This window comes from Thunnus maccoyii, chromosome 10 (genome assembly GCF_910596095.1).
Source record: "Thunnus maccoyii chromosome 10, fThuMac1.1, whole genome shotgun sequence".
NCBI classification, from domain to species: domain Eukaryota; kingdom Metazoa; phylum Chordata; class Actinopteri; order Scombriformes; family Scombridae; genus Thunnus; species Thunnus maccoyii.
The window spans coordinates 9,378,294-9,522,018 of record NC_056542.1 but is presented as its reverse complement, the minus strand read 5'-3'; the positions used below and the strand labels follow the sequence as shown (position 1 = coordinate 9,522,018).

General features: G+C 38.7%; 8 protein-coding genes and 1 long non-coding RNA gene across 18 annotated transcripts in view; 4 read left to right on the top strand and 5 right to left on the bottom strand.

The window, feature by feature from the left end:
• Positions 1-6,270, bottom strand: part of lsr (lipolysis stimulated lipoprotein receptor) — a 19,799-nt gene extending 13,529 nt beyond the window's left edge. The window contains exons 1-4 of one of the 2 annotated variants that reach the window (XM_042425085.1): positions 6,057-6,270; positions 3,712-4,041; positions 842-961; positions 540-596 (exon numbers count right to left, since the gene is read on the bottom strand). In XM_042425085.1, coding sequence (XP_042281019.1) covers positions 540-596; positions 842-961; positions 3,712-4,041; positions 6,057-6,096 — 547 coding nt within the window. In that variant the 5' untranslated portion in view covers positions 6,097-6,270. The remainder of the gene's footprint in view (positions 1-539; positions 597-841; positions 962-3,711; positions 4,042-6,056) is intronic. The other variant, XM_042425086.1, reaches the window with a different exon arrangement.
• zmp:0000000881 (spindle assembly checkpoint kinase) lies at positions 1,599-20,957 on the top strand. Of its 2 annotated transcripts, XM_042425088.1 has the most exons (8): positions 1,599-1,631; positions 2,086-2,209; positions 6,254-6,299; positions 13,905-14,045; positions 15,907-16,071; positions 17,267-17,405; positions 18,070-18,177; positions 19,683-20,957. In XM_042425088.1, the coding sequence occupies exons 5-8, from the start codon at positions 15,926-15,928 to the stop codon at positions 20,568-20,570; spliced, it is 1,281 nt and encodes a 426-aa protein (XP_042281022.1). In that variant the 5' UTR covers positions 1,599-1,631; positions 2,086-2,209; positions 6,254-6,299; positions 13,905-14,045; positions 15,907-15,925; the 3' UTR covers positions 20,571-20,957. The 2 variants fall into 2 exon arrangements, with proteins under 2 accessions (XP_042281022.1, XP_042281023.1); XM_042425089.1 differs by lacking the exons at positions 1,599-1,631; positions 2,086-2,209; positions 6,254-6,299 and adding an exon at positions 10,307-10,373.
• On the bottom strand, positions 7,449-10,686 carry LOC121905399. Its single transcript, XM_042423616.1, has 8 exons — positions 10,194-10,686; positions 9,923-9,979; positions 9,316-9,570; positions 8,629-8,664; positions 8,436-8,489; positions 8,285-8,321; positions 8,124-8,140; positions 7,449-7,875 (listed from the first exon to the last, which is right to left on the bottom strand). The coding sequence occupies exons 1-6, from the start codon at positions 10,684-10,686 to the stop codon at positions 8,293-8,295; spliced, it is 924 nt and encodes a 307-aa protein (XP_042279550.1). The 3' UTR covers positions 7,449-7,875; positions 8,124-8,140; positions 8,285-8,292.
• Positions 20,958-24,823: 3,866 nt separating the features above from the next.
• Positions 24,824-45,257, bottom strand: si:dkey-199f5.8 (beta-1,4-galactosyltransferase 3). 2 transcript variants are annotated; one of them, XM_042424170.1, is made up of 7 exons: positions 44,969-45,257; positions 32,803-34,212; positions 30,984-31,219; positions 29,998-30,185; positions 29,779-29,901; positions 28,683-28,787; positions 24,824-28,241 (listed from the first exon to the last, which is right to left on the bottom strand). In XM_042424170.1, exons 2-7 carry the CDS (start codon positions 33,074-33,076, stop codon positions 27,995-27,997), a joined length of 1,173 nt encoding a protein of 390 aa, XP_042280104.1. In that variant the 5' UTR covers positions 33,077-34,212; positions 44,969-45,257; the 3' UTR covers positions 24,824-27,994. The 2 variants fall into 2 exon arrangements, with proteins under 2 accessions (XP_042280104.1, XP_042280105.1); XM_042424171.1 differs by lacking the exon at positions 44,969-45,257 and adding an exon at positions 44,746-44,828.
• A 1,236-nt stretch (positions 45,258-46,493) lies between these two features.
• Positions 46,494-47,674, top strand: LOC121905713. The gene is made up of 3 exons (XR_006098456.1): positions 46,494-46,576; positions 46,802-47,085; positions 47,382-47,674. It is a non-coding gene; the product is annotated as an uncharacterized LOC121905713 (long non-coding RNA).
• Positions 47,675-49,676: 2,002 nt separating this feature from the next.
• On the bottom strand, positions 49,677-57,271 carry psmc4 (proteasome 26S subunit, ATPase 4). Of its 2 annotated transcripts, none has more exons than XM_042425083.1 (11): positions 57,175-57,271; positions 56,408-56,506; positions 54,461-54,647; positions 52,945-53,091; positions 52,502-52,611; positions 52,162-52,255; positions 51,817-51,984; positions 51,515-51,591; positions 50,631-50,799; positions 50,324-50,379; positions 49,677-50,149 (listed from the first exon to the last, which is right to left on the bottom strand). In XM_042425083.1, exons 1-11 carry the CDS (start codon positions 57,205-57,207, stop codon positions 50,036-50,038), a joined length of 1,254 nt encoding a protein of 417 aa, XP_042281017.1. In that variant the 5' UTR covers positions 57,208-57,271; the 3' UTR covers positions 49,677-50,035. The 2 variants fall into 2 exon arrangements, with proteins under 2 accessions (XP_042281017.1, XP_042281018.1); XM_042425084.1 differs by having other exon boundaries at positions 57,118-57,203.
• Positions 57,272-73,890: 16,619 nt separating this feature from the next.
• LOC121906110 lies at positions 73,891-80,927 on the top strand. Its single transcript, XM_042424785.1, has 4 exons — positions 73,891-73,988; positions 76,726-77,067; positions 77,881-78,138; positions 79,798-80,927. Exons 1-4 carry the CDS (start codon positions 73,895-73,897, stop codon positions 80,013-80,015), a joined length of 912 nt encoding a protein of 303 aa, XP_042280719.1. The 5' UTR covers positions 73,891-73,894; the 3' UTR covers positions 80,016-80,927.
• Positions 80,928-82,797: 1,870 nt separating this feature from the next.
• Positions 82,798-105,668, top strand: scn1ba (sodium channel, voltage-gated, type I, beta a). The gene is made up of 6 exons (XM_042424418.1): positions 82,798-84,298; positions 95,969-96,135; positions 99,146-99,383; positions 100,735-100,876; positions 101,173-101,244; positions 103,202-105,668. Exons 1-5 carry the CDS (start codon positions 84,235-84,237, stop codon positions 101,237-101,239), a joined length of 678 nt encoding a protein of 225 aa, XP_042280352.1. The 5' UTR covers positions 82,798-84,234; the 3' UTR covers positions 101,240-101,244; positions 103,202-105,668.
• A 3,239-nt stretch (positions 105,669-108,907) lies between these two features.
• On the bottom strand, positions 108,908-142,605 carry gramd1a (GRAM domain containing 1A). Of its 6 annotated transcripts, none has more exons than XM_042423296.1 (20): positions 142,502-142,605; positions 141,259-141,398; positions 127,439-127,661; positions 125,599-125,619; positions 125,231-125,315; positions 124,895-124,998; positions 124,575-124,670; positions 124,122-124,202; positions 122,869-122,987; positions 121,838-122,147; positions 120,727-120,880; positions 119,638-119,784; positions 118,279-118,400; positions 117,264-117,406; positions 115,650-115,753; positions 114,148-114,378; positions 113,628-113,712; positions 110,827-110,934; positions 109,834-109,954; positions 108,908-109,651 (listed from the first exon to the last, which is right to left on the bottom strand). In XM_042423296.1, the coding sequence occupies exons 2-20, from the start codon at positions 141,357-141,359 to the stop codon at positions 109,550-109,552; spliced, it is 2,457 nt and encodes an 818-aa protein (XP_042279230.1). In that variant the 5' UTR covers positions 141,360-141,398; positions 142,502-142,605; the 3' UTR covers positions 108,908-109,549. The 6 variants fall into 6 exon arrangements, with proteins under 6 accessions (XP_042279230.1, XP_042279227.1, XP_042279226.1 ...); XM_042423293.1 differs by lacking the exon at positions 142,502-142,605 and adding an exon at positions 137,456-138,601 and having other exon boundaries at positions 141,259-141,319; XM_042423292.1 differs by lacking the exons at positions 141,259-141,398; positions 142,502-142,605 and adding exons at positions 137,456-138,601; positions 139,979-140,063.
• Positions 142,606-143,725: the final 1,120 nt, after the last annotated feature.

The following is a 143,725-nucleotide window of genomic DNA, read 5'->3' as shown; positions in this document are numbered from 1 at the left end:
TATTAAAGAAATGGAGGTAGATAAAGAGGGAATGTGAAGTAGAGAAAGTGGACAAATATAAATGAACTACAGTACCAGTCAAAAGTTTGAACACACTTTCTCATTCAAGGGAATGGGAAGGTTTGTCCAAACTTTTGACTGGTACCGTATAACACAAACAGAACAGCTGCTTTTTCATAAGCTGATACTTGTATTGTACATTTTCAATCACAACAGGAAGTTTCGATGCAGGAGCCTCTTGAGATGAGTCACAGTGACTTTTCGTCAGTAATAGTGCACTTGGAGTATCATCATGGGCAGGAATACACTATATCTACGACCTAGATTGTGCAAAAATGTTAAACAAATGAGTTTAGATGTCAAGAATACATCTCGTGAATGTTTTAAAACACACAATCTGAGTGACCTCAAGCAATGCAGCTATGGTGTTGTGTACAAAGTGTCTGCCAATCCCATCTCCTACACAGCTAAACTTCATCCTCCTCAATATGCCTCACTTTGTGACTAAAGCATGACTGAGCTATAAGGGCTTGTACTACCTTCCATAACCAGTAAGTCAATGCCAGGCAGGAGGTCAGTAGTATTTGACTTTCTCTCTGTGAAAGAAAGATAAAGTCACAATTACTTTAATGTGCCCCATGGTATTTTTTTTTAGATTGTTTACTTAGGCTGCAAGACTGTCTGCCCACACATCTTTTCTTTAGCCACTTGCAAACTCAGTCACGCCAAGTTTATTCGGAACATATGCTCATTGCATGTGAATGTGTGTGAGGTGGAGGAGCAAAGTAAAGAAAAGGGGAAGTATTGAAAGGAAAAGATGTGACCACATATGCAAACTCACCCAGTACAATTAGTTCAGTGTAGTCTTCACCGTTTCCTGAAAGGTCTTGGGAAGAGATCACAGAACAGACGTAGACACCGCTGTCGCCCCATGCTGTCTGCGCGATGTTCAGGTCTGCATCTGTGAGAAACAACAGATTCTCAGTTTTGTATAGCCTAACTGATGGCAATTTTAAAGTAGTTAAACTATTATCATTACTTACTTGTATTACAATTTTAAGTAGTGGGATTTTATAATAATCTTTGTTAAAGTACTTTGACATCTCAAAAAAGAAAGAAAACTGTTGCAAGTGTGTATATTCTTCAAAAGAATAACCTATTATTAAGTGTCACAAAGAATAAGGTGATCCTATAATTTATATTATTTCATAGGCTTGTGCATCTTTAAAAAATATATATCATTATTTTATAAAGTTAAATATTTAAGCTTGGAACCATGATATTTTCACAAAACTAATTAATCAAGTCAAATAAACAACTACATATTTTTGGTTAAATGATGTCCATAATTCTGTCAACCAACTAAAGACAATGGTAAGTATTTATAATAAGTAATAATTGTTTCCAGGCAACATTTCAGCACTGAAAACAGGCGGTGTAAAATATGAAAGGCAAAAGTGAATGGCTTTTCCTCTTTGAAGTGTATTCCCGTGTGGGAGGGACAGTGATGGAGAAAACTGGGGGAGGGGGCAGAATTAAGAGCTCGTTTTCTAGAAGCACCACATGTGTGGGAGTGAACTGAGCCCTGGCTGGATGTTGCAGAGTTGACAGGCCACTCTCTATACAGATAAGTAAATTAAATTAAGCTTATGACTACTTTTTTTCAGACTTGATTTGACTTAACTATACATAAACCTATACTTATTTAAATCTGATTTATGTATCAATGTGTTGATAACTTTTTTTAATATCATATTAATATATTATTTCCTTCTTATTTTTGTGTTGTTCCTGATTTTATCTTGCTTCTGCTCTGAAAAGACTTCACAGATTGGCCATTGAAAAGTGCTAAACACATGATGATTTTCACAATGGGATTAAAGTAGCACAACACTTGAGCAAAGAAAAACCAAAGAAATGCCAACTGTACAGTGTTTTTCCCCGTTATTGGTGGCACTAAAAAAATATACCGGAAACACAACTATTGTTTTAAAAGCTGATATCAGTCTACATCCATAGTACAGTTGTGTGTCAGCACATTTCTGTCCTGTAAGTAAATTCTTTTCTCATTTGTCCTCCTTCCAGGTTGGTAAGAAGCAAGGGTCCATTACAGAACAGCAACCTTGCAGCAGTGTTTGGCTTGTGGGAATTTCCGCAGCGTGGGCCTCAAAAATCCACTGGTTCAGGATGGTCTCTAATCACCCGAACGGTCTGATTCACATAACAGTTGAGCTCATAGGGCTTAGTTTGTACAATCCCTTTTTGTAATGGGCAATCATTCACTGAGTGGGGGTTATGGGGTCATCAGGTGTGCGTCTTCTTTCCTTGGTGTTTCATTGATAGGCCCAAACAGCAACAGAACTTAAAGAGGATCATTCATGTCTGGGTGTCTTCTATCAATGATTCAGTCCTGTTTATGCGGACTGTAAATCATAACCAGCAGCAACAGAACATGTCCAACCTAACATCAACCATTCCTGTCTCACATGGACATATTTATGCTGATTCAAATTGAAACGCAGAACTACACAAAAGATAAAGTGGGAACAAATTATAAAAACTCTGAAGTAATAAGATATTATTATTTACGCTGATCTCAAATTAACTATGAGGGGGAAAACCTCATCACTGACAGAGAAGAAACCCTAACCAACGCTGACTTAATTTGAGCTAAGAATTTTGTTTGGAATAAACTCACTCGGGACCTTTGTTCAAAAATCAGTGTAAAATACTGACATAAGCTTTTGAACTTTTTTCCCCATAATCAAGTTGAAATTCAAATTCAAATTATTTGTGTGAATGTAAAACACAAAACTGTAAAACTGATTCCTGGAAATTAAAGAAATGTCTGTTAAAAAGTGTAAAATACAAGACAAACTGAGATTCTTAAATTGTTGATTCCTTTTACTAACTGATGCTAATATATACTGCTGGAGAAAACTATAAGTTTTTTTTAGACAACAATGACATATTTTGTAGTGGTGTAACAGAACGTAGTTAGTGTTTTCAGGGAAGGTGAACTGCAGATTAATTGCAAAATTATTGTCTCATTGGAGACAAAGTAAACAAACTGCTGTGGCTACAAGTCGTGGACAAACAGCGTGTTGCTAACAGGGATTTTGAAGAGCAATGACCAAACCAGCATCTAACAGATCTGAAGTGACATCTGCACGTATGTTTACACGCTGTTTAATGTGCTGCAGCTGAGAAGCTAATGAGCTATCTAGCTGCTAACTGATGTTAGCGGTGCACTTTTTCCCAGTGAATGTTTGTTTGGTGGCATCTTCAACAAGCTAAGCTGCAGGACAAGGTGTGTGTTCGTGTTTGTAAGTTATCATCAAGTTTTGATGATGTGGACACAGGCTGTTGTTTCATTCACTACCGTGTTTAAAGGAAGAAGGTATCATGCCTCATATTGCACGTTAATTTAACAATTGAGTATCTAATATTTTATATATGTTAAGATTGTATTTAAATATTGGACATCTTGAATGATGCTTTCATTTAAGACTATGGGCAAAAAGTTTCTTGCTTAGTGTTTTGCAGAATAAATGGTAAGCAAAGTTTGTTTTTTTTTCTGCTGATCTGAAAAATGATCTGATCTGTGACTCAAAACCATGATACAATCTGAGTCATGAGTTTTGTGATCTGTCGCACTCCTTGTATTTTGACTATTTTCAACTGTACTCGCCTAGCCAAGAATCAACTTACTGTCTTGGATGCTGATCTTGCGACCCTGGTACTCCGTGCCAAGGGTGACAGCATTGCCTTGCTTGGAGGCCACTATGCGCACCGTCCTCTGGCTGTCGGCACACTCGATGTTGGGGTCGTAGTTGGGGTTGTTCTGAGACAGGATGTTCTCTGCACTGCTGGGATTCAACGCAGCCTGGATCGGGTCCCGGCAATACGACTTGTACTTCCACGTGACAACAGGAGGTTGAATGGCTGTTGTCTGGTAGTTACAGGTGAGGGTGACGGGCTGGAAGAGGATGACGATGTACCTCTTGGTAGGGCATGTAACCGATATAGCCGTGGTGGGCTCTGAGGAAAAGAAATTAAAAAACTCAATTAAATGGCTCCACATTTGATTAAATGAAAATAATATCACTGTGAAAGCACATACATATATGATAGCTTTATAGCTTTTATTTTTCAGTACCCTGGTGTTAAATATGTTGTTTATAGGTTTTATTAACTACAAGAGTAGTGGATAACGAGGACAATTATGATTAAAATATATATTTTTTACATTTATATTCTTTTTTTTTCATTATTTAATATCAGCTAAAGGTTTCTAATTAGGTTTTTATTAGTCTAACCTTAGGGCGTGGTTTCTGACAAACTATATTTCTCCACTGCTAGTATCACTGAGAGTAGGTGTGATGAGTCATCTCAGACAGGTGCTTTCGAGTGTTTTCAGCCGGACCATTACGGCCAAGTAAATGATGATAGCTATGCATACTTGAGGTACTCTGAGAACAGAGGGACAATCTACATCAGGGTTTTACAATACAGGCGATACTTGTGGCTTTGATCACAAGTATAGCCATGGTGACTTTATCTGCTCTGACTTAACTGACTTTCCTCTCATCCAGCAACTTTTCCTGTATTGTTAATCTTAAACGTAAATGCCCTTAAAAAACCATACAACACAGCCACACAAAATATGGCATAAATTTTTAAAATTTTATGGCTGAATTTTTACATTTTAAATTTAAAAAAAGTTAAATGGCTCTACATTTGATAAAATGAAAATAGCATCACCTTGAAAACATAAATATATGATTTTGTTGATAGCTTTTATTTTTCAGTATCCTGGCATCAAATATTTTGTTTACAGGTTTTAATAACTACATGTTCTGCCATAAAAAAGCGTATCAATGTGAAAGAACACAGTATTATAATGAGTGGGATTATAAAGGACCCTTCTGGTGTGAGAAAATAACTATCAGCATGAAAAACTGATTTTCTTGTTACAACAAGCTGTTTTACGCTTCAAATATCTCTTATGAATCTTTTGCAGCTCCAATTCATTAAATTATGACAGCTATGCTTACTGAAGATGCTCTAAGACCATTAACCAGACATCTATCGATGCTCACTTGTAGGACAAGGACCAGTTTTTTTTTTTCTTGTAACTGTTTTAAAGATGTACAGATTTCACCTTCTCATTTTGGAGGCTGTAGTTTGCGGTGTTCTCATCTAATATTTTGTTTACCTCATTTATATCAGAAAGTACATTTGATCCTGCTCTGATTCACATTTCCTCTCATCTACCTCCTATTACCATGATATTAATGTGAAGCCAAAACCGCACACTTAGAAATGTGTAATGAGTAATATTTCAATAGAACCTTCACAGAACAGCAGCCTTGTTTCTTGGTATTGTGCTCGTGGGAACTTCCGCAGTGTGGGTATCAACCCTCCCTTAGCTGATGGTCTCTAATCTCTGAACAAGCTAATTGTAACACATTACGAAATGTTTGTGGTGAGCAAAATTTCCAGACGGCACATTCAGCAATCATTTCCTTAATGACAAAAGAATGTTTGTTTGTTTTCTTGTTATTTGGTTTTTGTTTCACATATTTGTGCCTGACTGAAATGACTGAAACATACTGTTACATTTCATTTTTATACATATTTCTTGTACATCATACAATCGCCCATTCTGTTTGTGGGTTGTTTTTTGTAGGCATTCTGGTGTGGCTAAATTTTCTTCCATGTAAATACTTATAGGTTTATTGATATCCCAAAACAACCAGTTTTGAAAACAAGTATCAACCGGAAGAAATTACTATTGTTTTGTCACAACAGGTTTGTTATTTGCTTTAAAAATCTAACAAGATAGAGTTAAATTAAATTCAACTTACTCACTGAATAATAACCTGTCTGAATTAAGAAAAATACCCCGCAAAACAGCATTTTATATGGGAAATTGTGTCAAAATCTAGAAGGCGTTGAGCAATAACAGTAGAGAAGAGAACCATCATGTACGGACTTTCACGGAAGAGGGCCCACCCAGTTGGCTCCAAAGAAAAAAAAATAGGCCAACTTACCTGTTCCCATTAAAGCGGCGATTATTAATATCCAAAACATGTTTAATCCTTTTTCCTCGGGATCTCAGTCGACTTATGTATTGTTAATTCATCAAATACACAAAGAAAAACTTCAGGATATGCATAATATTGAGCAATTCTGTACTTTTCCTCAGCCAGGTAGAGTCAACTCCATTTTGTGTCTTCGTATGTTGCAGACAAGGGGAGTACCTGAACGCCCAACGTCAACAGCGCAGCCAACAGGTGAGTGTCCAGGGTTGCGAAACATGGGGGTGGGGAATTTTCTTTAAGGTTGTTTTGTTGTTGACACTGAAGTTCGTTTGACTGCAAGGACCTGCTGGTGAAAGCAGAGCAACGTTTTGAAACAAGAAACCGTTTCTTTATAAAGATAATTTCGTTGGCAAAGGTAGAATTTTTATCAAGAAATAACCAAATGCCACTTTCTCGCTAGTTGGTACGGTCCAGATGACACCATCAGTACTATTGTTAATGTTCAACCCGTCTGTGGGAAAACAAGTGTGTGCGTGGGAGTGCATGATAAGTGTGTGTTTGTGCTGCAGGAATTAAATTTAGCAGCTTACCACTGACTATTGCACAGTAATATTCAAATTCGCTTTATAGGCGTGAATGTCACAACAATGATTTTGCCAGAGCATCAAGAGTCAATGAAACAAAATAGCATTAACATAATATTAAGATTGACATATATTCATTATATATGGTATATTTATGTATCTATGTATGTAATGTAATACCTCACTTTATTATTCACAGTGGGGGGAAGTAACAAAGTACATTTGCTATAGTACTTAAGGACATGAGTATTTCCATTTTGTGCTACTTTATTCTTATATAGGTCAGCTGATATTATCAGCTGATATTGGCCTATCACAAATATATCGGTATCAACATATATGTTGTCCAATATGGACAGATACTTTTTTAAACATTTAAAAGTTAGGCAGCATTTCATGCATATTTGATCCTTTTTCTCAGTTCAAGTTTAATATATACATACATATTTTTGTTGTTGTGTTTTTTATTCATATTGTTTATTATTATTAAATTCCCATTGAATGTAACTGTTTCAGTGCACTGATGTTGTTTTATACAATAAAATGTATAATTAAACTGTAAAATATCATGCCTCCACTACATATCTTTGTCACAAGGATTTGATAACCACATTTGAAGGATCATTGCAAAAAAATGTGCATTTATGTATGTATTCTGTATATACTTCACTTTACTTCACTACTACTTTACTTCGCTGAAAACATTATGGCCTGCACAATATCTGTGCTGTGAATAATGACAGTACCATGATGCTGTATAAAACTTTTTTAATCAGAGTAATAGAAAGCCAATTAGTCAAGCACGGCATTAGTTGATTGGACATATAGTCAAAACAAGCAGTTTTCCTGACATTTTATAGACCAAACGATTAAATGATTGACCAAGAAAATAATTGGCAGATGAATTATTAATCAAAATAAGACAGTTGCATTCCTATCACAAGTCTAAACAGCAGATGTCCCAAAGAGTAAAAAAGTACCCTCTACAGCTATTTTACATATGGCATCTAAAGCTATTTGCAGAAACAAATTGACTACAAAAAGACAGCAAGTAGAGTAAAAAAAAAAGAAGAATTATGAGAAAAGGAAAGAAGAAGTGAAGTTACAGAATATGATCAAAGTATTGAAAGACAATATGAATTAAAACATGCATACTAAAATGCAAAAGAATGATTGAATACTTCATCACAGTACTGTCTTCTTCTTGATCATGCAGTGTTCCTCACTGTTGACCAGTTTCAGTCCTATTAAAAAAAAAAAAAAGGAAAAAAAAACCTGACTCACTGAGTTTCAAGTGAGTTTATTTAGTTAAAAATATTCACAGTCCTCATAGTGTGCCTGATAATTTCTGGATTTAACATAATTGTTTGAACTAATATTTCACAGCAACTCATGTTTGAGGGAGAATTTAGATAAATTCTGTTATATACAGAAATTATATGACAAATGCATTCATCGTGAAACTGAATATATCAAAACAGATTGAACCTACCTGTTTCTCCAGCAGCACTAAAGATAAAGAAAAACAAATTGAGAAATGTGATCTACAATATCAAAATCATACATGGAATTGTTATATTCAAAACTAAACTAAAACCAAATACGTAAGGTCTCAAACATATCATTTTCATGATCATACTGAGTCACACTTACACTGTAGGTCAACGTTGCCACCATTGTAAAAGCAGAACTGCGAAATGAAACACATCGGAAAAATCTGCTGGCTGTTTAACCACATGAAGCACGGTTTAACGAGTTTACATCAATGTCAGCATAAAATTGCATGTTTGTATAAAATACATACCACAGCCAACAATCAGTACAGTAAGTGTGGGGTTCGAGGTCTGCTGCTTCTGTTCTACAAAAGAGGCAAGAATTTAAAATAGCATCAGAAGCTTCACCAAACTTTTCAGATTTAATGCACTTGTCATTTTTGTTTATAATAGCACTTTGAAAATTGAATTTATATTGTAAGACAGCATAGTCTTGACACTTACTGCTTTCAATAGGGCTGCTCTCCATGATGGAACAGGCTATTTAAAAGAGACAAAAGGTTGCAGTTATATAAACAGTAGTAGTCTGTTGCACATGTAGAGGAAATTAACAGGAAATGTTACACATAGTTAAGAGATGATGCAATTCAATGCATTGTTTTTTTTTAGATATACTGTAGATACTAATATGGGGATTATAAGTATAATGTACACGATAAGGCTGCAAACCATATTTCAAATATGTTTGAGGAATACACACAGTAGGCATCGATTAGGTGTTTTTCAAGTCAAAAGATGATGAAACATCTGTAAGTCTAAGACATCCAAACTACAGACGTAACCGGGGTTTCCAGGAGCAGCATTTTGGCGGGAGGTGGGCTACTACCAAACCTCTGCTGACATCAAAAAATGAAAGTAAAACATATAATTTTACAGGAAAAGAGAAGTACCATTTCACAGAAAAAATGGCATATATTCTATGATTGTGATATTTTTTAGGCCATCATATACAAATTAAACTGATGAGACAGATATTTCTTGGGGAAAACCCTGATAACTGCTTGTTCAACACCATTTTAATAACTCTGTGTTTGAAAAAAGGAAATAACAATTCAGAGCTTATTCTTGAAAAACAGAGCAGAGATATATATATAGTGTAATAAGATGTATATATATTTATGTGATACATACGGACTGCGGGAGTGTTTTTGATCTGTGCACCATCACTATCTTCCACCTCCAATTTTCCAACATCCCCCGAGCAGATGATGGTGATGTTGGATTCGACAGAGCAGACATCACACATCTTAGAAGAAGGAGCAGAGATTCCAGAGCACCCTGGAAATGGCTGTTTGTTTCTATGGTACAGACGAGTGTCATCACTTTCAAATATGTTCACCAATTTGGGACATCTGTCCTTGTCCATGCAGGAAAAACACTTAAGTGCTGTCAAAAAACAGAGAAAAAAAGCATTGATGAATTAGAGATATAAACAGACGAGTAGCTCCCAGGTGTAAATGTGTGTACATTTAAATTTCACAGAAAAGATGCTTAAAGAATTCTTGCTATGATGTTATTTGAAATAACAAAATCACTCCAGTTTGATTCAGTCAGTGGGTTTACAAAATGAATGATAATAAAAGTGATAATATAACTAAAATATCAAGTGGTTTTAAAAAATATATACTGCGCTTCATAGGTCAAACATTGTTCACAGCACATTATGAGAAGTAATTTAAGCCCCCATTCAAGACAGTAAAACCTAAATAAATGAATTGTTGTGTGTCACACTACATACCAGCTTTGCCCTTACAGAAAGGAATATTCATGAATGTCATCAGACATAGAAGGTAACCTGAAAATAGAAAAATATAGAAACTTTTGGATTAAACTCCAAGATTATATTAACTACTGCATGTACATAGCTTTGGGAATAATATGACAATCATTTATTAATTAAATAATATTGCACAGATATATATATCATACCCTGTTATTTATAATCAAAATTAGTAAATGTGAAATGCACAATAAATGCACATTTTAAAATTAAATTGAAATTTTATTACATTTCCATTTCTTCGCAGCAGCTCTTTTTCTGCGATAGTTCCTGTTTCTCCCCTGTCCAGGAACAAGTGGTGGGCCTTTTGGTTTTGCTGGGTTTCCCTCGGTGTCCACCTCGTTACACATGGTGTAGCTCTCGTCTATTCCCACCACCGCCTCGGCCTCTGTAATGGCTGTTGTTCCAGGTAAAGCGCTGACAGCTTCCTCTTCTTGGCTGCTCTCTGACAGTGTGGCTTGTGGTGTAAAGTCGTTCATTTGAGCCGGAGTGGACAGTTTTAAGAAGCCCTCTTCAGCAGCTGCAGGGTATGACTCAGGCTCTGTGAGGCCCATCCTGGACAGGACCTCTAAGGGCCCAAACTCTGATGGGTGTGGCCTAATCTTTCCAACCATCTCAGTGCTCTCATAGATATCCTGTAGTTCGCTTGTTGGAATCGGTATTACAGAGCTGCCTTTACCCCCCACAGGCAAAGCATTTTTATCACTGAACTTGTGCCTCATGTTGGAAGAGAGACCAGCATCACTGTTCCATGAAAAAAGGCACATTTAATTTCAAGAATCTTTTCAGTATAAAATTATAAATAATAAAAGCAAGGGAGATGCTGATACTATGTAAATTAAAACTAATAGATAATAGAAATGGATTTAAACAAATTATGATATTTGAGCCACATTTATGGAAATAGGCACAGCCTCCACTGCTTGAGCATCGCATTACATGATATTTAGAATAAAAGAGAAACATACCCGCTTTCCTGGGTGTGTAGGGCACAGCCACCTTCAAGTGTAAAACAATACAATAAAACTATTAATAACGGCTATAATTTACAAAATATGAATATTTTTTCATCTTTAGCACGGATTATATCAAATTACCAGAAAAAATACTTGTCAGACACGTGGTTTAAACTTTTTAAAATAATCTCAACAGCTGATAAAAAAGTTTACACTCTAATTTTGACCCTAAAAATCCAGTTCAAATTTAAACACATCAGTAAGTAAGTAAAATTTATTTATATAGCACTTTTCAGAGAACATTACTCACAAAGTGCTTTACATGAGCATGATGCCACAAAGAAATAAAAGTACACAGTAAAACACATAGAAAAAGTGAAAATAAAAATACACAATAAAAACACAGAAACATAAAATGTCGACTTCTTACAGGTTACTCAAAGTAGTAAAGTAATAGACATATATACAGTAGTCAGATAATAATGCGTAACAGCAATGCTAAAAGTTCCTGTTTTTGTGATAATGGTAAAACATACAGCAACACGTGCTGCTCATGCTGAAGATGTTATTGTTAGTTTGCTACTGACATGATTTCAGGTGCAAAAATATGAAGAAAATTATCTATTTTGTCATTGAAGTTAATAACACTCCGGATTCATTCAAAGGCTCAAGTGCACAAATCGAAATCCTGTTAGAGCCGGTTTGCAAACTAGAATGAATGACATGTGAAGCATTGCAAACCGAAAGATAAGCACAGTAAATAGCCTTCTACTTCTAAAGCTATCAAAAGATAGAAATTTAAATAAACAAACTTACTTTCTGGCTGAGGTTTGGTAAAATTGTCCGTCGGGTGGGTCATTGTTGTTGAAATGAGCAGCAGTTGAGCAGTTAAGTTGTTTTCTGTCTTCAAGCAAATGATTCATCCAGGAAATGAGTGCAGTTATGACAGTCCCCATTTGCAAACTACAAGACCTCCATCTGGTGGAGGAAACGTTCTTGAAAACTCCACTCAACAGTGTGTTTTATGTTATATGTGTTCGTCTTGAATGAAATACAATATTGTGTAAATTTTACAAGACTGAAACTATAGTTCCACAGAAGACAGTGGGTGAAGGTCCAGTTCATACCTGCCATTAAAAAAATCCAGTATGGGTAATCACATGCAGACTGCTCTAAATACACATGTGAACTTAATGTAAACTTAAGCATTTTATTTGCACTCAAGCATTTGTTGTAGTCTGATAACATATCAAAGTCATAGTCACTTTTATTGTCTCCCTCGGGAGAAATTTGCTGCAACAAACAACATCACAATGAAGGTAACAACGGATGTAGTAGAAGCCATGTTGAACCACGTGTCATTAGATCACTCGTGTTAGTCATAATTCCACTGCAAGGTACTAGTTTGACAATCCTGGCCTACTTTTATTAATCCCTTTTATTTTCATTTGTTCTGAAGAGGTTCAGTTTTCCTCTGCGTGTGTGTGTGTGTGTATTTCACTTTTTGTGTCCAGAAGTGATTGCAGATTATCAAAGGAGGTAATATTGTGTCACTCGTGGTCAAACTCGTGGTCATTTGAGATCAGAAATAATAGAGAGAAAATGAAACTGTCAGCTCTGAGAACTGTCTGCAGCTTTTCCACTTCCTGGTGAGTAATCATTAGTTAAGTATGAGTAGCTGAAACTGTTTCAGCCTCAGTTCTTTATTTTTCCATCATAAGTTTCTATTTCTGTACCAAGGAACCTGAGTTGCTAGGCAGGGACATAAGTTTAGAAGTACTGAGGTCAAATAATAATAATAATGATAAACTAATAGATAAGAAAAATAAGAAAAACAGAGGTTAAAAAAGAAGGAAACAATCTGTTTCACGAGAACTGACTGCGGAGCAGAAACATCCACCCCCTTATGAGGAATAGGCTACAACAATGGCTCAGTTGGCTGCTTATGAGAGGGTGACATCTTCTCTATTGAGTAAGCTTGATCAATATATAATATGTTTACAGTAACTATTTTGCAAGTCACATGCTTCTGTGCCGCAGATGTTTTATTTTTTTGTTTTTTAAACATGATACTCCAATTTTGGGTATCTGCTGATATCTACTCTAATTTGATATTTAGTTTTTGTTAATTTTTCCCTAATAATGCTGCAGAGCTACATTAAAATTAGTCCCCCTCCGCTCAAAAATGTGTTTTACTTCTTGTTCCTGTAGTCGAATGCCTGAGTGTCACTGTGCAGAGTGGTGGATGTGCAGAGTTTGACGCTGGAAAACTGTTTTCACATGCATCTGCTGAAAGTGGAAAGTTTTTCTGTAAGGAGTGGGTGTACAAGCATGATTTGTGACATTACAATTAGTTTCCTGGTCCAGTAGGAAGCTTACATAAGTGTGATGTGGAAACTTGAAGCTTCCAGTGCACATACACTGAAAATGAACTTTACAGTGAAGTTGGAGACATCTTGTGTCCAGCAGTTAAATTTCTGAGATTAACAATATTTACATATTTACAGATCCTGGAATGTTTGATGAGTTAGAAGGAGTAGATGCTATTTTTAGGATTTTGACGTGGTAATAATAGGACTTTTTTCTTGAAAAACCATATCAGACACACATGAGAAGGGGTCGTTTAAATATGTTTGACAGTAGAACAGCTCTGCTTGAAATGTCTTAGTAGTTTCCTGCAATATTTTGTAAAATATGCTTTTCAACCAACAACAAAACTTTAGAGTTATGGTTTACCAGAGGATAAAATGGCAAAGAGTCTACAGGCATGTCAGTCTTGTGTTAAAGTCTGTTAGAATCGTGTTTCCTGTAGCAATGCCTCTGTGGTTGGGTTCACAGCTTGGGTTATGGTTGTGGTTAGAGGAAATGTCAGGTTCAGAGTCCTCTGGGGATCATGAATGTCTGTACAAAACTACGATTATTAACTATTCTCACTGGGTGTACATCAATTTACGCTGTGTTTCTCATTCCTGACCTCCACTCAGGCTGCGGCAGCACTAAGGTGTGCCTGCTTCGCTCAGGGCTATGGACAACATACAAGAAGGCGTGGAGCAGGTATAAAGAGAGACAACTATGTCAACTCATGTTCAGACCTGACGCAGCTCCTTTCCCTCAACAGCATAAAGGTAAGAACCTGAGAAAAATTCTGTGGAGCAACAAAGTACAACATATTTATCCACTTTTAGAAAATGTATAGGGCTAGTGTATTGTTAAAATTACTGATAAGCTTTCTACTTTTTGTTTTTGTCCTGCTGAACCAGTCAGTCCAGAGTTGTGGCACTGGATCATCTAGATTTTATTACATGAGGAGCTTTTAATTAAGTGTCTTTATTGAACAGAATATATCTGCTGATAAACCTTTCATTTATTCAGTGGTTATTACACTGTTTAACACCTTCATTTACTCATTTGAGATTATGTATTGCTTTAAGGTGACTGACTGTGCTCTTTCAAATACTATGACTATTCATTTTAATGCTATTTGCTGTTGTGACTTTGTGTTTTTTATGTGCTTGCCCTAGAAGATGCCGACTTTGTAAGGCAGACAAGGCAAAGACACATTTTTCCCCCTCTTGTGGACTTACCAGTTTGTCCACTATTTAATCTTGCTGTTATACAACACACAGCTGAAAGTCTGTTTGAAATGGGCTGCAGAATGTTTTCCTTGAGGTCAGCCTTCTGTCAAAATTCTTAAAAATCAACATGACTGTTCAGATCAGCGCCCTGGAGCTCTTATTTACACAACAAGTGCGGTTATGGTTGATTTATATGATTACTTAGGTGAGCAGCTTGCTTGAATTATCCGTTCATCTTAGTTTTCTGTAGGTTACCTCAGGATTCAGGATATCCTGGTTTAAGACGGTTGAATCACCACCCATTCTGTATCTCCGATTTGTTCAGCGGTTCAAATATTGATTCCAGTTGACTGGAACAACATGTTCTTTTTTTTCCTCTGAAGTGTAACACCAGTCTTACTCAACAGAGATCACACTTCCTCACCTGGGAATGCTTATTTCCACTTATTTCAACATACAGTATTTACTCCTCAGCTCTGATAGACTGTTAACAGGCATTTATGCTAGAATGAAAGATAAGTCACAAACACTTGACAATCCGACACAGTAGCTCTGTAGTTAAGTGGCAGTTTGGTGAAGCTCATCATGTTTGCGATAGATGTCATGATTTCATTGAGACTGTCAGAGGTTTTGATCTGGTCTGGTGATATTGTATATGTTTCTTATTGCAAACAAATCTCATTAAAAGACCATGACGCCTGATCAAAACCTATTAAAATCATAAAAATGAGCCATGTCCATGTCCATTCATCATGATGAACATGGGTACTGTAGTTTATTTTGAGTCGAGCCCACATACAGCATCCTGTTGTCGTAAATATTCAGCAGCTGATAACAGTCCCCAACAAATGAATTAATTCCTAAAAAAACTATAGTGCCTAGCTGTTTTCTGTCATTATTTAGCTATTTTTTTAATGAAACTATATATTTGTGACCTGTTTTTAAAGATTTACATGGGCTGAGTGACACTGTTTTTTCATTGGATTTGTTGAAAATGAGAAAAATTTAGAATATCACAGCATTATCTGTTAATTCTGCTCTCTGTTTGGTTGCTTGTGTGGTTGCAATTATAATAGTAACCCCTTCCTGCACTGCTCATGCAGCACAGTCAAAAGTAGTGCACAAAGTAGCAAAGAGGAAAGTCCCAAAAATAACAATGACAAATTACAAAGACCAGTCCCAAACTCGAACATTACTCAAGAGTACAATGTTCACTCAAAGACACCACAAAAAATGGTGAATCAAGACAGACTCCAGACTCTCAAACAATAAATAAACATTATGATCTTCACCAAATTGGCATTTACCGTAGGAAATATGTTTTCTGCTATTTTATCTACCCCCTGTAATTATATTGTTTGGCCTAAATTTCAACATGGTTATAAAAAAAGATTTCACCCTCACTCCACAGCCCTCACAACATTGCATAGATGGCGTACTCCACCAGCACTCTGGCAAAGGGTTGCTTTGGGAAGGTGTACAAAGAGAAGTACAATGATACCTGGGCTGCTATAAAGAAGGTCCCTCAGCATCTCATCAGTAGAAAGGACCTGCAGAGAGAGTGTGATGTCTACAAGTAAGTACTTGTGTTAATGTTTGCACTCTCAAAAAGCTATTTTTTTTAAAATACTGTAACCTAAAAACACCTAAGTTTCCACACTGCCACCTTTCCAGGAACTAAGTAAAATTGTAGTCCCCCTACCTCTCCCCTTTTTTAAAATCTGAAACATTGCAGACCATTTCAGGGAATCACTGTTTACGTATCCTTAGCAGATACTAATATCCCATCACAAAAAACACACAAAACAAACTGATGAGATATGATAATACATTCACAGTTAAATCCTGATATGTTAAGCAATTAAAGACAACATAGTTTGCTAAGTGTGCAAAGTAAGCCCAATTTACTCCAATAACAGTTATTGCTGGCCACTCACAACAAAAATATGTGCTAAGGGGGGGACCATGCTTTCACAGACTCATCTAAGGTCTGGCCCAGTACAATCTCTCATGAGGAAAATGTGATTGTAATTTATCATACCACATTGATAAAGTAGGTCCATGATTGTGGCATGCACTTTGCATTGTTGCTAGACAATACTAGTCTCTGTTTGAACAGAAGTTACTTACTCTTAACCTACAGCAATTTGAGAAAATGTACAGTATTTGATATTGGATTATACTAGGGCTGCATCTAACAATTATGTCATTATCGATTAATCCGCCGATGATTTTCTTGACTAATCGATGAATCATTTTGTCTATAAAATGTCAGAAAATAGAGAAAAATGCCTGTTGTAATTTCTTAAAGCTCAAGGCGACATCTTCAAACAGTCCAAAATTCAAAGATTATCCAAAGAAGTTTACCATCATGTCTGACACATAGAAGCATAAAATTCTCACGTTTAAGAAGCTTCAATGTCTTAATATTTGGTGTTTTTGCTTTAAAAATTACTAACACGATTATTCGATTATTAAAATAGTGGCAGATTAATTTGCTGCTGATCAACTAATCAATTAATTGACTAATCACTGCAGCTCTAGACTATACAAATAAATACTTCACTTTAGCTTAAGGGGTTTTACTTACTGGTGATATTCATTTCAGTGCTCAAAACTTTACAGAAAATTCATACACAATCTCTTCTCCACATTATATAGGATACAGACTGTTTATATTTATATTTCCACAAAAGATAGTCATTTAGTTTTAGTTTTATGCCGATTTCTGCTTTTCTTTCTCTTTCTAACTTGTTGCCACTCATCTGCAGCAAGGTGAGTCATCCCAACATAGTGAAGCTTCTGGGCAATATAAATCTCAAAGACGGGAAATGGGTCATTCCACTTGAGTTTATCTTCGGAGAGGACCTAGAAACCACCATCTTCAAGTCATCAAGGTCTAAAATACAGGTAAGGTTATCTTGACAAAGGACGAAGGCACTTGATTCATGGTGAAATTAATGATTTAAGTATTTAGAATACATAAAACCAGTAGAAGTAGTAGAACCACACACTACTTTTATGAAACCATGTAAAGGAATGAACACACTGCATAATTAAAAGTCTGATTATAGCCCCAACTTGGCCAAGATGACTCATTGTCAAGATCGTGGAGAGTCTGCATGGTTTGTGCTAAATAAAGCATTTGTATCATGACATTATCTTGTAGTATGCATTGGTTTAGGATACAAATCTTCCTACCAACCAAATCTCAGAACAGTCAAAGCCATCAAGATATCACCTCATGTTTGAATTTTATGACTGAAATCTGGACAAATCGTAATGCAATCATGCAGTTTGAGGTTAATGTGAGAAATCTAAACAATGTCCTCCTTTCTATAACTGTAGTCTTTCTGTTGTCTTTAATGTGTGCTGTCCAAAGTGCTTTAGTGTGGATACTACCTTCCTTATTAATTTCACATGTTACATCCTGTTGACTTCTGACAAGCAAGTTTAATTCAGGCGTGAAGGAAAAGGGTGTGCAAGTCATTATAAGGAAGTTGGTTTGAATATTACACAGGTGCTTTCTGATGCCAGTCCAGCTAAATTAGATCACATATTTTTGTTTGTACAGTTGACTCCATCTAATAAAGGCACTATCATCATTGGCATGTGTGAAGGGCTGCTTTTCCTCCACTCCAAAGATGTCGTCCATCAAGACCTCAAGCCTGAAAACATCATGGTGAGTGGAGGCCTTTGTAGTATGAAGGTGTTATGTTTCAAGAATAAAGTGGGAGAGCTGTGCATTCATTAGTCAAAATTCCCAAAAACATAGCATATATAATTTAGCATGGGTCAGAGGTGGAACACTTTGAATCAGATATAATTATACAGGTGTTCTGAGGGCAGATACAAACAGATGAATCATTATTTTGTATTAAGAGTTCTAAAAACAGTGTTTCATAAAGAAAACTCTCTGGGGTCAAAAGAGTTCTTTGACGAATCACTGCTGTTTAAAAATTTAAATTTTGTCAGTTCTGGGTGTTATTTCTAAATAACAAACTACTGTTTGACTGTACACTCAATCATGTCATGTCTTGTTACCTGATTACTGCAGACAAACACAATAAAATAGACTTTAGATTCATGAGATACATTTTCTATTATGGTAACTGAGAGAACTCAGTGTACTGCAACTAGAAGAAACACAAGCAAATGAAGAAAAGATCTTCACCACTTTGACATATATGCAGAAACGTACAGAAACGTGAGTAATATACAACCAACACCAATAATCCTGGAATCATGCAATCAGGATGTTAAAGCTAAAATAAGCATTTTTGACAAGAAGTCAACTTCAATTTTCTGTATTTGCACTGCATTTCTTGATATCATGTATGTGTTGTCAAAGTGGTAAAGATGTGTTGAGCTCATTCATAGTCACTTTTCCATCAAATTTCTAATCGCTGGGTAGAAGTAAAATTAGAATGGCTGGCTTAAAGGTGCAGTGTGTAGGATATAGTGGCATCTTTGGTGAGATTGCAGATTGCAACCAACTGAATACCAACCCCAACTCCCTCCCGGTCCCCTTCCATGCCTGTAGGATAACCTATGGTGGCCTGGAAACTTGTGAAAAATGTGAAAGGCCCTCCCTAGAGCCAGTGTCTGGTTTGTCCGTTCTGGGCTACTGTAGAAACATGGTGGTGCAACATGGCAGGCTTGTGGTAGAGGACCCGCTCCCCATGTAGATATAAAGGGCTCATTAAAAGGTAACAAAAACACAGTGATTCTTATTTTCAGGTGATTATACACTAATTAAAACATACTTGAATACCCTTATTTATTAATTCATACTACAAATATTATATTCCATTTCTGCCAAGTCCATTCCGCTAGATGCCACTAAAGTCTGTACACTGCACTTCTGTGAACCTACGCAGAGAAGGTTGTTAAGGGGAACTCTAGGCTGAAGTGCTCACTGAGAAGCTGACATGCATTGCACACCTTCCAAATCTCAGCAATTGCTGTCAGAAGGTGGGTCCAACACAATTGTAAACATACTGCATACAAGTATAAAAGAAACAGCCACACAAATATCTCTGAGCAAAACCTGTGCAGCCTGCAGAAGCAGTTTATGACTCAATCAATTGTTTTGTTGCTTATTATTTTGTGAGAAAATATTTCATACTATCTACATTTCCCTCTGGAAGCTGTTCATCTGAAGATTTAATGATGCTTGTCCTCCAGGTGGAACATAACACCAACAGAGCTGTAATCATCGACCTGGGATTGGCCAAGTTCTTCAAGCATGGTCTCAACTCTGCCATCGACATGGGGAACGAGGCCTATTCAGCCCCTGAGGTGCTGCAGAGGCGCAGCCAGCGGGACCAGCGCTCGGACGTGTGGGCGATGGGTAAGATCATCGCTGAGCTTTGTGCCCGTATTCGGCTGTACACCCCCAGCGTCTGTCCCGCCAAGATCAAGGAAACCCTGCAGGGTCAGCCATACTGTCACGCTGTTTGTAGGATGGTAGAGACCAACCCCTCTGTAAGGGCCTCCATGGGTGGGGTCATAAGTGACATACGGAGGGCCGGAGGTGCGGGCATCGTCACAGATAGACCTGTTAGACAAGATCACCTTCTGCCACCTTCATCCCAAATTAATGCCAGAAACCGTACTCCGTCACCAGTGAACAGAGGTTTGAACAGAGATCCATCACCAATGAACAGGGCTCCATCACCGTTTCACAGGGATCCATCACCATTAAACAGGGCCCCCTCTCCATTTAATCCATTACCTCGGAACAGGTCTCCAGAACCACTGAAATGGGAGCGCTCACCCAAACCTCAACCTGCACGCCACCTCTCTCCTTCCCCTCATAGGACAGAGGACAAGAAAGATAAGCAGGCTCTGGTCCCAACTGGTGCAGCAGGCGTCACGCAGGACTTCATGAAGATGAGGCTGTACCAAGAAGCTGCCAAGGATCTGCCCTGCAACCTGCCCACAACAGGGAGGGTGGTGGTGCGGCGCTTTGAGAAGAAAAACGGAGAGGTTGGAACATGGGAGCAGAGGGAGGTGGTGACACGTGATGGGAAGATAGTCAAGTATGATGATGTCAAGTTTAACAGCAATTAAGACTAGTCAGAGTCCGGTTACGGGTTAGCTATTTGATGTTACTCAAATAGCAATTGCATGTGCAGGTTAAATGGTTAATTCAGGGTCACCTAACTTTTGGTATCTTCGTAGGAAAGCATGTGAAAATACATTTCCGTTGAGATAAAGAGTAAACTGAGATTAAGCTACTGTAGGCAAATGTTTCTAGAGCAGATAAAATGCACATAAAATCTGTTTAAAACTAGAAAATATTGTAGTTTAATGCTGCAATAAGAATACCTCTTGAAGTGGCATTGTTCATGCTGTAACATGATATTCAGCCATGATTGATTGAGGTGCTCATTTACCTGGAGAGAAAGAAATATCAGTGGGCATGAACAACCATCTGTGAACACATAGGACTGTGAACATGGCTCATACGTTATGTATATATTTGTGTATATGAATAAATACTGAAACATCAGTTGCTATTCCATAGATTTGCATTTTTTTCTTTTCGTTTTGGAGATTTTATGCTCATATTTATTACACTTTTTTTATTATGTTGTCATTGCTTTAACTTCATTGTCATCATCATCTGAGCAGACAATGAAAAGAAGCAAACACAACTAGTTGATGGTTATAATTAAAGGTGGTTATTGTTTTCTTGCTAATATTAACATCATCAGAATGCAGACAAAGTGGGTCAACAGCATGCAACAAACAATTTATAATACTGGTTTTCATTAGGCATCATAGCTCCAATTTTGGTGAATTTTATGGCTAAACTTATGAGGTATATGATTACGTGGGTCAAGAAGGTCCTACAATCCGATGACCACATTTCTAAAACTTATTGTGCAGAACTGATGAAAAGATGGTGACATGATAGAGATGGTGAGGATGAGATACTGCTATGAGGTTGCATTTTCCGTCTTGTTTGTAGTTAACAGGAAATCTCAAACTTGGTAAAAGATTTTTTTTTTTTTAATTAACCAAAACTGGATTAAAAAGCACCACCATGTGGATCTTTGTAAAGCACAACATGTGAAAGTATATCACCTTTAAGTATGTATGAGTCTGACTCACTGAAAGTCATCCTTCATGTAAAGGATTTAGGTACTCTCCAAAACTCATTTAAAAAATCCTGGTTACCATCAACCTTATGTCTCTGTCACTCATTGTGAATGTATTTCTTTTTTTTTAGATTTTTGGTATCCTGGGTTACTCTACCATAAAACTAAAAAAGTTTACAGCTTTCATTTTTTCCCATTATTTTTCATTATCAATTAATCTGCTGTTTATTTGATTAATCTATTACATTTTTAGTCTATAAAAAATAAATGTCCGGCGTAGTTTCCTAAAACCAATGATAATTTCTTCAGATTTCTTGTTTTGTCCAAATAGACAAAGATTTTCGATGTAATGTTAGGAAGGAAATGTAACTCCTTATATTTGAGATGCTGGAACCAGCTTGAAAAAGTTTTTAAACCATTAAATGATAATGAAAATTGTTGCCAATTAATTTCATCAATTAATCATTTAAATGACTAATCATTCCTAGAAATCCTAGTTCTGCCACTGATTAGAACTCAGACACAGAAGCAAAAAAAATCTTTTTCAATCTACTGACCCTTTTAAAAAACCAGAAGAGCTTGTTTCAGAGTTGAGGAGTTTGTTGTTGTTTAACACCTCTGCAGTAATGAACTGTATCTGACCCCACATCCGTCTAGTGACCCGCACCAGACAACTTAAAACATCAACAATGCTGACCACTCTGAACTCCACCCACTCATTAAAGAGTTATTTAATATCAGATGACAATTGTATTTTTGTCATCCTCCAGTGGTAAAGTTAGCACATTGCTACAGTGATGGAAGTGTACTGGATGTGGCCAATACACCCTAAAGTCACTGTTGGATGTGCTTACAGGTGCAACAGAGCACACTTCTGACCACAGTGATAGTGCACATAACCTCTCTTATTAAACAAAAGGTTAAAGGAATATTTTGGAAAATTGACTTATTCGCTTTTTTGTTGAGAGTTAGATGAGAAGATAGATACCACTCTGATATGTTACATATGAAATATTACCAGCTTAGCATAAAGACTGGAACCACAGGGAACCAGCTGGCCTGGTGAGAATTTGAGGTTTTAAGGACGATTATGTGCCAGACTTTTTATTTATTTTTTATTTTATTTCACTTCACATGTTGCTCCTCCTCCAAACAAATGGTATTGAAAGTTCAAAAGTACCAACATTCAAATGTCTGAAGGGATTTGTGGCAACTGTACACATAAGGGTAAGCTTGATTTGCTTTGTCAGCAGCGGCTACAACTCATGTGGGTCTGGGGCTGTTCATCATTCAGTCTATCATGACCACAAATTGAGAGAAAGTGGGATGTGTGGTTTCCTTTGCAGAGCTGAGGAGAAAAAGTGTCTCGATTTGGGCTGTTTAGAGCTGCATGCTGGTATTTCTGCATGCCAAGTGCAACAAAGGGCGAAAAAAAACCTGATCAACATGAAGCAGAGAGGATCAGAGGGCCGTTGTTGAGGGAGCTGGTCTGGATCAAAAGCACTGCACATGCAGGAAAGTAAGTACCTCGTGGTAGAAAGTTTTAGCCTGGCCTGGCATGTTTTTAACCATTTTTTTAATGGAAGGATGGGGGGTTTTTTTTATAGAAAACTAACCAAGAGGAATTAACCTGTGGAGGAATACACTGGGAATGTGCAATAGACTAATTATCTCTGAGGAACCAACATTGTAGAGGGAAGCCCAGGAAAGGAAGCCCAACTGTATCAAGTCAGGACAGTGCGAACCTGGTTGGAGCAGCCAGCAGCTGGAGAGAAAGGACACCAGCATTTGAGCTCCCAGAAGCTAGACTGGAGGTGCTTTCCCCATAACCCAAGGCCCGTCTCGGCGGGTGGATTTTTTATTTTTTTTTTATTTTTTTTTTTTTTCAATAATACGGAACATGACTGGACAAAAATGCACCTTTGGCCTGTTCCTTTAATTAACCCACCTCTCTGTGACTAGAGCCAGTCCAATCCCGCCTGCAGTGTCTGTGGGCCCTTCAGCTCAAGCCTGAACTTAAGCCTATATTCTCTGACAGTGATTGTGTCCCCAGAGGAAAATAAACAGACCAGCCTCCAGAGTTGGTGTGGTTTCTTACCTGGTCATCCTTAGGACTTTTTTTTAAAAACTGTATACCAGCAATCTTTTTAATACTTACATGAAAAAGATATTATGGGATAAGATTTCAAACTTACCTAGAAATGTATCATAGAGCATAAAAAATTGGCCCCCTCTTAAATAGCTCATAGATGAAAGAAGTACCGCCCTTTAAAATAAATACCAACTGATAACTATCATGGTCAAAATGCATTCTTTCATCTACAAATACAAATCATCCATTAATTTATTTTTACTCAAGATAGTATTTTTAAAGTCCTTAACTGCTCATTTTGCTTTTATGGACAAATAGGGACTAACATATATATAGTATTGGTAGTTTTAAAAGGTAATTTAAGACTCTTTAAACCATAACAAGTGTTGTTATTAAATGATGGGAGCAATTTGGATCTCTTCTCCATCATAAAAAGGCTAACCAGCTTTACAGCAGCTTACAGCGCAAACATTATACAAACAGGAATGACTGCGCTCATTTTGAATATAGCGCCACTTTGAGCCTCTGCAGCAAAAATACATGGTACCAAAATCCAACATTTAATTCTAGGAGTCTATATTGATTGAAAACCTGATCATATCTGTAATCACCTACTTGAGGTCTTTCTGGGGTGTGCAGGGTGGGTCATAATGTTTTATTACATACTTAATGAAACTTTTTTGTTGAACAGATATTGGAGGTGGACACTGTGTATTGGGGAGGATGCAATCATTGGTCTGGATATGTACTATAGGGCACTGGTTCCCAACCTGGGGGTCCCGGCTTCCACTAGGAGGTGTAAGAATTGTTTTTGTTGTTGGATTCATTCATCATTTCTGTGAGGAAAACAAAAAAAATGTAAGGGTTGTTTTAAAAGTTTATAACAAGTACCTTAAAAACCTGTGTGCAGGTGTACGGAGGAGAACTGGTGTTGTTTTAAAAGCAAAGCGTGCTCACAGTAAATACTGATTTCATTTAGGAAAAAGGTTGGGAACCACTGCTGTAGAGGACAAAGCGCTTCTGACTCATGTTTCACTTTGTGTTAAGATACAAAACAATAAAAAACATGATCACAAGATGACAAAAAATTCAGCTAAAACAATTTTTTTTTATAAAAAGTGACAGCATTTCTTTTGAATAATCAGTTTATTAATGAATTTAAGGCCACTCTGGACTGTGCAGAAGAACTAACAAAGTCACATTGCCCTTGGTTGCTTCAGTACTACCCTGTGATCACTGCTTTCTGTGGTTGTTGAGCTTATCCACATCAGAACGGAGTCAAGTCAAATCAAACTCTAAATAGCTTTAAACAAAAACAAACAACAACAACAAAAAAAAACATGAAACATAAGGTCAAGTATTACACAGTAAATGATGGAGACTGTGCATTGTGACTTTGGGAATTTAAGCTTCCCTTGTATATTGTGGTCAAAATGCCCAACTCATATCCTCTAAATTTTACACAACAGTGAGGAGAGCTCTGCACAACAGATGGAAACTTCCATTTAAAGTCACAATAAGACAGTTTCCAGTTCACAACATAGACACTTCAGCATGCTTGATATTTTCTAAGAGGGCACTGATATGTATCATCTCCACATGGTGCTCAGTACATTCCCATACCCTTACTAACAGGTTCTTTACCATGCATATTTAGTCTTGATATAAAGATACGATTGTATTAGTGAAGTGTTTAAATACTAGTCTTGGATGTGCTGCTAAGGCCATAGGAGTTGGATATTAATTCACATCAAAATGATATTGCAGTATGTAGTCATCTATTCATGAAAATCACAGGCAACCACTCTCAGAGCTTATCTTGTCCACTTCAACAGACCGATACCACAATGATACGAAGATAAAAATAAGTTTCATTACAACATTTGTCAACACATCTACACTGACCCAAAAAAACAAACAAACAAAAAAAAAACCCTAATAGTCATCATGAACTATCCTCGTCCCTCCACTGAAAAACCTGTACAGGATTTAATCATCTGTTGGCTTTGTGAATTTTAGGGGAATCCGAATACATGATGGTTTCGAGACCATTTTAAACACAGAATGGAAAGAGGCTACAAATGTTGATAGAGAGAAATGATAGGCCTGTCCTTTCAGACAGAATCATACAGCTTTCCAGGAATCGTTCACAATTTGTGGAGTGCACTGTGTGCAACCACCCACACACACACATTTCCTGTTTATCATCACAGCTTTCCACATAGTCATCTTTGGTTTCAGCTCGTTTACCTACCAGTACAGCCACACTCATTGGGTAAAGGGATTTTATTTTATATCGTGTAAACAATCAAATCTGTCAACAGAGTGAAGAGGAGGGTGGACTGTCGACATGCAGTACAAGGGCACTACTAGTGGAGAGGACATTGCAGATCTTTCCATGTGATAACTTGTTAAAGAACAAGAGTCACAGACGGCGATTAGAACGTGTGAGGGGGTTTTTTGTATTTGAAATAGACATGAAAAGAATATAATGAGAAAAGATAGAGAATCACGGCATGTTTCCTTGTATCAAACTTACAACCTGCAAATATTGCTGAAGAGATCTTTATTTTCCTTTACATTTCTCAGACACGCTGTCATTTATCACATCTCCACCTGACCACAATGCCTTTAGACGTTACTTTGTGGGTTTTCAAATAACAGATATAGGAAAATTTCTTTTCAAATCACAAAATAGCATTTAATCCTTCAAGGATCAAAGTGAAGTACCAACATGATAACCACCACAACTGGTGCCACTGTATTTCCTTGGAACAGCGATTACAAAGATTAGTGTTATGCTTTGGGCTCAAGCTGAACTAACTTGTTTGTGTAGATAGATAAATTTGGCTACTTGGTTGCTTGAGCTTGAAACATCGACTAATCTACACTCACGGACCTGCACTGATCTGAGCCTGATGCAGAAGTGATATTTTTTGAGCACTTTCTGTATTTCAGCTCAAAAGGACAGAAGAGGGGACATACAATACAAAAAAAAAAAAAAAAAATAGCACATTATAAATATTTACTGCATGTAAAGTGTTGAGGGTGCAAGCCAGCATTCGAGTGACACATTTAGATATTGAGCTATATATGTATACTGTACATAATCCACATATATATATAAAAGTATATATATATATGCAAGACAGACTCCATTATGATGTGAATTACAAGCTCGTCTCAAGGCAGAGAACTGATCACTGTCATCAAAACCTGTTCTATTCGATAAAGGCAAATAAACAAAAACACACAAAAAGAAAATGCAATCAAAGGTTGTAGATATTGGATGATGTGCTGAAATACAAGGAAATGATTTGAAAGGCTCTGTTGAATTACTGCTGAGATGAACGCTACACTGAAGAACTGTATTTCAGCATTTGTGTACAGAACTAAAATATTGTCACTGTATAGCCCACTGATATTTCCACAGATATAACTTGGAAAACATAAGAAAGCTTTAGTCTATCTTTTGATAAACTGTAGAACAGCATCTGTATGAGAACCCTTTCTAAATCCGGCCCTGGGTATTTGCAGATGGATAGGATATGTATGCTGTTATGTTTGAAGCAGTAATAATAATAATAATAATAATCATAATAATACACAAATCTGTCAAGTTCCTTCATTCATTACTCGTTATAGCAGCTTCACACACTCAACTGGAAACAAAAATCGTCTCCTTGACTCATGTATTCATTGGCTTAGAGAAAAAAAAAAAAAAAGAGAGAGAGAGTCTGACTCTGTTGTGGCACAGTGTGACTGCTGGAAATTGCAGCTACTGCTCCATTAAAAACACAGTATTCTAAATTAAGTAAGGTACGAGTGAAAAGACAAAAATAAAGAACAAGATTCTAAGGCATCGCAAGGTTTAACCAGCGACCATGGCGCTGTAGATATATAAACTCACAGAGTCCAACTTTTACCCTTCACTCTTTGCTGTGGCTCCCTTGGAATAATAATCGTTGATGTCACAGGATCCAAGGTTGAGAGCCGTCATCTAGAGCAGGTTGAGAATTTCATGTCTATTGTTTTTTTATTTTCAGTAAATCAGGTGTTTTTAATCACCCAAATGACTGTCTCACTGTCACCGCAGGCAGAAGAGAATCTCTGGCTGAGTATGATGTTGATTCTCCGTAAAATAATTCTTCCACTAACACATGAAAAAGATTAAAATGAACAAAAAAAACCCCAGGCCACCAAGGAGAAAAAAACATCATCCTACAGCATGCACTGATAGGATTATCCCACCAAAGTAATGGCAGAGTGAAACACGATTAGGGATGTCTTAGGGTCGACTATTTCTCTGAGTGGCCCTCTTTGAGTTTGGTTGAGCCTTTCGCTGGTGCTCCGGCTGCAGGTTTTCCTGCAGCTTTGGCAGGAGGAGGTGGTGTTTTGGGGGCAGGATGTAGACCGGCCTCAGTGCCGATGTTGACAGTGATGTTGGTGTAGAGGGGCAGGTATTTCCGTGAGATTATCTCATAATCAGCTGTGTTCATTCCATCCAGCTTCCAGGTCTGACGCGTCTTGGCAAGCATGTTGAACCTTGAGACGGGAAACAAAACGAGAAGTTTTTCAACGATTACCTTTCACCCGTTGGTATACTGATACTCTAAGCTTAAGTGGCTTCTTCTGCATTGATAGCAACTGCAGAATAAGCTTACAAGTCTTACAACACCCAACATCATAACTGACATTAAAACGTGTAGTAAATAGAGAGAAATATTTAGACCAGGCTGTGTCAGCTCATGTCAAATACCTCTACAGTGAAGGAAAAAAGGGGAAATGAAAAGTGAAGCACATAGTGTGGACACAGCTAACGAGTAAATTCTGTCTGGGTGCTGGCTCATTTTGACCACTATCTTAAATATTTCCCCCTTGGTAAGCAACACTGTAAAAACACAGTAAATACTACAACTTCTATTTATTTACAGCTCTGCTGCACATTTTCCACATTAACCAAATGCACCGACTTGTTTACTGTACCTCTTTGGGTTCACATCATTTCCTTTGTCCAGCTTGTGTTTAATCATCTTGTAACGGCCCACTTTTAGTGATGGGCGAGTGATATACATCCCCGCCAGAGACACCCTGAGAAGACAGATAACACAGTCGGAATGTGGTTATTGTTCGATAGATGTTTAAAAGCACGATGTGTCGTTTTCTGCCACTAGGGGTCTCTCAATCAAAACAATAACAAAAGACGAAGTTTGGTGAGGTCGTGAAGTAGTGTGGGATCATGGGAGTTGTTGTCTTCATTATTAAACATTTGAACATTGTTGGAAACATTTGGGATAATGCAAGTACACAACTAAATAAAATATATAGCATAGGTCTAGTCATTTTTAGACATTTTAATGCGAATAGTTACATATTGGGCCTCAAAATCTTTACTTTGTGATCAACTGAGGGATGCTTTTGGTCAGTGTTAAATATCAGCGTCAAATTAGAGATCTACAAGAAGTATAACTTTTACACCAGGACTTCAGAGTTCAGTCATCATTCAGGCAGAGATTGATTACTGGAAACATTCATGTGTGATGGGGTATGGATGCAGTTTGTCCACAGATGAACCTTGACAGGAAAGCACATCGATTTTACACATAAAATTCAATTTTCAGTAGTACTGCTGCATATGCGGGAAAAAAAGTGGTATAAAGTCTTTTGTGGCTCCAGAGGGAGAATCAAAAGAATTTATACAAAGTCTGATAAACTGCCTCAATAGCTACAATGCCAGATGAGGATAAGGACTACAAGTGTGAAGATGAAAAAAAAAGATCTGAGGGTGTGTAGTTAGAAAGAAGTAAGGTTACTAGAGCTCCTCATCTCTACTTGAGGCTTGCAGCTCGAGGCTACATTAGCATCTGCTTGCACAACACGCACAAATCTCTGATAGAACTGTTTGCAGTCAGGTTGCAATGTGGGTAATGTAGGCGCCAGGATTTGACAAGGCAGAAGAATGTGAGTCTCTGGTTCTTTTTTTTTTTTTTACTGCCCATCACGAGTCTAGCAATGTTACACAAGTGCCTGATTTAATCAGTGGATAACTCTTTTAAGAGCAACTGGCCAAAATTATTCTCACCTGACTCCAATATCATCGTCCTCTCCACCCCAGCCCCAGTAGTTGTTGGGAAAGCCATTCATCTTAAGGTAGTGCAGTGGTGTCAAAGCTGACACTCCTCCGAAGTACATCTTGTACGGAAGCCTTGAGAGGATTGTAAAAGGAGGTATTACAAAAACTGTGGGACATAGGATGTGTAATGTGTCTGTCTGTGAAGAGTAAATTCTTTAATGGACGTACTTGTAGCCAAACTTGTCCATGGCGATGGCTGCATGTTTGGGGTTGGAGTCGCAAACGTATGTGTTGCGATCGTCCTCCGGAATGAGGTCCACATCATGGAAAAAGAGACAGTCCCAGTCTTCCTCCTTCATGGCCTCTCGGAAACCCACATTCATCAGCTTGGCCCTGTTAAAAGTGTAGTTTCCAGCCTGCAGAGTAAACAGACACTGTGTAAAAAAAATGACAACCTAAATCCATGTCTTTTAACTGCATTTAATCAAGCACTTTAATCAAGTGAGAACTTTACTCATAAAAGGGGTCAGCATATATAATATGATAGGGGAAAAATATTACAATAATCTACAGGTTATTGTGGTGGTATTGTGGTTATTCCTGCAGGTTATGGTTTTTCAGTCAACAAAAATCCAATGATATGATTACAACAACCTACAGTAAATGATAAATACAGATGTACTGTTCATCCCTACCACAATGTTACTGTTGCATCATATTTTTCAAACCTTATTCATATGTTAATTTTTCTGTTTCATCCTAAAATAAAATGTGGCACATCATCTGATTCATTGTGAATCAACCTACTAGATTTATTTCGAGGTACCCACAAAGCAGAGACAAGACAAATTATACAAATAAGATCCCACAATATGACTCTGCGATGACAAATCCAGCTCGAGAAGTGATAATAAAGTGCAGAGGAGTAAACATCAATGAACTGTTACAAGCAGCTAAGGAGATTAAACCCTCTAAACCACTTTGGCATTCTCAGCCTCTGACATGCTTGTTCAGTAACAGCACACTAGAGGGCAGTCTTCATCTAGCCTGAACTGTAGTGAATGCTACACTAAAGGGGTTCATTGATATTGTTAGTTCACAAAATAATAATAATATATAACCAAAACTAAACAGTGGAAATGTAAAATCCCTCATTCGCCCTTTGAATCTTCCTTTAGTGTACAGTATATGATTTGTTTGTGTGTGTCTTTCACCTGATGAATGACATAAATCCCATAGTTAAGCTGTTGCCGCTGCAGAAAAGGGTGTATGTAGTAGAGTAGGAACTTAAGGTGATGTTCTCTGTGTCTGTGGGGAATGATGATGGCGGTCCGATGCCTAGCCTCACAGTCCGGTGGTCTGTAGCGTCCTCCGCGCACCACGAGTGGATTTTTCCTCTGAACCTCTGCTAGAGTGAGCCCTGATGGAAAGCTGACATGGATCGGCCCACCTGTGAAGAGAAATTGGTGTGCTGTCATTACCAGTGAGACGGAAAAAAAAGGATGAGTTTAATGGAGTGAAGGCAAATAATGTGGTTAGAGTATGACAATCCATGATTTGAATGTGATGTCACCATTTAAAACACTCAAACACGCTGAACTGAGAAAAATCTTGATACCAGCACAGAGTCGGATGTCTTTCAAATGTATCAATAGCAGTTCTGGCATGTGTTCTTTGTTTAAATTTAAGTAGCATAGACAAGTATATTTGAGTATGCAAATGAGTAAAGTGCTTCCTGCTCGTCTCTGTGGAAATAACCACAAAATATAATTTATTACAGATTTTTTATGCTTAGATTTTGCTCAGATGCTTAAATCTACAGTTCTAACTTTGAGATCTGAGCGTCTATGATGTGTGGTGCAGTGCACGCAGTCACAGTATACTGTCAAAATATATCAGTTTACAAAACAGATTTTTTTTTTCTCCACAGCACAGCAGCTGATGATGTGAAAACAGGCTACATGTGAACACATAGTCTCTATCTAGCTAACTAAGTATGATGACTATGATGAGTATTGTGAACGCAGGCCAAGCAACCTTGTAATGACAGAAAAATTCAAACATACGTTGCCCAAAATTTGACTCTAATATTCTAACCTGACCTGTTTGGACTGTTGCGGTACAAGAATACCAGTCATTCTCCCCTCGTAATACCTCAATGACCTTTTTCCATTATGTTTTCTTGAAAAGTAGCCCATGGCCTCTGGCTCAGTTATCAGCGTGTAGTTTTAAATTACTGGCAATGATGTGGGAACAAAGAGGCAGAGGGCAGAGCCCGGAAAGCAGTAAACTAAGCCTGCTTTGAGAGTGCATTATAGTTAGGATATACTGAATAAACATTAAGCAGGACCAGGATGTCTAGGTAATGTGTAACAAGTGTGTGGCAAGGAACAGACAAATAGAGGATATGTAACAATGTGTATATACATTGTGTCCTGTGTGAGGAGAAGCTGGTTCCTGATGTATTTTTTCTTGTAAATTAGCATTTGAAAAATGTATTTTAAATGACAACCTTGGTCCTTATTTCATTGCTGTTACTAAATCAGAAATAGTGGTGGATGAAACTCTCCTAGCAGCAATCACATTCTCATAAAATCCCAGTAGCGTCAAAGCTTCAGTACTGCTGGACACTCAAGTGAGTCATTCACTAACAGACACTTACTGTGTTAAAAAAAAAAAAAAAAAAAAAAAAAAGACAATGTAATCCATGCCTGTGACTCAACACAACAGCTGTTGCACAATTTCTAGAGAAGGCACTTAAGTTACATATCTCCACCTTAAACAAGAAAAACCTTTACAATCAACAATCAGCTGTTCAATTGCGACACGATGTTGGCTGAAAGAAAGATACTTAATGTACAAGGAAACACTGAGCTATCAGTAAATCAGACAATAAAGTGAAGGGACAAGATCAAGGAGCAACAACAAGGTGCAATAAGGAAGGTGTGCTTGTTCATAAATCAGTGCTGTCTTCAGAGATTAAGTACAGAAGAGGTACTACAGATGAACACAGAAAGCAGTGAGACAGCTCACCTATCAAAGGGGACGTCTTAGGGCAGAAGGGCATGGCGTCTCCATGGTTATGAGCTTTGGGTAAGTGGGAGAGGTTGGCATATACATCCCCTCCGGTGATGCCGGCTATTGTATGGTTCCGATTTGACAAACCAGTGGTGTCAGGCTTACGGAAGATGCGGATGAAGTAGGTGACCCTCTTCTGGTAGCCCTCTCGTGACAGCAGCGCCATGACCACCAGCTGGATGCCCAGGAACATGAAAAGGTAGCGCCATTTGGACTGGAAACTGACCATGGCGAAGGCTCTGCGTTGTCAAAGCAACGAAGGTCTTGAGGAGGTTGTGCAAAAAGTCACGCTGGTCTTGGGCGACCTGACTTTTAAGTGATTTAATGCTGGGGCTGTGGAAGCTCTCCACAAGTAGAAACAAAAGTCAGGAAGGTGATGATTGTCAACTGTGTGTTTGTTGGAGGCTTGTGTCGTGTCAAATATGCTATGTGCCCTCTCTAAAATATGGCATTCATAACAGTCACTGAATGCGATTCATGTATGGAGAGTTATATACAACAATCTATGGCAATATGAAGTTTGAATATGGAGGAAGTAAAAAAATAGTCAAAAGTAACACAAAAAGGCACTTTTGGTAGGTTATCAATCAAAGAGACCACCAAGGAGAGGGCAAATAGAAAAATATTCAAAACCAAGAAAAAAAAAAAAAGTCTTGTTTACTTTTTTCTATTTCACTGCATTCCTTGGTGCAGGTAAGTATGTGGCAAATATCTCCAAAGTTGACTGTTGGTCCAATTTTTGATTAGCGTGGGGTGGTAATGCCAGTCCCACATCATGTTGTTTCACCCCCCAATGAATTCCATTTGTTTCCCTGCGAAGCTCATTCTCCTCCGGTCAAATAAATGGCAACGTCAGTGTCCCTCACTCTCCCTCTCTCTTTCTCTCTTTGTGAGCTTTATGCTGCCTTCTGTTCTCCCTCGTGTACTCTCCTGAGAGAGGCCTCTGCAACAACAACAGCCGCCATGACAAAAGGGAGCATATGCAGCCGTATAGGCCCTATACTTTACAGAGGATTACACAGCTTTCATTAACTCACTGCCTGACTGGCTGGCGAAACAGGGGGTGTGTACCATGAGCAGCGTGGGAGGAGTGGTCAGAGGGTTGGATGTGTGTGTGTGTGTGTGTGTGTGACTGTATATTTGTTAGGGGGTGTGGGGGGTGGGGGGTTTCAGCGGAAAGTCAGGCTGAGAGAAAAAGAAATGGGGGAGGAGGAAAAGGAGGAGGAGGGAGAGCTTTGATGCCCACAGCTATTGTCCCATAATGATGAAATCCACAGTTATGAGACACCTAAAGCGGCTTCCTGGGCTGACAGCCACTGGTCTCACTGGATGGACAGGAACCGGACCAATCGCTCCAGCGCCGCTCTGAAAGAGAACACATAGAAGAGGAGGAGGGACAGTTATATTGACTGACACCCGTTGGCCCAAACTGTTGACATCAGCGATTTTGTGCTTACAGCAGAATGTTTTTTTCCCATACAAACAATGACTAATTGTGTGCAATACAGGCCCAACAAATGGATTGTGTTTGTTTACACGGAGACCCAACAGCACAGTTGGATAGCCTCGACTACTCAGACACAGCGTGAGCTCCAGTGCAGATGCCTCCCCATAGAGAGGCCTGCTGCCCAAAGTGGATGGCAGACGGGATGCCGTGTACTGCCGTGTGGATCAAACTTCCTAATTCTACAGCCAACAAACTCAATGGCCCTGTTTTTGCATTTGCATTGCAATGGCCCTGTTTTGCATTAGGTCGCTGAAATATTGTGTTTTCTGACCTTGTATAACTCCTAACCCTGCTCTGGTGCTGTCTGCTGCTGTAGCCAACACATTCTTAGTCACAAATCAATTAGTGCTTGTTAAAGTAGCCAGCCTCAGACCACTAATCCTAATCCCACTGAATGCTATGAGCCTGGTGGAGAGACAGAGAAAAAAAACTAGAGAGCAGCTGGCAACCTCACGCCTACAAAGAATACCATTACTGATTTCACAATTGTTTTCATCATCAATTAATCTGTCCATTATTTTCTTGGTTTATCGATTAGTTGTTTGGTCCATAAAATGTCACAAAGCAGTAAAAAATGCCGATCATTATTTCCTAAAGCCCAAGGTGACGTCCTCAAATGTCTTCTTTTGTCCCAGCCAACAGTCCACAATCCAAAGACACTCAGTTTAGTGTCGTTAGAGACTAAAGAAACCAGAAAATATTCACATTTGAGAAGCTGGAATCAGAGAATTTGGAAATTTTCTTCTTAAAAAAATGACTCGATTATCAAAATAGATGCCAATTAATTTAAGAGTTCGCAACTAATCAATTAATCAACTAAACCTTGCTGCTCTGTTTTATAGTACATTATACCATATTATGTTAAAATTTAGTTTTTAAGGAGGCAGCTCTTCAATGCACTTCAGTGTTTTATATTTCATACCCAAACTTTTTGTTCAAGTCTGTTGCTTTGAATGAAAGGTCTAAAAACATAATAGTACTGCAACATCTCACACTGCACTTAAGACTTAAAAACTGATGTCATACAAGCCTATGCCATCTCTGTACCGAAAGACGACTTTTTTCCCCCCGAACAGTTTTTGTTATTTTGCCTGGCTGTGCTTTTAAAAAATATTTCAAGAAATGACAGAGATCAATTGTTGCCCGTAACGCAGGCATTTCCCCGCCTGTTAAGTTCACGCCTGCTGAATCATCAGCATGATATTGACATCTTCTTCCCAAGTTTCCTCAGTGAAGATGGCGTGTAAGAATTTAAATGTTATCATAACAGACAGAAAATAAGTTAAATCTACAACCAAGGTGGCAAGAAAAGAAAAATGTCCTTTAACTGTGTAAACTACAACTGAAACATACAGCCTACTTGATCCACTATACAGATATATTGATGACATCGGACAAACTCGTGCTTGCTGAACTGTATTGTTCATGTATTTCTTTTTGGTACACAGACAGCTGACTGACAGGATTTTCCATTCAAGGACAATAAAGGTTTTTCCCTAAGGGGAACATGTGGATCAAAAGGAGAGGAAATGCTATGCAGAGGATTTTCATCTTCAAGAGGAAATGTGAGCAGATGGCAGATTGACCCATCTCACTTTGCCTGGCCCCTTTAATAACGCCATAGATTATGGATATGGTTTATAAAGATCATGCCATTAAGACTCTGGTTAATCCCACAGGAGGGGAATCCAGCTCCGTCACTCAAGAGATGTGGAGCACAAAAACAAGCGACTGGGAAAATTGCAAAGACTTACTAACTGGTTCATGCCTTTTCTCGCTCACTAGCTGATTATAAATGATTAAACATCTCAGGTTTTCAAGGACAAAACATAGCTGATAAGATCCAATGTGTTGGGCAAGTTTGAGCTGCTACATGACTAAGTATCATGCATTAGGCAATCCCCCAGAGAATGAACTGAAACTTTCTAAGATACACCCTTCCTATTCAACCATTTACCAGTAACACATTCATTTGTAACAGGATATATGAATCTCTTTACAAGGGGTGCAAAGTCTACGTTTCACTAGTGCTTGAGGACCATATTCTTCTTGAGCTGGCTTATAACAGTGAGAGAATCTGGCAGCAGGCACCTCCTTCAACAAAGCTTAGGCACCGACTTAACACGCATACAAGACTGAGACCCAGCGACTTGATTTAGACAAATCTGTCTGTGCTAGCTAAAAGGCTGAGGATGAGGAGCAAACCAAAGAAAGAAAAGGACAAAGCAAACTAAGAGGAGCTCGAGGGGGAGAGGGAGAGCAGCCAACAGTCTGGTTACACTATGTGCTTTTGACTTCATTATCTCTCCTGCACGGATATCCTTCCTTTCTACATTTAGAATTTTAAAAAGGCAGGTTTGGCATGACATTACATACTGCTGCACACCAATGCAAGTCTGTTCTGGTCTTCTTACCAGCACCTCCTCTCTTCTCTCCCTCTCTTTTTTTTGCTGCTATACTATGCAATGTGTGCTTTAAACAATAATGGCACATAACATCCAACAAATGGGACATTTTCTTTCTGCCCATGGGGCATTAATATTACATGCATATGTATGTCCACATGCATGCTTGCATACACATGAATGAATGCAAGAGGAGCCAAGAAGGCTGACACGGGGGTCGGAATGAAGAGCAGACTAGAAAATAAAAGGGGAAGGGGGGGGGTGGGTGTAGGAGTATGGGAGTTATATATTTAGATCATCATCTAGGGACTAAGGCTTACGGTCAGCACTGTTGTTCTGATCTCAAAGGGACAGCATAGCACACACGCACAGCCCACTGACAGCCATAAACCAGCAGCCAGTGGGGGTCTCCACAGAGGCTGTTTACCTAACCAGACATTTATACAGAGTCTCTAATGGCCCTGGTCACTTTTCTACTCTGTTCTCTCCAACTGTCAGATAGTCATCCCCTGAACTAAACTTCACAGCAGCATTTATGCACAAATCAGTTTCAGCAGCAAGAGCCTCTTTTTTTTTTTTTTAACCTTTTGTGGGTTTTTTTAAAATTGGTAGTATCTGATCCAGAAATTCCAGGCCCAGCTGGTTTGCATCAAATAAGCAGAGCACAGAATAGAGATGTGGTACATCCCTGTTTCAGTACACAATGCTATGTGTACTAGTGTGTGGCTCTAGGCTTGGAACATCTCAGTCTATAAGCAGTGTGAGCTTTCTGGGGTGTCACCATATATACTTCAGTTTACACTTTAAAAACTGCAACAGGTTTTAGATTTCTGCCTATGAATACACTTCTCCCCAAAGGATAGAGACTACTATTGTCTGCTGGTCTGCTACATGTCACTGCAACAAAGGAAAATGGAAGCTATTGTATAAGCATCGGGTATTTACTTCTTAGGCAGTTCTGTGAAGCAAAAAGAGGGCTAAATTATTACGTAGATACTGACGAGAAAAATATATGCTGAGCACAACTGTTGAGCATTTCTACAAAAGGGAGATGAAAAGAGAGCTGATGGAAAAGCTTGCCACAAAACCTTGACTAACTTGCACTGTCTGGTTAAAGACCTTCACCTCATAACACCGCTGAAGCACGTAGCAAGGCATTAGAGGATAAGCCTTTCACATCTGCCTGAGTGTGTCATCACTTCTATATGTTCAAGCCTACCGAGGATGAGCGAGCGCTCTTCAGTCTTAAATGTTTGACCCTCATGTTAAATCTACTAAAACCTACTGCAGTTAATGGGGTGAAAGTTCATGAAATTCCACTTTCTTTTGCGCAAGGATTCACTTTAAGCTCTCACTCAGGGATATAGCTTGACTTGAGCATGCTGTAAGGCAATTTCGACAAGGATGTCTGCCTTGTTATCCACTGAAATCATGTATTTAAACACGTACAATAGGTCAAGGTATTTGCCCTATTTATCTAGCAATGAAATAAAAAAGAAGCTGGCATTAAAGATGACAATAATAGATGTCAGTAAGAGAGATTATAGAAATTTATTGTCCTCCAGCTCTCTGTCAGCGATAGGAAGACTACATGGCAGAGAAACAAATGTCCTTCCAAAATCAACGTGCAGGTCTGCAGAACATTTATTGGCATGCTATTGTTAAAGTCTGTGGATGTCTCGTCTACATTTCTACAGCACCCACATGCTGTATGATTACACTTGCGTATATATCCGGTTGCTTTTACTGTATATTCCAGTCAGACAACTGCAACTGATTTTATTCATGTGCATCTGCCACCAGAGGAGAACTAATCAGTAAAATGAGGTTAGATGGAATGGAAATGTGTACTCTAATGATCTGGAATAATGTCCAGATCTGTGGCTACTTAAAGAGTGGAGAGGAAAAAAAAAAAAAAAAAAAAAAAACAGGGGTGGAACAGAACTGTGGCCTGTTAACTGGATTGAATTGCCATTTTCCAAATAAAAAAGGAGATGTGGGAGGCAATTCAATGGTTTTTAATGCTTTAATGCCTTTTAAAAGACCTTTTTAAAAGACCTTGACAGAGAAAATTTAATATCCTTTCCAGAGCAAAACAAACGCACATTAGGGCTGAGGTTCATGTTTGAAATCAATTTCACAATATTAGTAGGGATATTTTTCTGGATAATTTTGTATGTCCATATAACAATCATATGTAAAAATCACATAGAGTAATCAAATTAATGGCAAATGCAATGAATTGTGTCCCACTGTTATGCTTTATATTGGATAAAACTATTTATGTTAAAGCATTTTAATTTAAAATTTAACTTTTAACTACAATTTGCTTGGAATTGTTCATTTTGACAACACTGTAAAACAATAAGGCTGTTGTGGTTGCAACTACAGAGTCAGTTGCAGTTCATTCCCCCCTGATTAAGACACACGTGACAGCATATCTACCTTTCATTCTCTTTATGTCTATTCAACTTGTAAACTCCAGTTAAGCGGTCACCAAATTACAAGTCCGCTCCTCTCCTTCATGTTGTGTTGGGGGCTCCACACAACAAACATTATTATCAAGTTTCTAGCAACTATCAGAAATAACAGAGGGCTTTGTGTCTCCTCTGAATCCCCCTGGCCAACTGTCTTTATCTGAGCATCATCCATACTGTTTTGTGTACTTCTTTAATCCTGTTACCTTGGTGAGAGCAGGCAGCCTGTGGAGAACCAATCGAAAAATTACCAGAAAAAAAAAAAAAAAAGCTGAACTGGAGTGAGTTGCGACCATATTCTAATTAGTGAATCCTGTGGGGAGATATTTCTCATGTAAGTAAGCATCACCTCAAAATTTAAGACCTACCATAATTAAAAAATAAGCCTTTTTAAGACATTTTATGACCTTAAATTCCAAAAATCTTATTTAAGACTTTTTTTAAGAATCTGCAGGCACCCTGTTTATTGGATGAAACAGCATGTGCAGCTGATTTTCACTGTTTACAAAGTGTATGCGTAAAACCATGTGTTATTTCTTGAGCTGGATCCACTTCAAGTCCTGCTTGGAGTCCATGGAGTAAATGGGAATGTGTGGTAGTACAGGATCTACTATTTAGTCTACAGAGGAGCAATTTGTCAGTATGCACGCACTGTTAAGGGTGAGACAGGTTAAGTGCTAACTAATGATTATTTTCATTATTCTCAATTAATCGATAAGTCTTTTGGTCGATAAAAATGTCAAAAAAATAATGAAAAATGCTGTTTCCAAAAGCCAAAGCTGACATCTTCAATCAATTATAAAAAAAATAGCTGGCTATTTATTATCTGTCAATCAATCAACTAATTGCTTGTAACAACAATTGATTAGTGGTAGTTTGCTTTCTATTGACCTCTAAACAACGGCTGAACAAGATAGTTGACATTATTCATCAGGTCGGCTGAAACACTTGTCAGGAGTTGTATTTTTTCTGGGCTATGGTTTATTACAGTTGTGTTGTACTGGACGGTATTATATTTATATTTTGTCCACTTCTCTTATACATAGAGGCAGAAACAAAATATTGTCGACTATTAGAAACAGATGTGTAAACCTTACAGCTGGCCTCTGTTTTATGGAAAATCAAGTCGGAAAACGAGATCATCCAGACAAATAGTGAAGAAAGAGGAAGAGAGCAGAGACAACATGCAAAGGGGAGGAAAATGTGTTTTTGAAAAGTGAATATTCACCAAGTATGTAAAAATAAAAGGGAAAATTTGTAGCTCTTGATGGGTTTGTTTCTTTGTTTTTAAGTAGCTCTCATGCCAAAACAGGTTGGAGCTACCTGATGTTAGATTAAGTCAAACAAAAATGTAAAAACTAATATATTTTAACAAAAATCTTGTATATAAATTTGACTAAATTTACTACTAAATTAACTGTAGTATTTATTCATTAATCAAAAAGTCAGTGATCCTAAACAAAACCTTATTTCGGTATGACAATGCACCAGATCTTGAGGCGTCCTGGTGGCCTAATGGTTAAGAAGCATACCACGTAACCCCAACCTCCACAGTTTGACATGTTGCATGCCGTACCCGTCTCTCCCCCCATCTTTCTGTTCTTACACTGTTACACTGTTCTTACACTGTCTGTCAATTAAAAGGCAAAAAGCACCAGCCCCCCCCAAAAAAAATTCACCAGATCCACACAGTTATCAATGAGCAATTTTACAAAACAAATTTGCAGGGAAAGGTTCCTGCTCACTAACTTCTCACTATTTACATCACTGATGAGACCCTTTCTGTGCCAGGCAGTATTGTGTGGGCTGTTGTTGGTTCATTGTGACCTCAGATGATTTGAACAAACTAACAGGTTCTTTCAGAAACATGCTTGGCATCCCATTGGCCTCAGGGCAGAGCTGTAGTACAAAGTCTGGCATCAAAGCAACAATATATTTCCCCTGGAGGTTTAGCCTTGGCCTCAGTGTGCTTTTTTACTGGCAAACATTCTGCTCGACAATCAGTATTATCTCTCCACAATAAAATTTGCTGCCGAGAAACTACCACATTAACAACGTGTAAATATCTAGAGCTACGACTAGCTATCGTTTTCATTATCGATTAACCTGCTGATTTGTTGAACTGTCAAAACATAGTGAAAAACTCCCACCACAACTTACAAAAGCCCAAGTGACTTCAAATTGCTTGTTTTATCTGACCAACAGTCCAAAACCGAAAGATATTTTGTTTTCTACTATATATGACAAAGCAGCAAATCTTAATATTTATAAAAAAGTCTAAGGATAGAATGTGCTGTATGTTGTAAAGACTGACTGGTTATACATTGACTTGACTACAGTTACCGTAGGTCACAAGATAAAATCATTTCCTTACAACCTTGTCATGGTGAGTTTCGTTTCACACAGCAATAAAAGTGGTTAATAATACAATTATGTTGTCGTTTCCTCATTCATTAGAAACAATGGTATCTCTCTAGATTACATGGTTAAAGTTTTTACATTGGGTTCAACATTTAAATGGACACGTCAGACAAGGGCGTTGGCTGTAAACCAGTACAGTGAGGACCTGTAAGTGTAAGCTAATAAACAGGAGTAGTTCAGCTGGTTTTGGGAATTGGCATTTAATACTACAAATAGGAGAGAAACTTATCTGGGTGACAGATGTGGCCAGCAGACTACAAACAGCTCTTACACAACGGCATCATTTTTCTTACATCGGACAGATACTCTTTATACAACCCACTAACAGCCCTTCAGACACAACAGACTCTAAAAACATTATTCAGATTCTGTATACGCAAGCAGGCCTTTGCTCTCAAGCACCAACCACGCAAGACCAGGCAATGAAATAATGTGCACACATGCCCTGAGAAAAGGGGTGTCTGCATAACAACACGTGCCAGCGTCCTTGTCATGGCAACCCATCCTGAGCCCTGGCCATTCATTGCGGGTGCAGCTGGTACATGTCTCTAAGGCTGTTCCCTCGAGTCCGACTCCGCTGGGACAGACTGCTGAAGAGAGGGAGGGGGGAAAAAACACATCATCATCCTCCTTCCTCCCACTTTTTCATCTCATCTTTCTTGCCTTTGGTTTGCACATGCAGTTTCCATAGTGCGGTGCGCACCTCCCGCTATAACCAACCCATCGGGGACCTTCACTTATCCAGAGGGTTGCAAACTTAGCGATGACAACCATGGAGATGAGGAAACCCCCAGGTGGCCAGAAAATCCACAACAAAACTGGAGCAACAAGTTCCAGAAGAAACGAGAGTAAACACCACGAGCAACAACTTGTAACATTTAGCCTATTCAAACTAAATAATCCTGCAAAAACCTGAGACTGACCAGACCCAAGGTGACTCTGCCAACAGTTGCTCCATGAGAATATCTAATGCAGAAAGATAATACAGAACAAACCCCCCATGTCAAAATCATATCTGATAGTCTGACACATAAAGCCCTGATTGAGGAACAAAACCCATGTTTAATGGAACTGCATTTCAAGCTTGAAATCATATTGACAAAATCATGTATCATGTTATTTTTAACTCTGTGCCTAGAATGTGACAATACGCCGGATCTTTCTATAAAGGATGTCATACAGCTTTTAGTTTGATCTCCAGTAAGCTGGCGTGGGTGCTGTGGTCTGTCAGGGTAAAAAAGATTAGTCATGCAGATATGATGTTCAAGCAGGTACATGAGGAGCCTGCATTATTCTGTGGACAGAAAACTGATCAATTCCAGTTCTCATAACTTATTGTTCCATTTATCTAGTAAAAAAAAAACATCAATCATTACCTGATGATAGCACACAAACGCTAAGAAATGTTCTTATTGTTTTATATCATTGGTATATTGAATAGTCTTATTTTTGCTGCTGTTAATATAAATTTCACCATTTTAAGGCATCAGTTTAGGTTCTAGTACCATGTCATTGTCGTTTGACATTACTGTTGTTGTTTTACACTATATAACTTATGGTTCAGAAAAACCTAAACTGGTGCTGAAGACTTTATCTGTTACAGCAAAGTGTAAACTGATAATATAACCATGTAATGATTTAAAAAAAAACTTGATATCACCCTGACACAGGAAGATAGTATTGCAACAACTGTCCTTATCTTTATTTCAACAACTTGCAAAAGCTGCCTATGTTTATGCAAGGAGGGGAACCATTTACTTTGGCAAGTAACAGTGACAGGAAACGCGTAGACGCCATTGGTAGAGACTGTCCATTGATAAACAAAGATGGTAGTTAATGTACAGTTTTAAAATGGGCAGAAAGATTTGACTTTATAACTATGCTCATGGTACTTAGGCTGATAAGGATGACTAGTTATTATGTACAATTGTTATTTTTTTTCCTCAATAAATATATTTTTAAAGATGTTTACTGGTAAAAATTAATTTATATCATGGAAGCAGAGTACAGTTTACATCCATACCTTGTTAGAGTCCTATTTTTAAATACAGACGTAAACCAATGAGTTGCTTGAAAGATTGCGTGTGTGTGGTGTTCAAGTTTCTGACACATAAAGTCTCGCTGATAAAGTTACACGTAAGGAGAGGAGGGCTGGGTTTGCAGACTGCATCATCCTGACCATACTGTGACCCTGAGACAACCCAACAAAGATATCATCCCAGCTGTCAACAGATAAAGCTACTGGTACATCTTTCTTGTGGAAAATGAAAGGATGGTCCCTCAATCTGTCCCCCTGCTCTGGTCCTCTCATAACGTACTTTTAAGTATGGACTCAATCAATCTGACAGGTCGAGGGGGGGGAGGGGGCTGCCACGCACAGCCTTTTGTTCTGCTGAGAAGGATATACATGAGAATATTGGTGAAAGAATATAGCCTATGCAACCAGTTTCGACTCCAAGTTCAGCGATTGTAGCTAGAAAGTGGCATGAAATGGCGCAATCGTTGAATAACCGGAGTATTTTCAACACTCCGTGAACATGGAGCCAGCTTTGGCTAATTCAAGCCTCTCATGTATAACGTTAGTTAACGTTTACCTAACTATCTCTTATTAAACCGAGTTGCTTGCCAATTCTTATTGTCGAGGAAGTCTTCCCAAACATTTTGTTCCTGTCGTCGTTGTGATTTTAGCAGCGGCACAGAAGTAGTTGAGAGGCAGGCAAACTTTCATGTGCTTAGTTAACTAGCGTTAACTAAGTTAAGCAAGGTAAACTGAGCTCCCGTTAACACTAACTAAATTAGCTTAGATATTGTCGGTTGTGTAGCAAGTAAACTTCAGAGCTGTCTTATATAGAACAGTGTTAAATTAAAACTATATTCCCTTGATCTTTTTATGGTGTAAGCAGATCAACATTCAAACAGTGTTTTACATCGAGGTGGGTTTTATTTAAAAGTGGAGCTCACGTTAACTGTTAACTAACGCTAATCAACTGTTGTGTAGTTATCTGACGTAAACATGTTAACCCAAGGCGAGAGATAATCAACCACACTTTTAAACCCATAATCCTGTAAACACAACAGAGAACTCAACCTCCAAGTACAACTGATCCTCTCCAGCTGTGACAAGAAAGACAAGCCGAGCCGAGCCGAGCTGAGCTGAGTTGAGCCGAGCTGAGCTAACCGCTGCGGGTTAACTGCCGCCTGACGTTAGTTAGCTGGCTAGCAAGCTAGCAGACACACACCAGCACGCACGGTGCTACTGTTTCACTATCGGTCGACAACAATATAGCGTTATTTGACAGTTCCATTCTTACCTAGAGACGCTGTTTTTATCCCTCGGCTGGTTATTTAGGTGTTAACCGTCGATATCCCCTACAACACCCTCCCTCCTCCGTATTTCCGATATGTTTTGAAGTTGATGCTGCGTGGACGCGGTGTGGTGCGGGAGTCACAGATCGACTGAGCAGCTCCGCTCGGTGTCGCACAGTACTTCTCCTCCCCCTTCACTGAAACCCCAAATGACACGGTGTGGCGATGTGTATACAGGGCACTAGTTCCTCATTTATGAGAAATTGGTAGTAGTGAAGATGCAGTGCTTTCAGTTGCCATTTCAGGAGTACAGCTATGACAGTATAGTACAATGTAATCAGTAGCAAAATCACCGCATTTAAAGGGACTTAAGTGCACAATGTTCTAGGCTTATCTACTACTTTTTATTAAACGATTTACGTGTACAATGTTTTACAAAGGTTAAAAACAAAGCAAACACTCTTTAAATAACAAAACCAGTCCTAAAAATGAGGAAATTAACAGTGAAAGGAAGTCATAGATGAGGTTAAAATGAGCTGTATGAGTCGATTCGAGTTTGGCTTTAAAAGTGGCGAAAATGAGGACTTGTTAGCTCTTCAGGCCTGCCCGAAGACCCAAGACTTAAAGGATAGGTTCAGGATTTTTCATATCTGTCTTAGAACAACAGTCAGGTGGCCAAATGAACATTGAAAGAGGTTTTCCTCCTGATCATACGAGCTATTAAGAGATCCCCTTCAAATGCGCTTTTAATGTAAATGATGGGGGCCAAAATCCACACAGCGTGTGTCCACACAGTCACGGAAGCTTTTATAAGGCTTTAGCAGTCTGAGTTAGTCATATCAATCTTTTTAGCATCAAATTCCCTCTTTGTGTTTCCTTGTTGAGCTGCAGTGGAAGTATACTAACAAAAAGAGGAACTTTAGCACTTAAAAGACTGGAAAGTTGAAAGATATCTACTTGATTTGACTCACTGGGGATGGCTGAAGCTTCATATTAGCTTCAGATAAACTTTTAAATACATTTTGCACATAAGGAGGCTTATTGCTCCAATCCCTCGCGTTGTAAGTGCATTATGAAGGGATCCTCTAAGGGTAGGATGTACAGGAGGAATGATTATGTTGAGAAAAACCAGTTTCTGTGAACCTGTCCTTTAAGGGCAAAAGGTCGAACAAATTTGACATGGTAAAATCTTAGAGAAATGAAAAATGAGACGGTACCAGCCAGGCTGTGCCACATACCTTGTGTATTTTATAATACCTATAATCCAGAATGAAGAAAATCAGATTTACAGGAGAGGATAAAATTAAGAACTTAAACCTTTTTCATCTGTTCAAAGCTTAAAACAAACAAAAGTTGATTAATGTGCAGAGAGGGTGAAGAAAGAGAGATTACTAGGGGCTTTTAGGTACTAGGTTATTATATATTTTATTATATATTACATAAATTCATTTATTTATATAGTCCTTGCAATTCATATGCATTTATAAATCCATAATGATGAACTGCCCTGTAATTATTTAAATCAAGTCTCATGTTCTAGAACTGGACTGAAATTAAAAGAAAGCAAAAATTGCACATGTATTTAATGCAGGAGATTACTTTTCACAGTTAAGGTAAGTGGAGATCATTTACTTCTGGTTAATTCACTTGACTTATCACGTAATACTCACAGGAACATGCATGGTTGTTTCAAAAGTAATTGCCTGTTCTAAAGCTTTAAGATTTAAGAAAAGTCAAACAAAATATCAAAATAGCCTACATGAATATATAAAGATATAATCACTGAATTCTGTAGCAGCCAGTACATTGTATCTAATCTTGTCAATGTTTTTTATCAGTCAGAGTTAGCAGGTCCTTCAGCTATCAGCATAATGCCAGATCAACCACCTCAATACCAGTTATTTAATCTCAGGCCCTCTGCAGCTCAAACAAATGTGGATGCTTTGGTGTCAGCCTTGTGGCGTACACTCTTCCCAGGACAATATTTTGGACAAAACCACAGGCTGGATCATCTCTTTGCCAGGATGTCCCACAGGCCAGAACTGGCAACCCTGCAAATCTGTCCCTACTATTTTGATCAGGTCACTTACCATCTTCCCACCAGAGACCAAGTGAAACACATGTGGGTACCACTACTTTGATTTGAAATCAAATTTCTACATCCAATTATATCCAAGAGTTCCCAAACATTCATGGCACAGACCCAAAGACTGGTGTGTTTGTTTTTCATCTACTTTGTGGTTAGCGATGCTGATTTTAACTTAAAATAGACTCCAAGCTATTCCTCAGGGGCTCAGTTTGGTAACATCTCAGTCTCCCTATGTAGGATGATGTTTGCTGCTTAGTGTGCATTTGGCTTACTGATACTGCTGCTTAAATGCTATAATAAATGATCTTCCACCCACTTGTGGCCTACAGGGAGAGACACAACCTCAGGCTGCACTGCTTTGACACATGGGCAAACCTAAAACGAGAACAGGAGCTAGCCAATGAGAGGCAGTGGAGAAGTCATTTAAGGATTAACCAAGGACCCCGGCACAGCAGTGGCATCAATTTGAGTCGACTTAGTCAACTCCAAGATCCAAACACTGGCAGGAGTATATCCACCAGACAGTACATTTATCTGATGTACGGCCACCACTGCTAACTCCTTTTTTTTTGTTACCACTAAATTTGTCTAATTACAAATATTGTTCCTTTTAAAAGATGAATGTTGAGTAAGCCAATGATTTTTTGATACATTACCTAGTATATGGATGACAATATAATCCAAGTGTACGTAATATGGTTCATTTATGACAGATAAACATAGCACAAAAAGTAAGGAAATTTGTGTTTGGTAGATTACTTCTTTGTTGTAACAATGCTTCTTGGCGATAAATCTTATATCATTGGAAAGCCTGTTTATTTCCCTTTTAAATGGTGCCACATTTGTGAGGAACATGCATTTGTGGGATGAGCAGCAGAGCTGAGTATGTGGCTTGCAGAGATGAAAAATTTGCCAAATCTTCTCTGCCAATACCAAACAGCTTATTCTGCTGTTGCTATTGACTCTTGTTTTGAGCTTCTGGTACCCCCAGGTGCCTCCAATCAGGCGCCTGATTGGCAGCTGGATCGAGGTTCAAAGTGTGGAGAAGACATGGAGAACACTATGCTGATTGATGCACCGATAGAGTAACATCTTTTGGTGGAGGCAGCGTGATGGTGTGGGGCGGCGTCTCCCTCACTGGAAAAACGAGGCTTGTCATCATTGGAGGCAATCTCAATGCAGAGAAATATCAAGATGAGATTCTGCAACCGGTGGCAATCCCATATCTCCACAGTCTGGGGCCGAACTCTATCCTCCAAGATGACAAAGCTCGCCCCCACAGAGCTGGGTTTATCAGAGACTACCTCCAGAATTTGGGAGTGGAGAGGATGGAATGGCCTGCCAGCAGTCCTGACCTCAACCCCATTGAGCACTTGTGGGATCAGCTTGGGCGTGCTGTTCGTACCAGAGTGACCAACACAACCATGTTGGCTGACTTGCGACAAATGCTGGTTGAAGAATGGGATGCCATCCCACAGCAGTGTGTAACCAGGCTGGTGACCAGCATGAGGAGGAGGTGCCAGGCTGTTGTGGCTGTGTATGGTTCTTCCACACGCTATGGAGGCTCCTGTTTGTTAAATGAATAAATTGTTAAATTGCCAATACGTATTGTTTCTTCAAACTTCAATCATCCAATCCACCAAGCACCGAACAATGTCAATGCCAGAATAAGCTGTTTGGCATTGGCAGAGAAAATTTGGCAAATTTTTCATCTCTGCAAGCCACATACTCAGCTCTGCTGCTCATCCCACAAATGCATGTTCCTTACAAACGTGGCACCATTTAAAAGGGAAATAAACAGGCTTTCCAATGGTATAAGATTTATTGCCAAGAAGCATTGTTACAACAAAGAAATAATCTACCAAACACAAATTTCCTTACTTTTTGCATTTTCTTATGTTTATTTATCAGGCTACTACCCATTTTATCCACAAAGCTTTAGTCCAAGTAATCAATTCAATCTTCAGGGAAACATTTCCCACCTTCATTGCCTCGAAATTCTGGGCAACAGAGTCTGAGTCGGTGCTGTAGAAACATCACTCAAAAGAACATTTTGCTGGCAGGAAACTCAAAAGTAGTGCGGATAAAGGTCAAGTAATGCAACACTGGTGGTTGCTACACCTCTGACTTTCTAACGATGATCACAACTAGGGCTGCTACTAACGATTATTATCATTATTATTATTGCCATTATAGATCAGTTGACCAGTTCCCCAGTTAATAGTTTGGGCCACAAATTGCAAAACTATGAACAGAAAATAATTAAAAAAAGAAAGCAAAAAAAACAGCAATGTGTCCAAAACCCCAAAGATATTAAGTTTGATAGGCTAAAACAACCAGCCAATATTTACATTTGAGAGGCTGGATCCTGTAAATTGTTGCCTGTTTTGTTTAAAAAAAAAAAAAAGAAAAAAAAAGACTGAAACCACTAATAGATCTATTAAATAGCTGCCGATAAATTTTCTGTAGAGCAACAAATCAATCGACTAATCAATGTGGCTATAATTACAACATTCATCTGATGACAAGAAATATAACGCAATGATACAAGTTTTATATTAAGTTAACTATCTTCAATTAAAAGACATGCTGTATATTTCGAGGCAGACAAAGAATGACCATCATTTATTTTTTTATGGAAAACATCTTTAATGGATTTTTTAAGTAATGTTGTGTCAAGTGAGTACATATAGATACAAATGTTTAACCCTAGCTGTGGAGGTACAGATATTTTTAGGAACCAGTAGAGTGCCTGTATAAAAAACACCCATCACATGGTAGTGTGTCTTCTCAAGGCTGGAGACAGGGCTAATCTGACATTAGGCCTTGTGCTGCAGTGAGTAAATTTAGTCCAAAAATCAATGCAAGTCGGGGACTGCAAATCCACAAAAGACACACTGTAGATACAGACACACAGACGTAAATCAATAACAAACTTGTGTGTCTGGACACCTCTTTTTTTTCTGTGGTGGTTATTTTATCTCTACTTGTAGAACTCATGCTCCTGCTCGTCCTTTTTGATGACGGTCTTGTAAGCTTTTTCAAAGTCTTTAGCCAGGACGATATACCTGTTCTCACGCACTGCCAACATGCCGGCCTGAGACAAAAATAAACAGAAGGAAGATATCAAAACAAGCCACATTTTAATATGTATATATTTAAATGTCTTATGAACAAAGTAAAAGATTATTTTTCTATTAGTTCTCACTTAACACTGCTCTAAGGAAAAAAAAAAAACAGATAGTAAATAGTAAGTAAAGCTCCAGCTCACCTCCTGGCAGATGGAGTTGATATCAGCTCCAGAGATCTTGTCTGGTCTGGCCACATCTGTACATCAGTTAAGGACAACTGAACAACACAGTTATGCTACAATACAAGCAAAACATCAAAGTATCCAAACTGTGTTTAGACATAAAGGAATGACGCATTGTAAATGGCATATATAGTGAGCAGCAGACTTGAACCTTTAGTTTTTCATTTTGTCACAAATGCTTTAGGGGGCAAAAAATCCCCATTAAAAATTAAAAAAAACCCTGTTTTACACACATAAACATGCTGTTATGGAACTAAAAGGATACAGTCCTCCAGGTCCACCTCCTCAGAGAGGTTCATTTTACTGGTGATGGTGGAGAAAATGAGACGTTTCTGCCTGCGGTCGGGCAGAGGGAACTCAATCTTTCTGTCCAGACGACCAGGACGTAGCAGGGCCGGGTCCAACGTGTCAGCTCTGTTGGTGGCCATTATCACCTGAGGGGGGGTTCAAATGTCAATAGAGGATACATGAGCATGATGATAATTTGTAGATACAAGATGATATAGGGTGCATTCAGTTCCACATATAATGTCACTGAGATGAGACAAATGAGCTGAACTAAGACCAAATGGGTCGATGGTATCTACAACAGGAGATTGCCAATCCTTTGTAACTGGTAACCTCAAAGATGGAAGGAGAAAACGTTGATCAATTGGTGTTTATTTCATTTAAAACTAACATTTTAGGTCCCCCACAACAATGCTGATCAACTGAAAAAGGTAAAATAAAGATCAGTGCCCTTTTAATTGCTTGTACTACGCATTTTCATTGGTATTTAACAAGTAGAAACTGTCTAGAAACATGACTCAACAGGAGAAAAGATTTGCAGATATTGAACTGCAACTTAAATATACAAAATATACAAAATTCCACCATCCTCTTTATATACAGAAGACTTTCTTTGTTTGAGCAGTAATGTATCTGTAAATAGCTTATGGGCAGAATGACAGAAAATAAACTTTTTGGGTGTTTTCTAAGTTGAATGAATTGACACATGGCATGGTGAATGAATGGATGATAGAGATAGGCGGAGGTTTGGTTTGACTCAAACGGTGCTTCATCACTGGCACCACAAGTCAGCACATCCAAAGATGGCGCAGTCACAAGGGAATAGTTAAGAGCTTTCTCAGATGGGGGGACTTGGCTCACCTTGACATTGACGTTCTGGTCAAAGCCGTCCATTTGATTAAGCAGCTCGAGTAAGATTCTCTGCACCTCCCTATCAGCTGTAGAAGAAAACAAGGTCAGAGGCAAATTTTTACTATGATGTAAATGCATTTATAAGGATGTAAACATGAATACACAAACATCTTAAAAAAAAAGAAATCCCTGACACTTTCTCAGAACTTGAACTCCAATGAAGTCCACTGGTCATCTTATATGACACTAAACAGAATTATGAGTTGGATTTGTATACTCTAATTCTACATGTGAGCTACATATGTTCATACCTCCGGTCTGTGCATCAAAACGCTTAGTAGCGATGGCATCAATCTCGTCAATGAAGATGATGGCGGGGGCATTTTCCTTCGCCAGCCGGAAGACGTCACGCACCATACGAGGGCCTTCACCCAAGTACTTCTGAACAAACTCAGAGCCCACCACACGGATGAACGCCGCTGGAGACGGAGAATGATCAAGAACCCATAACTAAAATACAGTATCTACTATAGATATCACATGTAGTTAGTAGCTGTTGGTGCTTCAGTCTAATTTGGTATAAAACAGGAAGATACTGAGGATGTAATTATTGTGCAGTGACAAACACATACGTGTCTCTGATATGGTGGACTTACCTGTAGTGTGGTGTGCCACAGCCTTGGCCAACATGGTCTTGCCACAACCTGGAGGTCCGTACATAAGAACACCTCTGGGTGGGTCAATGCCAATCTGAGATAGAAAATAGACTAGAATGAATATGACTGATTGACAACTTAGTCCTGTCTCCATCTCCAGTTTATGTGGTTATGCGAGTTGTTTTCTATAAAAAGTCATAAAAGTTATTTAACATCTAGCAAAGGGTTCCTGCTTTTCTGACTGAGCAAATCCCTCGCAAGGAGTATAAAGTCCATGAATAATCCATGCTGAAACGTCATTTTTCTGTTGAATATCTGACTAGGCATAAGAATATCTGACCTGTTTGTAGAGCTCAAAGTGTGTGAGTGGTAGCTCCACTGCTTCTCTGACTTCCTGCTTCTGGATGTCCATACCGCCAATGTCAGCATACATCACATCAGGCTTTTGGTCTGGGAGCAGAAACACGGTAAAAAGGCAAGTTATTCCAGCTCTGCTGTTCAAACACAACAAACTTTATACAAAGCCAACCAGTTTCAGATAATGGGATCTATGCATTTTTAATGGATAGAATTAATGGCATATGGGTTTGGATTTGATTGTTTGATGGTTAAAAATATGAATACAATAATCTGTGACACTAATGGGAAAATAGTAGTCTCCATACATGATCATGGTCACGCTCAGGGGGTCTGTGGTGTTAAGGAGCTTTGTCATCAGCACTTAAGCATGTCTACAAACTGTGTGGCCTGAAATCCTCTGGGAGAGCGTGGTGGAGTGTTTACCTGATGTCAGCATCATGATGCTACTGTCAGCTTCAGGAGGGAGCACATCTACAAGGGCGTTGCTGTGCTTGTGCAAGGCCACTGAGGCGTTGGGCTTCAGCAGCTCTCTGTCGATGGTGCTCAGGATGCGCACATAGTAGTTGGATCCTGAAAGGGGAACAATGGTGAATAAAAGAAGAACAAACTCATTACACATTTAAATTTACACATACTTCACACTGAATAATTTACATTTGATGGCATACAGTACATCTCTTCCAGGTTCTCTCAAACAACACTGAAAGCCTGAACATGATAAACCATTCCAATATACAGACTATATGCATCATCTGCCATTTCATTCACTTTTAATTCTCAGCTTCATTTGCAGTCAATATTTTTGTGTTTTTGATACTTACTATAGTGTTTTCCAAGCATTTAATTATTCTTGGGTGCAGGAAACACCCCCTTATTATTTAACTTGACATCCACTTCTACATGGTTCAGTAAATTAATGACATCAAGCTGTGGCTCCCACAACAAAATGAGAAAATAAACAACAGGAAACAACAGACTCTACAGGCAGAATTAACATCTCCCCTGCTATCCACCCAAAACTCTGAGTACCAGTCCAACCCAGTTACAAATCTACCATGTCTTTAACTGCTATGACTTTAAAAGCAGTGCATTTTGGTCATGAAGCAGCTATGCCTGCTGTTGAGATTTTCTCTATCTGAAATTTCCCAGTGAAGGTCTTTTCACACGTTGGCTATTTGCGCACTATTTATGAGCACAGTTGCTGTGAAGAATGTACGCACTACAAGGGCGATCACTGTGCATGTTCTAGAAAAGCAAACTGGATGCTTGTTAAGTGTATTGTATCCCCATCCTTGGTCCTATTTTCACTAAGTTGTCACACACACACACACACACACACAATTGTATTTTTCTGATTTTTTCTTGTTGTTCTTCCAGATACAACAAACAAAAGAACTTCTCCTCTTGTTGTCGTGAAGTTGCCACCTTGTTTTCTAGTGTGCATGTGTGAAATGTGTCTACATATGCAGAGCCCAATTGTAGTATGTATTGAAGCGGTGCACATCCGGATGTCTGCAGCTGTCCGCATATGCAGCAACTATGAATTGACCATTAATACCTTTTGGGCCTGGGATGACTCAAGAGTCAGGTCCCATTTGAGGTTCAGCTTCAATTCAATCTGTTCAGGCTTGTGTCTGTGTGTTTTCTAAAACATAGGGTCCATCTTCAGCTTCTGTAAAATAGTCACAGGTCCTTTTTGGGTCAGGCATACATTTTTGGACTGAGACCTCTAGTGAAAATTCAAAGTCCTTCAACTCTAAGATATCCTGTCACCTTTCCTGTTGGAGAAACGTGAAATGCAGTTGGTAGTCAGTGGGACTGTGAGCAGGGTCAAAAAAAGATTATGATCCATATTTTTACTATTTAAAAATTGACGTTTTACATAGTCTTTTCCAGTCTGTAACAGTGTTTTATATACCCATTATTCTTTTAACAGTACCTGTGGTAGAGCCAACAATGGCCGTGTTCTGGTCAACAGCTTCTAGGAACTGGCCAATGACAAGTGGGATACTCTGTATCCTCTTCACCTCTTCCTGGGCATGAAGGAACTCTTTCTTCAGATTCTTCTGTTCATCTTTAATGTACTCCTCCTGCACTTCCAGGAACTCCAGCTCCTGCTGCAGCTTCTGCAACCACACCAAAAAAAGGAGAGGAAGAGAGAAATATGAAAGGCTGCTAGAGATGAAAGCACTGTTAACTATGCTTGCTGGAGGTCATACGAACAACTTCCCTTGTGGTGGGTGGTGTGTGAATGTAGAGAGATGAAGAATTACTGACAGGACAAAAATTTAATAAACAAACATTTTTAAACCCGTTTTGAAAGAAATCAAGAAAGAGATACTAGTGGCATTGATTGATTCCAGTATCTGAAATGAAAAGGATCTAAAATGTAATATTTCCAAACATAACATTTACACCAGACCCATTTATACGTATAATATACAGTTATGTTTGCTAAAAGATAAGTCATCATAAGCAATTTATATTAGTCTATCTAACAGTTACATCAAAAGGTTAATTTCAGAAATGTTTATCATTTTCAATGTGACAAGAAGTTGGTGTGTAAGAAAAGCTTTGTCAGTGGACCTTGTAAATACAATCTGGTCAAAATTTACCAGTCTTTCTTCTTTCACTTTAGCTTGATAAAAGACCATATTCCCATTTTGTTTCATCTGTTATATAAAATACTATATTATACTATTTGATCTGCTGAAAATAATCCTACATGAGAGGCTATTCATACCAGGCTACTGTCATTTTAATTTCTGTCCTATTTTATTCCATTTTGAAAGCCGTTGTAACCATCATAAATTCAAGCGAAATCCCTGCCTCTATTTTTTGTGAAGAAACAAACAACAAACCAACCAGGGATGTGCCAGTACAAAACGTTCATGCTACAATTATCGTAGTCAAAAATATAAGAATAATCAGTACAATCACGATAATCATTTAAGTTTCCTGAAATCCTACTATTAGTGTTAACATAAAGTTTAATTACACCATGATCGCCTTGGATTGTATTCACTAAACAGTGGTCTCTGCATGTTGCAGCTTTGTTGGACTCGTAAGAAAAACCATCAATCAATAACAGTTTAAAATGTAAACAAAAGTAGGTTGACTGGAAATCACTTTACATACATCTGTGTCTCTTATATGCACCCATTCAGATTTTGAAAAATTCATGATTTCTTCTTAATGAAATTGATCGATTGATTTCTGCAGTGGAAGAACTTTGTAGTAAGTGTTATTTGCTGGGTGTTAACAGTTAAATTCATTTTTTTAAAAAGGCAGAGAAATTTTTTGGCACTGACCATTAGTGTTAACTGCCACACTACACACCACCTCACTACTAACAAACACCAGCAGAGCTAAAGCTAACCAGTCAGGAAGAACATGATGTGTGTGATTTTGACATAGGAAGTTTGTCAGTCAAGTTAAATGCAGCTCTCTCTATCAATGAATGTGGCAATTAAACACTGAAAGGTTGACAGCTAATATTAATATAGAAAGCCCCAATCACAGTAGCTAGAGCTTGACAGAAAGGAGCCTAGTTCTCTGTGCTGTGGTTATCCGGTCTCTGTGTGACCAGTAGAAAGCTCCTTCCTTGTGGCTAAACAAAATAAAAAGGGTAATGAAGGCAGGACAACTGCTCTGTGTTCATGGTGTTCTCTGAAAACAACAATAATGACGGTAATGAAAATGATTGGCAATATTGATATTGTCAGAATGTTTCACAGCAGTATATCATAAAACAGTATACCAGTAAATCTCTAAAAGCAAATAAAGTTGCTTTTGAAGCCTACAATGGATGACTTTGTCATTCTTAGAAGATAGGGTTTGGGTAGATTATTTGCTATTAATACTAATGTGGGAGAAGGTTTCTGACCTTGTATCTGCTGTAAAGGTCCTCCAGATCTTCTGGTTCTGGTGCCAGGAAGGACAGACCTGTCTGAGGTCTGGAGCTCAATATTGCCGGCATGTCGTCCTGTGAACAACATGAAAAAAAGAAAAAGGCCTTTATTACAAGCAAACTAATGGGTAAAGCAATTTCTCAACAGGCGTATCCAACATTTCACCTATATGAACAGAAAATATATATGATGCAGGCTATTTTCAGCTCAGGCACAGAGGACGGCAAATATCTACCTTTACAGAAACACACAGATAAACAATAACGGTGAGCTCGGCTACAGTCACCTCACAAAAAGAGCCGACTAACGTTAGCTAATCTAGCCTTAGCTCGTTAACAACTAACTTAACGTTAGCCAACTTTGACAGCTCGAAAATGCAATAATTCTCTCTTCAATTTCTGTTTTCGTTTATGTAAGCAACGAACGCATCCCCCAAATGATCGATATTTGGTGGATATATTTTCATAAATCCCTCATCTACTTTAAAACAAATCTCACTTCTTGAGCTATGCCAACATCGTGCTAATGCTAGCAGCTAACTTGCATGACATAGCAACTGCACTGAGCAGAGAATGAATTGGCAGGTTTACATTTCGACAGTGTTAACGAGCTAACAAATGCTAAAAGACTACATCAAACACCTGTGTACAGCAACGCTCAAAACCTTGTATTCATAAATGCCTACCACAGAAACTCAGTCAATTTTAACAGCAACACAGGAAATAATCTCACTAATTCATACCGGACTCTTTTCAACAGCTACGATGTCCTCCATGTTGATTTTGCCAACCGATTGACGTTCTGGCGTAATACGTCAGCAGAAGGGTGTATGGGTAATGGAGTTCATAGCTGGGAATAGGTTTTCAATTGTCATAGGCTTCATTATGAAGGCAGGTTAATTATTTATTGTGCATAATTTATGGTTTGAAAATCAGTAATACTTCTAAGTCACAAAACAAAATATATACTTTACATTGCTTCATGATAGCAATCAATCGCATACTGTCTGACAAAATTAGCATAAGTTGTACAGTGGTGGAAATTTACTTAAGTACTGTACTTAAGTACAGTTTTGAGGAACTTGCACTTTACTTGAGTATTTCCATTTGATGCTACTTTATACTTCCAATCCACCACATTTCAGAGGGAAATATTGTACTTTCTACTCCACTACATTTATTTCACAGTTTTAGTTACTTTTCTTTTCTTTTTTTTTTAAGTTATATTTCTTATTATTTTCTTATTTAGTGACTATATTTTAAAATACAACACATTTGTTAAAGATGAAACCAGTGGTTTCCAACCTTTTGGCTTTTGACATCTTACAAAAAGCAGTGTGTAGTCGGGGTCACATTTCAGATGTCTATGAGTTGTTAACAGCTCCACCAAATAGTGATTTTTCCCTGTAAACTTCTCACATGGTTTAATTTCAATAAATGTTCAAATGATCCAATATTTTACCAAAAATCAGAGGGACCAAAACCACTACTTTTACTTAAATACATTAACTACATTTTGCTGCTAATATTTATGTACTTTTACTTAAGTAGGACTTTTTTTTACATTGCTGTATTAGTACTTTTAATTAAGCATAGGAAGTGAGTACTTCCTCCACCACTGAAGCTGCTTATGTGACTGTTGTTGTAGGCTGAATTGTTGAGTATGGCAAAGCCCAGCTAAGACAGTTTCTCTTTTGTGACTTCTACATTTTCCTGTATTTTAAAAAACATAAATGTAATAAAATAAATGATAAACATTAGAGCAAATGGCATAAGGTTTTTTATGGATTGAATGAAAATAGACAGTTGTTTTTACACCACTTTACCACAAACAGATGAAACACAGTCCCTGGTTGCCCTCAGTGTGCAAGTGGGTGTTCAGAAAGTTGCCATGTTTATATATCCTGTTACAGAGCGGGTGGTCTTCACACCTCTGCAGTGTGTGAGAAAACACATTACACACACCAAAATGGTTTCCTTTCCGTTTTGAATAAAAAACCCATGATAAATTAAATAAATACATTTTAAAGATACATACTACCAAGATGACTGCACTACAACTATGTTTTTCCTCTTGTGTGGGAAGACACGTGGAAAATTCCCACCACTGTCTGTCAGCAATGCATCAGTCTATACATCTTTATCTGGTGGGATAGGGTGTCAATACATCAGTACATGGTCTAGTCATCTATTAGTCACCCGTGTTGGCAGTTGAAAAACCACGCACTGCATGCTAGACAACATTAAAAGTAAATTGCTTGAGCTTGAAAGTTCATTATCGACCTTGAAATAGCAGCAGACAAAACAATATTTACTTAAGGTCCACTTATTTGCTTGTTCTGGAGCTTTCAAAATTTGCTCAGTTGTTGATAAATTGTATAAGTTTAAACTTTTAGGACTTCTCTGTCATGTTGGCCTAAGCATGACAGTTCATTCTTGACCTTGGAAACAACAGTTAACAAGTTGAGTGATGGAAAAACATCACTCAACAGAGGAGGTGGGCTATGACACCACATTAGCCTTGCAGACAGTTTAACATCCATTCACACCTGGACTCATGTGACTCCCACAACTGTCACACGATAGACAAGAGGACTAACAAACCACATGTGATCTCAATGACCCTAAAGATGTTTAAGGATAGGTTCACAATTTTTCAAGTCTGTCTTAAAACAACAGTTAGGCATCCATATGAACATGGAAAGAGGTTTTCCTCGCTGTAATCATTCCTCCTGTTCATAATGACTATTAAAAAATCCCCTTCAAATGCGCTTTCAATGTAAGTGATGGGGGCCAAAATCCACAGTGTGTCCACACAGTCATTTTGTTCAATGAATGTGCATTGAAAAGTTTATGTGAAGCTGATATGAGGCTTCAGCAGTCTGAGTTAGTCATATCAAGTGGATATCTGCCACATTTACAGTTTTTTTCTTTGGCACTAAAAAGACTGTAATGCTGGAAGATATCTATTTGATTTGACTCATTTGGACGACTGAAACCTCATATTAGCTTCAAATAAACTTTTAAATGTGTTTTTGCACAGTGGGAGGGCCAGCATCTTGAAAAACTGTGAACCTGTCCTTTAACAATCCTACAGAGGTTGAATAACTCCCCACGAGTCAGTCAGTTCTGAAGCCTTTTGCATGCAAGGCAAAATACTTAAAGAATTTACAACAAGTCCAGTAGCTCTTGACTCAATGCTTTCTGGAAACAAGTAACAAAACAATTCCCACTTACTTGCTTGCAACACAGTCAGAAGCTCCAGACCAAGCGATTAAGTGGCCCTTGAGTGGAGGCAGTTTTGTCAACTGCTGTTTCCAAGATCAATAAAGAACTGTTAGGCTCAACTTTTAAGCCAACATGGACAAAAGGTCCTAAAAGGGTTCAAAATAAAGGAAAATTTCAACATCTATAGTTTCATGACAATTGAACAAACTCTATCTGCTGATGAAGACTATGTGATACAGTTGAAAGCTCCAGAATAAGCAAGTAACTGGATCTTGACTGGAGATTGTTTTATCAACTTTGTTATTTTATAATCCCAAACTACAAAACACACGTAAGAATGTCCTGTTCTCCTTTAGTCTTACAATCAAAGGAACCACATCCTGTGATTTTGCTTTCAGTTTTAAATGATTTCTGAGGATATATTTATAATAAAGTGCTTTTTCCATTAAAAAAAAAAGTCAATTCTTTGCAAAAGTTAAGAAATTACATCTTTGCACTGTCAATGATAATAAAATATTGGGTGTATGAATCTTCATGTTACATTTGTTTACATTTTGAAGATGAGCATATTCTCCACCCTCTGCGCCAATTCAAGTTGAGGAAGTGGTGCAACAGACGCCTGTATCTTTTGAACGTCCCTTCAGTCGAGAGACATGTTTAAGGTTCTTTTGTCTGAGTTGCATCACAGCTTCATTTTAATGAAATGGGGATGGACACTGTGGATGATTCTCTACTTTATGGTCTCAGGTAAAACTTTAAATATTTTGATTTGTGTGTGTGTTTGTGATAGAGAACCTAAGCTATCATTAAAAATACAGAGGAATTCATGTATTGTGCCATTCAGTACTGTGTGTTTAACCATAAGCTCTAGTCTAAATACATGTTCGCAGGCGATTCAGATTTATTTCTCAAATCTAATCTTCAGAGCTCAGTGTTTGCACTATTTGCCAGTGTTCAGGTTTCAGTCAGTCGATTTTAACCATTAATCAGTGATTTCTTTGCTGCGGTGATGACACAGATGTGTGTCTCACACTATCTGGTGTATTTTCCAGATATGTGACAGCAACAACAAGCTCCAGGTTAGATGAAGAATTGCCTCTGATTAACAAGTCTGATCTCATGTTGCTAAAGTAGTTTTAGTTCTCCATTTTGGCCATGAGTAATCTAAGGAGAGAAGACCCTCACTTCTTTTGTTACCTTGCGACTGACGTAAGAAGCCTGATATTAGTGGCCCGAGACACACGCAAAATGACATCTACTCTTTCTCCCTCATTGAAAAATCCACAGTGTGTGAATATGCAAATATTTACCACAAAAACTGAGATTTAGCGCAGAGAAATTTCACACTTTTAATAGTTGAAAGTGAAAACAGCCTTCATAGTCAAACTCTGCACATACATCATTCTGCACAGTGAAGGTCAGACATTCAAATGAAGTAACAATAAGGAAAACACATTTATGAATGGATGGGACTTTCAAGATTGTTTAGAAAGTATTGAGCCTTAAAAGTTTCAAGTAAACCAGAGATGGCAGTAAACCAAAAACTTCTGACACATAACCTGTGAATCTAAAATGCAACGCTCAAGTGCTTAACAGACAGAAAGTTAGGTTTTTAAAATTGTGGTCTTTGTGGTCCTGTAACATCATAACACCATAATAAATAATATAATAGAACACAGATGACCATTTCCATGGAGGCTACTTTCATAGGAAATGTTTGTGGTTACCCAAAATCCTGTCATGTTATTTATATCTTTTCTCAGGTACTCGCTCTGAGGTCCAAGTACACCAGCCTCCTTTGCTTACCGCTACTTTGGGTCATGATTTTACCATGCCGTGCAGGCTCAATCTTTCCCATGATGAGAAAATGATGACTACACCAGTTCTGTATTGGATGTACAAATCCAAAGAACAGCTCGTGCCCCTTTCTGACAAAAATAAGGAACGTGTACAAATTCTGGATGACAGCAAAAACTCTTCAGACAAGTCCATACTCTTGAAAAATGTGACGTGGGCCGACAGTGGGAAGTACCTGTGCAAACTCTCCATCACCACAGAGAAGGACGGAAGTTTTAGGAAGAATGGAAGTGAATCTTTACTGATTGTTTACGGTAAATACAAGCTTTGGGATTTTTTTTCCAACATATTGTTGTAAAAGGGAAGTCAAATGTCATCACAGAGAGAGAAAGATTTGAGAGTATATTACTAAACTTCATCATCAAAAAAACTGGGATAAAGTTTTGGTTTGTCAGGAGGATTAAGAAAAGACGAGGGACGGGAATAAGGTTCAGGATTAAGATTATAGATCCAGGATCTCTTTTAGGATATACTAAGTTTATTAGGCAGGGTAAGAGCTTGAATATGCTTCATCTATAACCAATGATGTAATTTCTGTGGTTTCCTACTTGTGATCTCATGACTTTTACAATTGTCATAGAACTTCTTAAGAATTGTTGACAGGCATAATAAAGATCCCCCTCTGCGGGATATATATACAGATGTAACAGATGTAAAATTAACAAATATGAGCAAAAGTCTGAAAAGCACAAGCATGCAGGTGATACATGTGATGCATTGGCTTCATCTGCAGCCTGAAGTTGAGATTTTGAGAGCCGCATTTAGGGTAATTCATTTTGCGCATACCCCCAAATGGTGCTATGCACATAAGGATGCAGCAGTTCACTTGGTTTTCCAAGATATATGTAGTAATTGATGTGAATTTTAGAGGCATTTTGGTCTTTTTCATGCCTTTGAAAGAGCACATTTTTGGCTTAGTGGTGATTTTATGGATAGTTATGGATAAGCGTAATCCAGATTTAGTACTTATATTTATGACTAAAGATCATTACGATTGTTATTATTATTGCAATTTCAAAAGCCTTAAATGTAAAGTTAGTACTGGGTTTTAGGGTTGAGTGCAGAATTTACATTTAGATGTATTTTAGTCACCTGGTTATTGTTGACTCTCTGTAGTCCTGGTAGTTCTGTAGTTCTGGTGTCCTTAAACGGGACGAAAGATGTAGAGAGAGAGATTATTACATTTCTTCAGGAGAAACTTGAATTCTTGGGCATGCACCTAAACAGGTTTCTAACAGGGTTTTTACGGTAGCATGTGTGCAGGACAAAGGCTTCAGAAAGGGAAAACAACACTTAGAATAGCAATGTATTGGAATGAAAGAAAAGATTACTACTTATAGGTTACATTCACATTACAGGCCTGCATACTCAATTCATATTTTTTAGTCAGATCTGATCTTTTTGTGTTGATGGTTCACATTCATGTTTATCAGTGACAGGTATCCAGTTATAGTGAGAACACTACTGAGGCCTAAACTACCACACAAGTGCAGATTTAACTGAAGGGTGAGCCACAAACAAGAATAACAACAATAACATCATTTGTGCCGCAGTCAAATCATTAACATGGATAACATGGCTGTGTTAGCACACATGTCCAGAATTATTTGTTGTGGATGTCGTCAGACGATACAGATGATGATTTTTACCGGACTGTGAGGTGCTGATACTGAATGATGTCAACAGGCAACATGCACAGAGATGTAAGACATTAAAAAAACACATGAATTCTGATCTGACTATTCTGACAGTGGTTTCATAGTCACAGATCAGATATGAGTCAGATCTAGGACCACATATGCAAGTGACCCAGATCTGATATGAAAAAAAAAGAGATCTGAGTCACTTGGAGACAAAAAAGGGATTTGGGATACCTCAGCATGTAATGTGAACGTAGCCATAGTTAGGTCTATATATAAAATAATTCAGACAAAAGTCAGAGTACATCTAAAACAGAAATAAATAAGTTCAAATATGCCAGTTTCCAAAGCCGCACCACTGGCTAATGTTAAAATAAACATTTGCACAAAAGAAAAAAAGATGTGCTTTTTTAATACAGAGCCTGGTCACTGTGATCCCTGTGTGCTCCAATCAGAAAAAAACTCTATCATCGATCAATGCAGCTAAAATATGACAGCCTTAGTTCAAACGTATGAGGCATAAGAGAGAAATCTGATTGCTGACGCCCTTCATGTAAATATGTCACATTAAAAAGTTTACTAAAGGTTATTAAACTGGTTTCTCGTGAGCATGTTGGTAAATTGGGGTGATGGGACACTCTGTGTCTGGGGGCTTTAAAATCTAGACAATACCAGAAATAAAATGTATGTGTTTAAGATCGTATCTGTCTGTCTCTCATTTCAGACACCATGTTCTTTAACCTCACCAGTCACAATGACTCTCAGCTCCAGTGTGAAGTAAATGTGACCAGGGATCCCAGAATTGTTTTGTCCATTGTTCATGATGGATGCAAATTCCCAAATAAAAGTAATGATGTCACAGCGCTGCCCTACGATACGCTCTCCGAGACCATCTCTCTGAAAGGCAGGGGGAAATATGAGTGTCAGCTGCACCTGAATGAAGATCTGATCATGCAAAGCTCTTACTGGCATCCACCTGGTAATAATCTCCCCCCTGATGTAGCTTTCATGCATGCACAGTACACATTTGCTACTCTACACTTCAACACTCATTAGCTTTTGCTAAATGAAAAAAGGTTAATCTTATATTTTGAAGGGTTAACCTTAACAGTTTTAACCAGCAACAGACTGAAAACAGTCAGAAAAAGCACCAACATCACAGCGTTATGAATCATAATGCTATCGCTCACTAATGTGCACTTTATGGTAATGTACAGTAACAGTCACAAGTTTTGACACACCTTTCCATTCTCTTGAATGAGAAAGTGTGTCCAAAGTTTTGACTAGATGGATAATAGATTTATTTGACAACACGAAAGGTACATACAAAACTATGGTCACCTAGTCCTGTTGTACAATTAAAATATCAAGGATAAAAACACATTTCCATTGTGGAAAAGGGGGAAGATAGGATGATATTCAGTTCAGGCAAGAAAGGTTAAAAGACAATCAATAACAAAACACACAAAAGAACAGACAAGGCTGAGTTATACAAACAAACAAAACTTATGATTGTCTTTTCAGCAACCATTTCTTTAGAGAGTGTAAGAGTGTAAAATCCATCTCAGGCTGCTTCCAGAAAACTGCAGCAATGTATAAAATGTATTTATACATATGGAACTCTTGAATCTAACATGAATAGTATTAGTCAATCTGTCTCTTGTTTCATGACTATGATAAAACTAAAACAGTTAGTAACCAGGAGCTGTATTCTTCACAGTTTTTTGAGTGAAACCTGACTTAATTTCCATAATTCTTCTTTACACCGTAAGAAAATTGAGATTTTAGAAATATGTAAGAATTAGATGGAAGTTTTAACATGACCCCAATGAGTTTATTTAGAGCAGTCTGCAGCTTGTTTTTAGTGAGTTGCAGAGAACTGTTGTACCAGAAGGTGGCTGCATAATCAAAGTGACATTGAACTAAAGCCCCAGACAGAATTGTTAATGTTACACTATCTAGCAGGAACACATCAACTCTGACATCTTTTCTGTGGTTCCAGCATCATTTCAGTTATCCACACCTTGTCTAGATATGCCCACCCGCATGTGAAGAGAAGCTTGTCTCCATGTTTTATTAGCTTAAAGACTTCAAACTAAACATTTTAATAATGAAACTGTGAGTGAATTTTATTTTACAGCTGAGCAACTTCAAGCATAATCCAGAAGTGATACACAATTTCATCATTAAAATAAAAACTCTTTTTATCTAAATGTCTTCCTCTTAGTGGATAGAGAAGGTGGAGATGATGAAAAATGTTCAGAAACTGGCTCTGGTAAGTCTAAATTTCTGTCCTTAACAGTGGCGAGGCCTTGCTTTCTGCTGCTATTTTATCTATTCACTGAAATTACAAAAAGACACATTTTTCTATTAAGATGTAAAGGTATCTAGCCATGCAGATGGTTGGTCTTGTTTTTATATTGGAAAGGTGTCATTTGTTTTTTGTGGGTTTTGTAATTTGGGTGGACTGATCCTTTAGTTGTAATTAGATTTATCATGGGAAAAAAAATACAATACATCCAACACTATGTGTGATTTAATCTTAGGATTGCATTTCACGTTTTTGTGTTTCTCAGAGCCAGATGTGGTGCCTCCAGAGCCGTGGTTCCTGTACGTGGCTCTGCTCCTGGTGCCCACCATCATCCTGCTGTGCCTGATCATTGCCACACTTAAAAACAGATGAGTTCGTCAACATCTGGCTGTAATGGAGAGGCGTAGCAATGGAGATTGAAAGAGATGCGTCTCTCCAAGGCAACTTCAAGATCAAAGTTATTTTTAACCAACTTCAAGTTAAAAGAAGAGCACTTTCTGGATGAAAATATTATTTGTGATAAAATAACTGTTCTTGCTCTGTTGAAAATGTGTAAGAGACAAAAGCTGCTGCATCCTCAGTTAGGGACAACACCCTTCAAAATCTGAATATATCATAATGGGGCGAAAACAAGACTGTGCCATGTCAGAAATGTGGCTTTATTTTCCCCATATTTGATGGATACAATCAGCCATCAAAATCCGAAACTCTATTATGTGCAGGTCCGTTCATGATGTATTTTGATGGTCATAATTAACTTGTTAATAAATATCACATGACCATCATATTTACACATTTTTTTTGTGTGTGTGTGTGTGAATTACAAGACGCAGATCTTTTAAAAAAGTCTGTATAGAATGTAAATAATTGATGCTAACCGCACTGTCTCAGCCCCTGATGTGGGATGCAGCAAGTGATGACTTGTCAAATGTGTCAAAATGTGATTGATGTTATTAGTCTTTGGAGATGTGTCTCAACAAACTAATGTGCCCAAATTTGTTGTGATGAGAGCGGAGGCAATTTTGTCAACTGCTGTTTCCAAGATCAATAAAGAACTGTTAGGCTCAACTTTTAAGCAAATATGGACAAAATGTCCCAAAAAGGCTCAAAATAAAGGAAAATTTCAACATCTACATTTTCATGACAATTGAACAAACTCTATCTGCTGATGAAGACTATGTGATACAGTTGAAAGCTCCAGAATAAGCAAGTAATTGGATCTTGACTGGAGATTGTTTTATCAACTTTGTTATTTTATAATCCCAAACTACAAAACACACGTGAGAATGTCCTGTTCTCCTTTAGTCTTACAATCAAAGGAACCACATCCTGTGATATTGCTTTCAGTTTTAAGTGATTTCTGGGGATATATTTATAATAAACTGCTTTTTCCTTAAAAAAGAAAAATCTTCAAGTCTTTGCAAAAGTTAAGAAATTACATCTTTGCACTGTCAATGATAATAAAATATTGGGTGTATGAATCTTCATGTTACATTCGTTTACATTTTGAAGATGAGCATATTCTCCACCCTCTGCGCCAATTCAAGTTGAGGAAGTGGTGCAACAGACGCCTGTATCATTTGAACGTCCCTTCAGTCGAGAGACATGTTTAAGGTTCTTTTGTCTGAGTTGCATCACAGCTTCATTTTAATGAAATGGGGATGGACACTGTGGATGATTCTCTACTTTATGGTCTCAGGTAAAACTTTAAATATTTTGATTTGTGTGTGTGTTTGTGATAGAGATCCTAAGCTATCATTAAAAATACAGAGGAATTCATGTTTTGTGCCATTCAGTACTGTGTGTTTAACCATAAGCTCTAGTCTAAATACATGTTTGCAGGCGATTCAGATTTATTTCTCAAATCTAATCTTCAGAGCTCAGTGTTTGCACTATTTGCCAGTGTTCAGGTTTCAGTCAGTCGATTTTAACCATTAATCAGTGATGTCTTTGCTGCGGTGATGACACAGATGTGTGTCTCACACTATCTGGTGTATTTTCCAGATATGTGACAGCAACAACAAGCTCCAGGTTAGATGAAGAATTGCCTCTGATTAACAAGTCTGATCTCATGTTGCTAAAGTAGTTTTAGTTCTCCATTTTGGCCATGAGTAATCTAAGGAGAGAAGACCTTCACTTCTTTTGTTACCTTGCAACTGACGTAAGAAGCCTGATATTAGTGGCCCGAGACACACGCAAAATGACATCTACTCTTTCTCCCTCATTGAAAAATCCACAGTGTGTGAATATGCAAATATTTACCACAAAAACTTAGATTTAGCGCAGAGAAATTTCACACTTCTAATAGTTGAAAGTGAAAACAGCCTTCATAGTCAAACTCTGCACATACATCATTCTGCACAGTGAAGGTCAGACATTCAAATGAAGTAACAATAAGGAAAACACATTTATGAATGGACGGGACTTTCAAGATTGTTTAGAAAGTATTGAGCCTTAAAAGTTTCAAGTCTTTGCAAAGATGATCTTAACAGACAGAAAGTTCGTTTTTTTAAAATTGTGGTCTTTGTGGTCCTGTAACATCATAACACCATTTTAATAGAACACAGATGAGCATTTCCATGACAGCTACTTTCATAGGAAATGTTTGTGGTTACCCAACATCCTGTCATGTTATTTATATCTTTTCTCAGGTACTCGCTCCGAGGTCCAAGTACACCAGCCTCCTTTGCTTACCGCTACTTTGGGTCATGATGTTATCATGCCATGCAGGCTCAATCTTTCCCATGATGAGAAAATGATGACTACACCAGTTCTGTATTGGATGTACAATTCCACACTGAAGGTCGTGCCCCCCTCTGACAAATATAAGGAACGTGTACACATTCTGAATGACAGCAAAAACTCTTCAGACAAGTCCATACTCTTGAAAAATGTGACGTGGGCCGACAGTGGGAAGTACCTGTGCAAACTCTCCATCACCACAGAGGACAATGGAAGTTGTAGGAAGAATGGAAGTGAATCTTTACTGATTGTTTACGGTAAATACAAGCTTTGGGATTTTTTTTCCAACATATTGCTGTAAAAGGGAAGTCAAATGTCATCACAGAGAGAGAAAGATTTGAGAGTATATTACTAATCTTCATCATCAAAAAAACTGGGATAAAGTTCTGGTTTGTCAGGAGGATTAAGAAAAGACGAGGGATGGGAATAAGGTTTAGGGTTAAGATTATAGATTCAGGATCTCTTTTAGGATATACTAGGTTTATTAGGCAGGGTAAGAGCTTGAATATGCTTCATCTATAACCAATGATGTAATTTCTGTGGTTTCCTACTTGTGATCTCATGACTTTGACAGTTGTCATAGAACTTCTTAAAAATTGTTGACAGGCATAAAAAAGATCCCCCTCTGCGGGATATATATACAGATGTAACAGATGTAAAATTAACAAATATAAGCAAAAGTCTGAAAAGCACAAGCATGCAGGTGATACATGTGATGCATTGGCTTCATCTGCAGCCTGAAGTTGAGATTTTGAGAGCCGCATTTAGGGTAATTCATTTTGCGCATACCCCCAAATGGTGCTATGCACATAAGGATGCAGCAGTTCACTTGGTTTTCCAAGATATATGTAGTAATTGATGTGAATTTTAGAGGCATTTTGGTCTTTTTCATGCCTTTGAAAGAGCACATTTTTGGCTTAGTGGTGATTTTATGGATAGTTATGGATAAGCGTAATCCAGATTTAGTACTTATATTTATGACTAAAGATCATTACGATTGTTATTATTATTGCAATTTCAAAAGCCTTAAATGTAAAGTTAGTACTTGGTTTTAGGGTTGAGTGCAGAATTTACATTTAGATGTATTTTAGTCACCTGGTTATTGTTGACTCTCTGTAGTCCTGGTAGTTCTGTAGTTCTGGTGTCCTTAAACGGGACGAAAGATGTAGAGAGAGAGATTATTACATTTCTTCTGGAGAAACTTGAATTCTTGGGCATGCACCTAAACAGGTTTCTAACAGGGTTTTTACGGTAGCATGTGTGCAGGACAAAGGCTTCAGAAAGGGAAAACAACACTCAGAATAGCAATGTATTGGAATGAAAGAAAAGATTACTACTTATAGGTTACATTTACACTACAGGCCTGGATACTCAATTCATATTTTTTAGTCAGATCTGATCTTTTTGTGTTGATGGTTCACATTCATGTTTATCAGTGACAGGTATCCAGTTATAGTGAGAACACTACTGAGGCCTAAACTACCACACAAGTGCAGATTTAACTGAAGGGTGAGCCACAAACAAGAATAACAACAATAACATCATTTGTGCCGCAGTCAAATCATTAACATGGATAACATGGCTGTGTTAGCACACATGTCCAGAATTATTTGTTGTGGATGTCGTCAGACGATACAGATGATGATTTTTACCGGACTGTGAGGTGCTGATACTGAATGATGTCAACAGGCAACATGCACAGAGATGTAAGACATTAAAAAAACACATGAATTCTGATCTGACTATTCTGACAGTGGTTTCATAGTCACAGATCAGATATGAGTCAGATCTAGGACCACATATGCAAGTGACCCAGATCTGATATGAAAAAAAAAAGAGATCTGAGTCACTTGGAGACGAAAAAGGGATTTGGGATACCTAAGCATGTAATGTGAACGTAGCCATAGTTAGGTCTATATATAAAATAATTCAGACAAAAGTCAGAGTACATCTAAAACAGAAATAAATAAGTTCAAATATGCCAGTGTCCACAGCCGCACCACTGGCTAATGTTAAAATAAACATTTGCACAAAAGAAACTGGTTTCTCGTGAGCATGTTGGTAAATTGGGGTGATGGGACACTCTGTGTCTGGGGGCTTTAAAATCTAGACAATACCAGAAATAAAATGTATGTGTTTAAGATCGTATCTGTCTGTCTCTCATTTCAGACACCATGTTCTTTAACCTCACCAGTCACAATGACTCTCAGCTCCAGTGTGAAGTAAGCGTGACCAGGGATCCCAGAATTGTTTTGTCCATTGTTCATGATGGATGCAAATTCCCTAATAAAAGTAATGATGTCACAGCGCTGCCCTACGATACGCTCTCCAAGACCATCTCTCTGAAAGGCAGGGGGAAATATGAGTGTCAGCTGCACCTGAATGAAGATCTGATCATGCAAAGCTCTTACTGGCATCCACCTGGTAATAATCTCCCCCCTGATGTAGCTTTCATGCATGCACAGTACACATTTGCTACTCTACACTTCAACACTCATTAGCTTTCGCTAATTAAAAAAGGTTAATCTTATATTTTGAAGGGTTAACCTTATGGACCTAGTTTTGTGCTAAACTGAACGAAACAGTTTTAACCAGCAACAGACTGAAAACAGTCAGAAAAAGCACCAACATCACAGCGTTATGAGTCATAATGCTATCGCTCACTAATGTGCACTTTATGGTAATGTACAGTAACAGTCACAAGTTTTGGCACACCTTTCCATTCTCTTGAATGAGAAAGTGTGTCCAAAGTTTTGACTAGATGGATAATAGATTTATTTGACAACACTAAAGGTACATACAAAACTATGGTCACCTAGTCCTGTTGTACAATTAAAATATCAAGGATAAAAACACATTTCCATTGTGGAAAAGGGGGAAGATAGGATGATATTCAGTTCAGGCAAGAAAGGTTAAAAGATAATCAATAACAAAACACACAAAAGAACAGACAAGGCTGAGTAATACAAACAAACAAAACTTATGATTGTCTTTTCAGCAACCATTTCTTTAGAGAGTGTAAGAGTGTAAAATCCATCTCAGGCTGCTTCCAGAAAACTGCAGCAATGTATAAAATGTATTTATACATATGGAACTCTTGAATCTAACATGAATAGTATTAGTCAATCTGTCTCTTGTTTCATGACTATGATAAAACTAAAACAGTTAGTAACCAGGAGCTGTATTCTTCACAGTTTTCTGAGTGAAACCTAACTTATACCTAACTAATTCTTCTTTACACCGTAAGAAAATTGAGATTTTAGAAATGTGTGAGATCTAGATGGAAGTTTTAACATGACCCCAATGTTTGTCTTTAAGGATCTTTACACCCAAATTACAAGAAGACACATTTTTCTATTAAGATGTAAAGGTATCTAGCCATGCAGATGGTTGGTCTTGTTTTTATATTGGAAAGGTGTCATTTGTTTTTTGTGGGTTTTGTAATTTGGGTGGACTGATCCTTTAGTTGTAATTAGATTTATCATGGGAAAAAACAAATACAATACATCCAACACTATGTGTGATTTAATCTTAGGATTGCATTTCACGTTTTTGTGTTTCTCAGAGCCAGATGTGGTGTCTCCAGAGCCGTGGTTCCTGTACGTGGCTCTGCTCCTGGTGCCCACCATCATCCTGCTGTGCCTGATCATTGCCACGCTTAAAAACAGATGAGTTTGTCAACATCTGGCTGGAATGGAGAGGTGTAGCAATGGAGATTGAAAGAGATGCGTCTCTCCAAGGCAACTTCAAGATCAAAGTTATTTTTAACCAACCATCATATTTACCAATGTTTTTTTTTTGTGTGTGTGAATTACAAGATGCAGATCTTTTAAAAAAGTCTGTGTAGAATGTAAATAATGGATGCCAACTGCACTGTCTCAGCTCCTGAAGTGGGATGCAGCAAGTGATGACTTGTCAGCCTCATATTTGACACTGAATTATGGTCAATTTCTCATAAATATGCCTTAAAGGATATGCAACAATGAACTCATCCTACTTAGAAGTATTTTGTGTTTCCAAAGCCTGATATATTGGAGAGTAGTACCGTGTAAGGCAGACAATCTTCAAAAAGTTTTTATATTTAGCACAAAGCTATCGAAGCACTCTAAACAGAAGCATGTTCCCACATGTACTGTATGCAGTGGTGTCCGCCTTACACAGAACTACTCTCCTGAGACTGAAAATGTGATCGATGTTATTAGTCCTTAGAGATGTGCCTCAACAAACTAATGTGCCCAAATTTGTTGTGATGATTCTGGAAACAGTTAACAAAACAATTCACACTTACTTGCTTGTAATACAATAAGAAGCTCCAAACCAAGCGAGTAAGTGGCCCTTGATTGGAGGCAATTTTGTCAACTGCTGTTTCCAAGATAATAACTGGACCTTGACTGGAGATTGTTTTATTAATTTTGTTATTTCCCAATGTCCTGCTCTACTTTAGTCTTACAACCAAAGGAACCACATCTTGTGACTTTGCTTTCAGTTTTAACCCTTGTATTACCTTCACTTTTTGTACCCTTGATAGGGTTGTTATTATTGGGGTTAGGGTTAAAAATTTACATTAAAAAGTCCTATTGTCTATCTCAATTCCAAACAATATAGATAACATATATGATTAATGTTTATAATTAATCTCTGCTAGATTACATTTAACAGTGGAAGTATCATTCATTTTTTGTGATAAAGTTATAATTTATGTAAAAAGTCCACTACAATAAAGACTTGGGTGGCATAAATCATGCTTATATAGGAAAAATTGAAATGAAACAATGTTTTCATTGATGTTCAGTATTTTGAACTCATATTCTCAATTGATTTTCATCTCTATCTTATTATAATCAAAGCCGTAAAGCAAATACAGGTGATGAACAAGAATAGAAACACGAGAAGCAAACTAAGATCGTAAAAAGTCATTTCATTTCTCTGTTGGCTCCATCAACATGAGACAATCCAATATGGAACTCAACATGAACATGAAATCAATTTAAATTAAAAGTTTGTATTTAACTTCAAATCAGATCATAAACTGCTGCTTCATCACAAACATTAAACAGTTTGCTTACTTCTGTGAGAACAACTATAAAGAAAAAAAAAACTGTTTCCTGAACCAAAATGAGTTTAGAGCCGCTTTGGACATATATGTGTGCCATGGGGTTCCTCCAGTGGCTGGCTGTGGGACTGCCTCTGGTGCATCATCTTCAAATTCACTTTCAGACTCAGAAACATCCTCCTCTTACACTTCACTGTCTATCTCACTCTCCAAGGCCCTCTGAGCAGAGAATCTTTTGCTCATATTGCTAGTGGAGGATTGTAACCGAAGTGACCTATACACTGTGATGTAGAGTTATTTATCTGTTTTGTCCCTCCCCTGATGTGCAGATGTGAGGGGTACAGTGTGAGAAAGTTTAGAAATGTTTTGGAATAACATTGTGCAGGTTCCTACTCTACAGAGGGTAAAGAGAGCAGGAAAGTGGGAGAGGACAGCTTCTCTGTTCTTGGATTGTTACAATGAAGCAAGTGTATGTGTGTGTACGTCTCTCTCTCTATTTCTTTGCATTTTGAGAGTGAGTAATGTTGTCCACTGGACACTCCCCAACATTTAAAAAAAAAAAAAAATATTGAAGTTGAGGAAGTGGTGCAACAGACGCCTGTATCCTTTTAACGTCCCTTCAGTCGAGAGATATGTTTAAGGTCCTTTTATCTGAGTTGCATCACAGCGTCATTTTAATGAAATGGGGACGGACACAGTGGATGTTTATCTACTTTATGGTCTCAGGTAAAACTTTAAATATTTTCATTTGTGTGTGTGTTTGTGATAGAGTTTGTGATAACCATTTAGCATTTAATCAGTGATTTCTTTGCTGCGGTGATAACACAGATGTGTGTCTGCACACTATCTGGAATATTTTTCTGATATGTAGCAGCAACAACAAGCTCTAAGTTAGATGAAGAATTGTCCCTGACTAACAAGTTATCTGATCTCAAGTTACAATTGTAGTTTTAGTTCTCCATTCTGGCCATGAGTAATCCAAGGTCAGAGAACCCTAACTACTTGTGTTATACCGCAATTGACATAAGGATAGTTTGAAGCCTGATATTCGTGGCCCAAGACACACATCTTTATTTTTGTAAAAAAACTTCCTGTAAATTCTGTTTATTACAAGGTAAATCACCAGTGGGTATAGTGGAATCCAGAAACTCTCAATTGTACGCTTATTATTCTTTTATAAATATGAAAGACTGTTCAGACTTGATAAAAACAAAGTGGATATGACAAAATATGAATTGGAAACACTAACAACTTTTATCACACCATGTCTAGACTTTTTTTTGTAGCATCTTTTGACTCCAAAGTCAACTAAACTGGTGGGTAGTACACTACCAATTGTTTGGCTGTCATGAGCAAATTCATTTTTAGGAGTGACACCCATTTAGGAAAAGTGTGTGCAATTCTGAAAATTTCAAAGTTCAAGTTTATCTTTAAAAAATTCTCATGATTTTTGGGTAAGAGGTATGACATGCAGCAAAGTTCCAGAATCTGAGGATGTTGTGGAAATGTGGTATGCACCTTACAGCTATGAGGATGGCCTAGATCATTATTCATGTCTTTTTTGTTATTACTGCATGTGAAACTTGGCCTTCATGCCCTTTCTGTATCATTCTTTCATACTCAAAATGTTTGTCTTCCTGTTTATAAAATTTGTGCAAAATCCCTCAAGATCATAGCTTGATTTAATTGACATGCCACAACTCTGGTTGATATCAGTGAATGTTTAAAGTCATGTTATAACTTTTACTTGACAAGTTGTGGGCAAATGCTTGGCTGTCATGGGCCAGTATTTTGGGAAGTGGCAACCTTAACCACTGAAAGCTGAAGCCAATGTGCAGCAGAGGATGTAGACACTTATATTGACACAAGTAAAATACACCAACATTGAAGTTGACGAGAAAAACACATCCCAACTTGTCCTATGAGAAAAAGTTTCACTTCTTCTTTAAACTTTCAAGATCCTCTCCAAGCAGTTACCTGTTTAGAAACTCTTAAAACGACATCTACAACAAATCCCCCACCCCAACCCCCAACCTCCATGTTTTACATACCAGCAGGGACATTCATTGTAATTTTAAACCTACATCACTGTCATTTTTATCTGATATCATAGCCCATAAGAAGCCCACCATGTGCAGCCTTGATGCTATTCCCACAAAATTTATCAAAAGAGTTATTGATATAGTTGGCCCCAGTATTTTATTGATTATTAATAGCTCATTAGAGAATCTATTTTTGCTTCTATTTTTAAACATGCTGTGGTGCAACCTCTTTTAAAGGACCCTCACCTCAATCCTTCTGTTTTTAATAATTTTAGACCAATCTCTAAACTTCCCTTTTTAAGCAGTTTTAGAATAAGTGGTTTCAACCCAGCTTTTAGCTTTTGTGTGTCAAAATGACATCTTTGAGAAATTTCAGTCAGGTTTTAGAGCTTTACATAGCACAGAAACTGCCCTCCTCAAGGTAACCAATGACCTTCTTTTAGCAGCGTCCTTTTGACAGTAGACCACACTATTTTAGTTGACTTATGACCTGGGTGGGCATCAAAGACACTGCACATGATTGGTTTTATTCTTACCTTTTAGAAAGAAGTTATCCAGCGACATGTTTCTTTTCATTGCTATGCAGATGACACGCAGGTATACCTTCCTCTGAGACTAATCTAAGAAGCCTAGCTGCTGCCGTAGATTGTCTCAGTGATATAAACTGTTGGATGGCATAAAACTTCCTTCAACTCAACAGCTCAAAAACAGAAATCATACTGTTCAGTCCCTCAAATCCAATTTACTGTTTGATTCAGATTTAAGTTTCAAACAACACATCAAAAAAAGTTGTCCAGTCCTGCTTCCTGCAAACAAGAACCATCTCCAGAATTAAGCCAATGCTCTCCCATTCTGACCTGGAAAAAAATCATTCATGCTTTCATTTTCTCCAGATTAGACTACTGTAACTCCTTCCTTTCCGACATGAAACAAAAGTCCCTCTTTCACCCCCAACTAGTTCAGAACACAGCAGCTAGACTTCTTACTGATTTTAACAGACGACATCACATAACCCCAATCCAGGTTTCTCTCCATTAGCTCCCTGTTCATTTTAGAATTGATTTTAAGATTTTTCTGATCACTTTTAAAGCACGCCTAGGTCTGGCTCAAAGCTACATTAGAGGATATGTTGAACATGTATGAGCCAGCCCACAGCCTTAGATCCTCAGGTGGGGCCGTTCTGGCTGTTCCAAAGTCAAAGCTTAAATCTAAAGGTGATCGTGCAACGACCTGCCTGAGGAGATAAGGCTTGCAGAATCAGTAACCTCTTTTAAATCACATTGGATCCTGTCACCTGTTGCCTGTAATATCATAACACTATTTTAATAGAACAAAAGTGAACATTTCTATGAAGGCTACTTTCACAGGAATTGTTTACGGTTACCCAACATCCTGTCACTTTATTTATATGTTTTTTTCAGGTACTCACTCCGAGGTCACAGTACACCAGCCTCCCTTGCTTACTGCTGCTCTGGGTCATGATGTTATCATGCCGTGCAGGCTCAGTCTTTCCAACAATGAGAAAATGCTGATTACACCAGTTCTGTATTGGATGTACAATTCCACACTGAAGGTCATGCCCACCTCTGACAAATATAAGGAACGTGTACACACTCTGGACAACACAAACTCTTCAGACAAGTCCATACTCTTGAAAAATGTGATGTGGGCTGACAGTGGAAAGTACCTATGTAAACTCTCCATCACCACAGAGGACCAAAGTTTTAGGAAAAAAGGAAATGAAACTTTGCTGATTATTCATGGTAAATGAAAGGTTTGGGATTTTTTGTATTTCCAACGTATTGCTGTAAAGGGGAAGTCAAATGTCGTCACAGAGAAAGAAAGATTTGCGACTATTTTACTAATCTTCATCTAGGGTTTGGCTCAGATCAAAGACAAAACTGGGATAAAGTTTTGGGGTGTCGGGAGGATTAAGAAAAGATGAAGGATGGGAATTAGGTTGGATTAGGATGACTGTTCTGACAGTGGTTGCATAGCCAAAGATCCAATATGAATCAGATCTAGGATCACATGTGCAAGTGACCCAGATCTGATATGAAAAAATCAGAACTGAGTCACTTGGAGGCAAAAAAGGGTTTTGGGCCACTTCAGCATGTAATGTGAACGTAGCCATAGTTAGGTCTATATATAAAATAATTCAGACAAAAGTCAGAGTTCATCTGACACTGAAATAAATTAAAATATGTCAGTTTCCAAAGCTGTACTACTGGCTTGTATTAAAATTAACATTTGCTCATAAGAGTTGTTACAGAGCCTGGTCACTGTGATCTCTGTGCTCCAGTCAGAAAAAAAGCTCTATCATCTATCAATACAACTAAAATATGACAGCCTTAGTTCAAAAGTATGAGGCATAAGAGAGAAATCTAATTGCTGATGCCCTTCATGTAAATATGTCACATTAAAAAGTTTACTAAAGGTTATTAAACTGGTTTCTCATGAGCATGTTGGTAAATTGGGGTGATGGGACACTCTGTGTCTGGGGGCTTTAAAATCTAGACAACACCAGAGATAAAATGTGTGTGTTTAAGATCGTATCTGTCTGTCTCTCATTTCAGACACCATGTTCTTTAACCTCACCAGTCACAATGACTCTCAGCTCCAGTGTGAAGTAAACGTGACCAGGGATCCCAGAATTGTTTTGTCCATTTTTCATGATGGATGCAAATTCCAAACTGTAAACAACGCTGTTACAGCGCTGCCCTACAATACACTCTCCGAGACCATCTCTCTGAAAGGCAGGGGGAAATATGAGTGTCAGCTGCACCTGAATGAAGATCTGATCATGAAAAGCATCTTCCACTGGCATTCGCCTGGTAATAATCTCCCCCCTGATGTAGCTTTCATGCATGCACAGTACACATTTGCTACTCTACACTTCAACACTCATTAGCTTTTGCTAATTAAAAAAGGTTAATCTTACATTTTGAAAGGTTAAACTTAAATTGGTCATAATAAGAAATAAGAGCAATGCTGCATTTCCTTTGTACTTCTCCCCGCAATCACTCATCAAATACATTTCTTGTTGAGTTTCTTTAGGCAGCACTCTTTCTATACTTTATTGCAAGAATGCGCAGCATACGCATGCACATCTTTACATTTGCTTACATATGATTGTATTCATACTTATCGTATTTTCACAATATTTATATATTGTACAGTGAAGGAGAAAACAATAAAAGAGAAATGAGCAAACAAAACTGGAGGAGAAAGAAAGAAGATAGTAATATATACAGTACATACAGACGGGTGACAACTTAAAGGAAAACCTGGTACAGGTCTGAATGCTTGACCCCTACATTGAGGTGAACTGGTGGCTCTGTTATGCTGTGGGGGACATTTTGCTGGCATGATTTTGGTCTACTTGTCTCCTTAGAGGGAAGAGTCACTGCAAATAAATACGAAGTTGTTATGAATCATCACCTTTATCCTATGATGAACCATTTCTATCCTGATGGGAGTGGTCTCTTCCCAATGTTCCACTTCACAGGGCACGAGGGGTCACTGAATGATTTGATGAGTATGAAAATGATGTGACTCATATGCTATGGCCTTCACAGTCACCCAATCTCACCCAGTAACCCAATTGACCACCTATGGCAGATTTTGGACTGACTTGTTAGACAGCGCTCTCCACCACCATCATCAAAACACCAAATAAGGGAATATCTTTTGGAAGACTGGTGTTCCTCAGCCTTGGCATTGACCTCTACAAGTCTCTATAACTCTTCTGGAGGGATGTACACCGTTCTTCAAAAAGATATTCCCTCCCTAATGAGCTTATTTAGAGCAGTCTGCAGCTTGTTTTTAGTGAGTTGCAGAGGACTGTTGTACCAGAAGGTGGCAGCATTATCAAAGTGACATTGAACTAAAGCCCCAGACAGAATTGTTAATGTTACACTATCTAGCAGGAACACATCAACTCTGACATCTTTTCTGTGGTTCCAGCATCATTTCAGTTATTCAGACCCTGACTAGACATGGCCAACAGCATGTGGAGAGAAGTTTGTCTCCATATTTTATTGGCTTAAAGACTTCAAACTAAACACTTAAAGCGTGAAACTACGAGTGAATTTTATTTTACAGCTGGGAAACTTCAAACATTACCCAGAAGTGATGCAACATTTCAACATTAAAGTAAAAACTCTTTGTATCCAGATTTCTGTCCTTAACAGCAGTGAGGCCTCGCTTTCTGCTGCTTATGGTGTTACAGAAAATGATTTTGTATTTTTTGTCTTTAAGGATCTTTTCGCCCAAATTACAAAAAGACACATTTTTCTATTAAGATGTAAAGGTATCTAGCCATGCAGATGGTTGGTCTCATTTTTATATTGATAAGGTGCCATTTGTTTTTTGTTGTTTTTGTAATTTGGGTGGACTGATCCTTTAATTGTAATTAGATTTTTCATGAGAAAAAAATGTAATACATCCAACATTACGTGTGATTTAATCTTTCACGTTTTTGTGTTTCTCAGAACCAGATGTGGTGTTTCCAGAGCCGTGGTTCCTGTACATGGCTATGCTCCTGGTGCCCATCATCATCCTGCTGTGCCTGGTCATTGCCATGCTTAAAGACAGATGCTGTGTTGTTCAACATTTGGCTGGAACGGAGAGGCGTAGTAAGGGAGAATCAGGTTGTCAGCAGAGAAAAGAGATGCATCTCTCCAATGCCTTACAGGATATGCAACAATGAACTCATCCTACTTAGAAGAATTTTGTGTGCATCCAAAACCTGATATATCAGAGAGTAGTACCATGTAAGACAGACAAACTTCAAAAAAGTTTTGATATTTGGCACAAAGCTATTGAAGCACTGTAAACCACTGTTCCCACATGTACTGTATGCAGTGGTGTCTGCCTTACACAGAACTACTCTCCTGAGACTGAAAACGTGATTGCTGTTATAAGTCTTTGGAGACATTTCTAAACAAAATAACGTGCCCAAAGTCTTTGTGATGAAGAAACATGCCACCCAGTACGATAGTGTGGTTCAATCATGTGTATTAAATCGTTTTTGGACAACAACGAAGCTCTACGGCACAGAGGAATAAGATATATCAGGTTTTGAATACACACACAATACTTGTAAAAAGATAAATTCATTGTTGGTTTGGCTCTGCACATGAGAAGATTCATGAAAAGCCTGTGAGAGTGCCTGTGACTAAAGCCAACCACAAAATATGTATATGCATTAATAGAGGACATAACTGTAAATCATTTCTTATTCCAAATATCTAGTGGGATAATATATAAATCTACGGTGATCTACATTTACAAATAATATTTCTGTGCCTTTTCATCACCTCCTAGTACAAATTAATTGGGGAAGATTTAACTAAATGAGTTTGATATTTGACTCTGAATATTACTACATAGAAAAGTAACAGAATATCAAAATGCTTTTATGTTTTCTTGGGCTTGTGCATTCTAATGAGGTGATGTGAGTGCTGAGTTGTATTCATTCTTATTGCTCTGTGGTTAAATGTGTACAGTCTCATTGTGGTACTGGCTGTGTGTTTTGGTTTTGATTTCTCAGGAAGTTTTTGCTTTAAGTCACTGTCAGAGAAGTCCACACATTCTTCCTTTATCAGAAATGTATGCTTCCAGTTCTTTTTTGTCTTTTTTTTTTTTTTTTTTTTTTTACAGTTTTCACCCTAATTTCCTTTACAATCCTTTCTATTCCTTTTTAATGTAATGAAGAATAAAGAAATCCATTATTGGTCCTTTAATGGTGACTGAAGGCAGTTGCACAAAGGTCAGTCTTTGAGATTGATCTTTTTTTCTTTCATTTATGTGATCAGATAAATGAAGATATACAATCATATGGCACTGTCTAAATTTTTAAACATAAATCCAAAGAACAAGTAATCAAAGGAGAGAGCAGATTTGAAAGCAAAAACAAATGACCTCTTACTCTCTGTGTATAATCTGCATTTTTAAGTGAAATATATCATCCATCAATGCATCAAATCTGCCTTTTGTAAAAGAATCAATATATATGTGTATATATATATAAATTTATATTTGTAGATATTAAAACATGCTATCCTCCTTGTCTCTGTGAATGAGCGATACTCATCGTCACTGGTGTTGTCACTGTGACTGAAGTTAATCCACATGTTTTAAAAAAATTGAAAAGGATGGTGATGGAATTAGGGACGGGAAGGTCACACACACAAACACACACACACACAGGAATGGTGCATTTGTAAAGGGTTAGGACAGGGATGCAATCAGCACAGTAATCCTCACCACTGGCATAATGAAATGGCCAAAATGAGAGATCAGCACAACAAATGCACAACAAACTGTCCTGGTTCCCAGTAGAAGTTAGACTTTGTTATAATATACTCATATTTATAAAGGAAGTAATATTATCAGGTACAGCCCATTTATTTTCTGCTTTGCACTGCCCTGTGCATATTTGCACTTGTGACAAATGTGCATTTGACCTTTTTGAATCTATAATTGTTTATTTTCTGATTTCTTCTTCTACACATTTTCCCATCTTATTTGTCACACTAATTTCACTACACATATGATCTCTGTCTATGACAGATAAACTTCGAATCTTTAATCTTGTGTGCATGTGTGTTGTGTTCTGGCTTCTTGGATTTAATGTGCTTTGTAAATTCACACATAAATCAAGTTAATCATTAAAAAATGTTAATTAAAGAATCTGTCTTTAAGTCATACTCTTGTAATTGTTATAATATTCATATGAGTGATATTTGCACACTGACTTCTCTCTTTGCAGACACGTGGGGCTTTTTGCAAAGGATGAAAACATCACATAAAATCGCTGTTGCCATAACAACGGCTCTATACCTCTCCCTCCTCCTCTTCTTCTTTCTCCATCCCTCTGCTGCAATGCATCACACCCTCCCTCCTCCTCCTCCTCCTCCTCCTCCTCCTGCATGCACCTCCCTCCCCCAGCCTTCACCCATCCCAAAGACTGATTAGCGCGGAATCCTTCCACTGACACGCCATGTAATTTCTGGAGGCCACTGATTTTTGTGTGTACGTGTGTGTCCTCCCTCCCCCCTCGCTTTTCCTCAATTTTTGACGCCTCGGTCAGTATCCCCAGGAGGAATATGCGGGTCTCCAAAATAAATTTCCCAACGTGCGTCTCTTCTTGAAGGCGATAAGAAGAAAAAGGAGGATTTTATTTCGCTTCTCTCTCTCTTTTCTGTGTCGTGCTCTGATCCCAAAATCTGTCCGATGGTCCCCGGTGTGACAGCAGAGCGACTTCCCTCATCTGGCTGCCTGACGCGGGATGCAAGCCGTCCACCTCTGACCCAACAATAGGACGAGACGTGTCGAGGATATCTGTGAGCCTAAAGTCCAGGATTTGATTTTAAAAGGGGTTGTTTGATAAGGAGGTGACAGGTAAACAAGTGACACTATTGGATTTTAAAGAGGACAAATTTTTTTCTTTTTTTTTTTTTTTTGCAAATTCACTAATATAAGACTAGCTGCTTGTTGATTGTAGTGTCTTATTTGCTCACCCCAAACACAGTCACACCCTATTCTTAATTCATAGCCACACTGCCGGAATGCACTTTTTTTAACCTCCAGAGACGCACTGACGGTGGCAGCGGTGTAAATATCCCCTAATAGCTGTTCAATGCATGCCTGCCAACCCACTTTTAAACTGGTTTCATATGCTGGTGGTGACCCATCTCAGCAGAGACACCTGTGCTGTTGCAGTCAAGCCTGTGAGCAGCTAAACAAACCATATGGCTTAACTGATGTGCACAAACAGCAGATGAGTCCACTTGAATAAGTAAACATAAGAATCAACCAGGCTTTGCCCTAGATCACCGCCTAGAGCTTTATCTCAAGAGATTATGTAGTTGTGAGTGTGCGATTTGGACCGAAGAAAGAAAGCAATAAGACAGATATGAGGCAATAACAATAACAAGGTGATAATTGTAATTTCTTCCAAAGCCAAAAAGAGTTGGAGACAAGTGACAGGATACTTCACGTTGCTTCCATTTTCCATCTCACTCACACTGTGGCTCTGTCGACCCTCCTTTTGCTCAGGCCAAATGTGCATTCGTTTTAAAGTGGAGTGAGAGCGAGTTCGAAGGCGTTCGTGCATGAAACATTTTGACATTTTAACAGACATTTGAACTCCACTGCACGACTCTCACACACGTTTTCCATTTCCAGCACTAATTCCACTGGACACCTCAGCATCTTCCCCTATCAGATCAGCCTAAGATATCAGTCTTCCAGTGGCTTTTATTCTCAATCACTGACAGTTATTGCAGTTTGGCGAGTCAGAGTCTGGCGTTATTTGGTGTGCACTGTCTCATTGTGGAGCTAAAAAGGCCAAAGGGTGCGCTGCTCAACCTGGAAGAGTATAAATAGTTGAACAAAGGCCCTTTTGGAGCGACAAGAGGCTGAAACCTGAAACTCGGAGTGATTCCTCCCTCTGGTAACTCTATATGCTCACACACACTGAGAGGCTGGACAGACCATCGAGATAAATAGAGTGATTTAGAGCCGGGGAGGTGAGGAGACAAGACAGTAGGGCACGCGCCTTCCACACTGCTGCTGCCAGGTTTTTCAGGTGCTAAAGAAGATCTGAGCGGCTAGAGGAACCACCCACCCACCCCTTTTATCAGCTGAAAAATAAAAGGAGGAGAAGAAGACCACACCCAGAGCCCCATCAGGAAAGAGTCTCCTCCTCTCACCTCCCAGACTTTTAATCCAAAGTCAGGACATCTTTTGTATTTTAGTGCTCTGAGGTTTTCATCACCAAGCTGGAATATCTACTGTAGATCTGTTTTGTCTGCCTGTGTGTGTGTGTGTGTGTGTGTGTGTGTCTCCCAATCATAAGTGTGCGAGTGTGTGTGTGTGTTTTGACGTCATTGAGAGCCGCCAGTCTTCTTTCCTCTGTCAGGATGTCGTCGGTACGAGAGCTGCTGCTGCTGCTGCTGCTATCTCTGGCCCTCCTGGCTCTTCAAGGTGAGTGGGCAGTGGTTCTGTTGCCAGGGTGACGCCGTGATGGCAACACCTTGGCATGCATATGAGCCACCATCCAGACCTCATTCACCGTCTGTGCTGTGTGTCAGCGTTGAGGTGTTTACTGTCCTCCACCGTTGTCTGATGTGGGCACTGTTTTGGGGTGCGTGTCTGTGTGTTGAGATGCAGCTGTGCGAGTGAGTGTTTATGAGTCCATCATAGTGCTGGATTGCTGGCTAAAAGCCCAGCTGTTCAGGGCTTTTTGTTTTTTTTTTCTTTTTTTAGAGTAATGAGATGGGGCCATGTGGCGGTGTTAAAATGGAGGGCACACACACATACACAGACACACCAGCCTTTGTGTTTCAAAGGTCTGGAGCTATGTAGGTTTTTAGTTTTTTGCTTGTTTTCTATACATAAAGTATGTTAAGTGTCCTTTGATTATATGAACGGCACTTAAAATTGAACTTATTACTATCATTATGTAGATTATTCATTTCTTGTGTGTTACATTGAGGCATTGTGTTCCCTTGATGTGTATGTTGATCAGTTCAAGGCTACAACTCAAGTTGACCAATGTTTTTCATCGTTAGGCTTGTAAAATGTCAGAAAACAGTGAAAATGCCTGTTACGACTTCCTAACCGCCCATGTGATAATCATCCAATGTCTGACCAACAGTTCAAAGCCTAAAAATATTCAGTTTACAATGATATGAAGCAAAGAAAGGCAGCAGATCCTCACACTGGAGAAGCTGAAACCAGGGAATGTTAATCAATTATCACAATAGTGGGCAATTTATTTTCTGTCAAGCGATGAATCAACTTATCATTTCAGCTGTAGCTCAGGTGAAAGGAGAGTTTGTAATACAGTGATTTCAGCAGTTGTTTCTCGTGCAAATGTTCCTGTTCTGGCACTTTTTCCCGTTTTCGATGCTACTACATCTGCACAAATCCTGTGAGGAAATCCAGGTTTTCTATAGCTTGCTGCATCTGGTATGTTTCAGTAAAGTAAGGTCTCCATGTTCAATTTTTATACTACTAATGGCTGACTAATGTTGATTTTGGCAACCTAAACCATAAAAACTGAATTTTACTTTAAATTTGTGCCAATCATCAAAGTTGCCCTCAACTCTTCCACTCCCTCTGCTGATATCTTTATAGTTGGAGATATCACGACATGATTTCCTACCTTCACAAGAAGGCATATACTGGAATTCATTCTTTTATAGCACAAGAAACGCTTCTTGCACTGACGTGAAAACAGCTTGAGCTAAATAATCCATCACCTTTAAGCTGCTGTCAGTCTCCTGACACCCACAGGAAGAGAAGCAACTTGGTGAGAAAATAATCTTTCACAAGCTTGTCTTATGAAATGTACAATCACAGCTGCATTGCATTATTTACAGTGCCTGGATTTATTTAAACACTTTGCTAAATGGTGTAAAAACAATGCAGATGGTAGTAAATGGGTTACAACTATGGACCGAGGTTATAATAATAATGAAAAATCCTTTTTCCTGAAAATGCTTTTGACTTGTTAAACTTTGTTAAACCCAGGCCAAGTTAAAACAAACAAAGAAAAACTAAATATTTTACTAATTTTAATGCTTTTCTAAAATAAAATAAAAAATACCCACGCACAAAGTTTTTTTGGGGTTGCATGCTGCCGTAACAGATAATCTCATTTTAAGCACTGGGATTTAAAATGGAGCACAAAAAGGAAGCAATGCATTTAAAAAAAGAGATTTAATGTGTACTTATCTCTGTCAGCCAGCTGCTCTTTGTCTCACTGACAAAAATGCCAGCAACACAACCTGTGCACATGCACATGTCAACACAGCTTCATAATCACAAAAAAAGCATAATAATAATGTTGTTATTCCTTTACATGAAGTGTAACAAGCAGGCAGAGCTGCAGAAAGTTGAGCCAGGCAGCAGGATAGCGAGCAGAGAAAGGACGCTTGGCAAAAAGTAAGAAGGTTATACAACCTCAATTGACAGAAATAGACCGTTTGGTTGAGGGGCCGGCGGGTTAGTTAAGGACTGAAGCGAGTGAGCACATCTGGAGCTGGACGCAGTGAGGATGAGGACATAAAACGAGACAGGAGATTGGATGGAATCTCCTAAAAAGAAGACGAGAGGAACAGATGATAAAAATAGCACTGTGTGGTCTTTTTTATTTTAAAATGTGCATTTGGAATTCAGCTAAAGACAGCAGAAGTTTCTGGTATAGGAAAGAAAACATGCATATTAAAACAATTAAATATTAATTAAGGTGATTTGATGATTATCACAAACTCCACTCACGCTCCATCATATTAAGCTCCATCTAAATTAAGCTGAGTGAAGTGATGGCAGCAGAGAGCAAATTAAATCAGAAAAAGAATAAATAAAGGAACAGCTCACCCCAACATACAATAAAACCTACTTAGATATCAGCTTTAGCTTATTGGAATATAATGTACATTTCTTTTGTAATTCACAATGTGCCAAAAAAAAACTAAACAAATGAAAATTTCATCTATTTCCAACACAATTATTCACAATAATCCACAGATATCAGTGAAACACCAACTGGCTGCCTGAAAAGAAAAGATTGGATTTTCATGAGTAAACTTGTCATTATATTTGAATCAGGGTTTTCTATGTTGATGCTTTAAATGTCACAAAATACATGATCCTACCACACAGATATACAGATGTATAATTAGTTGCTGGTTGAAACTGACCATATATGACCGATTCATATGTGGTGAAAAGAGCTCAGACATTTTTGCGGAGCAATAGGGCTGAAGATCCATAAATTATGAAAGAGTATTTTCGCTTTTTAAATTAATGTAATGAGTTATTAGGCAACACTCAGTCAGTCGGTCATGTTTCATTCAAATATGACACAAAGTAAACAGCTACAGTCTATTGATGGAGTCGGGTGTCCTTGCTTTCAAGCCAGAACAGAAGCTCATAAGACCTAATGCATCTCTTAACTAATGCATGCAGCAGATCGACTCTCTGCGTCGCAGCATGGAGCCATTTAGTCTGCAAATGGCTCGAGCACGAACTTACGGTCAAAGGAGATCACCGTCAACAGGATACTCCAACAACTACACCATCGTCTCAGTGCAGAGCCATTTGGGCTCATGTCCATTCCATCACTCCACTCAGCCTGCAGCATCTGCACAAATTGAAAATTGCATTACAGCAGCATTTAAGTAGCCAGAGTAGAACATAAACTAATTATAACTACTGGAGTGGTGCACTGCAGCAAGTTTTTTTTTTTTTTACTTTTAAGTCTGATTTATCATCTGCACTTTTGCTTTAATATTTTTTATAAAAAAAGTTTTCTTGTTTTTTGTTGTGATACAGTTTGTAGTTTTTCCAAACAACTTAAAACTAGTAAAATTGCATATTCAGACAAACATACAGTATGTTGTGAAATCAAAATTTTCTATAAACTTTTTTTTTTTTTTTTTTTTTTTACAATTTTTACAATTTCTACCTTTAAATTTAAGTTTACTAATTTACCAGAAACATTAAGTCTTTCAAACACTCCCTGCTGCTCCCTGATAATTAAAGTCACTTCTGGTTGACTGCACTTTGAGCCTCTGATGTCATTGTTGTCTTCAAAAGTTGTACAAACCCATAATGGCTGCTTTATACAGTATGTAGGATGTCTGGATCTATATTTATTGCCTCATACAAACAGCAGGTGCTTGTAAACAAGGAACCCTTGATTGATGCACTCCAACTGCAATCTGAACAAAAAAGTGAATGTGATTTTAGAAACTATGACAACCATTCACTGGTGGTCTATCTACAGCTGTGTCAGACTGTGCAGCCTCAGTGCTGCATGAATCTTCTGAAGGGAGTTACATTTTGATTCCATTGGAGGCATTTTTATTGCAAGATCCAGTCTGACTGACAGATATGGAGCGAGATACCGTGCTGTGATCTAATTGCAGGCTGCATGTCGCCTGCTCACTTGTGTGGCACACATGCACGTACACCTGAGCCCCTGTTCATTCAACTGTGTGACTGAGATCTGTGATCCAGGGTTCTCTGTACCCACTGGAGGGGGGTTGGGGAGGAGAGGCTTTGAAGACAAGATGACCTTCCACATAGCTCAAATTTGGTGTATTTGTAAAGCTGGGAACTCATCAGTTTACCAATAATTATTTTGCTGTGTACTGTCACTTATTCAGCTATAAATAAACGTCCTATTTTGTTTCCGTGATCAGTGTGAGACTCCCCAAACAAAAACTAAGATGTTTGTTTTCTCCTCAAGTCAATAAGAACTTAACAAGACTGAGAGTCTCCAGCTCTTTGAGGCTAAGCACAGCTTAGTTAACATTTTCTACCAGTAAACACAAAGTAAAACGGAGGCTGATGAAAAAGTAATTAGTTTTCTAGGTATTTAGTTATAAAACAAAGCACTGGATAAATTATAATCTGACCTGATGATGGTACTAGAAGAAAGATTAGAGGATCCCAAAGTTATAGTCCATCCTCTTGGGACCTCTGAATGTTTGAACTAAACTACATTTCACAGCAATCCATTTAATGTTGAGATATTTCAATAAAAACAAAAATGTCAACCTCACTGTGGTGCTGAGGAAAAGATTAGTGGATGACCAAAGTCCATATGATTCAGCTCGAAGGAAACATGAATATTTGTACCAAATTTTGTGAATTTTGTGAAAACTTTGACCTGCTGGTGGTGGTAAAGGAAAAGTCAGGAGGTCACTTAAGTCAGATGAAAACCTCCCAGACACTAAGAAAAAAATCTTAAATGTGTTCAGGCTGTCCACCAGACATTTTAAAGTTTATGGATTGTGAAAACCTTCTATAAAACCAAGACTTTTCCATCAACAAATCCCTCAGTTGCCAGATCAACACACAGTTGCGCATCTTACTTATTTATTGTAACGTACAGAATAACAGATTTATTTAAAAGAAACACTGAAAAAGCTGCAGCAAAAGCAAAAACAGCTCTAACAATCGCTCAAGAAAACAGCTTTAAAAAGAAAGAAAGAAGCAGAGGGAGGTGACATCCTGGAGACAGGCCAACCAATAAGAAACGAGACATGAAGCTCCAACAGTGTGATCATTACCTCGATGCTTTACCAGCAGCAGTGACGTAGTTTTTCACTCCACTTGTGCTCTTCCTTCACTGAAGTATTGCTTCTGGAAATTGCCTGTGTGTGTGTGTGTGTAAGTGTGTACCACACAAGGGCAGACAAGGACAAATGCACATTATGGATCAGGATGTGGACAGATAATTTTCTTTGTGTGGAGTAAGATGGATGGATCGTGGAGGACATGAGAACATTTATTTCAATATGTTGTATTCAGTTCCTGAACAATGTGACACCTGTTTTGAGAAAAATGACTGCTGGCTGACAAAGTTAAAACTCTTTCACTATTTCTGACTTCAATTATAGTTGTCTCAAAATGTCTTTAACTGCAAAATAGTGACATTTCAGTTCTGGCAAATATTTAGATATTAACCAATATGACAAATACATATACATTCACCAGGTGGACAGAAACACAACTCAAAATAAATGATAATGTTCAGAGTTGGGCTGGCCATCTTGAGCACTGTGAGGAATCCCAGTGGGCCAGTCACTCTGTGGGCTCCTTGAGCAGCCCATTATACAAAAACAAGAGCGAGAGAGATGAACGTCGGCCCACTTTGATTATGCACCAAGCCTGCTTTGACTCCACTGATTGGAGTGTTTTTGAGGTTGTATCTACAGATCTGTGGATGAGCTTACTGACACTGTGACATCTTACATCAGATTTTGTGAGGACATGTGTTGCACCCACCAAAACTTTCTGCACCTTCAATAACAAAAGAGATCAGAGTAGCAAAGAGGAGCTACACTGAAAAGTTGAAAAACACAGGTTTTCAACTAATGATCCTGGGTCAGTGTGGAGATGCCTGCAGGACATCACCAACTACGGGAGACCCTCCCCCACACTGCACAGACCCTTCAACTAGCCAACAACATGAATGTGTTTTACTGCAGGTTTGATCAGCCCACACACAATGCACCTGCTCCAACTCAGACATCACACAACCAACTGCACCCCCTGCTATCTCCTCCCCCCTCTCCCCTGACTCCCCACCGGCACTGACGGTCTGTGAAGAGGATGTGTGTCAGGTCTTTCAGAGACAGAAGATCAGTAAGGCACCAGGCTCAGATGGCGTGTCACCTTCTTGTCTGAAAGTCTGTGCTGACCAACTGGCCCCCATCTTCACAGGGATATTCAACAGATCACTGGAGCTGTGTTAAGTCCTCTACTGCTTCAAACGCTCCACTATCATCCTGGTCCCCAAGAAACCCTCCATCAACCCTCCTGGATGGAACAACAACAGGCCCGTCGCCCTGAGGTCTGTGGTCATGAGGTCTTTGGAGAGACTGGTGTTGGCCCACCAGAAGGACATCACAGGCCCCCTGCTGGAACCCCTTCAGTTTACCTACCAGGCAAACAGGTCAGTGGATGATGTAGTCAACATGGGACTGCACTACATCCCGCAACACCTCGACTCCCCAAGGAACGTATGCAAGGATCCTGTTCGTGGACTTCAGCTCGGCGTTCAGTACCATCATCCCAGAGGTCCTTCTCATCAAACTCACCCAGCTCACTGTGATCTTCCTGACATACAGGAAGCAGCAGGTGAGGCTGGGAGAAATCTCATTCAACACTGGTACCCTTCAGGGATGTGTGCTCTCCCCGCTGCTGTTCTCCCTCTACACCAACAACTGCATCTCAGGAGACCTGTCTGTTCAACTGCTGAAATTTGCAGGCGACACAACAGTCATCCACCTCATCAGAGACAGAGATGAGTCTGCATATGACAGGAGGTCAAACAGTTGGCCCTGTTGTGCGGTCAAAACAACCTGGAGCTGAACATGCTCAAAACTGTGGAGATGACAGTGGACTTCAGGAGGAGGCCCTCATCACTGCCCCCTTCCCTCACCATACTCAACAGCGCTGTGTCAGCTGTGGACTCCTTCAGTTTTCTGGGATCTACAATCTCCCAGGACCTGAAGTGGGAGTCCTGCCTCAGGAACTCCTGGTCCAGTTTTACACTGCAGTCTTTGAGTCTGTTCTCTGCACATCCACCAAACAGGGCAGGAACAGACTACAATGGACAGTCTGCAGAAATAGATTATTCATTCCTTTTAACAGAAAGGAATTAAGTGAGATCACCATAAAACTAGGCAGCATTCAATCTCAATCAGTATCAAAACATGTACAGTACTAATACAGAATCATGGGACACATGTGCCAAAAAGCAAACAAACAAAAAAAATATTCAAAAATGCTCCCTATTGTAATGTTAATAAATCTTTTTCCAAAACCCAGAATCTACACAAAACACTAATCATTCATTTCTTTGCTCATATCCAAAATTTCCTCTAACGTTCATTGAAATCTGTCAACAAGTTTTTAAGATTTCCTGTGAAATAACACACAAATGAAAAACATAACTCCTGTGCCACTTGTAGTAAAAATTCAATATATACTCATAATCTTGACTATTGCATCCTTGACTTTTGGTCACGTATGATCTTCCAAAGTAGGGAGAAAAGATTTTAGGAGAAAGAGAAGTGAATGAAATGTGAAAAAGGTCCAAAGTTGATTTTGATTAAGAGGAAGTTTGCGCCACTTACCACTTTATTTTTGACTCAATGAGACAATTTTCAATGACATTGTTGTTTCTTTTTTGTTCATAAATCATAATAAGACACATGTTGGATATCTTGTTTCAGTTTTTGGACTCCACAAAACAGAAACTGTGCTTTTGAACAAAGGGAGCAGCTGTTTTAAGAAAAGATAGAAAGATAGAAAACCAGTCAGGGCTTCTTTGGGCTTGTTCTATACTGATAAAACCAGTGTGCCATCACTTTACCAGCAACAACAATGTGGCAGCTTTGTGGAGTAAAATGAAAGAGTCGCTCGCAAAGCAGTGTGGTTCAGTTGTCTACTTGTTCCAGTGGAAAGTCTTTTGCTTGCTTGGTGTCAGGGGAAATGTCATGGATGCTTGGCATTTCCCCAGGTTATGTATGTCTACAGCATTTGTGTGTGTGTGTGTGTGTGTGTGAGTGTTTATGTCCACCATGGAAACAGATGTTGTCCTCCCTCATCTCTTTTGCTGTCACCTATTTAATTTTCTTTTCTCCCCCCCCTCTCTCTCTCTTATGGCCAGTTCAGCAAATAACCTTGATCCTTTTTGTGTTCCCTCTAGCCACCGGCAACACATTAAGATAGCTAACCTCAGTGGTTGAATGGTCTTTTGTGCAGCTTTTAGTCTATATCAGAGTTTTTTTTTTTGCTTTGTAGGCCTCAGGGGTATACAGCCACTGATATGAGGGATTAACCAGCTAGCACGCTGTCAGGAAAAAAAAACTCCCAATCTGCAATTTCTGGAATATCCGTTGCATAATCCTGAACCTCAATCCACAGATTACACAATGAATTTACATTTTTTTATGCTCTGTGTGAATGTGTCCTGCTTCTGTTAATGAGATTCGTTGCTGAGGCAGTTTGGTGGCTCTGACTCTGTTTAGTCTGCACTTTGGATGTGCAGTTCCTTTTGTGTCTGTTTGCATGTTTGTCTCACTCTCTCTCTCTCTCGCTCTGTCTTCTAAACTTGCTGTCTCAGCTTCAGACAGTCAGCAGCATCCCTGCTCACCTTGCACTATCTCCCCTCTCGCTGCGTCAACGACCTCCCTCCGGATTACTGCCTCACACTGTCTGTGTGTGCTGTTAATGCTGCTGTTTCTGCTAGATTTCCATCTGTCTCTGTGGTTCTTTGTTATTATTTTTGTCCCGCAACCGAAGTGCTCTCTTCCGTCTTCAGACATTCTCTTCATTTCTCTCCTGCTGTTCGTCTGATGAGCTGTTCATCAAACATGTGCTTAGTTGCCACTGTAATGTGTCTCCTTTTCTCTGAGCAGTCAGCGTGTCAGCCATCTCAAACCCTTCTGTGTTTTTCTCCATGGGGTGTCTTGCTCCTTTGTCTGTCTAGTGTCTCTTTGCCTTTCTATCTGTTTCTGTCTTTCTGTCTTTTTTACACAGTAGAAGCTAATACAATGGAGTTACAGACTTGGGGCAAAATATCATTGCATATCAGTGTTCAACCTAAAATATGGTGATTTATTAATTGACTTCCAAATGCTTCCCTGTGAATTTTCACCAGAGCATTAAGTGATGAATGACTTTCATTGACCTCTATTGGTGGGCGAGAATTAGCAGCAGCACTGACAGCTGGTGCAGCTTACAGCAGCCTGTAATTAACACAAGCAATCAAGTCACATTTGTAATAGAGACAAGAAAGTTAATTAGAGCAGAGATTGAACTGAAAGATAGAAAATAACACAGCAATTTTGTGTTTTCTGCTCACTGCATTGTTCTTTACACCTGTTCTCTAAGCAGATTTAAAAAGACTTTAACAACAAGTATTTACAAATGATGTCTGCCTCAAGTCTGTTTTCTTATAATCTAGAGGTCCTAAACAGACCCGGCTCCCAGAAAACCCCCAAAACCCAAGAACCCGACTTGAAGAAAACCCCAAATTCCGGTTTTGACTGACTTGAGTTATTGCAGTGGGTCTCAGGTCTGTGTAAATGCAACGTCAAAGGAAAAATCTGGTTTATTACAACTTTGGTTGTATTTTCATAGTTTTGGCCATCATTTCTATTGGTTATAATAATATTGTTCAACACTTCAGTGATGTCTGATGGGGCAGAAAACATCAGACACCAGACAGGTTTTGAAGAAGCCAATATCATTTATAACCACAGAATGTATATAAAGATGGACGTAGTGAGGTGTGACATCACCTTTATTTTGCATTGGAGCCAGTTTGAAGTACAGAGTTGCATTTTTTTTCCATTTGGAGCCAGGATCTTCCAAATGAGTGCAGGGTGTTGCCTTTCATGCCGTGGAAAAGAGCTGAAATTAATGCCAACTTACTGGGATCAATGAGCAGTGCACACTTAAGCTAATGTTAGCAACTTGAGCTAAATTATGCTAACAGGGCAGGTATAATCAAATAACATTAAACTTACTGAAATATTGTGACAATAGTCCAACTCAGTGCGACAAAACCATGAAAATATCAGATTGTATGAAAACAAAATTTACCACCAAATTATCTCCAGACCTGATAAATAAAGACCCTTCAGCAATGAACATTGTATTTTTATCCAACATGCAACTAGTTACTCGCTTGAATGTGGCTTTAAAACAAGCACTCTACAAAATTTGAGTCAGGGTTTCAAAGCGTTTAATCACTTTTCTCAATTCAGGTCAACTGAAACCACTCTGGAATGAAATCCTTTAGATCTGTTCAGGCTCGGGTTCAGTCGGTCTCGGGTCCAACTGGGTTCTGGTCTGTTTTTGGTTTTAAATGCCTAGCTGTCCATGTCTGGTTTGACTAAATAGATGGCAATCCTTTCGTTTATGTTTGGGTGTATATTTTTGGGCATGTGAAGTCTTACATTATGTTCTTAACTTTCTCTTCTCCTCCTTTCCCTTTTCTCTTCTCTCCCTTTCTCTCTGCAGTGCATCAGCCAGCATTAGGCCTCTTCCCTCCCTGCATCCCCATCTCCCCCTGCTTTTGTAGAAATGGCTGTTACTACTGAAGCCTGTGCTAATCTCCTTTCTTTCTCCTCCTTCATTCCTTTCCTCCATGTTTCTCTGCAGTGTGGCAGCATTGCTAATTGTTCAACTCTTTCATATATGGTGTTGCAATATTTGTATCCAAGGCAGTAAGAAATAGAGCATTTCTTTACATATTTGTGTACACAAGGTGAAGGACGATGTGCAACCTCTGTGAATCTCAGCCAAACTATTAATGATTTCTCGGAGTTCTTCTGATCAGCGTTGTATATGTGTTTCCTGTCCTCTCCCTCACCCCCCCCCTCCCCATCTTACGATTTGAAACAAAAGCTTCCCCAGAGGTCAAAGTTGAGAATAGCACAAGATCATTGGTTGAGAGCGATGCTGAGGCCTCAGTGGAAACTGCAAGGTGCAGTGTGAGAGAGAAACATTTGGAGTTACAGGTGTGTAACTCCCGGCCGATGAGAAGTATGTGTCATGATGATGGTGGCATATATAGACTCACACCTCTATATATGAATTTAGCTCAGTTACTAACTGACAAAATGCAGCGAAATGGTATCGCTCACTGCAACCTCTTTATTTCCCCTCAGTTTCACAGATTAAAACATCTGAAATGAAAATTACAGCAGAACTAAAAACCAAATGAACCAAATTCACAACAATCTATGATCTGAAATGTTGAGTGGAAATAAAAATGCAAGACAAAAGCAATGCCCGAAACAAGAAATAAAATTTTTTTTAAAAAACACGCATGCAATAAGCAATGGGAGCAAGCACGCAAATATAAAAGTTACAGTAGCAACCATTGTTTTGTTTAGTACTATTAAGACCATTTGCCTGCAAGTAATAAGATACTAGAATACACCAGAGCTCTGCCCGTGTATCAACCTTTCCCTCGAGTCACGGGTACATGGAAAAGAGGATGACGGCCACCCACGGCTCTTACCTCTGAACCCTGTGACCTGCAAATACACAAAGCGTTATAAGGTGACACGGAGGGTATCTAACTGTTTTTTCTTCATCCTCTCTGTGCTGTAGCATCTCTTTGCCATGGAGCCTGCGTGGAGGTGGACTCAGACACAGAGGCAGTGGCCAACAAAGGCTTCAAACTGGGCTGCATCTCCTGTAAGATGAGGGGAGAAGTGCCTGCCATAGCGACGGTCAGCTGGTACTTCAGGGCTTCAGATGAGACCGAGTTCTCCCATGTAAGTGCTAGTTAAAAATAAAACAAAAAGGATAACATGAGAAGGGAAGCATAAAAGAATGTGGGGTTTGGGGGCCAAAAGAGCAAACACTGTCACCTTTGATTCCAGGGAGTAATGATAAAGTCATGAAACTAGAGCAAGTATTTTTCTTCAAATGGAGAATATGATCTCCGTATGATCTTGCTTATTGTAATTAAAAGTCTAGCAACAGCAATTTGAATCATATGATGACAATAACAAGACTGATACCATATGCAATACATACTGAAAAACTACTAACTAATGTGAACTATGAAAGTCTGAAAAGGATAAGAAAGACCCTTTTTCTGATACAGTTGTTCTCAGTCAATTAATAGAATAATCTTCAATAAATGACTTCGAAAATTGAAATTAGGGAGAAAAGTAACCAAACTGCCCAGATCTTGATATGAACACAAAGCGTGCTGAGAAAGCGATCTGGACATGAGCATGAACATACCCAGGTTTAAAGTAAAAATGTTTAAAGTTCACAAAATATTACCAATATATTAATGCCCATTACATTAAATGCAACCAGTTTTCTCCCTAATGTACCTAGTTATCATGTGTCCAGATAAAGCAGTAGATTAAATCAGCACAAAGCCCCCAAAACATCCATCACAACAAGGTTGTTGGTCTGGGTTCTTCTGGGAAATGGCTGCAATGCATTCATCATGAGGAGAGCAGAGTCTTGCATTTTTCATGATGGGCTTTCTCTTCCCCCCTTTTGTGCTGGCTGGCACTTTTGCTTAGCAAAGGAGTCCTCGCCTGGTAAAGCATAGAGGCCATTACTGTATGTAGGTATAGTGGGAGTGATTCCATCAGCCTTCAGCTGCCATTTAAAAACCTGCATCCACTAATTCACCAGGAAGTGCAGGGGCCTTAACTGCAGCTCAGTCAATACAGAAAAACATCACCGGTGGTGATGTGACGACTAGTAAGACTACTGAATATTCACAACGCTGAACAGTCAGTTTGTTTCACTGTCTAAGAGAAAACAACAACTTGCTGTTGCTGTTGTAGTTGTATTTATTTATCATTATGATCAAGCTTTTTCATTTAGGTCTGCAGCATATAAAGAAAAAGTAAATGTTATCAAACTGGGATACATACCGAAAAACACATTTATGAAAACAGTCAACAAATCTTCTTAAATAAGACTGAAAAGGTGTTGACTGAAGCTAAAGCTTATTATTCCTATGCTTCTACATTCACCAAGACACCAAGTACTTCACTGTATTCCTCACTTCATACTCATTCAAAGTATGGTAGAGCAGCATTAATGAAAAATAAATCAATAAATTATTGGAAAAATCTTTAAACAAAAGATAATATCAGGTTTGACCATATTCTTGTACTTATTCAATACATTATTCTTAAACATAATGATTGTTTTACACATTTTAAATTCATCCTAAAGTTTGTTCCATAAATTCATCACTTTAACAGGAATGCATCTGTTTTTCAATTTTGTTCTGGTTTTCTTGAACATACAACTTCCTTTAAGATTATATTGACTATCATTTCAAACATGATTTGTACGTTCTTTGGTAGCAACTTATCTGAGCAATTTTATAGACTACAATATCATCAAATTTCATCATCTGTAATTTAAGAAATACACATGTACATTGTGAGAAAATAAAAGTACAAGCTAAAGACTATTAATAAATCCAAAAACAGGTGTAATGTGCTCCTTACACTGTGACTTCCAAATAAAGTCACACTTGAATGTTGGAAAATAGAAACCTGAGCACAGTGGCAGGGATTAAAACCTTGAACTAAGCTATTCTCTGTTCACAGTGTTGATATGTAAGAGGTCAAAGGTCACTGAGATGACCCAGTGCTTCCTCTTTGTGTGGCTTTAGACAACTGACTCACTGACTTGATGAATGTTTGATCCCCAGAATTGAATTTGTAATGTGAAAGAAATATTCACAATCTGAGACCTAAAAACACACAACTATGTTGAGGCACAGTTTTATAGTTAGGTCTTAAAAATCACTTTATTATCAAATCAACAAATAAGCAGCAGATTTCAGCCTTCAAAATGGTTTGAATCATTTATGATATGATAATTATATGATATGATTTAATGATGCAGACAGATAAACAAATAATAAAAGGGGAAACATGCTAAAGTCAAGACATGTAGATGTTAAAAGACAAAGAATCATAAAGAAGCACAAGCCATTCAACATAAAACTAACAATAAAATACTGAAATACAAAACACATCACCACAATTTAAATTAAAAGTTACCAATCAAAAAAATAAACCCTCCTTTGTTGTCCAAAAAAACATTTAATACTCACAACTGAGCCACAGTGTTGCATTGGGTGATTCATTTCTTCATTACAACTGTAGTTTCATTAGAGTCAATCCCACACACACCATCCTGCTGCCGTAAATACTCAAAACTCACTAAATCTGCAGCTAAAAATAGTCCACAACAAATGCACAATTTATTCCTGTTTGAGTAACGTTTTCTAAAAACTACAATGCACAGCTGTTTTAGAAAATTATTGAGGCAGTTTAAAAAATGAAAGCATGGTATTTGTGACCTGTTCATAAATATTTACATTTTCAGTAGGGACAAATAGGCTGACAGCTGAGTGCTATAGACAGGGTAGGGAAGTTGGTCTGACGCATTGTTGGTGTTGGTCTTTTCATGGTTTTTGTTTTAAATAAGAAAAGTATAGAACATTGCCAGCCTTATCCTTTAAGCTTGTATAAGCAGGTATCTAAAAGTTTCATTTAATAGCATACTGAAATTAACTGATACTAGTGGCTGCCTGTAAGGAGGGCAAACACATTCATATACCTCAACACTTGATGATGAGAAGTTGACTTGATTTTTAGTGAGACTTTTATGCATAAAAACCCTTGTTGCTCGACAACATCTGAACACTGCCAGATCATTTTGCTGAATCTTTACAGTCTCCATTCTGCTTTGTTTCCTGTTCGCTAAAATCCCATAATTCTCTTCCAGATATACAGCTATGTAGATTATATGGAGGAAATCATTGACCCACGTTTCTATGAGCGTCTGAAATGGATGGGCAGTAAACACACCAAGGACCTACAGGACGGCTCCATCTACATCTTCAATGTGACCTTCAATGACACAGGAATCTACAAGTGCATATTCAACCGGGTCCTGCGGTACACCAACTACGAGTTTGAAACCAACACCAGCAAGACTATCGTCATTAACGTGGTGCCACGACGTAAGGACCAAGGGGAGGGATGTTGTGGGTTTGAGCAGAGAAGTTAAAAAAAATGATTTTTTGGGATTCTTGTAGTTGCATTGCACACACAGAATCCACAGATTAAGACTTGTGGAGTTGGTAAATTCAAAGAAGAGACTTGGTCAGAGACTTGGTCGAGACATGACAAGCTTTTTTCGTAATGTTGGATGTCTATATTAAATATGGTCAAAGTTCCAAAACTTGAGGTGAACATATGTAAAAATGCTCCCTGAAAGTCAAAAGCCAGGGCTTCAGCCTTTTCTAAAAACTTTGTTTGCAATAATACCTCTACTTCATCATCAAACTGATGTCAGATTTTTTACACATGCCCACAACACGTTCCATAGCCTTTGCTGCTAAGGTTGTTCCACACGTTGTTCGTATTGTCCACTCGCATATTTCGGATTGGATTTTGGCTCAAAGATGTATGGATGTATTTGAGAGGTTGTCATTTCAAGTAAAGAACGAGAAAAAGAAGTGAAATACTACAAGTAATTGTTTATGTAGCCTCTGGAACCACTAGAAGTCTGCCAAGGGAGTATATTGCTCATTTTAATTAGCAGCTTTAATTAGGTGTCCCCCAAGGCTCAGTGCTCAGTCCTCTGAATTTTCATTACTTCAGGCAGGCAGATTAAGGGTTGGGTTGTTCTCGATCAGAACTAGTTTATACAACATGTTGTCTGATCATGTCAGATATCAAAAGTCTTAATAGCTGTTCCAAACAGCCACAGGTGGAGTGAAAAGCTGACCATCACCATAGAGGAGGGAGATGCGATATCGTTTAAATATGGACACACATTTTCAGATGGAAAGCATTTATAGTGTTGCACTCAGTTGTTTACATGAAAAGTGGTGGAAATAGTTGCGTAAAGAATAGAAAAAGAGAGCTAAAGAGAAAAGAAAAGTAGATGTGAATGCCACTTCGGAAAGTTATAGAAATGGCCCTACACAGCACCCCAAATCTGTCGTGTTTTGAAGCTATTTGACCATCTGAGAAACAGTTTTAACGGAGTATACTGGCCCCTTCATTCATGGATATTTCTCCAGGTAGGATTAGCAGTAACCTTTAACATGGTGATATTGCAGCAGAACGCTGAACCCTTCTGGATGTCTGATAGGTTAACTGTATCTGCAGCAGGATTCAGGAAATGATTTATTATGACACACTGTAATTCAGAGCACGTAGTCATAAATTATGACTCATATCATTTAATAAATGTATGGCCTGGGCAGCTCTCATCCTTTTCATGGTACAAATTTAATCCAACCCCCTTTCCCTAAGCACACAGTTACAATATATCTTACCTTATCTCCCTCTCTGTCTCTCCAGTCACCAGGGGAATGGCATCCATCTTGTCTGAGGTGATGATGTACGTCTCCATCATTGGGCTGCAGCTTTGGCTGGTGGTTGAGATGATTTACTGTTACAGGAAGATTGCAGCAGCAGGCGAGGAAGCCCTAAGAGAGAGCGCGTGAGTCATACTTATAAAAACACACACAAACATCCCAGCTGGCCACTCTCTCCAGTGCCAGATCCTGCCGGGCCACCCAAATGTCCTGATCTCCCACCTTCCTCTTACACCCTTGTTTTTCCTTTCTGCCACCTTTTTGGAAAGCGGAGACATAATCTGTTTTCAAATCTGCTCCTCTAAAATTAACAAACATTTCCTTTTTCCTCACTGAACTGATGTCTTGCTCTGATTCTGATTCACAGATCCTGTTTGCCTGTTTCACTTTTTTCTCCTTTCTACTTCTTTCTTTCCCTCAGGGCGGAGTATTTAGCTATAGCTTCGGAAAGTAAAGATAATTGTGCGGGTGAACAAGTGGCAGAATAGCACCGGTAGGTCTGGATTCTCACTTAACTTGATCTCTGAATTCAGTTTCTTCTTGTGTTTCCCTCTTTTTTTCATTTTTACCAAGGCTCATATTATTTCATTTATTTGTTGTTCTCATCATTACTGCATTGTTACCACCTAATAAGGCAAACTGTGTCAACAATAACAGTTTAGCATTTCTTTTTAATAATTGAATTATGTTCACTTTTTAAAAAATTGGAAATTTAATAATTTCATTTCTGTTACAGACGTCCCTTTATTTAAAATATGTATTGTTAACTAATATCAGATGAACAGATAACCAACCAAACCTGTTCTTCCAACACAGTTTATATAAATTCAGGCTTAAATAATCCTGTTAATTCTTATCCAGCTAATTTGGTTCTTCAAACCTGTTTACATTATGTTTTAATGAAGTTTTCTTAAATAACAATATGCCTTTATTTAAAATAAGGCAACATGAATATTGAGTTGATTCTGATGACTATTTATCATATGATTGCAGTTATATGATGTACTTTAGACGTGAATTTAAGTCCTCCAGGATATAGTGGGTCAGTACACTTATGACATAAGTCTCATTTTATTTGTGTTGTATATTCCACAATTCTTCCACTGTTTCCACATCCCATTGTTGTTATACAGTATATACAGTAAACATATATTTTTTTTTATAAATAAATGCAGTTAGACTGTGAGTTCACGATTAAGTAGATTTACACAGATAATTACCTGGAAGAAGCATAAATTGTCAAATTGGATTATAAATCAAACCTGTAATAGTCAAATTTATGTTATTTTACATTAAATTATTGGTTCAATCCAAGTACAGAAAGTCTGTTTGTTGTGCAGATGCATTTAATCAATTTTAGTGTTAAAATGGCAAATTCCCATCATAATAACATAGTGAAATGCAGTGTTTTCTATTTCAGTTGGTCTAATAACTTTCTAAGTCTGAAAGCTTTAATCAAGTTTAGTCTCCCAAACTTCTTTTTTCACTATTCTTCACAATACCTGCATAATTCCTACAGGACTCCATTACAACTGAAACTTATTCCCGAGGGACTTTTTTTGTAAGAGGATAATTACACCAACACATTGTAATGGTTTCTTAATATCCCTCATGTTTTAATCTGAAATTATAATCACACTAACATTTTTCATCAAAGCAGGAGTGATTTGCATCTGAAATTGAGTTCATATATAAAGATTCACCCTTAAAGGTCTGAGTCATCATTTGGCTAACCGTGAATAAGCCTGCACTTTTGGAAGTTTTCAGCTTGTTGCTATGACAACAGCTCCAGATACATTTTAAACCAGTTCCCCAAGAACTGATAATTCAGCCCTGTGTCAAATCATTAACAATCACATCAAGCAAACTCAGTGAGCAAAAGCAAAGATCAGAGAGAGGTCTGAACATGAAATGTGATTTTGTATTTTGCATAGAAATGTTGGGAACCATTGCTTTAGCAAACTCTTTACTTCAGCCTGCAACCACGTCTGGTTTGCCAGATCTTCAAAAGGACTAACTCCCACCGAATTGACTAATTAAAGTTGGAGCCATTCAGTAGGAATCACAAGGGAATATTTTGATAATTTTTGTCCCTCAGGTTACTGACTTTTGTGTTCTTAGTGTACCTATTTTGTGCTCTTCATCAATAATGTAATATATACCATCAAGTTACCAATTATGATCAATTGTACCATTAAATTAGTTAATTTTTTCCAGCATTTTAATAGTATTATTTTTTCATTTGTTCTTGTCTCCGCCGCACTCTTGCTATAGATAGTTTCAATTTAGTACTTTTTTATTTTTATCTTGGACTGTAAAACTGAGATTAAAGCACATTTTAATTTGATTTTTTGGGGAGCAAAGATAGGGGCTTGTGTTCTATGCGAGCCTGCCGTGTTTTAAGAAAATTGAGGTTATAGTTTTTTTTTTTGTTTTTTTTTTAAATTCAGGTCGAGGAAGAATTCAAGAAGGCTTCCTTGAGGAATCTCACATCCACTTCCATGCTCCCTCTGTTCCTCTCACCATCATTCAGCTCCTACCATCCTCTCCACATGATGGAACATGGAACCACAAGCGAGGAAAAAGATGTCCTCAAAAAGGTATTTTAAGTGACTTTCTACAAACGGATGGAAAAAGGACTAAACTGTATCCTGTTCTGAGGGACAGACCGATGCATCAGGTTGTGGTTCAACGGGACAGAAGGAGAAAGAGAGAGAGTTGTGCTGTATATAGGTATATAAGTATGCACAGATAATCTTTGAAAACATGTAGAGTATATTATAAGCCTACATTGTATATTCACTATTTGCATGCTTACAAGCTTATCAAAGAGACTGATCATGCTTCTGATGGTCTGTCACAGTCATGTTTTTAAGAGTTTTTAATCAGTTTTGTCCTGTTTCATGTGTTGGCATCAGGGTTCGACCGCTACAGGTTTTATAAAGCCAATTTTTTAACCAAAGCTGTGTCGGTGTTTCTTCTGTAGTTTCATTAATATGTGATGCAACCAATATTTTAATGATAGATCTAAATGTTTTTAATCAAATAAAACTGTGAAAGATTATTTAAATATTTGGAATAGATTTGTTTTAACTTTAAATAGTTGTAAGATGATTATTATAGTGCTAATTTCCTGTCTAATTTCCTTACTAATGAGATGTAATACTACCAAAAGCTTTGGAGGAAACACTGCTACAGCAGCTGATATCTTGTCCTGATACATAATGTCTCATGTTGACCAGTTTTACACCCCAAAAAAATTACAAGTATTTGGTGTTTTCTCCCAGAATTTCATTAAAAGCAGCCTGAAAACGTCTCTTAGCATTTAGACGAACATGAGACACAATGAATGAAAAATACAAGGAAAAAAAAACATGATTGCAGGTCCATCATATCAGCAGTGAGCCACACAACTTGAAATACATATTTATCAGCCTGATAACCTGTCAAACCAATGAAAATGGTCAAACCTGAGCTGGCAACACATACAAACTCTTACTTTTCTTTCTGTCTTTCTTTCAACGTTTTAACATACAGAATTAGAGAGCTAATGTGAGAATGTGAGGTGCACCGTCACTTTTGGAGCAGCTGTGAAGAGTCATGATTGTCACACATCAGCTGAGAAGTCGCTGTACGTGATCTCCCGTCTTATATTTTACTTCAGGATCACACATTCACACGTCTGTTGAACAAGAGAAATGTTATCTGTGTTAAGTGTGAATTCTGCTGAATGTTTAGCTCGTCAGTGGAGAATGTTTGATGAAGATTTCACGTGTTCTCAGAGTTATTAGCTCTCAAATAAGGGCAAATGCAGTAATCAGGCACTGTAAATTTGAGGTTAAACTTTCCAGAAAAATATATTATCAGTCATGTTTTTGATGTTTCATATTGGTAGAACTGAAATGAGACCCTGTTTCAGACAACAAAGTGATGTTTTTGCTGTGTTTTCCTTAATCCTGAGAGCTCATAATGCATAATGCTAACAATTTAAAGCTGAATTTCTGTTTAATTGAGGTATGACAGGCCCCTTTTCAGCAGACCATCATCCCCCTTTAAACTGGCTGCTGAACCCAGCAGGCCCACTGCAGACATTAAATTGCTCTTCGAGTCTCAATGCTCAGAAAACATCTCACTACATTCGGTGGTGAGGATTAAATGGTATCTGAGGCCAAAGTGTGACTTCCTGTGACATATGAGAAGATGATGCCCACTTTATTGCACCAGACCCATTTTGAAGTAATCACATTAAAAACAGCTCAACCAATTTATGTAGAGATGTGATATGAAACTTGTCACTTTTATCTGAATTTGTCTCCAGTGGAAACTTTCCCACAGATGTGTAACTTCACACAAATGTTTTAGTGTCTTTGTAGAAACTTAAGGGCTTAGCTAACTGCCATTATGTAACTGCCGTGGGCAAATGTACCACAAAACCTGTCCAGTGTGCCTCCCAGAGTGAAACCAGTGCAAACCAAAGGGGAAAAGCAAAGAGCTGAAGCCTTGTGTTCGTAAAAAAAAACTTGCACCTCTTTTTAGACAGCAAGGTTAATGACTTTTGTTGAACACTAGATGGCAGCCAAACACTGCCGTTCTGCATGTTTACTGTTTATCTATTTTGTACCAATCATCAGTTTGATACATTTTAACCACGTTTTGACTGTAGGAACTTTACCCAGGGACTAAGAACCCTTTTAGGGACTTAATTCCTCTACCTGCGTTTCCACCGGAGGAACCAGGGTCTAAATTAAGTTCCAAGGAAATTATTTTACCCCCAAAAAACTCCCCTACAGAGAAGAGGACACAGAAATTTCTAACTTAAAACAGTATAACTGCATGGTTACTGATGGAATGAGCAAAGACCACAATATGTTTTTTTTAATCAGTATGAACACAGACAGTGGGATGCAAGTTTAAAAATGATTCAGGCAACTTCTACTCTGCTTACTGAGTGGTTTACGCATCAGTTTACATCATCTAAAGGCCTTTTCCTGCACAGATGAATCAACCACTGAAATGAAGACCACACTGTCTCCCACACTATTGTGGTCTGCTTGTGTCCACGCGTTTTCTTTCAGCAACAAATTACTGCAGTTTTCACTTCATGTGTAGGTGTGGAAGAAAAAAAAAAGTGATATATTGAAAGAAAATAAAGTTCTTTTGAGAAAATCAGCCCGCGTCTCATCTGAATTCTTCTGATCGTATATAAGTGGTAGATGTGTAGGTGGTTGATATGCTGTGAGGTGTTTTCAAATCACACTTAAAAGTCCATTTCCACCCATCTGTTTTTTTTTAACAGACTGAAGGTAAACTATGCTACACCAATGCAACCATTGGTACAATGAAAACTCAGTCAAACACCAGCAAAGACACTGAAAAAAAAAATGTGTGTAGGAGTTGAGGAGATGAAACACTTCCAGGAAAATGAGAGGAGCAGCTGCTTGTTGTTTTTAAGGCATATTTAGTCTTGTATGTTGTTCAGCAGCACCTTATTTTAACAAAAGGACATTTCTCCTTCTTTAATCATTTTGAATTTCAAGCTACATGTAGTTGGATGGATGGATTTTTTTTTTCCTTTTCCTCTAAATCCCCTGAAAACTTGGTTTCAAATGTTTAATACTTATGTATACTCATCATGACTAAATTAGAAACAATCAGAGTTTAAGTTTGGAAAACATCCTTATTACTTATTAAAAGTAATCAATGGAAAACGAAAGCTAATTTGCTTCATCAGGTCTGTGTGAGTTTGATCAGATCTGACAACATAAGCATCATCACATCAGTTTACATCAATCTTTCTTTTTTGAATGATTTGATTTTCATTCATTCAAACCACTAAAGTAGAAGTTAAATGATTAGTTGGTCGTCAGAAAATTAATTTTTAATAAATTGTTTCATTTTCTAAGCAGAAATGCCAAAAAAAAATGCTGGTTGCAGCTTCTTAAATGTGATGATTTGCTGCTTCTTTGTGATATTATAATAAACTGAATATCTGGGTTTTGGACTGTTGGTCAGATAAACAAGACGCTGGTTATTATTTTTCTACTTAACTTAACAATGAATCATGTACATTCTCAGTAGGACAATTAATGACAATTGTTAGTTGCAGCTTTACTTTATGGCTTCTTCTCTGCTTCATTCAGTAAATAAAAAATAAAAACAAATGTCAGGTGTCTGAATAAATCTTATTTTTTTGAAAGATTTGATTTTCACTGACTCAGACTTGATATAATGTTAACAAGAGAGCTGAAACAATTAGTCAATTAATCAATCTGGTAATTGACAGAAAATTTATATTCCAAACAATTTATAAGATGCCAAAAATTCACAGGTTGCAGCTTCTCAACTGTGATAGTTTTCATAAGTTTCTGTGACATTAAACTGAATATCTTTGGGTTTTGGACTGTTTTTAAATATGTCAGCTTGGGTTTTGGGATATTATCTTTTTTTTTTTTAAACTATTTTCTGATGTTTTATGGACCAAATGATTAAACAACTAAATAATAGATAGAAAAACAAATAATAGTAGTTCCACTGCAATTCACAGCAAAATTTGACCCAAATGTTTGAGGTAAAGACACACACAGACTCAAAGACGAGCACAGAGTTGTTGCATGTTTTAGATCTTGTCTTTTATCTCCATGGCGTGGCGTACAATCACATCTTTACAGTACATTCTCATCCCCGCTCCTCATCTGTCTCTCTCTCTCCCTCAATAAACCACCCCACCCCACCCCACCCCCACCCCCAATCCCTCCCCTAAATAAATATTACACCCTTTTGTTATCCACGAATGGCCATGCACAGCAGGGCCCACATGCTTCTGTAGCCGCCATTTGCAGTGAAAAAGAGAGAGAGAGAGAGCGAGCGAGCAGGTGAAGGGGAAGAGCGAGCACACATCATAGAGAAAAGAGAGGAAGAGTGGGGTTGAATGCTGAGAAGCAGAAGAAGAAGAAGAAGAAAACAAAGAGGGGGTTACAGATGGGTGAGACCTTTTCTCTTTTTTTTTTTTTACATCATCAGAAAGTCAGGAATCGAGTGGACGGAGGGAAAAAGGCTGAAAAGAAATGACGAATAAAGACGACAAAATAATAAAGATAGAAAATGAAAAAAAAAGGAATTCAATAAAAAGAAGACGAGTGAGTCAAATTAATATTACAAACACACAAAGAAACGATACTGCAAAACAGATTCCCTTTTTCTTCACCCGGGCCTACAAAAATTCTGGTTGGTCCTTTTGTTTTTAAAACGTCCGGCCCAGTTGGACTATGAAGTAGCTGTTCTTAAATTTGAGGTTTCAACCTGATCAAGTCTATGGTAATCCTGAAATGTTGAGGTCTGGCTCCATGATACAAAGACTGAGCGACCAAATTTGAAAAGAGAAATCTCAAAAAAAAAAAAAAAAAAAAAAAAAAACAACAAACAATAATGTGAATATGTAACATCTGAAAATGCAACATTGAGGACTCCTCATGAACATACACACGCACATCTGTCAAGTCAAAATCTTCTTTGCTTGGTTGTTTTTTGTTGTTTTTTTTTTTTTTTTTTAAATCACTGCCTCTACGCACATTCACACACAATTTATTATTATTATTATTATATACTACTTTGTTTGAAACATTCAAAAAGTACTAGAATCACTATTGTCATTATTGCTGTGACCAGTAATCATTCTCATTAAGCTCCTCTTGGTCCGCACTGCAACAGCTAATTCAGAGCACAAAATACCCACCGAATGACTTCCAACGAGCAGGACAGGACTTCAGATCAAGAGTCATTGGTAATAATAAATACTGTAACGGTCTGAGAAATAGTCAGACGCAGCTTGCTGTCCAAACAAACGATCCATCACACTGATTTTCAAAAAAGATAAAATCGCGATAGGATTGGAGGAGGAGGAAGGAAGGAAGTCTGTTTGGAATTTACTTTCAGATGTAAAATTTACATCTAAAAAAAAAATAGCGGTGAAAAAAAAAAAAAGGTGTCTGGTGTTGAATTGTTCGGACGACCTTTGACGGGACTCAACTCCCGACGTGGAAGAGCGAATCCCTGATGGAAAGAGCGAGAGATGGATGACCGAGAGCTTCCTGCTCCGGTCAGCGTTCTCGTTCGGGTGTTTGTTCGTCACATCCAGACAGCTGGCAACCCCTCCCACCCCCCCCCCCCCCCCCCTCCCCTTTTTTTTTTTGTTTCAGCAGGCATTCACTAGAGGCAAAGGTATCTAAACTGTTCCCAGGACTAGGAGAAAAAGCTCCCACTTTCCAGAATCACTGATCCCACTAAACTTTTGAAATGTTGTAAGAGGAGCTGAATTCTGTGATAGTCGAGAAATGGGGGGAAGGAAGAGGGGGGCGGGGTCCGAAAACAGGTAGGTCTGAATTCAAGTCGTTCTGAAACGTGGTTGGCCATTTCGAAACATCTTTTTCTGAGGAGTAAATGGTTTGAATCGGCCCACCTGTGGCCTGTTTCCATACTCTACATACAGATGACTTGCAGCTGTAGGTAAATTATTGCTGTGGTCCTGATAGCTTCCTGTCTGAATGAAGTTGTTACTGGTTGAGGCTGAGGGCGAACGTCGCCATTTCAAGTCAGTCAGGCCAGAAGATTTGTGGGTGATGTAGTTCCCCCATATGTCCCACTCCTGGTTTTCAATTCTGAAAGAAGAGAGCAAACTGCGTCCTGATCCACGTTGACCAGCCCCCCAGTTTCTACTCTAACAGTCCACCAGGGTGTGTTCAGAGGTGGGAGACAGTCGGGAAGGGTGGGTGGGTGGGTGTGTTGGCCAGAGGAGGTGGGACTCAGGCCTCAGTCAGGGTCTCTGTGAAGGTGTCAGTGGTGGGATCCTGCTGCACCTCTGGGACCACGATGCCCTTATGGAGCTTTTCTAACGACTGCTTCATCTGGAGGATAAACATGGTTGGGGTGATGGGGGAGGGTGAGAGAAAGAGGTTGAAGGGTATATTGGATTACACAACGCAGTGATGTCATTAAGCACATTATGAGCACCAGCAGTTTGTGTGACGTACGGCTTGCCGACCGGCCCTGCGAGCGTCTTGCTTCGCAGTAAAATAAACGCACGTACCTGGTCGAGAAGTGTGACAGAGGATTGTAGGATCTGCTGCCACTTGCTGAGCTGTGCCTGGTGGAACTGCCTCTGGAGCTGCAAGACCTGAGCCCACTCTCCAGCCGTCTGGGGAAGAGGACTGAGGAGAGGGGAAGAAGGAAAGCCGGAGGAGAAAAGGAGGAGAAGAATAAGTACATGGAAGTGCAGAGTCATTCGCACTGCTGAAAGAATTCTTCCGACATTTTAAGAAAAACTTACTCGCTTATTTGACAGTTAGATGAGAAAATTGATACCACTCTCATTTATGTTCGCTTTGGGATGAATAAAGTATCTCTCTATCTATGTTAGTACAATAAATATGAAGCTGGAGCCAGCAGCTGGTTGGCTTAGCTTAGCATAAAGACTTGAAACAGGCTCCATCCAAAGGTAACAAAATCCACCTACAAGCACCTCTAAAATTCAATAATAAAAACGTTATATATCTTGTATGTTTAAATTGTACAAAAACCAGCCAAGTTATACAGTAGTCCGGCACATAACCCCCCTGGAACATCACAATTTTACACTTTGGTTTAAACAAACAACATATAGTATGTAGGCTGATTTTGTTACCTTCGGAGAGAGCCAGGCTAGCTGTGTCCTTCCATTGTGTGTCCTTTCATGTCTTTCTTCTTTCACGTCTTTATGCTAAACTAAGCTACGCAGCTGCTGGCTGCAACCTCATATCACCAAACACATATGAGACTGGTATCGAGCTCTCAGCAAGAAAGCAAATATGCATATTTCCCAAAATGTCAAACTACTCCTTTGAGTCATTTTCATCCACTTAACTTGCAAAAGGCAAGATTTGTTGCTATATAATAATATTGTGATATTTCAGAGCAAAGATCCCACAAGAATAACTCTTATAAGCCTGAGAACAAAGGCCAATTAACACCACGATCCCCCTGAGTGAGGAATGGAGAGAATAGAGCGGTTATATTTGTATGGAAAACAGTGGGGTGTGTTTACCTGTCAGCAACAGAATAGGAGTGCCATGTCTCCAGTGTATGGGCCGCTCTTTCTAGAGCGTACAGCTTGTAGAACAGCAGCATGTTGAGAGCCACCAGCACCACCAGACTGACGAGAGAGAGAAGAGGACTGTCAAATTTACTGACTGGAATAAAAAAAGTTCAAAAAATGGTGAACAAACATCAAAGAAACACTAAAAGAACATCATTAAGGAAAATGCCAGAACAAAATAAACAAACACAAATATTTCAGGGGGAGGAAAACAACCGCACTCCATCTTTTTTTTCAAAATGAATCACCTCATGTATTGATCTTTTAGATGGATTTATTCACAGTCAATAGGCTGACAATTCTGCTGATGCAGATGTGTGGGGGTGGAGTAGAGGACCCCCTCTCAGGTGTACAGGTATAAGTGTTTACTGTTGATTGGTGATCACATGATGTGTCCTTTATAAACTGCTGCCACACATGCTCTGAGGAAGGCTTTATGCCGAAACGCGTTGGCAGATTTGTCAGCCTATTGATTGTGAATAAATTCCTCTAAAAAAAAAAAAAAAAAATCAATACATGACGTGATTCTTTTCAATGTTTTTAACTATGGAGTGTCGCCTTTTTTCCGAACTTATTTCTAGAGAATATAGACAAATATTTCAGGGTTTGTAAATATTGAGGAGGTCCATTCACTCACAACTCAATTCTCAATCAAAACACAACTTTATTACAGGAAAAATCCACCCACAGGCAAACATCAGCGCTGCAGATAAATACTACTAACATTCATGTTGAATTCCTGGGCTGAAGTGTTGCTCATATGTAGATGACATCATGTAATATTTCTAGTTTAATACCTGAATAGGGATTTCTCTCTAGTCTCACTGTTCTGCACAATCATCATGTGTCAAGAGTCACACTCAACTTACACATACACACATTTACTTTGTGTGTTTTGCAAGCAAACTCCTGTCCAGTATTTTGGATGTTTGTGTCAAACAAACAAGGGCAGCAAAACTCAAAAGAAGTAAAATTTGTGTGAAGAATGAAAACTAAATATTAGTTTCACAATCTGAATGCATCGTTACAGATTTATAAGGGTGGATTTTTCCCTTAAGAAAATGATTCCCTCATCAGTATTTTATTTATGCAGCCAGTGGTATAAAAATCAAAGCCTCTCATACAGTACCTGATACAGATCCTATGCACAAGAAGTAATGCAGAAAGGAGGGGAAAAGAAGAGAAATAGCAGAAATAGAAAGGCATCGTGAGGCTGTTAGTATACAGAGGATCAATATCCAGTGTGGCTGAATGAGGGGAGCATTCAGACGTGAACAGAACCAAGACAGCAGAAAACCAATTTATTCAGAAATATACAAACAAACAAGGGATTTGATTGGGTAGAAACTGAAACCGTGTATATATATATATATATATATATATATATATATATATATATATATATGTTTATTTCCGAACAACTGGGATATGTGAACATGTGAAACCTCTTAACATTCCTCTATATTATAGGAAAGGATATACAGTATTTAGAGGTGGAACTCATTAAGCTCTGCCACTGACGACTCTGTTATCAAACTTTTTGTCTCTAGTAATGCTTTGATATTGGCAAAGAGCGATGGAAAACATATAGGTAGCAGCCAACCGTCACTAACTACGTTTACATGCACACTAATATTCCACTATTATTCCGAAAAATGACAATATTTCGAATTTGATCCGATTGAGACGTGGGATACGCTGTTATTATTTGGGTTTTAGGAGCATTCTTTGGATGTATACAGCGCATTCGGAATATGTGTCTCAATTGGGGTTTTTAAACCACAGTTCGCGACACACGTGCCTCTTGCCTGTTTATCCCTGCGCAGCCAAAATGACATATCGTAAACAGGAAGGCAGACGCAGGAGAGGAATGAGAGGAGAGTGGAGAGCTGTTGAGGGCGGGCTGGAAAAACAGAGCGCGCCTCCTCCACGACGGGGACGGAGGGGATTGGTTATGAAATCCTGACCGACGGTGACGACTTGGTGTGATGCACCAACAACACTCGGCGGTGTAGTAAACATCATGGGACAACCGAGGTACTGGATGTGCTTGTAACTATAAATTTACAATGTCAGTCATATCAATATCACTTATAAATATCAGGCAGCAGCTCACTAATGTTTTTCCACCTCGCTGGTTTACTTCACTGCCTGCAGAGATCTTGTGATTCCCGTTCCCACTGGAGCAAACCCTGAAAACCCTCTGCATGTAAACAGGAATATTAGCCATGTAAACAGCTTAGTAGGAATATTGTCTTTTTCAGAATAAGGGCAAAAACCGGAATATTTTGTGCATGTAAACGTAGTCAGTGTCTCATCACCGGTGGCAGATTAGCTCAGCTGTAGCTAATTAACATTTATTCAGTAACAGATCAAATTAAAAGGTAAGTCTGTTCTCTGGTTAATGTGCATCAATTTAAGTTAAACTTGTATTCTTATCAGTCTGGTCAGCTTAATTATTCTGTATCAGGACCTTCAGTATTTGGAGTAAGAAGCTTGTGAAGTATTTCCACTTTATAGAAAATCCCTTTCTTATCTCCATTTAGACACTCCTCTCTTTTTTGTGCAATTCATTGGTTATAAGATGAATAAGACATGATTCATCTATTCAGTACTCAGTAAAACATAAAACATGCTGGAAACTACCTTGAATGAAAATAGCCAGAAGGGGACATACAGAACAGTATGAATATCTGCTGTTACTCATGGAAAAACACACAGCACACACATACACATACGCTTGAACTTACATGAAGCTGACTATGAGCAAGATGGTGGATATACTGTTCTGTCCTCCACCACGCGAACGCTCCCCCAGCTTCATATACTGAGCACCTACGGAAAAAAAAAAAAAGATTTTCTTTGAGCAATTTGGTTTTACACACGTTTACATAACTAAACTGTAATGTTTCCTAGGACCTAAAAATAGTACACAAACGCCTACAGTTTCTATCTGTGATTTCTCCGGGTCAAAAATAGTGAGCAATTCAGTAAAATAATTCTTTTGTGAAATTGAGCAGTTTCCACTTCTTTCTCAGTCTTTAACTTTGTCCTGATTATTCCTCTCAAAGTGTCTTGACATCCCAAAAAAGAATCCTGACCTTTTCTGTTTCTATCATGCAACTCCAAACATAACCACCAGAGGGCTGTATTGTACAGATGATGGATTCAGGCTTTTTAGCTTGTGAACATGACCTTCACTTAGTAGCAAAGATTGAAATTCAAACATCAGTCCAAATCACTTCAACAATTTTCTCCTGGCTGACTTACTGGCTTCTCTCCTGTCCCTCTCCTCTCCGACGCCTCTGTCCCCTCGGTCTCCGGCGCCCATGCCTCCTCCCTCCCTCTCTCTCTCCCTCTCGCCTTGCCTTCGAGAGCAGGTGCGTTTGCGGCGGCGCAGGGCCGGCGGGGTCTTGGATGCGTCGGCGCCCACTGCTTCGCCTGTGGTTACCACGGAAACCTCAGACTGCAGTAGTGTCTCCAGCTTGCACACTTCGCTCTCTGCATGGTGGGAAAGCGGATAGATGGAGGAATTAAAATACACATAACCCAGGAAAGTAGAATAGAGGTCAAACACAAGCTCTCCCGCCCAACTGTCACAACATGTCCTAAATATAGCTGAATATCCAATCAGAACACATTTTCAGGAAAGAAGTACCAATCAAATTGTGTCAGTCACTCTTGCGTATGAAAACCTGTCAAGCACCAAATGTTGGCATCAATATTTGATGCTTTAAGCCTAAATTGCCTTATTTAAATAGTAGTTTTGCCAATTGTATAGCATATCTTATGTGGGCCAAGTTCTTATATGCCTCCATGCGAAAACAACAAACAGAGTCTTATTTTATTCAAAAATATATTTTTGTGTTTAAAAATCCCCTCAAGACATGTTTTACAATTGAAAATACCCTGCTTTGAATAATGATGTGTGTCTGGTGTGTTTTTTCCACAAAGAAGTTAAATGTGGAAACATACATACATTCACTGAGAAAGGACTTTTCAGTGAAGAAGAAGAAGAAGAAGAAGTTACGCTTTTGAAACCAAAATATATTTGTGTATTCATAAAGAAATATATAATATATTCAGAGATTCTGGATTTTTCAATTAGGGAGAAGAAGTAGATGTAGATTTTCACTTGTGCAAGTTGCATATTTGATCACAACTGACTTCCAAACTAGTTGTCACAAAATCATTCTTGCATGTATTTGTCTTCAACTTAGATGGAAGGTGACACACAGAGAAACTTTCCCCTTTCAGCAGATGAATGTGAAAACAGGATCAAACTCTACACATACGTCCAAGTGAAGTATCAATAAGCAAAACTTTTTTTTTTTTTTTTTTAGTGGAAGGGGAATTTAAATTTAGAGCAAACTATTAACATATTTTTTGGCGTTCATACCGAATCACAGGTACTGACACCAGAATTTAACAAATTTAAAACATCCATTCAGATTTCTAAAATCCTCACATGAAGACATTTCTGGTACTCTCTGATACTTGGCTGGCTAAGACAGTCTAACTGGTTACAAAGAGAATATTCTGGTTTTGTACATAATGCTTGCAGCTATATTAAGGCTCCAACACAGGTAGCGCATGTAACATGAAACAACATGCATTTGGCCTTTATATTCAATGTTCCCCTGTTTGAGCAGTTTCGCTACACTTCTGTTCGGTTGTTAAGAAAAGGGAAATAAGCCTGAATAGGTCAGTTCGGTTTCCACAGGGTGTGAGTATACAGTGTAACGCTGGAGGAGGCAGACCATGTGACTCACCCATGTGTCTGTAGTACTCCTCAATACCGCTCCAGGTGTTCTTTTCAATCAGGGCTTTCACAAGGCTCCACGGCTGCTTCCTGTAGCAGATGTCTGAGGAAACTCTGGGTAGAGGAAGAGAAAACAAACCCTGTTTAAAACACAGACATAGACGATCCAAATACCAGGATCAGATATCTTTTAAATTTTGTCTTTTAAAAAAATGAAAACACCTTTTATAATTTTATGAAGGATAATTCCACTGATGGACACATTATGCTCTACAATTAACCAGTAAAGTTCACTGGAAGTGTTGCAATTAAAATTTTGTGATGACATACTTCATTTCTCATGAATTTCACCCAAATCTTGACTACAAGCAGGAACTGTGTGTCTAAGCAAAGTAATTTCGAAAGAAAGCTGTACACCAAGGTTTGCAAAACAATAGACCTGCTTTTATAATAAAACACAGCTTGGCCAGAATATACTACCACTGAATTTATTGACCTGAAGATGTTAATGAGAAGGAGACAGTCATGGAGTCACAAGTCTTAAGTGAAACATCTCTTAAGGACATATTGCACAATGGTCTAATGATTGACTGTCAGCAGAGAAACTACTGTGTCTGCTTTTTTTCCCTTCCTGTGATTGCTGAAAAAAATGGGAGGAAGAGGCCTCAACATATTTAGAACCTACTGTACCTATACTAGAAATATGCTCATATCTCATCAAATCATGTACAAGATGTTTGGCAGGTAACGTCCGACGAAAGAGAAACCACTGACATCACTAGTAGCAGTTTAGTGTTAAGACTGACTTCTTTAAATAGAAGGAAAGCAGCAAGGGAGACTAGATGAAACAAGGGAGAGAAAGCTCTGATGGGATTATTTCATATACCAGCGAGAGTTTCTGGTCTCCAAGGTAAGAGACTTCAGCGCTCAGCTACAGTTTGCATCATCTATTTTTCTGTAAACTGACAGCACATACGTAAACAACAAGGATCCTATGGATCAAATGTTTGTATGAGACGGCTCTCTCTCTCTCTCTCTCTCTCTCTCTCTTCTCTGTCAAGACTTCAGTTTAATTCTGTGTCATTCTTCCTCTTGCAGGAAACTGGCAAGCAGAGTACAGGTCATCAGTATATAACCTGAATCAGTGTTTGGACTTCCTTTCCTTCTGCGCCTCAGAACACAACCACATATACTTTCCACTCATCCTAGTCATATCATACACCACTGGTGTTACTGGTTTCCAAAGCATGTGGTGCTGCTGTATGTTCTTTTATCTTATTTAATAAAAATGATTACTTTAAGTCATGTGTCAGCTCCTTGTTTTGGTCCTAATCATGGATAGGACTATTATCACCTGTAGCATCAAGATATAAATTACCAACATAAATCCCTGATTTAAGTTTTTATCGTGAATCCTACAAAGAATGTAAAATTCTCTACTAACAGTTGTTTTGGTTTCTGCATATATAACTAATGATGCAACAGTAAGAAGATCTGTCATCAAGAGCAACACATTCAACAGGAGTGTAATCTTGAGTGTGACAGTTATCCACTTGTGGCTTTTCTGTTTTGACTGAGGTTTTCACGGTTCACGAGTGAGCTCAAAGTGAAAGACAAACCCCACCTGAGCCGACTCTTGTGCTTGTTGATGGAGGTGAGGCAGTATCTGTGGACAGTGTAGAAGTAGTCCTGGTAGGGGATGCCTGAGGTGATGACCTCTGAGTCCACCACGAAGCACTCACCCCGGGCACTGCTCTTATGCAACGTCTAGAAGCAGGGAGAAAAATGGAGGTGGATAGTTATTGGCATGCATGTGTACTGGTTTTCTGTGACACATAAACTCTAAACTGAGCCTTCTGCAAGTTATGGCCTCTGACGGATGATTAACTGCTGAAAGTTGCTGTACGTTTCAGTTTTCATTTAGTGTTTCAGGGAAAAGGAAATCAATTTTACAACTTATACAACCTCACATTGTTGGGCTGTCAAAAAAAAAAATACTTCCACTGTGTAGACAATATTAAATCAGTCAGTTTTTTGCTTTGTGTGCATTTAACAGCAGTACAGCACCACCACGAGGGAATTAATATGAGTGCTATAAAAATTGAATTCATTTTGAAAATAAATTAAGCAAAATGCTTTGAGGGAAAATTGTAACCAATACTTAATATTAAGAAGTAATTACACCAACTTCTACTGGATAAGATGTTAGTATCTTCTAACTGAAGGACTTTTGAAGTTTTAACTTTAGGACGGCAATGATATGGTCTGAGTACATGTTTATACTAATTTTATATATATATATATATATATATATATATATATATATATGTATGTCACTTCTGAAATCAATGTTTATTTGTTTTTTTAGGATGTGTAAATGCATTTTTGTGAGAAGAGACGATCACTTTTAGCTGTGAATTCTGCACTTCTGAATACAAACTGGAGCCAACACAAAGCAAAAATTAAAAGACATTACTTGTTAATCCATTACTTAATAAGACACCAGAGGTAGCTCCACTCCAGTTCAGGTTTAATAAGTACAGCGTTCTTCTCAAGTTATTTGCTCCTAAACAAAGCCTGTGTGCTGAAAGGGCTAACTGTTGAAATTAAAAAAAGGCCTGTGTTTGTTAAGGACTGACCTGCGTCTCCACCACAGGGGCAGTCTTGGGGCCGAGGGGGTTGTTGAGGGCGATGGTGTAGCTGAGCACACGGCTGGTGTTCCCACTGCTGCTGTCCTGCTGCCACTCGCCCACCGACAGGTCTGAGAGAGGGAAAGAAGAGAGGGAGAACATGAGCGAGTCACGAGAGAACAAGAGACGTTAAGTCCCAAGAGATTTTGTGAAAATGAGAGAACGAAAGGATACGAGAGGTTGGGAATTTATGAATGAAAAGAAGAGAGACCACGAGATTCAGACAGGGTGAAGGGAGAGAGAGGAAAAAAAAAAGAGGGTCAATCCACGCTCCTTCATAAAAAGAAAGGAAAGAAAGAAATGCCCCAATTAGAGCAGCACAATGTTCCCAAGTAGGCAGGGCCTCCGACTGGGGTAGCCACAGGCCAACTTCATGGCTCTGTCCTCATTTAAACTACAGAAAAATCTCCAAAATAGATACTCCATTTATGCAAAGAGGACTTCAAATGTCAGGCCAACTGAAGTCATTGTTATGAAGTGACGATACAGGGCCTTGGATAAAAAAAAAAACAACCAGTGATGGAGGGTGGTTAACCCAGCGTAAACAACTAGTGTGGTTCCCTCATTAGTGGCACAATACAGTGGGCTACAGCATGTTTCTGAGTGGTGGGGGTTAAGAAGTGCTTCAGTTTTGAAATTACATTACATTATCACGTTTGTGTTTATCAGTTGGACCGAGTTGCACGGAAGCTTCACAAGAGCAACAAAACTACTTTCAAAATTAAAAAAACAAAAAACAAAAAAACACAAGTAGAAATGTTTGCAGGTGTGTTTTTCTTATTCTTATCCCTATACAAATACATACTTGCATAAATTAGTTTAATGGCAGAAAAATGTCTCAGTATCTAAAACATCAAACAGTGAAACATCAGGTTCTAGCGTCAGACATTAAGAATAAAAGTGGGATTTCCACGACAGCAGCACCAACAGTCCAGTAAGGAATGGAGCAACGACAAACACAGGGTGTCCGTAACCGTCGCTGTCTTAACAGGAAAAACTTGCTCTCTTGCGCTTAATGTTATGCAACAAGTTAATGCACGTTCTATCAAAGTTCTGCCTAAAATGCATTCTGGGAAACGTAGGAACATCACATCAAAGCTTAAAACAGTTTCAAAGCATTAGAAAAGAACTCTCAAACATGTGGCCAATAACCAGACATAAAACAAAAAGGGCTTTAATATTTCATCATTAATAAATAAATAAATGCTAGTTGTACAACCCTAGAAAAGACTTGACTGTGTGCAAGCATATACAAGATTATGTGTGTGTGTGTGTGTGTGCGTGTGTGTGGGTGTGTGCTTTACATACCAGTGAAGTGTCGTTGGGAGAAGAGGTGCTGGATGAAGTGTGTGTCAGCAGAGAAGAGCAGGTCGTGCAGCTTGTCTACACTCATGCGGACCGCGGTGTTGATGTGCAGCCGCCCACTCAGGTCAGCACAGAATGACTCCACTTCACCTGAGGGTCGGGAGCAAAATAGATTCATGTGCTTCTTTTCCTGGTTATTTTAGTAATGATTCAACCCCCCTTTTGTTGTGGTGAAATATCTTTTGGTCAGAGTTACTGATTCTGTGCAGGTCCGAATGCACCGTTAAATCTTTCTGAACGTCTTTTCCCAACATATGTAAATCAACACTTTTATGTGCGTGAGAGGGAAATTTCATATTTTAATAATAACACTTACTCTAGCGGTGATAGCAAAGCTTTGGCAAATGATTTCATGGGAACACACAGATTGTTAGTGTATGCATTTGCTTATTTCTGCATGAGTTAAGGCCTACTGAGCAGACTCTGGTTTGCACATTCAAATCTTCTGTACCCTCTCCACTTAATATTAAATCCCCAAGCAATCCTATCATTAATTTGTCAAGTTGTAGGTAATTTCAGGTTGATCATCTGACAGCAACCAAAACAACATGCATATAACTACAATTTAATAACATGCACATTATTTTTGGCTCTGGTGGACATAATCTTCCGAAGAAATTCTTTGATTTAGTTCAGGACATGTTCACTCATGTCAGTAACTCACTCCACAGTTTAAAAAAAAAAAAAAAAAACCCTTCACTGCAATTACTGTTGATGCAGAAAGCTGAAAGGTTGGATGCAATGAAGCAGTAAGAAACTACAGGTTTATAGAAGTTATACACTGTCTGAAGAGGAACTCACTGTAATAACATTTACTTGCGTAGCACAAAGACAATGTTAGTTCACAGTAAGATAAATAAAATACACTAAACTTAGAAGGCACAGCAGGTATAGAGAATAGTTTAACAATAAACACAAACAGCATAACAGACATCACAAAGATGTAATTAGTAAAATGATTCACAAAAAACATAATCACTGAATTAACAACACTTTAAATGTCTTATAATCAATGCATTCTCCAGCACTTACTCTCTTCTTGTGTGTCAGAGGAGTTGCTGGGGTCTGTGGGCAGTTCCTCATCGTTTGTGATGTCCAGTGAGGAGAGGTTTCCCAGGCTGGTGGGTGGCGGGGGCAGCATGTGATTGGCTGACTCGGACAGGCTGTCCCCACCCTCTTCCAGATTCTGATGCAGCGAGAGGAGAAAAGCGCACCAGAGGACAGTTAGCGAGAGGTTTGTAGAGAAATCACCCCATTGTCATATGACTTGAGAGGAAAGAGGCCTCAGCTGGGCTGACCTCGTGTTGATGCTGAGCAGACATACCACTACAGCCGTGCAATTAATGTGAAACCGACTCAGTCAACACAGCCCTCCATTTATTCACTTTATCTTGGCTGGGGCTTGATTTGCCCGTATCAAGATCAACTGCAGGGGAAACAACCAGAGCAGCTGTTCATGAGCAGAACTGATTGGACACAGAGTCAACCAAGACAACTACATAAATAGCTATTTCACATCCTTAAATACTAAATATACATCTTGTATTTCATGTCTTTCATTTTTGTCCAATTTTATATCACATTCCATTTTATTCCATTTCATTTGAGCTCGCTGTCCTTCTTTATTGTGTTTTGAATGGTGAAAAATATAAAGATGGTGTTAGACAAGTAAACATGCGTTGCCTAGATGATGTACTTTTGTAATCAAGTGTGTGTTACGAACTGTACAGTTACATAAAATCACTCTTTGATAAGGGTATTTTCAAAATAGTTGATGAAGAAGAACATTTTCTGCTGAAGTAAATTATTAATGTTTGTGTTAAAAAGCAACTATTCAGCTCTACTAATGCCAGCTTGTACTGGATATGTTAGACAGTGCACAACTCAGATTTGTATATCCAATATAAACTGACTCATAGCTGCAGTGATACCATTATTTACTTGCTAACTACACTGCACATTACACAAACACACACATCAATCATCTATCATACTGCACCAAAATTAAAATCAAAAAGAACTGTGTTTACTGAACTGTGTTGACAGGAGCTGTAGGTTTAGATTAGAAACACTACTGTGTCAAAGACAAGCTATTGCAGTGTTGTACGCCAAAGTACATGTGGATGTTAAGAAGAACACTCACAAAAGATGCAGAAGCAGAGGCCAGCGCAGAGACAGAAGTGTTGGTGGGAGTGGTGGATGGCAGCGAGCTGTGGGAGCTGGGCGGGCTGGGTTCGAGAGGGTCAGAGCTGAGTCTGCGTCCAGATGAGGAAGGCACCTCTATGGGCAGACAGGACGCGGAGGAAGGGGGAGAGGAGGCCCCGAGGTTGGTAGCTGAGGAAGGGCTGGCCTGACTGCAGGGCACCAGGGGCGGAGGAGAGCTGCCCGTGGAGGGAACCGACACTGAGCTCAGGTCTAGTAGATCTGTGACTGATACTGACTCGTCTCCTGGCCTGGGGAATGGAGGGAGAGGAAGTGAGAGCGGGTGAAACAGAGAGACACAAAGAAGTCACATTGTGAGAGAGAGTGTTTGTGAAGAGAACTTAAGAGACAGAGGTGGGGAATATTTAACCAACCAGGTCCAACTGTTATGGTAGTTTACATTAAAAACACTAATTCATAACCTTGATGAATTGAGTAGGGTCTGATGAAAATACACACACATACAATCAACCCCTGTCTCCTAATTAGTGAGGATTTGCTTGTTTGGTTAAAGAGAGAGAACACTAAACCCCTCAAGCTGTCAGTTTGTCTGGTGGTATTTGCACATGCATGCAATACAAGAACCTGAGGAGTATGTTTTTTTTTTGTCTGATGCTTTTTTCTGTTTTGCAAGTAATCACATTCACTTTACTGTCTACTGTCATAGAGGACTAAATATTTACATTTGGGAAGCTGGAATTAGAGAATATGGACATTTTCTTCTTAAAAAAATGACTCAAAACAATTCATCGATTCTCAAAAATGTTGGCGATTTATTTAATAATTGCCAACTAATCGATTTAATCGACTAATCGTTGTAAAACAAACATCCTTAGCTTTCCTCACTGAACATACTCATACATCAGTGTGTTAAAAAGCATCCATGTATAGATAAAAAGGCACTTAAGTAACATGCACTGCACCATATACTAGTCTGCTTTTTTTTTTTTTTTTTTACACATGACCACTCACAGTAGGCCGTTCATGTGTTCGGCAGTGGGGGAGACATAGTCGTCATCTTCACTAGTGAGGCCCAGTTCAGTGCCGTAACACTGGTGCACAATGTGCCACAGCTCTTTGGGGGACAGAGACTGCAAGACAAACACAAAGACAAATGATTATTTTGCTGCTATCTACATACAGTAGTCCAGGATGCCTCTGTTTGTTGCGCAATATACTGCGAGAGTTTTTATTAGCATTCAAAGGGCGCTGAGAACTAATCAATTCTGACTGTTAACAGGATGACAAGATTTAATGAGGTGGCACTTAAGTCAGTATGATCTGACTGATTAAAAATGGGGACATCAAACCAGAGGACACAGCCACTTCATTATCTAAATAATGCAGTAGATAAATGCTCTGTCCTTCAGTGTATCTAAAGTCTGCATACTATATGTGATGTCTAATGTTGGCTGCCTCTTGCATGCCTGTTTTGTTCTTTTAGGAGCGTGTGTGTGTGTGTTCTTGTTTGTAAGATAGTAGCTTTGTGACTCATTGCGATGTTAAGTCTTGTCAGTTATCGTAAGGGTCTGTTTGTTGTGTATCTTGTATGCGTCTATCCTGTATTGGTTTTTTAATCAGGTTTCCGTTGATCTATGCCGTATCCTCTTACATGTGGTTTGATGTTGTCTTGTCTGTTTTTTTTTTATATATCTCTTGTTAGTTTCTTTTAAAGTATAACCAGCTCAGGGACTGCAGACAGAAAATAGTCTTTTGGTTAATCTGTCAACTCATAATAATGTTAATTAATGTGTGTTGTCCCTTATAAATAAATTAATACATTGGTCAATTCAAAAGGGTCACTCATCACACTCAATGACATCGTCAATGATCATATTTTTGGATTTTGCACTACGCTAAATTCTGTTGACCTCCATGATAAACTTAATTAATTATATAAGCTACACAACAAAGTTTGAAATTAATGCTCTATTAACACTGTTTTCACAATGTAGCATTTGATGTGTTTACTCGTGTTTCAACTGCACATAAAGTTTCATCTCGCTGTCTGCTGCCAATTGCTGTACTTAGCTGCCGCATTTCTGCACCGGTGCCATCCAAATAAATCTCTATATTCAAACTCAGCCAATAGCAGTGATTTAAATTGTTCTCCCGAGCCATCTCCTGCTTCTTGACATTGTGTTCTATTCTGAGAGGGTAACCACTGTCTGTGTCACACCAGGCAGTAGCCAAAACCGCCAGGAGGGTGGGAGAGGAGGATGTACCTTGTCCATCAGTGCGTTCTGCCACAGACGGAAAATCATCATGAAGCTGCGATCCCTTGCTCCGAAAGATGTGAAGAAGTGCTGAGAGGGTGAATATCGGTGGGACAGGAAGGAGGGAGGGAAGGAAGGAAGGAGACATTAGACAAGAAAAAAAAAAAAAAAAAATGACAGGGGATTTTGACGACTGGTTTCCCTCTGTTGAGATATTTGCTTTGTCATGGTGAGTAGAGATACAGTTGAGTCAGCTTATTTCATACTGCTTCACAAGCAAAAAACCATTACTTGAAGTAAACAGTATCAATAGCTAGCGCTTTATGCTTTTGTTGCAGTAGTTACCTTAAAACATAAAAGGACAGAAAATTCATACGCTACAAAAATATGCTTTTGGAAGAAGTCTTTAGTCCTTGAGAATATCTTAACCAGGACCGAATATTATTTGTGCTCGAGTCTGACCTTCTCATTGTCAGTGCTGATCTGGATGGCATTTGGGATGAGCTTGGCAGTCTTCTCCTTGGTCATAGAGGTCACGTCTTTCAGCAGGATAGTGATCTGAATAGTGAAGGGGAGAGATTTACTGTCTGTATGCTTCAGTGTGTATTTCTCCGTGCGATATTCTTATCTCACCAAGTGCCTGAGCGTATCTATATTGATCTGCAAACAGGTGCATTAAAAGGACTTCTTATCTGATTGCAGGTGTGACATTAACCAGGTTACAACAGGCACGTGTTTGCCTGTGCGCATGCGAATGTGTACACAGTGCGTGCGTGGCTTACAGTGGTTTCCCAGCGGAAGATGTTACTGTAGAAACAAAGACAATTCTCCGACAGATAAAGGCGTCCCTGAAGCAGTATGTCCTTCTGCAGGGCACAAGAGTAGTCTGAGGGAAGAAACGGGAGAAGAAAAAGAGGTCAGTTGACAGAAAGACACTTGCTAGTATCAGGAATCACTTCTACAATGCATGAGGCTGATTTTAAATTGAGGGGTTTCGCTGAGTCTTTCTCGAGTGTGCGGTGACACAGGTATAGCTCGCCCCACGTGGGTACAGCACCCTCATATACGTACATTTATCATACGCCGACGTGTCTCTGACATATGTGCGTCTCACTCACCAACTATAAGTCGCTCTGCATCAGGAAGTTTCTTAAAGATTTTACGAAAATCCTCGTTCCGCTGTTTGTATGTGGGACTGAGAACCTGAGGGAGAGGACAGGAAATATTAAAGAGGACATAGTAGTCTACCCCACAACTAGCCTGCACTACAGTCAACAGCCTTAGGCTAGACTGGAATATTTGGTGAAGCAAGTGAGAAAAACAGTGTATTTATCTACAGGACAAACACTAAAATTCTTCAGCACCAATGATAAGCTTTTTACCAAGTGTAGTTCTAACTGTCAGGAACTAAAATCAAACAAACATTAGCAAAGTCAAGTACCCTGGAGTCAAAATGCGTAATGAGGGGCTGTTAATGTTTACTTACATTGTACCAGCTCTGCATTTTCTGTAAAGAAAAGAACAGTACTCAGTTATCTTGGTAACAATAAAAGGTTACAGTGCAAACTTATTTAATACAGATATGGAAAATCTATCAGCATACATGGCTCCGGTAAAGTAGCCCACTTTGATATTTGTATGCATGTAATCCTGCCAGTTCAGTCCATATTTAACCTTTTGCCGTTTTCAGAGCTGTCAAAACTATCAGCACTTCTCCATTTTACAATAGGTACGTGTCACTGACCAGCTGTAATGAATAGACATTAATATCAGCTATTCTTCTCACAACAATGAGCCGTAAATAAAGGACCTGCGAAAGCTTAAACAGAAGCCTCGGGCACAAAGAATTACATGCAACATCTGAGTAAATTTACATAGGGCAAACATACTAACACTTTACTGTCTGCTGACAGAAACGGTCAATATTGTAAGAGCTCACATGGCTACAATGAAAAGTTAACAAAAATACAAAACAAACATTTAAAACATTCGCTAAAGATATCTGGTCTGAATGAGAATTTACTAGCATGAAAGTGGAGTGCTATTCTACAACTGCATTTACCCACATGTAAAATATGTGGGCAGCACATCTATATTAATCCCCCCGCCCATTCAAAAAGATTATTGGTATTTATCTTTATTTGTTATTCACAAAGTCTAACTGAAAAAATGAAGTTAAAAGAGCATTCATGCACAACTGTTTGTTAGCTAGTTACCAAATGTTGTTTATATCAAACTTTAGATCATAAATATGATATGAGTCTTTGATGAGGACACACGACAAGACTAGAATAAATAGCCTTATCTCCTTAGCTCACTGTGATAACATGAAAGAGATCTGAGTCTAAGGATACATAGCGATCACACTATATTGAACAGGAACATTGGTAGTAAGGTCTTGCTTTTTGCCTCACTTCTCCATGTGCATGTCTATATCTGCTGAAGTCATTCTAAGTTTAGCACTCCTCTATAACATCAGTGTTCATTTTATTAATGAAAACTATGACTAAATATGTTCCTCAACGACCTTTTTTCCATGACTAAGACGAGATGTTGACGAGACAGCACTGATGTCGTTAAACACTAACCGGGACTATGTCATCATGCGATATTGTTGACAAAAAAAAGACAAGACTAAAATGTAGTTCAAGAAATAAAAACTTTACCAAAATCTCTCTTTATTTTTGTTGACAAAAAAAGTAGATAAAATATTATAGTCTGGTTTTTTTCTAAAATACAATCCAAATATATATGTGTGTGTGCGAGTGAGAGAGAGAGAGAGAAAGAGAAAGGGCATCAATATTTTAATTTTTTTAATGTAAGCAGATTGTAATTGGTGTGTGTGCAGCACTCTTTTCAATTTCATTAGGCTAACTACTTTTATTTCCGTTGTTCAGAACAGAAAGGTATGTTTGTCATGCACTTTGGGTGACCAAAAAATTGGTTTCAAAATGTTTGATTTGTCTGTCCAGCTCTCGCTGATTTATGATTTATAAAGAGATTATTGGGCCCCAGTTGTTGAATCGTGTTGGTTCAAAATCAGGACATGTTCCATGTCTGGATGTATTCCATCAGACCAGACACTTTCTGCAAAGCTGTATTCTTAATCATTCAACCTGTGTTTTTCATCAGATAATGATGAACTCTTATGTGAAATAAGTTTGACTAAAATGACAAAAAATTATTGGTTATGTCTGGACCAGATTGACTAAAATGTTCAATATAATCTGATGGCTCAAAATTAAAATAGCAAGGGTTTTTTTTTTTTTAAGATAAGACTAAAATGCCTAAACACTAAAACTTGACTTGTGTGTATTCTGAGTTACCTTGGCATTGCGGCTGAAATGTCGAGAAGCAATTGGGTAGGCGGATGTGAGGGAGGAGGCAGAAGGTATGGAGGGCAGGGGGCTATCTGAACCACCTCCTCCTCCACCACCACTGCTCTTCTCTCCTCCTCCTTCACTCTCACTGGCCCTGCCACCCCCAAGAACCCGGCGCCGCAAGGAGGGAGAGCTGCCAGGGGTGCTGCGCGGAGAGTTACTGGCCGTGCTGGAGACAGAAAAGACAACAGAGAGAAAGATTTAGCCAGGGGAGAACAGCGGAAACTCTTTCATATTTCATTGCAAAATTTTGCTCTGTAATGCCTTTAATGTCAGGCTATGAAGAAAGGCTGCAGGCGTTTCCTATTTGACAATAGCATGCAATCTCAAACCGCCAACTGAAGACCAAAGGCTATGTAAGGCCTCATTTTGACTGATACAGCAGCCAGACAGCTAGGGTATTTAAAGCCATCCAGTAGTGGTTTTTAAGACTGTCCAGTCAAGAAGTGTAGCAACAAAACACAGGACCCACAGTCCTTTAGAATAAAGAGTTGGAGTTTTAGTGAGCCTGTGTTGTAATAACAAATGTCGGATCCAATTTTCTCCTGATAAATTTAAAGGACAGGTTCACAATTTTTCAAGTCTGTCCTAAAACAACAGTCAGGTGCCCAAATGAACATTGACACATGTTTTTCCTGCTGTATTCATTCCTCCTGTTCATACTGACCATTTAGAAATCCCTTCATAATGCATATTCAGTGTAAGCGATAGGGGACAAAATCCACAGCCCTCCTCCTGTGCAAAAATGTATTTAAAAGTTTATTTGAAGATAATATGGGGTTTCAGCTGTCCAAGTTAGTTAAATCAATTCTATATCTTTCAAAGTCCAGTCTTTTTAGTGTCAAATTTTCACTCTTTTTGTTACAATCCTTCCACAGCTGAACAGGAAAACACATAGCTGAAACACAACGAGAGATATTTTGTTTTTTTACTAAAAAAAAAAAAAAAAGACTGTAACTGTGGAAGATACACACTTTATTTGACTAACTCAGACTGCTGAAGCCTTATATTATCTTATCAGATTAACCTCTGAATACATTTTTGCTCAAAACAAGGACCGTGGATTTTGTCCCCCATCACTTACATTATGAAAACATTTGGAGGAGATCTTCTAATGGTCAGTATGAAGAGCAGGAATCCTTTTGTGTGGACAGAAACGTGCACTTAAAAAAGATAAAAGCAGATTGGTTGTCTTGACTTTGAGGTAACAGTGTGCTCTACTGTTCAAATGATTACTAAATATATTGATAAGTCAGTTGACATAAATGTGAACGATTAAGTAAAAAGGACATCTGCTGGTAAGACAAAACTTTACTTGTGATTGGCATTTATCATATTTTACATTTTATACACATAATAATTAATAGATGAATTATCAATTGATGGGTTACTTGTAGTTAGTTTAAGCCCTACCACAGTCCAACTTGTAAAACAAAGCTAAAACCAAAACAACGTCAGCCACCCTTGAATTTAATAGAACTGACATGGTTTTACCTCCACTGTCATCATCAGGGTCGGTCCTACTGCTGCCAAAACATTTGCATCTAATGTTCGGGTCAGTGACCCGTGAAAATGGCTATATTTATGCCACAACACAGTTACCATGGTGTCACCTCATTCCTTTGTAAGTAAAACAACCGCTGCATTCACCATCAGTCAACTTAGAAATTTGCCTACGTCAAAGTTATTTATCAGCATCCAGGCACCATGAATCAGATGTAGTTGTCCCAGAGTTAGCTTTAAATCTGTAAACTCCACACTTAGGACTTGATGGATGCTCTGCTTGCTCGCTCAACAGTATCACGCTCCTTCTGGGCTACAGTTAATTATTTCATTACCGAAATAATTCATGTACATCAGTTCATCAACTCCACTTAAGTCCGACTGCTCTCCACACGCCAAACCACCTCGTCTCAAATTATCCCCACGTTAACCTTCGTTTTCTGACTAATTTCTCCATCAACATCAGCTGCCGTGTTGTCATTCCCTCAATGATCAGTTTATTTGTACCATTTCCCTTCCTAATTTATGCAAAGTGATGAAGCCAAACGTAATTCTCCACATGACAGTTTAATTCCTTCAGTCTTGTTCTCATTTTCCCCTCCTCATCCCAACTGGAGGCTGAAATTAGTCTGAGTGGTGCAAGGATGTAATGTTATGTCTTACAACAAGTCAGGTGCCCATATGAACACTCAAAGAGGTTTTCATTCCTCCTGTTCATACTTGCTGTTAAAAGATCCCTTTCAAATGTGCTTTCAATGTAAGTGATGGGGGCCAAAATCCACAATGTGTCCACACAGTCATTTTGTACATAAATGTATTTAAAAGGTTATCTGAAGTTTTTGAGGCTTCAGCAGTCTGAGTTAGTCATATTAAGAGGATATTTGCCACATTTACAGTCTTTTTAGCATAAAATTCCCTCTTTGTGTTTTCTCAGACAGTTTTCCTGTTGAGCCGCGGTGGAAGTTTAGTGACAAAAAGAGAGACTTTGGCACTAAAAAGACTGTAATGTTGAAATATATCTAATATTTTACTTATGTAATCTGGACAGTTGAAGCTAAATATTGGCTTCAGATACATTTTTTTTGCACAGAGGGAGACTTGTGGATTTTGTCTCCCCATCACTTACATTGTAAGTGCATTATGAAGGGATCTTCTAGTGACCAGTATGAACAGGAGGAATGATTATGGCACGAAATACCTATTTCAATGTTCATTTGGGCACCTGACTGCTGTTTTAAGACAGACTTGGTGAACCCCTCCTTTAATGGGGGGGAAAGCTTTTAAATACACTGCCCCTTTCTACTGAAGATGTACAGAAGGACTTGAAACTGTCAATTTCAAAGGATGTAAACGATAGCACTCTTAGTGTGTTTGCTACTAAATGTTTTATTTTAACTTTAGATTGTTTGGGAAACTCATACCCATTTATGCATTTCAAACTGAATATTTACTTCACTCTTTTGTAGCATATGACAGTATGTTGTTTATATTTATAGTCATAACAATGGTTTTTTTTTAAGCTGGCCTCTTGGCCTGGTCTTCCTTGAAAAGCAGACTGTACTTCGCTATTTAGAGTAAAAATGAAACCAGCATGTAAAAGAGTACAGCTGAGACCTGTAAACCTGGCTGCAGATGTCAGTGACAGAAGCTGCGGGGTGAGGAGGGAGAGTCAATATGATCATCTCCAGGGCAGTGAAGCCAGAGATCCATCCTTGTCCCTCACCAGGTTGTTTTTTTTATAGGAAAATAATCCTGAAATATCACGTTATTTAATCCGGCTATGTTAATTAGAGAGGCATTATGACAAGTGGCATTAAGCTATCTTTAGGTAAACGTACGCGGGCGGTGTAAATAGGCTTGTTGTGACCAGGACACTGAGTGATGTAAATCTGTGTCAGCATGTGTTTGCAAACCGGTGCTAAATCCCGGCAACCCGGCAGCATTGCCAGAAATTTCGACACAAACCTCCAGCCATCTCTCTCTGGTGTAGCTAGCCTCGATACTGTCCTGTCTCTCCTATCACACATTAATGCAAAGCGAACTTAAACAGAGTATAAGCTAACAGTTTAGCTAGCACACCGGCTATCCAAAACAAGCGATGAACTCGTTTACGACACAATAACTGACGAGACAAAAAGAAAAAAAGTCAAATGAGTCGTTAGGAGGAATTATCCAACTCAGTCCAAAAAAAAGCAGTGCAAGCCTGGAAGCTGTTATCGTCAGTGAAACAGGATGGAGAAGTGGGGAAGGGGATCTTGTCAAACCTTGTGACCGAATGACCACCGACAGGCTGAGCGTAAACATGTCGCTATCAGTTTACACGGTTAATATCAGGCTGTGGCTGCACACCTGTGCTCTAACGTAAACTACACCCGTCCCGCCCTTGTTATCAGTGAGAATTGCAAAATGTGATTGTCATTTGACCACAACAAACGAGCGGTGTATGAAGGACCAAACACAACTCACCGCACAGCAGATGCTATTCATCACACTTAAAAAGGAGACTCTCATTATGCCACTTACTCGAACATGTCATGAGGTGTTTGCGATCCAGCTGATGCCCACAAAAACACACACACACACACACACACACACACGTTGCTGCTCACTACTGTATCAATATGGCACCGGTGTTCCTGGTGTGTGTGTGTGTGTGTGTGTTTGTGTGTGTGAGAGAGAGAGTGTGCAAGCCGCTAAAGGGGTGTATGTCCGCTCTTCTGCCTTGTTTTCTTCGCTCAGCTTCGGGGTAGAAATGCGCCCATCGTCGGCCGTCCCGCGGTCGGATGTTAGTTTCCCATCGTGGCCGACGCCCCTGCACCTCGCAGCCAGGTACCGGACGGACCCCTGTTCCCTATGCCGTTTGCAGGACCCGGTAACGGGCTGCCGTTTTTGCGTCCATCCGTAATCCCCTTTGCAAACGGGGAGGGAGGGAAGGAGGGAGGGAGGAGGAGGAGCAGGGAGTAGGAGGCTCCATGTGCACAGTGAGGCCTTGCTTTTCTTTTTTTTTTTTTCTTTTTTTTACAGTAAGGTGGTGCTGAACTGGGGGGCACCGAGAGTCCAAATGAGGGGTTTTATGTTAATGTAAAAATGAGACTTGTGAAGGCTATATGAAGTATTCTTATATTTACTATCCAAACTGATGCTCAAAACAAAAACTAAAGCATTAATTTTCCCCAAAGCATGTGCATCAAGACAAACACTCTACCTCATGGTGTAGAGCTCAAACCATTAGTGGATTAATCAATTGACAGTAAATTTACTAGTGACTCTTTTGAGTCATTTTTAAGCAAAAGTGCCAAAACAAATCACTGAGTCCAACTCTTCAACTGGTTTTCTTATAATAGTAAATCAATAATATTCGGGTTTTTGATTGTTAGTCAGACGAAACAAGCATTTTGAAAATTGGGCTCTGGGAATTATCATGTATTTGCAAATGTATGACATTTTATAGACCAAATGATTAATTGTGAAACTAATCAGCAGATTAATCAATGCTAAAAATAATGATTAGTTCAAGTTATAAAGCCCTATTTCAATCTATGTGTTCCAAACAAAACAAATACATCTAACATCTAACATATAAGGGTTGGGATTAAGTAGTTAATTTTGGGATTAATATATATATAACAGATGGAGGCTGTGGGTTTCTTGCAATAGTTGAAATAACTACTATAAAATGTATATTTTTTATAATAAAATGACTGTAAATCTATGAGGTACATAAAGGGTCATGCTTCATCTCTTTATTTTTCTAGCAGTGCATAGAGGCAAAACAACAAAGACGTCATGCTTCACACTTCAAACAGTGCCTTAACTGTAGTTTTTTGTGCAACTCTAGTTCATCTTTGTGTCCCTAAATACCATATTTTAAATTGTAAATACGGAGTCCATGGCTGCCTGTAGTGAACCCACCTGGCCATAGCCCAGAGCCCACCCAATCCCTTAACCCTCAATCTCTCTGTCCATCCCTCTGGATTAGAGTCCACATCATAATCCACGCTGGCCTGAGCCAGGCCCACATCTCCACCATGCTGTCTCCCTCTGTGTAATCTGCTTTTCTGAGGTTCACCAATGGCCCATAACAACGTCAGAGTTTCATGGGCCGAGTGGTCATTGAAAAGAGGACAAGAAAAGAGATAGAATGTAGCTTAAAAGAACCGCTGTATATGTACAGGATGTGGGTATACAGAACAGCACGTAAGAAAACATCCTTCGCTATTGCCTTTTCCTTCCTGCCCACAAAAATGTCGTATTTCAACACAGCAAGAACAAGAGGAGAGAAGAAGTGCAAGTGAACTTCTGAGAGCATACAGATCGATGTCTTTGGGTTAATTAGGAGACTTATGGTATACACGTGGCACATTTTCAGGAGTGCCAAAAATCCAAAAAGCCTAGAGTACACACGTTCTGCTAAAGTGAATTAAAATCTATAATACAAGAGGAACCAGCAACAACGAGTGTGTGGCAGTGCAGGAATTACCAACAAAGACAGAAACTCTACAAGGATGTCTGAAACTAAGTTCAACTGCCACAAATAGATTAATAATCAGATCAGTGCGTGTAAATGCGACGACTGAATACAGACTACGTGAACCAGGAAGAGTCACAAAGCTGCAGTGAGACTGCATAGACGATAGAAAAAGAAATGTCTCATCGCAACTACTATCAGTCAGTGGGTTTTATGTGTGAGACATCCTTTGTAATGCTTTCTGAAAGTTTGTACACTTGTCTCAGAAAAACTGACAACTTTAACCAGGTCTGGTCAGGTGTTGAGTTGCTCCAGGATCAACCTTAGAGCTGAATTATTAAAGAGTTGCGCTGATTTACTCTGAATATAAAATGTGCTATGTTAAGCGTTAAATAGCATCATTATGTTGTATGTCTCCGGCATAGATATACAGCCTGTGCTCCCCCGGGCCATTTCAAACCAAAACCAAAACCCCTCTGACACATTTCCTACACACTTCATATTGCACTTGAGACTGTTTTCCTCTGCTAACAGATCATCAAGTGACAAGAGGTACGAGTTATACAATATTTGAATATTTATATAATTGTTATATATATATAGCAATATCTAAAAGAAGAGGCCTGTCAGTCTTCATATTTTTGAAACTCAGCATGTGATGTTATTATGCCAATTTAACATGTTTACATCAACATAAGTAGAACGAGGACTCTGTGTTAGGCAGAATTGACCCTGTCAGCTGTACTGTGGAAAATGCATTTGTGCTTGTTGAGCAAAACAAATGAATGCAGCTCTACCTTATCAAATCTGGTGACTGAGATATTCAAAAGGCAATTAAAAAAAAAAAAAAAAAAAGTACAAATGTGTCACAAATAAACTCTTTCAACTCCAACATTCAAAGGCAGGGAACAAAATAGTGCAGTCAGCAAATGAGCATCTACAAATACAGTTATGCATTTATTGACCAGTGTTCTATAAAGGAAAAACAACTGAAATATCCACTTAGTGAATGATTAAATTTAGCCCAAACAAACACACAAGCATATTGACCCATTGACCGTTGATGTCTCACGCTATCAAATTATTTTTGTCAGTAGCCTTGTACGGAGAGTAGTTACTCTAACAACTTGTCACTCTTACTGAGATCAGGACAGGAAATTTGAACAAATAAAATAAGATGTCCTCAAACAATATGCTTTAATTGCCTTAGGTGGTGGAAAAGAAAACACAAGACACAAGTAGAACATTTTAGCCAGCTCTAACACCTCATCGTCCTCTCTGAATACCATCACTGATATATCTCCCTGGAGAAGTTTCCACTGGATGCTCACTCTGGATGAAGACAGAGATACAAGTCATTTGCTGTCTAATGAGCCTTTATAGCGGCCCTGGCTTTGAGGATACTCAGGATGAACTGTAGCTGATATGCCCTGCTCAGTGTGGGACTTCAGACCTGCCTGGCATCCAACCTGTACTTAAAGCAGGTCTAAGACTGTTTTACTTAAATATAAAAAAGTGAGAACACAGGTTTCTAAAATACAGTATTACAAATTACTATATGGTAATTATAATTACAGGAATATAGCACACACTGACAGGACTTCATCCTCTCTACCATAAATTCTGCTCCCTGATATTAGAGATACTTGAACATAATCACCAACTGTGAGCTGCTTCATTAACTTTCTGTAAAAATAAAAAAAATCCTGTAACATAACAACATTTTATCTCCACTGGCACAATGAAATTCAAGTGTGAATATTGCCCCGACCACTTTTAATGAACTGACCGAGTCAATAATGGGAAGATTCAGTATAGATGGTTCACAGTTCACAATGAATCTCCAGTGCACCTCCAGCCATGTGTCAGTTGCTCACAGTTGATTTTATTTGTGGAAAACTTTCCACTGTTAAACAAGAAAAATACACATTTGCCATACAACCCTGCCTTGGGTGTAGACTTTTGCAGCCTTGTCAAAGTTGTTTGGCAAATGCAAATCAATTGTGTTCGGGGAGTTTGTCATGCTGTGCAAACACTTCAAAGTTGACTAGAAAATTGTTCAAATGAGGTAAAGAACACATTTCAAAGTGCACTGTATATCTTCTATGGTAAATGATTCCTTTACTAATTGTCTGTTTTTAACTTATTTTAGTTTTCTTAATACTGACAATTGTTTTATAACTGAGACTTATTGTTACTGACATCTGGTTTTTAGTAGTGTTTTATTTATGTGCCTTTCTGTTGTATTGTCCTGTCTGAAACATAGCTGCAGCGATTAATCGATCAGTTGACAACTATTAACTAACTATTCAATTCAACTAATATTTTGATAATCAATTCATTGTTTTGAGTCAGGTTTTTTTAAGAGGAAAATTTCCAAATTCTCTGCTTCCACTTTCTCAATGTGAATATGTTCTGCTTTCTTTAGTTCTCTATGATAATAAACTAAATATCTTTGGGTTGTGGACTGTTGGTCGGGTTTAAGGACATCGCCTTGCACTTTGGGAAACTGTGATCAACAATTTTTTACTATTTAAATTGAGAACATAATCGATACATTAATCAATAATATGAATAACTGTTAGTTGCAGCCCTAGTCTGAAACTTGTAATGCTGCTGTCCAGACCAGGTCTGCCTTGAACAAAAAGGTAACTGACCTCAATGGGACTTTACCTGGTTAAATAAAGGTTAAATAAAAATGAAAACAATTTGGTGAGAAGTATCAACATTAGTCTTGACAAATAAGATCTGAATGCTTTGTTTGCTCTACCATTAACCTGAAAAGAGGTATGTGTATTTTCTAAACCTAAAAATGTTACTTCACTTGTTTTTTTTAAAAGGTGTATAAACATTAGTTTATCACTATAAAAGGCGACTGTCACACTACCATCGGAAGGGTCATAATTAAGATCTGGATGTTACGTTTCATGAAGCAAAACAATGTAACTGGGTCAATAAAATGATGTGTAAATGAAGAGGACAAGGGCACAGCTGTTCATGTGGAGCAAAGGAGAGAATCACCCTCTGCTTGCCCTCTGTAGCCCACTGCAGTGGTGCCCAGAACCTCCTCTGATTGGACTCACATGACATCATCAGACTGAGAGCCCACTCCCATTGGCTGAAGGTGATATCATGCTTCAGAGGAAGGATAAATGGCGCAGGAACCCCGCCTCTAGCTCCTTGTGACTGTCCCAGCTCAGTTTTTCCTCACTGCCACAACAGCGGTCTCACTTTCTTTGTTTACAGTTTACATAACCTTGCTGTTTCCCTTGTTTAAAGAGGTAATTTATTATGAAAGCTTATTATTTTAAAATACTTTTCAATTGGAGGTCATGTATGTCTTCTTAGTTGTTAGTTGGGGTGTCATGGGCATGTCTTGCTTCATCACTGAAAGTCTACCATCTGAATGTTGGCCTGCTTTTTTTTTTAATAAGATGTCAGTGTAAAATGAATCAACTCAACTTAATCAGGATTTTAACAGTAGTGTAATCTGTTCTCTCTAGTTTTAGCCATTAGCTAATTAACTCCACCCTGATCCAAAATAGTTGACCTCATGTGGCATTTGTGAAAAGTCGACTAAGCGTAAATCTGTCAGATGTAAGGCCTTTTTTATTTCCCACCAGCATGCACAAATGAAAGGCTACTCACTCCAGTCTGTCATTGCAGGCAAATCTGGTCTCAGTAGGCCTGAATGTAAATTGGCTGAGGTTTTACAGAGCTATAAGCATAGATTACCCATGAGACAGTCAAACAGAGTGCTGACGGGTGTGGACGCTGTGTTCTAAGCCACTGAACCTTATGTGGTACTGCTGCTGTAAGATAAGTAAACCCAGCCTCAAAGAGAGAACCTTCAACTGGATGAATGAAGAGGAAAAACTCTTTAATTTAGGCCTCTGTTCATGAAGGAGGACACAAAGGCTACACACTAGCCCTTTATTTCATTATTTCTTGAATCACTGCCTGGTTATTTGGTTTGAATCCAGCACACTAACCTGCAGCTGTCCCAGTCAGAGTCTCTGCTGAGCAGGCTCCTGAGGGACCAACGGGAGCGCCGGCTGGGAGATGGGCTACGAGACCAGGAGCGAGACGGTGGCAGGAGGAGGTCCTGTGAAGGGCTGTCCTGACCCTGCTCTCCCCCCTCCACCTGAGTGGTCACAGAGGGGGAGGGCGAGCGGCTGCGGTGTTGAAGGATGCCCTTCTCCCCAAGCTCCTCTATTACAATTTGTGGTGTTTTGCCCCATTGCCGCTTAGGAGTGCAGCTGTGCTCGTCTGCGTTTCGTTTCTTGGTTCGGGTCTTGCTGCGGTGGGACCGGCTGTGGTGGCTGGAGCGTGACAGTCTGGGGCTCGGGGAGCGAGACCAGGACTCCGTATCTGAGGATGGTGGCAGGACAGTCAGCGTTGGGATGGTGATGGGCTGAGCCAGGGCGATACCTTCTGGTCTCACAGGAGATGGCATAGTCATCTTCAGAGCTTTCCAGGGCTTAATATTCTCTTTCGGTCAAGACAAAGGCACCATGAGGTGATTGTTGCATCTTCAGAGTTGAGGTCGATCACGACTAATCACGATGTTACAGTCATGCTTGCATCCAATATATTTTAGAAAAAGGATGGGTAAACACATCAAGTCCTGCATCCAGGCAAATCAACTGACCTATTAACATAACTGAAAATAATTCAGTATTCGCTTCTTTCCTGTGAACTTAAATGTCTTATCTGGCAAGTAAAATTCTCTGCAAGTGGCAAAAGTGTAGCTCACAAGTTCACACCAAAGCAAACAAGTGGACAGTGGTGTGGGTGTTCCTTCACAGTAAAAAGCAATACGGCAGGAAGCTGAGAGGAGGCCTGTCAGATAATATCACAGGGTTTCTCAATTTGTGCTTTTTGGCAATCCATTTCCGGCTGTCCGGTCTGTATGTGTGTTGGCCAAGAGTGACTACGATGCTTTATTATCCCTTTCCTGCGTTTTGCTTATGTGCCTCACACCCCTTCCTCCTCTGCACCTCTTGCGCTGTCCGACGTCACTCTTTCGTCAATACTCCTTCCTTTGGAAGACTTCAGACCAGCATTTGCATAATCAGGCTCATCTTTGCAAGAGTTGAATCTCAGACAAAGACAGACCTACGTCTGGAAGTAGCTACCTGAGAAGTGAAAAGAGCAGAAACTTTGCATTCAAAAGGCTAGCCTACATCTAGCTACCATTTTCTAAAATGTTTTTTCTTGAAATATGACTCAGTTAACCTTCCCACTAGAACAAATGATTGTGAGACTAGGGCTATTTCTGTCTGGTCTTTGATACTGTCTGTTCTGCCAGTTCTGGTAATATGAGATATCATATGACAGATTATTTGCAATGAAATATTATTCCTGTTAGAAGACTGATCAATGGGATTTATTTATGAGGGGTAGTTCATGTTATGTATATTATTTTGTCCAGGCCTGGAGATTTTTTTTCTTATTTTAACAGTATTATTAAACATTATTTACTCCCTTCAAAAAAACTCAAAAAATAGCCAAAACTGAAAGTTATGACTGAGATCACTCATTGAGATTTTATAAAACTGCTGTCTCCAAGTTCAAGAGTGAGCCATCGCGCTTAACACTCACTGTGAGTTTCTCAGTAGACAGTAAGACACAGAGAAAAATATCATTCTTGTGCGTTGCAAGGAAACCTCAAACACATCTGGATGAAAAAACAGATGCTCAATTTAAATGCCACCATTTCCCAACCTTGATAAAGAAAAACACAACTTGTCCTAAAATGAACAGACACACAATGTCACACAGCAACAGCCAGACACCGCAGCAGACATAAACATACCCTGTGACATTCAATACACCCACACTAACAAGGTCAGATTACCACTATAGGTTACAAGGTCATCACTATATGAAAACATAACTGCAGATGTGTCCTCCAACCGGGAAGGTTGGTGTTTGTGTGTGTGTGTGTGTGTGTGTGTACGTGTGTGTCACTCCATTGTTTGCCTTCAAAGCAGGCACTTCCAAGGCAAGAGCCCAAGCCCGTCTGACAGTATTTGCTGTGATCTGTTTGAACAAGAACAATCTTGGCACAGACTTGTTTGTCCAGAGTAATCCACCATAATCCTCCGTGCAGCCTTCAACAAGCCTGATCTTTTTTGCCATAAAACACGGACCATCTCAAGCTATTACCGTACTACATTACACCACCGACTACAGCCATTTCAGATGCAGACCGTTGAGGCACAGACAGGCAGCAAGTGTTCAGGAACAGCTGATCCTGCGATATCAAGTTCACCAGTCAACACGGTTGTTGTTGTTGTTATTGTTGTTATGTTCATTTCGACTTCAGAAACGTATCGCTTAAATGATCTGCAGTTGAGTGAAACACAACCAACCACTCTGACATGTGTTGTAATGATATTGTGTGCGATTAAATAACTAAGGACAAAAGGGTGCGCAGACAGAAAATGGACAAATTATATGGGACAGAAAAACTTTGCAGCCTGAAAAGACTTTTAAGTTGTGACTCCTACCTCCCATTGGATGAGTTTCCTCCGTTTCTGTTATCTTGCTCGGCCTCGTAAATAAGCCGAGAGATGGTGCGGGGAGTAATGTTAAAATCCACTTTTTCACAAGAACACATCAACATACTTAGGATGCTCAAAGAGGCATCTGCCGGCTGTAGCTAACCGTTAGCCTTTAGCCAAGTTTAGCTAACGTTACCCCCGACCTCTGAAGGCCGACAGCTCACAAAAAGATGACTATCTAACGTTAGTTGGCTTTAATTTCCAGTAGAGAAAGTACCATGCCGACGTCTTCCATTTTCACTTTTAAAAACACCCCGACCGGTATAAAACACTGCTATCAAACACAATTTAAAGCTAACAACCGAGTTAGCTTAGCATTAGTCGTGTTTAACTTTGTTTTAAAGTAAGGGACAAAGAGTTTTTTGTCGAAAAGTGAAAAGGAACGAAGCCAGTCCGTTGGGTGATTAACTTCATACATAGTGGGGGTGGGGTACAAGAAATCTCATCAATAAAAATATTACTTCTTCTTCGCTATATTTGAGTAAAGTATAATCACACCAATGTCTTTCATAATAGTATTCCAGAAATTATAATTAAGAGTATCGTAATGTGTGATTAAATAGTCACATCAACCAGAACAACAGGACCGAACACCCCTCCGACAAACTTTGTAGTACAGTCCGGGAAAATAACAGTCCAGGAGGATGTGGCGTGCAGAGGACGACTGTTTACATCAAACACACAGAATCTGCTGAATATTAGTTTTATTCTCCAACAACTATAATCGTATGAATTGACTAAAATCTAATCATTGCCTTCATGAACCGGATCTGGTTGTTACAGTTATGTTGCGTTACTGAGAATAGAAAGCAGACGAAGCAATCCCTTTTTCCGCTTATGTAGACTAGTCGACAGGGCTGCCTTGAAGCATGAATATGAAGCCATCACAACAGGTGTTCACAGTACACCACGAGCAACAAATACAGGTAAATCAACAGATTTAGCATAGTTTCAGAGTTAATTTGAAGGGAGCTGTTATGTGTCCAAATGTAAGGGGCATTGCGACCCCTTGTGTTGAATAGTCCTATGTGCAGTCATTATTTCTAACCTGGTGACTTCTGCCTCATCCTTTCCCTCAATAAATGGCTATAAAATCTTTGTTACATTTGTGAGCACTCATTGAGCAGATATTCTCCTAAAAAATAATAAATACATTGCTCATGGACAAACACACACAAAGCCAGAATGGCATAATCTATATGGCAAATGGGAATTATCCGTCTCACCTTCTGCTTCCTGCAGCAGCATCGCTCCATATGGTGTCATGATCTATTATAGGTAGTATGCAGCCTCTAAGACATTGGATATCTTCTCCTCCAGGACACATACAGTAAACACGGCCAACGACAGGTCACCTTGTCTGAAGCTGAAAACAAAATAGGAAAGATTTCAGCTAAGCTGATGTAAGACAGGCGTGCATGGGTTAAAAATGTACTCATAGATTATTAAAAAAAACTTAAATGCTGTGGATTTTAGGGCTGTAACTAACACATTATTTAATTATCAATTAATATGTTGATTATTTTCAGTTATTAAAGAAAATAATTAGTGTTAATGTCCATCATAGTTTCCCTAAAGATAGGCAGATAGATTCTTTATTGTCCTTCAGAGAAACTTGTTGCCACAATCTGTAGAGCCTCATATAAAAACATAGATACATAAATACAATATGCATCTACAAAATATCGACATGAAAGACATCCATACAGGATACATCCACATTCATACACACACACCTATATACATAGTACATATACACATGACAGTTACTGGGGTATTTTGTTTAGCGATGCTATGGCAAAGGGGACAAAACTCTAAACCTGCCATAACGTGCCTGTTTCTGGGCTAGGGATCTGTATCTGGGACCAGATGGAAGCAGTGTGAAGAATGGGTAGAGGGGGTGCCAAGGGTCATGTGCTATTGTGCATGCTCTGTGTTTAATGGCTTTGCTGTTGAGGTCAGAGAGGTTGGATGTGGGGAGGCCAATAATAAGCGACAATAAGCCTAAAGTGATGTCTTCAAACACAACTCAAAGTTAGTCAGTTCACTGCCACTTAAGATGAAGAAGATCAGCAAATCCTCACGAGTGAGAGGCTGGTGAACAAGTGAATGTTTGGCATTTTTGTTTGAGAAATTACTTAAACAAATAATCAATTATCAAAATAGTTGACAATTAAATTTTATTGATCCACTGACTAATCGTATGTACACACTTTGCATCTTTCAGTCTTATTTCCACAATGTTGAGCCCTCGCTATACGAGACTTTTTGAAAATACACATTAGGACAGGTGTCCTCACACTTCAGCAGCTAACTTGTAGAGGCTATAAAGCAGAGAAATTTACAGTCCTGATAGAAATTAAGTCAGCTTTATCATTTAAGTAGGTTTCATTAAAAACAAGAAAATACATTTCATAGCATATATGCTGAAAATCTACACATCTCTTTGTGTAATGAATTTGCCTTTACCTGCTTGTCAGTTTTGATCTTCAGCCAGCAGCATTTGTGCCTGTATCCTCTCAAATCGATGGCAGAGCATCACAATGACTTGGCAATTTCAAATTCTCCATAGGTTTACCGGATCTTCTCACTCCCTGTGACTGCCTCCTGCAATCAACGCTCCACCGGCTCCACTTCAAAACAGAGGACAGAGATCCGTGTTACATATGCAGCCAGGGCAAGAAGCTGCTCCACGTTACAGGGGAGGGAAGTGTTGCTGAGTACTTCTGGCTGCTGAATCGGGAACTGGAAACTCGATCTGTGCTAAAAATAAAAAAAAAAAACATCACCAGCATAGTGATGAAGGAGGTGTGTCACTCACTGTGTGCATGCGTGTGTAGGGTCACAGAGGTGCAGCCCACCCCCCATATACACAACACACACACACACACAAAACACACATACACAGGGTTTATCATATGTCAACATTTCCTTGAAGTTTTCCCCCCGTGTGTCTGTCAGCACAAGGTCTTTCTTTCACTCTCTCCTGGTCACATGTGTGTAATTCTCAAGATTGCTCTGCCAGATTTTTATTGTCATTATCATTCATCAGATAGGCTCCCACAAGGTTAAAAGAGGCGAGGGTTTCATGATAGCTTCACGCTTTACTATGTCATCCGGTTACATCACATGACAACATCCCTGACCTCTAGCGTGGCCAAAATACACAAATACGTACACACGCTGGCAGAAACACAGCCTTTATCCTTCCCCTGTCCACTATAAATCTTTTTTTTTTGTTGACATTTTTTGTTTTGTTTGTACGGCCTCAGAGTGGTACATGTTTAATTTGACCTGACAAAAAGAAACTCCTTACATTCATCATGTGAACACACTGGTCGTATCTACCACGTGAATCTCTTCGTCACCAGTCAGCATGCAAGTTGAGGCCTTCAGTCAATGTCTGTTTTGGTAGCCTTGACTTCAATGGCCTTGTTTTTCTGAGCCAACTGGCACTGAATGACTGTCAGACCCTTGAGTGGCAGATATCAAAGCTGATGAGAACAGACACTATATATTGCTGTTAATAAATATGATATTTTATGGTTTTAGTAATTGAGCAAAAGGGAAAAGTTTAGTCAAATAATTCTGAAATGAGTGGGTCAGCTATTTATGAATGAATAGAGTTAGCAGCAGTGCCTGAAGGGTCCAAGCACATTTTTATATTGAGAGCAAAATCACATAGTAGTTACT

Excerpts from the sequence above, each read along its gene's own strand:
- LOC121905399 (XM_042423616.1), bottom strand. The coding sequence starts at position 10,686 with ATGAGGCACAAGTTCAGTGATAAAAATGCTTTGCCTGTGGGGGGTAAA. Across the intron at positions 9,980-10,193 it reads TGCTGCGAAGAAATGGAAAT|GTTACCTTCTATGTCTGATG; the intron begins GTAATAAAATTT and ends TTCTATTTTCAG. Across the intron at positions 8,322-8,435 it reads TGTACTGATTGTTGGCTGTG|TTCTGCTTTTACAATGGTGG; the intron begins GTATGTATTTTA and ends TTCATTTCGCAG.
- zmp:0000000881 (XM_042425088.1), top strand. The coding sequence starts at position 15,926 with ATGGCGTACTCCACCAGCACTCTGGCAAAGGGTTGCTTTGGGAAGGTG. Across the intron at positions 16,072-17,266 it reads AGAGAGTGTGATGTCTACAA|CAAGGTGAGTCATCCCAACA; the intron begins GTAAGTACTTGT and ends ACTCATCTGCAG. Across the intron at positions 18,178-19,682 it reads TCAAGCCTGAAAACATCATG|GTGGAACATAACACCAACAG; the intron begins GTGAGTGGAGGC and ends CTTGTCCTCCAG.
- si:dkey-199f5.8 (XM_042424170.1), bottom strand. The coding sequence starts at position 33,076 with ATGGTCAGTTTCCAGTCCAAATGGCGCTACCTTTTCATGTTCCTGGGC. Across the intron at positions 31,220-32,802 it reads TAAGACGTCCCCTTTGATAG|GTGGGCCGATCCATGTCAGC; the intron begins GTGAGCTGTCTC and ends TTCTCTTCACAG. Across the intron at positions 29,902-29,997 it reads ATGGACAAGTTTGGCTACAA|GCTTCCGTACAAGATGTACT; the intron begins GTACGTCCATTA and ends AATCCTCTCAAG.
- psmc4 (XM_042425083.1), bottom strand. The coding sequence starts at position 57,207 with ATGGAGGACATCGTAGCTGTTGAAAAGAGTCCG. Across the intron at positions 53,092-54,460 it reads CATTGTTGGCTCTACCACAG|GATCCAACTACTATGTGCGC; the intron begins GTACTGTTAAAA and ends TTCCCCTTTCAG. Across the intron at positions 52,256-52,501 it reads ACTTTGAGCTCTACAAACAG|ATTGGCATTGACCCACCCAG; the intron begins GTCAGATATTCT and ends TTTCTATCTCAG.
- LOC121906110 (XM_042424785.1), top strand. The coding sequence starts at position 73,895 with ATGTTTAAGGTCCTTTTATCTGAGTTGCATCACAGCGTCATTTTAATG. Across the intron at positions 73,989-76,725 it reads TATCTACTTTATGGTCTCAG|GTACTCACTCCGAGGTCACA; the intron begins GTAAAACTTTAA and ends TGTTTTTTTCAG. Across the intron at positions 77,068-77,880 it reads AACTTTGCTGATTATTCATG|ACACCATGTTCTTTAACCTC; the intron begins GTAAATGAAAGG and ends CTCTCATTTCAG.
- scn1ba (XM_042424418.1), top strand. The coding sequence starts at position 84,235 with ATGTCGTCGGTACGAGAGCTGCTGCTGCTGCTGCTGCTATCTCTGGCC. Across the intron at positions 99,384-100,734 it reads CATTAACGTGGTGCCACGAC|TCACCAGGGGAATGGCATCC; the intron begins GTAAGGACCAAG and ends CTGTCTCTCCAG. Across the intron at positions 100,877-101,172 it reads GAAGCCCTAAGAGAGAGCGC|GGCGGAGTATTTAGCTATAG; the intron begins GTGAGTCATACT and ends TCTTTCCCTCAG.
- gramd1a (XM_042423293.1), bottom strand. The coding sequence starts at position 137,925 with ATGACTATGCCATCTCCTGTGAGACCAGAAGGTATCGCCCTGGCTCAG. Across the intron at positions 127,662-137,455 it reads TCTGACTGGGACAGCTGCAG|CACGGCCAGTAACTCTCCGC; the intron begins GTTAGTGTGCTG and ends TTCTGTCTCCAG. Across the intron at positions 118,401-119,637 it reads CTCCCAACGACACTTCACTG|ACCTGTCGGTGGGCGAGTGG; the intron begins GTATGTAAAGCA and ends TCCCTCTCTCAG.